Source organism: Aedes albopictus, chromosome 2, assembly GCF_035046485.1.
Source record: "Aedes albopictus strain Foshan chromosome 2, AalbF5, whole genome shotgun sequence".
Taxonomy (NCBI): domain Eukaryota; kingdom Metazoa; phylum Arthropoda; class Insecta; order Diptera; family Culicidae; genus Aedes; species Aedes albopictus.
Genome location: NC_085137.1, coordinates 480,127,206 through 480,264,537, shown reverse-complemented (window position 1 = coordinate 480,264,537; position 137,332 = coordinate 480,127,206). Strand labels below are relative to the sequence as shown.

Below are 137,332 nucleotides of genomic sequence, written 5' to 3'. Positions count from 1 at the left end.
TCCGATACTGTGCGGAAGTCCTATAGGGATTCGATCCAGGATTCTCCATAGTGTTTTCTCAGTATTCCAATCGAGATCTCTTCAAGTATTCTTCTAAGAATGACTTAAGGAATTCATCCCGGTTCCCCTAAGGGATTTTCCCCGAGATCTTTAATGGATTCCTCCAGAATTGTTTTAGGGATTCGTTTCATGACTTATTCATGGATTTCTTCAACGATTCTTCATTTCTTTATTTGGGGATTTCTACCGTGTTTGTTTATTTTTTTCATTGAAATTTCTTTAATAATTTCCGTCAAGGATTACTTCAGGGATTCTTGCAGAGATTCATCCCAAGATTTTTTCATTGATTTTTTTCAGGATTCTTCTCGAGTTTCTTTCCAGAGTTCCTCTATTGATCCTTCCCGGGTTGCCTTAAAGTATTTCTCCAAGGATTTCTTCGGGAATTCCTCGAGGACTCTGTTAAGAAGGTATCCAGAAATTTTTATTGGAATTACTTTAGGAATTCTTCCCAAGATTCTTTCACTGACTCCTCCTAGTATCCGTTTAGAGATGTCTCTGGAGTTCTTTCGAAGATGTCTTTCGGGCTTCCTTCAGAGATTCCTTTTATGATTCATTCTTTGAATTTCTTCCTTGATTTTTCCTAGGTTTGCTTTCGGGGATTCTTCCAAGATTCACTTAGGAATTCTTGCACGGCTTTCTCACGGGATGTCTTTATTGATATCTCCAGGGATTCCTTCCTACAATCCTTTATTGATTTCTCCCTAGATTCCTGAAGAGGCTACTTTTGGGACTCCTTTCTTCCGATGAATCTCTTTTATTTATTTATTTATTTATTTATTAATACTACATCTTTGACACAAATGCCACACAGACTGATTAAAAATTCTTAATCCTATTCTTAAAAACTAGTTTACTAACATTAAAATCAAAAATGTCACACACATCATTGAATAGCCTACAACAGAAATCTAATGGATTAAACAGTCTATAGTCGGTGCGGTGGCCAGGAATTCATAGCAGCTGGCGATTTCGGACTTGGCGAACAGGTGCGTGGAGTCTAATATACTCAAGAAGGCTGCTGCAGTCGATATTGCTTTGAATGATGTCAAACACGAAGAGTCTTTGCAGCATAACACGACGACTTGCTAATGGTTGAAGACTTATCAGGGCACATCGTTGCTCATATGGAGGCAGTTGAACCGGGTCGTTCCACGGAAGATTCCGAAGTGCATACCGTATGAAGCGTTTCTGTACATTCTCAATCCGGTTGACATGAACGTTATGGTGCGGTGCCCAGACTTCAATGCCATACTCAAGTACACTACGCACTAAGACACAGTACAAAGACTTTAATGCATGAACATTATCGAAGTTAGCTGTATTGCGGCGCAGGAAGCCAAGCATCGCGTAGGCCTTGGCTGTTGTCACCGCGATATGAGATTCCCCCTGGATTTGCCAGCATTTTTTTCAATGATGTCTTATGATATCCCTTTATTGATTTTTTGAAGGATTGCTTTAGGGATTTCTCCCAGTATTTCTTCAGATTTTTTTCCCTACTCCCCGAACAAGGATTCCTACGTAAAAACAATAGTTTTCATTGGCCTAGCAAGAAATATCAATAAAACATTTTTTTCTTTTTTTGTATTCCGGGATTCTTTCAGAGATTTTCTGAGTATTGTGTTGTTCTTTGCTGTGCATGCATCGCTTCTGTAAGGGGTGTGTATGGCAGCATAATCGATCGCGTTCGCTATTGTCTCGAGTGGAAATCAAAACAATAGATCCGCGGGTTTTTAGTGTTCAGTATTGTGTTGTTCTTTGCTGAGTATTGTGTTGTTCTTTGTAGAGAAGAACATTAATCAAGACAAATAGAAGATCGGCATTGAACCACAAAAACCACACAACAATTGGTGGATCTTTCCAATATAATTTATTTATTAATAATTTTACTTTAATATATATTTGCTATACAACTGTATATAAGTTGAAAATTCGCTATTTTCAACATCCTTTCATCTATTGGAAGCTGCTTTAGTTCTGGGCTCTTTCTAAGTTGATGATGGGATTTATAAATGCTTTCAAGGACTTGGCCAGGCCAGCTCCAGAGTGAATCAATGACATTGTAGATAGTAGCGACATCAGCAATGTCAATGGATATATTCAACTTTGCAACTACATCCAAGATTTGTGCAAGTATTCATGCTATGCTATGCTCATTCAGCGATTTACTCAAGATTCCTTCTGGGACTATTCCCGGCATTGCTTCATTTATCCTCCCCGCGTTTCCTTCTGGAATTTCTTCTGGGATTTATACGGTAAAGCATTCATCCATAAATCTTGCTGGATTTCTGTTGAGGAATCCTCACGGAACCTTCATTGATGCCTTCCGGGCATTCTATAGAGATTCCTCTCGAGCTTCCTTCTGAGAAATTTTCCGGCAATTCATCAGGGATTTCTCCATTGATTCGTCTGGGGGTTCGTTCCGGGATTTTATCATGGATTATTTTTGACATATGCACCTAGGTTTTCATCCTGAGTCTTATCCCGGGACTCGTTACGTATATCTCCAGAGCTTTCTTCAGTGATTATTTACTTGATTTTTCCCGTAATGTCTTCATTGATTTTTCCTAGGTTATTTCTGAAATTTTCCCCTGATATTCCTTTACGAATTACTTTGAAGGTTTCATTGATTCTTCCCGAGGCTCCTCTAGGAATTTCCTCCGCTATTCTCCCGGGACTTCTATGGGGATTTTTCTCGGGTTTCGCGCACTGATTCCTTCATTGATTTCTCCTAGAGTTCCCTTTGGTATATTCTTTCCTTCGGTATATTGCTCCGGAGATTCGTTTTAAGATACCTTTGGGGTTTTCTCTGGAATTCTTTTTAGTTATTACTCAAGAGATTTCTCCTACGAATCATTCATAGATTTTTATGGATTCTTTTATGGATTCCTTCAGTTCAGATTTTTTCGATCGACCCACCTAGCTCACTGCACACGTTTCTTGTACCGATCGAATGATTCTCGAGAACCATTTTAGTCGGGTTGATATCTGACATTCTGATGACGTGACCCACCCACCGTAGCCTCCCGATTTTCGTGGTGTGGACGATGGTTGGTTCTCTCAGTAGCTGATACAGTTCGTGGTTCATTTGCCTTCTCCAAGTCCCGTCTTCCATCAACACTGCACCGTAGATGGTACGCAACACCTTCCGATCGAAAACACCAAGGACACGTAGAGTCCATGTTTCGTGCCCATAGAGGACTTCCGGTCTAATCAGCGTTTTGTAGATAGTTAACTTCGTGTAACGGCGAACTTTGGTCGATCGTAGAGTTCTGCGGAGTCCAAAGTAAGCTCGATTTCCTGCCACAATGCGTCTTTGAATTTTTCTGCTGGAGCCCTGCCATCGTGTACTTAGTTTTCGGCACATTAATGACTAATCTGATTCGCTTGGTTTTATTCTTTAGTCGGATGTACGTCTCAAATTTCCGAGCTATAATATCAATATCATAAGCGAAACTAAGTAGCTGAACGAACTCATGAAAATCGTTCAGTTCTGTTTATCTCCGCATTCCTTATTACATCCTCTAAAGCGGTGATTTCCAAAGTGGGCGAAATCGCCCTCCATAGGGCGAAAATCAACCAGAAGAGGGCGAAAATTTGGAAAACCAAAATTGGGAGGCGAAAATACGAAAAAGGGAGGCGATTTTTTAAATGATTGAGAAATATTAAAAGTATTCAAATACAAGTCCAGGATGTCAACTGAATCATTAAAATGCTCTTGAATATGCATATTTTTGATTTCAAGGATTATTGAAAAATGTCTGTTTCGAGATTGACTGAATTTTGAAAAATGTGTTATGTTTATGTGGACTTTTTCGCAAAATTTGAAGAAAAAAAAAGGAAATAAGATTGCTACACGAATTTCCGAAAGAGTTCTTAGGGATTCTGAAGTTCTAAATAAATATATATGAAGAAACTATAATGGTAAAAATTATTAAAAGGACAGTTTTTACTTGATGAGAAAGTTTTGTTTTTAGTTTACTTTTACGTCTTTTTTTTTCATGGAAATATCATTCAAAAACAACAAGTTTAAGACGAATCTTACAACACTTTTCGGTTGAAAGTCATCACACATTGTTTGAAAATACTCCAGAGAAGCATCCTGGAGAGATTCTAAACATTGCTTAGTACTATATACTATATAGCACTTAGAGCTATTATGAAAATTTTCCACAAATTCAGTGTCGGATTCCCTTAAATCCGAATAATGAATGATGCATATCTACTTGTTTGACAATAAAAAGTACTCCAATTCATAGGAAGCATGTCAGCTATTTTTTTTTTTCTATTTTCAATTACGGAGCAAGTTGACTACATTCGTAAAAAAAACAATAGGGGGATTCACTTAACAGCGTAAACTGATTAAACTGATTAAACGTCGCGATCACCAAGGCAATCTTTGATTATTTCATTCCCAAAATCATGAAACATTTCAAATAAGCAGAAAATCATGGCTTACGCAGCAATTTAATCTGTTTAGTGAGTACCCCTAATATATTCCTGAGTTTTTGCATGAAATATATGTTTGTAATTGTTTTTCAATATCCCACCAGTCTTATTTGAGTACTTGTGACCAAACATCTTGGGTGTTAAAGAACCCCCTCTTAGAACACTGGTAAGACATCTGATTGAAGATAACGTTCTGTTTTGCTTGATTTTGTTCAAAAGCACAAACATGATTTCAAAATGTATTGTTTTTACATGTAATAATGCAGTTTTTTTTTTCAAATGCGGACAATAAGCCATTTCACGAGACGTTTCAGAACAGCTGATCGCAGCAGCGGCGTCAACTGACAGAAGTCCACGCACGTTTGTTGTGCTGGAATCTCGTTTAATTTTTGAAAAGGTACTTGTGCGACCAATCGGAGATATGAGAAATTGGATTGTTTAGTGAATAAAATATTGCTAGTTTCTATAGCCTAATCGAAAGAGCTCATTTTTCTGAGTATAACGTGATTTTATTGGATTTAAATACCTTTGTTTTGATGGTTAAATTGACAAAACAGTTTTAATTTTCGTGGATAGAATGACAGTTTAATCGATAAAATGACAGTCCGACCCGAACAAAAAATTTTCCCCATACAAACTTTAAATGCATTTTAAAAATAGTTCCCGGGCTCCTAAAATTATGAAATTTTGGATTTTGACTAATTTTTGGGTGGAGAATCTGTTTCTGAAATAATCTAGATACCCCTAAAGAACCCAATTGGTGCCAAAAAAGGCTCAGTCGCAGAAGCAATACAAATCTCATAAATTAATCAGGTATTTTTTTTCGTTGCGATTGACTCGTTAACTTGCCGAAAAGAACTTAAATAAAAATTTTTAATTATTGTTTTAGCCAGTTTCAAAAACTCCGCTTGACTTGCGCGCAGTCATTAACCATCATCAACCGGATGATGATTGAAAACGTAAACATCAGAGCGCGGTGTTCTGTCGTTTGACTAGCCTCATAAAATAGACTATCAATGCAGTTGCAAAACAACTCCATGAAAATGAGTGCTATACTAATTTAGATACATTACATACCAGTTTTGCCACAGTGGTATCAAAAAGTGGGCTTTAAAGGGCTTCCGCCAAGCAAATTTTCAGACTCAGGAAAAATTGAATCTCACTTAGGGGGCAAAAATATTTTTCTGAAGCTCTAAGAGGGCGATACCTCCTAAAAGTTTGGGAAACACTCCTCTAGAGCAATGTTAAACAGCAAGCAAGAAAGACCACCACCTTGCCTAGCCCTCTGCGAGATTCGAAGGAACTCGAGAGTGTCCCTGGTACTCGAACTATGCACATCACTTGATCTATCGTCGCCTTCACCAATCGTATCAGTTTATTCGGGAATGCGTATTCGTGCATAATCTGCCATAGCTGGTCTCGATCGATTGTATCATACACCAAATTATATTCGATGAACAAGTGATGTGTGGACACGTTGTATTCGCGTTGTAGCGCAAAAATTAGCTGTAGATGGTTGAATATGAATATGTCGAAATGACATTTTCAGCACTGGTTTTAGAGGAGTTCAAGGAGATGCCAGGGGCGCTTCAGGGGATTTCAGGGGGTTCCAGGTGGTCTCAGGGACGCTTCATGACTATCGGGAAGTCTCAGGAGCGTTTCAAGGGGCCACACACGCTATGTCCAAAGGGAAGTATTATGAAAAATGAATGTACCTGAAAATTTATTCGCTATAGCCATATTTTTGGACCTCTACATCCAGAAAATGTGTGTTTTAAAATAATCCATCTTGGGTTTTTTCCCATACATTTTTATATGGGACGTGACCTGAAAATGGCCTTTTTCGATATTTGTATGGAAAAATAGGAAAAAATCAAAAATATCAAAAAACCCAAGATGAAATATTTTAAACCGCACAGATTGTGAAACTTGAGGTCAAAAGCTACGATCCTAGGGAATAACATTTGAGGTACATTCGATTTTCAGCCCTTGTTTGAGCTCTTGTCGTATTTTAGCGACACCTAATGCGCAGTTATGTACTTACCAAATAATATTCCTATGTTGGAACAGTCGGGTCTCCTATTAGACGCTGTCACCTACTTTACGCCCACTGCAATTTCCCAGAAGTCTTGCAACCGATCAAGCTAATTATTTAACTGTGATTAGAATATACTACAAGCTTGCCACATTCCAAAAATGAACTGAATTGGTTGTAAGACAACCTGGAAATTACAGTGGGCGTAAAATGGGTGGCAGCGTCTTATAGGAAACCCAACTGTATGTCAGTAATTCTTTAGAAACATTTGTTCACATTTGAAGCCTTTAAAGAATTTCAACATACTGAAGAATTTTATGGTCCATTTTATAATCTTCCCAGAAGGAAATTCACTTGGAGCAGACCAACGGGTATAAAATCCATCATTCACTGTATGCACATTTTTTTTGCAACATCAGGAACTCTTTTTCTGGTTTTGTTTTGATTCTATCGTTCGTTATTCTCGCTAATGCTGATACCTAGGCATATGCTCCGCACTGCAACTCGTTTCAAGCTCTGCGGGGCTTAGTCACCGTTGCAGCCAGCAGCCAGTCAAGAAGGGTTCCGCTGCTCGCGGTAACTCACTCAATCCCCAGCAGGGCAGCAAGCGTAGCGTGGGTGGACTAAGAGGATGCCGACTCGATCATGTGTGCCCCCGGAGCCAGATTGATCGTCGATCAGCAAGCAGTAGCACAGCGGGAGGCTTTCGGTAGGCATGCTTGACAACTATTATGCTCTCGTTGACTTGATGGTTTCAAACGAACTCCACTCAGTGAGAGAACGAGGAACCTGGCTGCGATAAATCGAACTGTTTTATGTTTGCGTCTCTAGTGTCGGCGCTTTTCGGAATCACGGCTACTGTTGAGTGGTGAATTGATGGACCATTACTACGGGGATTCGAGAGCAGTTAAGCGGGGCTTGTCAATAAGTTTGTTTTTCTTTAGAAATTCGGTCGGTTTGCTTCGGGTCAATGTTGTTTGTCTTAGAGTCAAAGAAAGAGAACAGATGAGCAGATGATAATTCATGCTTTGATAGTTCAAGACCATCGATCAGTTGTTGCGGCGAATGGCTACAGGGCGGTGGCGTAACTCCAGATGATTTTTTGTTTCTAACCTTTGATTTGGGTTTAGGTATGCACTATTGGTAATCGAATTATATTGCCCCAATCGTATTAGTATAAGCAAATTGGGTGAGTAGCTTACCTCACACCAACCCAGCAAATGGTTTATTTTGATTCGCACACATCACCGGGGACACCAAGCGGAACAAACCCAACTTCCCAATCTGGCTCGATTGATCTAGGAATCGCATCACGTCCGGCAGTTAACAACAACCAACTGTCTGTGCCGTCTGGGATCGGCTGCCCGATTGTACAAGGGGTGCCAAACACGCACAGCGCACGATCGTTGATTCCGGCAGAGCAACAGAAACCATGACGGCGGTATCGTATGGTGGTGGCTACGCGCCAGAAATCGGCAATTTCGTGCATTTTTATTTGCATCGCTATTACGGAGAGCATGCAAGCATGCGCTAGGGACCCGCGATTTGAAGTGATTGCGAAAGTGATGATACTTCCGATGCAGTTTGATGAGCACTTTCCAATCAAAAGAAAAGAGTCGGTTCGAAAAATTTGATTGAATGACCAATGAGTGCAGTCCCGTCGTCCCGGGTTCGTCGCTTATCACGTAATGGAATCTCTTTGGAACCATTCACGTGATCCGCGAGAAAGACGGATTGGCATGGCATTTCGTGCATAACTTCTGAGTGGCCCATTTTGATAACATTAGTTGCAGATCAATTTACAGATATAATGTATACGAGCACAACTGGATCAAGCATTAGGAAAAACCTTCGGTTTACTTTTGTTAATACCCCCTCGGATGGCTTTCGGCGGTAGGAGTTACTTTTAGCCACCACAATGACATACCTATCCTACAACACGGTAGCTCATTTGAATGCTCGTGATGATGGAGAAATAATGGTGAACTTGCGGCGGCGGAATCGTTAATTACACCCGCCTGCTCATTTGTCATCCTACCAACAACAGATTGGCGAGTAAATGGTGCTTCATTTCGCGCAGCAGGTTCCCGACTTAATGGTGATGAGTTGATGTCACGCGGAATCCACACGGCGGCGGACGCGGCGGCGCACATCGCTTTGCGGATTTTCCTTACCTATCGCATTGCAATAGTAGTGTATACTAGGTAGGTACACACGCCCGCCCGTCCAGAGTGGACTGTTTTGTAATCTTGGCATGCGATGCACGTTTACGATATTAATAAAAATGGAAATCTGAATAATGGATTAGGATTGGAACTTGGAACAACGCACTGTCACTTTTGTTTGTCCCGGAGACGCCTTCCTTTATGCATTAGGTGTGGATGATGTCAGTGTTGTCGTTTTCATCTAGGGCGATGGGAATTGATAACTGGCATCGGGTGTATCTAGGTCGTATTGGTGGAGGCGCATGCGATAATAACGATATGCGTAGGCGGAAGACAGCTGATTGGATTGATGAAGGTCGAACTCGAAGTTGGTAGTAAGAATGCAACATGTTTATTATTCAATGTCAAGGGAGTGACGTAAATAAATCAATTGATGATCAAGTATTGAATTCTAATTGAAACGATAACGACATTCATTATTTCTACACTGATGCAAACTGGTGGAAGATTGAAGAGCGACGGCCGGGGCCCGTGGCGCAGTGGCTACACGTTCGCTTCATAAGCGGATGGTCATGGGTTCGATCCCAGCCCCGGCACTTCGTCAGTTGCTCTTCCGCCCGAGATCGGTTGGCACTTGACCCTCTTCTGAGCTCTCATAGCGCAAATGGCCCCGGATAATTGGATATCGGAAAACGACAACCCATAATGGACGACCCCCAATCGGACTGGAAAAGGAACAACAACCACACATCATTTCATCATAATGCTCATCATTCTACCAAAGACAGGGTAGACAAGTGAAAGCAGCACAAAGGCAAACCAGTTCGATATAATAGAATAAGAATATAATAGAATACATTTAGGCGCTGTACAAAGTGTAAGTACAGCCGCCAATTGGAATCGCTCACGTAGTGCCCTAGTGGACAAAAGAACTGTAAAATAGGGCACTTGCTGGTTTTGTTTAGTGTGCCCAACAGACCCATTTGATTTTGCTGTGAAACGTTTCGTAACGCGATTCTCATTACAAAGCGTTACCAGCAAAATCAAAGGGTCTGTTGGGCACACTAAACAAAGCCAGCAAGTGCCCTATAGGTTAAGTGGTCTCATCCATTAAGTACGTCACGCTAAAATTGAGAATTTTCAACCCCCCTCCCCCCTTCGTACGGGTTTTTCCTATACCTAATACATTGCTTGTTACACTTTCATAAACCCCCCTCCCCTCTCTAAGCGTGACGTACTTAATGGATGCCCCCTAAGAATAAAAAAAAAGAACTAGATCAACATGTTCGGCACAGGGGAGTAAGCTGGCTGTCAACTGGGAACAAATTGCGCCTATTCAATCTTAGTACCATTAGAAGGACGTAACGGCCAACCAAGAAAATATCTATTTTTGTTCGCAAAATTGATTTTAACTCCGTTTTATCATGCTAAAAGCAAGTCAGCATGTGGTTCAAGCATAATCCCACACATTTTATTTAGATTATATTGAAAAATTTTATTCCGAAAAAAATCAGTGTTTTGTTTTCGCCATTTTGAAATATTTCCCTCTACTCTCGCTTGTTTTTGTTTTCGTTTTGTTTGGAGTGCGGAAATCGGTTGAAAATTGAAAACACCCAGAGCGGTTCTGGTGCTTTAATATGAGGATAATTTAACACTACAACTCAAGAAATTTCGATAATTACCTAAAAAACTGAGCATCAGCACCGAAAGGAAGAGAAAAATGCTAATGTTTTTACTATTGTTGATGTTTATAATTAACTAAACAAAAGATGTTTACAAATTAGAACCAACAGCAGATGGCGCGCAGGTGGGCATGTAATTGAGTTGCAATTATATAAGAAGCAATAACAGGTGAAATCGTATAAAAAACCCGCGATTTAATCCGATTTCATACAACTTCAAGTTGAGATTCTTCGACAACTTTAAATGCACTTGATGCGACTCCTTTATAATCATAAATGCGAGATTACGTCATATGGAGTCACATTTGTAAAAATAAAATTGTACGGTGGAGGGATCTAGTTGGAAAGCCAATGCACAATGGGAAAAATAGGTATAAAACGCTAATAAATTCAATATCTCAGCTCGGAGTGGACGGATTCAAATAAATTCTTGACACAAACTGCAAAAATCTCTACAATTTAAGATAAGGAGGGTGTCATTCGCCGCACGATGCTGGTAATTAGTGTATCGGGCCCGTTTTACCCCACTCTCTCTCTTTTTCACCTTTTTGGAAAAATCCTGGAGGGAAAAATGAATGGTTTTTTTTATAAATCGTGTTTGTGTAAAAACTTCCGTAGTATCGAATGGAGCTGGTTTTGCTCGCCGCACCATCCGAAGTGAACCGCAATTTATAAGAGCAGGACCAACCTTATGTAAAATTACCGATACTATGAAAGTTTTTACACAAATACAAGTTAAATATGCAATTTATTTTGCAAACCAGTCGGAAATAGATGGAGATTTTCTCAGAAAGGTGTAAGAGAGAGAGAGAGCACGGGGTAAAACAAGCTCAATACACTGATTTTTAGCATCGTGCGGCAAATGACACCCTCCTCTTCTGAAACTATAGAGAATTTTGCAGTTTGTGTCAAAAATTCATTTGAATCCATCCACTCCGAACAAAGATATTGAATTTATTCGCTTTCTATACCTATTTTTTCCCATTGTGCAATGTATGATAAAAATTAAGTGTTTTTGGAAATATTTTGCTAGGCACATCGTTTATTTCAAACATGTACAGATACAGGCGAGTTTTTATACATTCATCTACCTGAATATCCTACTGGCAGCTTCAAAGACAGCTCTGTGCAAGTACCAGCCCAGCCGTCTTGTGGATCAGCAGCTGCGCTGTTCTACCTACCTAATGTTTTTTCTCGTTCCCTGGACGGTTCATGCATTCAGCTTGTGCTGCGCAGACTGATATCAGCATATTTAAAAAAAATAATCAAGAAACCACCCCAAAATCTACACAGAAAGAAATTCTGGAAACTACACTTCACGTAAATATTAGAACGCTTAAATTTCCATTTGATTTGTTTCGATTTTACATAAAAGAATCTCTTGCACGCAAAATTGTAAGCAAGCTCCACACTGCAGACAACCTGTAATTTTACTCGATGTAACAATTTTGAACTGTGTATTTTACACTTTGCTTTCGTTTTCACATTTCTTTCACACTTTCAACCAAAAGACTGACCCGACTTGTTGTTATTGTGTTGTTAGTGGGGTGTTGGTGGGCTTCGTGGCCGAGCGGTTAACGGCGTCAGTCCCCAGGTAACCAATAAGCACTTTATTCAGCATTATTTCTGCATTATATGCGCCTTTACAGCTGGTCATCTAATGCAACTCTACCGTATATGCGTCATACATGCTACTTAAATGCTGGTTTTGGCCCAATATACGGCTGCTTAAATGCTAGACCTTCAGGAACTTCACGAACTACTGTCAAAATAGTAACGCCTTCAATGTAACGCATCATACGAAACAATCCAAAATAGAAAATTCGCCTCTTTCACTTCCCTCCTCCACTCACTCTGTCATTTTACCATCTCATTATTTGCTGCACATGTTTTGGTTGGTGTGTCTAATTTGATTTTTGCTGATTTCTACTCTGACTGCGATTCGATCTCAAGACCCGCCGATTGAATATGCGTGAAGGAGTTGCTGCGCGCTACAGGATAAGCTGAAAATGGAACTGTAAAGTGCGCTGATTTTTTGTTCTATTTCAAGTTTATTTTGTTTGAGTTACAATCCCTACAAGGTTGCATTATCTTGCCTTGGGGGAGGTTGAACTAGGGAGAGGACGTGTATAGATGCAGTAAACTAATAAAATCGTATTTTTGCCGATGTCATGATTAATTGGCACGAGTATAGTATTGCTAAAGTAACTCCATCAGACATCGATTATGTTGATTACGTCTGGCAGACCGTGACGATAAGATAGAAATTGTAAATAAACGAAGTAGTTCTTCAAACTTAGCAGCAACACAATATTATTTCAGCAGTTTTGTGGCGATAAAATGGCATTCGGGATGCTTAAAAGGTGAAACAGATTCTGCATTTGAAATGCGAATTAACAGTTAATGGTGTTTGAATATAATGTTGTATGCTCCTTTAAGGCGTTTAAGCTGTCGAACTGCTATGCTAGGGCAGCAAGCACAATAAATGCAAATATAATACTGATGTACTGCTTATTTAAATGCTTATTTATTACCTTGGTCGTTTAGGTGTCTCGTAAGCCTCGGAGTGTGGGTTCGATTCCCGCTCCAGTCGGGGAAAACTTTTCGTCAAACGGAAAATTCTCCACTGGGCTACTGGGTGTTATATGTGTTGTCTGTTGTCGAATGTTTGTACTGTTCAGTCTGTAGAGGCCGCAAGGTCGAAGACGGTGTAATTGTCTTTTTAGTGAAAAAGAAATCACAAAAAGGGTCAAACTAAGTTATACATGAAATCATATAATACGCCGAATGAATTCGTCTTGAAATGTTTATATCAAAATGATACATATATACTCTTTAAACCATTAAAACTGTTTTGAGCAATCATTCTTGAACGAATTAATATCTAAATAGGACTGAGTTGTGACAGAGTAATGTCAACCAATTAGTTAGCTGGGTTTGAGTGCACACACTGCTACTTGTGGCTATTCAGACCAGTCTTCTAGTTATTTTAATTTGGTTAAATATCACGTTCTACAGCAGTCAGTGATTGACACAGTGGTAGAAAATCTAACTAATGAGCTGCAGGTCGGAACATCTAGGCTTGTAACTTTTTTTTAAATTTTTGAATTAGGTTCGACTGTAGAATGAACTTTTTTCGGGTGGCTTTTCAGTCTAGCGTAAAATCAAGACAAGTGCTACTTGTTTAATTCCGACGTTTCGGCCATTGGACTCGGCCTTCCTCAGGGGATATAAACTTGCACCGTCCCTCGTATGCTGCTAAAAGCTTTGCGCTGAATTGTCTGTTTTAATAAAGTTCTTTTCCTGGACACCTGGTTTGGTTTGGTTTCGCGGTTGCGTTGGTGGATAGTCGTACGAAACATACGAAAACTAAAAACCTGACTAGCTACTATGACACAAAAATGAACACAAAAAAGTGTCTACCGTCGTTTGTCACCTAAAACGATTAAGTTCATGGCAAGTTATCTAGTCGGATTTATCGACGGTCGGTCGACATCGGACCAGATCTCCATTGCACGGCAAATCCTCCAGAAATGCCGTGAACACCAGGTCCCAACGTATCATCTGTTCATCAACTGACTTCAAAGCGGCATACGACTGTATCGACCGCACAGAGCTATGGAAAACTATAAACGAAAAAGGCTTTCCTGAAGCTGACTAGACTGATTAAAGCAACGCACAGTGGAAAAAATCGACCGAAAAAACGGATCTTTTAACGCCGCTGGTTTCGGTACGTGAAGTTGACCATTTCTGAAGTAAAAAATTACGAGAAATCGATTGGTGATAAATTCATTCACCGCACGGCACGGGAAGTGGTCCATTTTGCCCTATTTTCCCCTTTTTTCATACAAAAAGAGAATCAAAATGTACTTTTAAACAGCTAACGCGACTGTAGATCATTGAAAATAGCTGCAGGTGTAATTAGAGGTTAATATAAATCATAAACATACATGAAAGATCCTTTTAAATGCTTATTTTGCCCCATATGCCCCAACACCTGCTGGAAATTCTGAATTTTACATGATTATGAATGGGATTTTAATGTTAATGATTTGAATTTCATTTTTGTTGCATTAACAAAAAGCGCTAGATCTGTTATCACCAGAATCATCTTCGGGAGTTGTCCAATTTGCCCCATTGTGCCCTATTATCATAGAAAAATGAGATTTAAAATGTATTTATATGAAACAGATACTGTAATGGAACGTTGAAATTAGTTTTAGTTGCAATTGGAAGCTAACAGCTATCATGCGCATAAATGAAAGATATTTTCCCTATTTTGCCTTACATGCCCCTAAAATTGCTGGATGATAACATTTTTCTATTGTTTTGTAATGTCACTTGTTGCAATACATGAAGTCCTAGATCGTTTTTTATATGTACAAATACGGTTTATCGATAAGCTTTAGAATCATCCACGGGAGGGTACAAATAGCTGTCCATTTTACCCCAATTTGCCCTGATTTGTTGTCGCCTCATGAATGAATCGATTTCCCCCATTTGCTTATGTCCGAATTGATGGACTTTTGTTACCAATCGGAATCGAAAGGACAGTTAAAACATATGACTCTGGTGGGGAATGAAGGGTGTAATAAGTATTAACCTTTATCTTAATTTGTGGCAAATATGCACGCAATTAAATAAGGCATCTTAAATATAAATAATTTGATGCTTTGAGACGCCCTATTTAGTTAGTTTAGCGCATATTTGACTTATTTTATAAAATGCTTATTATGCCCTTAATTTCCCATCAAAAGCTAAAATTCTGTAACAAATTTTGAAAACGACGTATAATCAATGCTACACCATTGATTATACGTCGTTTTCAAATTTTGTTACTGAATTATAGAAAAAGTCATATATATGTCTTTTTGATAACATTGGTTTCAGTACCAATGCTAATAAGGGAAATTTATTTATTCATTACTTGACAAAAAATCAGGGCAAATTGATTTGTTCATTACATGACAAAAATCAGGGCGAATTGGGGTGAAATGTACAGCTATTTATACCATTGCGAGAATGATTGTAGTATTAATCGATAAACCGCATTTGTATATATCAAAAATGATCCAGGGCTTCATGTTTTGCATCCAGCGACATTACAAAACCATACAAAATATGTTACTATCCAGCAGTTTTAGGGGAATGTAGGGTAAAATAGGGAAAATATATTTCTTATATGCGCATGATAACTGTTAGTTTTCAATTGCACCTAAAACTAATTTCAACGTTCCATAGCAATCAGGGGCGTACAATTTCGTTTCAATGATACACTTTCATGCAACATTTGAATGAGTCGCTTCAAGTGTTTCATACATTTTCTAATGACTCGGTCGTTAAAAAAAACTTTTCCACTCATCGTAGCACTCGGTAGTCTCCCACCCGGTCGCATTGCTTGTGCTTCACCCGTCAGAGCATTAGTGTCTCACTGGTGCGCGCTAGTCTCTCAATGGTTACGGGCGCCGGTTAATTGGATTTAAGTGGTCGAATTTGTTATCCTCTTTCATAAAACATAATTATCATTCTATTGGCGTGCACCACTATTTAAAAATGTGGCTTAAATAGTGTTTTTAGCATGTTGAAGTATTTCAATGACTCATAAATGAAACGAAAATCCAAGTGTATCATCCCATGTTTCATACACACTTGTTTCTGTAGCAGCAACGAACGAGTGTGTTGCTAGGTGAGAGATGAAGCATCACAGCAGTCCGTTCGCATGGGAAACGATTTGCTACAGTCGTCGTACGTCATGTTTTCCTTTCGAAATTGCACGACCCTGATAGCAATATATGTCTTTCATAAATACATTTTAAATCTCATTTTTCATGAAAATAGGGCAAAATGGGGCAAATTGGACAACCCCCGAAGATGATTCTGGTGATAAAAGCTCTAGCGCTTTTTGTTTATGCCAAACAAATCAACTTCAAGTCAGTAACATTAAAAATCCATTCATAATTAGGAAAATTGTGAATATCCGACAGTTGTTGGGGCATATGGGGCAAAATAAGCATTTAAAAGGATCTTTCATGAATGTTTATGATTTATATTAACCTCTCATTACACCTGCAGCTATTTTCAATGATCTACAGTCGCGTTAGCTGTTTAAAAGTACATTTTGATTCTCTTTTTGTATGAAAAAAGATAAAAAATAGGGCAAAATGGATCACTTCCCGTGCCGTGCGGTGAATGAATTTAGCACTGTAGTAAGTAAAGATTGTATATTAACAAGATGTATATTAACCAAATTTGAGACATATTTTATTTGTGTGAATACCTGGTATGATAAAAGTAATTTAAATTATTATGTGAAGAAAACAAAAAAAAAACTTTATGTTGATTTATTATGATAAGTTTGGTGCGCGATTTTGTTCCAGTGTACTACATGCGATAAAAACATCACATAGCCTGCTTGATGCTCTTGGAAAGAAGCTGGTTCGAGTCCACCGTCGGCTCGTTGATCATACGGCGAACGCGTGAATGAAATGTGTGCGAGAGTGAGATAAGGAGATGAAAGTGCGTTGGTGTGGGATTCGTCGGTCGGGACAGTGGTGGCCGAAAATGAATAGGACAGGCAGTTTGTTAACGAAGTTTGTGACAGAAGGATGTTTTTGTTATGTGATGCGAAACGATCGGGAGTTTGGTTTGATTGTTGCCGAGGATACCACATGGCGCAGCCGGTGGGTTTTACGTGTGTTTTAATAGTGTTGTAATCCTGGTTGTAATATAAATTTTAGCGAGTGATACGGAATAAAAATGTCGATAGAAGGAATCGGTATGAGTATTAGGAAGCAGGGAAAGTGGAAGTCTTGGTGAAAGTTTCACAAATTCTTGCTGTATTTGGTGTCGGTGAAAATCAGGAGACTATCTGGTGGTGAAATAATACACCCCGTACATTCATGCAGGGCTATGAGCGAAACGGTTTGTTAGACTGTTCCGAAATATGCGTACGGACACTGCAGCGGGAACAAGAATTTCTAATTAGTGTGTTTATGTACTGGAATTCAGGACTAGTGTGTATCTGATGTGGAAAGATAACAAGGCGATAAAGAGTGATAACAGAGATGCTATTTCATAATTGAATTGTGCTGTGAAGCGGTGAGTAGTGGTGTTCCATTAAGAAGTTATTCAAAGTGATATATGAGCCAAAATTGTAGATATGAATTAAGTGCTCATTGCTTGGCTCATTGTGTGAATAGAGTGAGGAATATTTTCATTTTCAGTTCGAAAGATTTTTTTTCTTTATATATAGGCCATTTTTACCGAATTTTGAAATTTGTACTACGTTTGGGCCACTTAGGTTTTTATTAAATTATGGATTGCAGTTTAATTTGTGTAACCCTCTTTGTGCATGTTTAACCCAAACCGTACACTACGTCAGCGAGCAGTTCCCAACGTGGTGCATTAGGAAAGGTAAGTGTTTGTTTGCGTCGATTGCATGGAGAGCAACGAATGATGGGGTCATGCTTGGTAGATGTGGGATACTTCTTTGATTTAGTTGATATTGTTTGATTAATTAGAATCCCTGTTGCAGAGAGGATTAAACCTGGAGCGGGAGTTTGAGAAATAGATGGTAATTATGATTCGTTAGTTGTAAAGTGGCTTACATAGCTTTACATAAGAGGTTAATGAAAATAAACAGACTTTTGATTTTACTATCATTTGCACATACAGAGGTTGGATTTTAAAGTTTCCTGCTTAGCGTGTTTGAGATTAAATTTTATTAATAGCTGGAAATGAGAAACTATGATGAGGAATGTTGAAGGAAGTGTTTGAATGTGTTCAGGTTGTGATGTTCGATTGAACCGAAAACAGCGGAGCAAGTAGGTCTCCTGCCGAAAACCAAAGTTACAGAGCGAGTAGGTCTCTAGCTTCGGAAAAAAAAACAATGAGCGCGTTTGGAGATCAGATATGAATAGTTGGAATGACGAATGGAATTAGATAAGGAATATCGAAGGAAGCATTTGACAATATTCTGGTTTTGATGCTCGATTGGACACATTGAGTCTGGAAAACTCAATCCAAGAGAGCGTGTTTGAGATTAGATTTTATGAATATCTGTAAATGAGTAACTATGATTGAGGAATGTCGAAAAATGCGTTTGAATGTGTTCTGGTTGTGATGCTCGATTGAACACATTGAGTCTAGAAAACTCAATACAAGAGAGCGTGTTTGAGGTCAAATTTTATGAATAGTTGGCAATGAGAAACTATGATTGAGGAATGTCGAAGGAAGCGTTTGAATGGTTCTAGTTGTGGTGCTCGATTGAACACATTGAGTCTGGAAAACTCAATGCAAGAGAGCATGTTTGAGATTAGATTTTATGAATAGCTGAAAATGAGCAACTATGATTGAGGAATGTCGAAGGAAGCGTTTGAATGTGTTCTGGTTGTGATGCTCGATTGAACACATTGAGTCTAGAAAACTCAATACAAGAGAGCGTGTTTGAGGTCAAATTGTATGAATAGCTGTAAATGAGAAACTATGAGGAATGTCGAAGGAAGCGTTTGAATGTGTTCTGGTTGTTATGTTCGATTGTATCGGAAACAGCAGAGCGAGTAGGTCTCTGGGATAATCCAACACAGCGGAGCGAGTAGGTCTCCTGCTGAAAACCAAAGTTGCAGAGCGAGTAGGTCTCTAGCTACGAAAAAAAAACGAACAAAGAGCACGATTGAGTACAAAGTTTATGAATAGTTGGAATGATGATTGGAATATGATAAGGAATATCGAAGGGTGCATTTGAATATATTTTGGTTGTGATACTTGAAAAAAAAAAAAAAAAGAGCGCGTTTGAGATCAGATATGAATAGTTGGAATGACGAATGGAATTAGATAAGGAATATCGAAGGAAGCATTTGACAATATTCTGGTTTTGATGCTCGATTGGACACATTGAGTCTGGAAAACTCAATCCAAGAGAGCGTGTTTGAGATTAGATTTTATGAATATCTGGAAATGAGAAACTATGATTGAGGAATGTCGAAGGAAGCGTTTGAAAATGCTATGGTTGTGATGCTCGATTGAACACATTGAGTCTAGAAAACTCAATACAAGAGAGCATGTTTGAGGTCAAATTTTATGAATAGTTGGAAATGAGAAATTATGATTGAGGAATGTCGAAGGAAGCGTTTGAATGGTTCTAGTTGTGATGCTCGATTGAACACATTGAGTCTGGAAAACTCAATCCAAGAGAGCGTGTTTGAGATTAGATTTTTATGAATAGCTGAAAATGAGCAACTATGATTGAGGAATGTCGAAGGAAGCGTTTGAATGTGTTCTGGTTGTGATGCTCGATTGAACATATTGAGTCTGGAAAACTCAATACAAGAGAGCGTGTTTGAGATCAAATTTTATGAATAGCTGGAAATGAGTAACTATGATTGAGGAATGTCGAAGGAAGCGTTTGAAAATGCTATGGTTGTGATGCTCGATTGAACACATTGAGTCTAGAAAACTCAATACAAGAGAGCGTGTTTGAGGTCAAATTGTATGAATAGCTAGAAATGAGAAACTATGAGGAATGTCGAAGGAAGCGTTTGAATGTGTTCTGGTTGTTATGTTCGATTGTATCGGAAACAGCAGAGCGAGTAGGTCTCCTGCTGGAAAAAAGTAGCAGAGCGAGTAGGTCTCTAGCTCAGTGTTGGTAAAAACTCAAATTCTCAAATCTCATGGTTGAGTTATTTCACGCGCGATTCTTGACTCGCCAAACTCACCGCCGAAAAAAATCATGCATGAGTTGACTCATGATTTCACTCATTCTTTTATTTCTTGGTGTTCTTAATGTTTACATAGAAGTTTTTAGGATTGTATGATAGAATAAAAGCAAATTTAGCGTACAACAACATTGAATGCCGTTCAAATTGATTTGGATTCGTTTTACAAGCCAACGAGATTTCGGCACTTAACTCGTGAGTGCGAGATTTTGCATGAAATTCTCGCGCGTGAGAAAACGATTCAGAATCGCGTGAGAGTTTGCTCACGCAGGAGCGGTTCATGAGTGCGCTTTGAGTGTGAGTTTACCAACACTGCTCTAGCTATAAACCAAAACAATGGAGCGAGTAGGTCTCCAGCTGAAACAAAAAAAAAAACAGCAGAGCGAGTAGGTCTCTGAGATAATCGAACACAGCGGAGCGAGTACGTCTCCTGCTGAAAACCAAAGTTGCAGAGCGAGTAGGTCTCTAGCTACGAAAAAAAACAAAGAGCACGATTGAGTACAAAGTTTATGAATAGTTGGAATGATGATTGGAATATGATAAGGAATATCGAGGGATGCATTTGAATATATTCTGGTTGTGATACTTGATTGAACACATTGAGTCTGGAAAACTTAATTCAAGAGAGCGTGTTTGAGATAAGATTTTATGAATAGCTGGAAATGAGTAACTATGATTGAGGAATGTCGAAGGAAGCATTTGAATATGCTATGGTTGTGATGCTCGATTGAACACATTGAGTCTAGAAAACTCAATACAAGAGAGCATGTTTGAGGTCAAATTTTATGAATAGTTGGAAATGAGAAACTATGATTGAGGAATGTCGAAGGAAGCGTTTGAATGGTTCTAGTTGTGATGCTCGATTGAACACATTGAGTCTGGAAAACTCAATCCAAGAGAGCGTGTTTGAGATTAGATTTTTATGAATAGCTGAAAATGAGCAACTATGATTGAGGAATGTCGAAGGAAGCGTTTGAATGTGTTCTGGTTGTGATGCTCGATTGAACACATTGAGTCTAGAAAACTCAATACAAGAGAGCGTGTTTGAGGTCAAATTGTATGAATAGCTGGAAATGAGAAACTATGAGGAATGTCGAAGGAAGCGTTTGAATGTGTTCTGGTTGTTATGTTCGATTGTATCGGAAACAGCAGAGCGAGTAGGTCTCCTGCTGGAAAAAAGTAGCAGAGCGAGTAGGTCTCTAGCTACAAACCAAAACAATGGAGCGAGTAGGTCTCCAGCTGAAACAAAAAAAAAACAGCAGAGCGAGTAGGTCTCTGAGATAATCGAACACAGCGGAGCGAGTAGGTCTCCTGCTGAAAACCAAAGTTGCAGAGCGAGTAGGTCTCTAGCTACGAAAAAAAAACAAAGAGCACGATTGAGTACAAAGTTTATGAATAGTTGGAATGATGATTGGAATATAATAAGGAATATCGAAGGATGCATTTGAATATATTCTGGTTGTGATACTTGATTGAACACATTGAGTCTGGAAAACTTAATTCAAGAGAGCGTGTTTGAGATAAGATTTTATGAATAGCTGGAAATGAGAAACTATGATTGAGGAATGTCGAAGGAAGCGTTTGAATGGTTCTAGTTGTGATGCTCGATTGAACATATTGAGTCTGGAAAACTCAATACAAGAGAGCGTGTTTGAGGTCAAATTTTATGAATAGCTGGAAAGGAGTAACTATGATTGAGGAATGTCGTAGAAAGCGTTTGAATGTGCTATGGTTGTGGTGCTCGAGTCTGGAAAACTCAATCCAAGAGAGCGTGTTTGAGATCAAATTTTATTAAGCTGGAAACGACTTAGTAAGCTTTGTCAAGATTTAACTAACTTTGAAGGAGGTTAACGACTGGGCTTTCTCAGTCTACGATTTAAATCTTGATTTAATTCAATGTTCGACTTAAGAGCCAGGTATCAAGTTCTAAAGAGCACTTTTAAGTGAGATTTTCAGCCTAATTAGAAGTAGGGTAAAGACATCAAGCATTGAAAAAGAAATTGGTACTCATTGATTGATTGATTGATTGATTGATTTAGCTTTATTGAAGTCTCAGCCCTTGGCTGGTTCGACTCTAAATTGGTATTCATATAATCTTTATATAATTTAGTGTACTCCACTCAAAGGAGTTAGATAAAATCAATAATTGTGTTCAAAGTACAAATTTCGCTGATACGTTTTGATTTATTCAAAAATGCTTGAAAGCCTTAATTGTAGATCAGATAGGAAAGCATGAGTAAAATAAACAAACTAAACTTATTGCGTTTTTTCATAATAACTGGTTAACGTAAATGTTTTAAACTGTTTGTAAAATAAAATTTTAATAAATTTCCAGGATGGAGAAGGGGGCGAATGTAGTAAGTAAAGATTGTATATTAACAAGATGTATATTAACCAAATTTGAGACATATTTTATTTGTGTGAATACCTGGTATGATAAAAGTAATTTAAATTATTATGTGAAGAAAACAAAAAAAAAACTTTATGTTGATTTACTATGATAAGTTTGGTGCGCGATTTTGTTCCAGTGTACTACATGCGATAAAAACATCGCATAGCCTGCTTGATGCTCTTGGAAAGAAGCTGGTTCGAGTCCACCGTCGGCTCGTTGATCATACGGCGAACGCGTGAATGAAATGTGTGCGAGAGTGAGATAAGGAGATGAAAGTGCGTTGGTGTGGGATTCGTCGGTCGGGACGGTGGTGGCCGAAAATGAATAGGACAGGCAGTTTGTTAACGAAGTTTGTGACAGAAGGATGATTTTGTTATGTGATGCGAAACGATCGGGAGTTTGGTTTGATTGTTGCCGAGGATACCACAAGCACCAATCGATTTCTCGTAATTTTTTACGTCAGAAATGGTCAACTTTACGTACCGAAACCAGCGGCGTTAAAAGATCCGTTTTTTGGGTCCATTTTTCCCACTGTGCAACGATGGACGGTGTGCAAAACTGCGTAAGGGTTCCGTGTGAAATAGCTACTTCATTTGAATCTCATGGGGTACTCTGCCAAGGTGAAAGACTCTCATGCCTACTCTTCAACATCGAAATGGAAGGTGTAATGGGACGAGCCGGGCTGAATAGCTGGGGTACGATTTTCACAAAGTCCAAGTCCGAGGAATTTGTGTGATTTGCGGACGATATGGGCATTTGGAACGGTGGCAGAACTCTACACCCGCCTGTAACGCGAAGCAGCAATGGTCGGACTGTTGGTGAATGCATAAAAAACAAAGTACATGCTGGCTGGTGGAACAGAACACGACCGGGTTCGTCTGGATTGTATTGTGACGATAGACGGGAATGCTTTCGAGGTGATAGAGAAATTCGTCTACCTCGGATCCTTACTGACGGCTAGAAATAATGTCAGTCTGGATATTTGAAGGCACATCGTCAGTGAAAGTCGTGCTTACTACGGGTTCCAGAAGAAGATGCGGTCAAAAAAGATTCACCCACGCACCAAGTGCAACGCTAAAAAGACCGTTGGTCCTCCATGGACACGAGACATGGACCATGCTCGAGGAGGATCTGCAAGAACTCGGAGTTTTCGAGCGATGCGTGCTAAGGACGATCTTCCGTGGTGTACAGGAGAACGGGGTGTGGCGGAGAAGGATGTTCCACGAGCTGCACTTTACTCCGAATCCAGCATCCAGAAGGTGGCCAATGCCGAAAGGATACGGTGGGCAGGGCATGTTGCAAGAACGCCGAGTAACAACCCTGCAAAGTAGATGGTCGCTATTGATCCGGTTGGAACAATAAAGCCGTGGAGCGCAGAGAGCACGACGAGCGGACCAGGTGGAGCGTGACCTGGCGAGCATTGTGCGCGACCAAGGATGGAGAGCTCCAAACCGAGTATTTTTTTGTCTGTACTAACGAGATTTTCAGCCCTAGGCTAGTTCATCTCGGGACCCACACTTTACTTCACTTCCCAAGGAAAAAGTCACATTTTGCGATTTTATTGGGAGTGGGATTCGATCCCAGGTCCTCGGCGTGACAGTCACGTGCTTTATTTATCACTCCAGGTCCGCTCCCAAACCGAGTATTGTGGCGTACTATTCTTGATTATGTCTTGTCTTAAACTTGATATAGAGCAAATAAATGTATGTATGTAACCTTCAAGAAAATAGAAGAAATGGTTTACAGAAAAAAGGAGCTTTTCTGTATATCAGCAAGAACAATATGTGGATCTAACTATCATTCTGCTCATAGTCTTCTTTTTCTTCTTCTTCTTGGCATGATATCCTCACTGGGACAAAGCCTGCAGCTTAGCTTACTGATCAATGAGCGCTTTCATGGTTATTAACAGAAGGCTTCCTCTCCCAAGTAACAATTTCATTGCTGATTAGTTTTGTTTGATTTTAATTAGGGTTTTATTACAGCAATAATTAAAACTCACAGTTTTATGACTGCTTTTATGAAAACCATTGATAAAATGTTTTATAGTATACTTGAAGATATCCATAAAGACAGATTTTAAAAGTAAACAAAACTTTTCGATTTGTAAACCTTCTGGTAATCATTATTACCACAATAAAACTGCTATAACTCTCAACAGATGGCGATCCGTTCGATTAGTAACGACATCTGTTGGTGGAAAAGCAGAACTACGACATTTCTAGGTTTATTGCGGTCATCATAAAAGTAAACTTGCTTTCGTTTTATTTTCGCTGATTATGGTTGTCGCCATATTGAAGAATTAGCAAACGTGAATGGAAAATAGTTATTTTGCTCAAATTAGCAATGAATTGATAGTTGCCACCATTTCCATTACATGCTCACATAAATAAACTCTCTCTGCTGAGTTTTCTTGTGATTCGAGATAGTTTTACTAAAACGAATTGATTTATTTCATTCCAAGATGATAATATTCACTATTTTTGAAGCGCATTAATTTTATGATTCTGCCACCCCAATATTCACGGTAAAATTGAATGCGCATAAGCCTACCAACACAATAACAACTAAAATATTACTTTTAAATGACCGCTTCTACTTACGAATGATGTATCGTCCTGAACTTTACGTGCCATCGAAGAAGCTTCTCTGCATCTTTAGCTGTCATAGTTTTTGTTGAAAAAAAAAAAACAACAACAATCGAGAATGGGAAATTTTTCTACTAGGTTTTAAAACGGTTTTATTGCTACTCTTAATGCGGTTTGCAAAACCTCTCCGAGAGTGGTCCACTTAGCCGGAAGATGCTCTTAAAGAGGTTATCAAGAGGTTTGGATGTATAAATCAGTTTTATTGCGAGTTTTATAAAATTGGTCATGAAGATCTCTTGTAGAGCCGAACAAAACTAAAAATGTTACTTGAGCTATCAATGACCATTTTGTGTGTATGTGTGTGTATATCGTATAGCAGGCACGAAGATACTCTATGCTCAAGGAAGTCAAGGAGATTTTCCTTACGAAATGTTTCTGGACCGAGTGGAAATCGAACCTTTACAGCTATGGCTATAGGAACTTCCAATTGATACTAGATGTATTCACGAGACAAATTAATAACTGTGTAAGCCAGGATTATCTGATTATTGATATGTTTCATAAAGTTGTGAAAGAAATAATCAAAAATTGTCTTGGTGATTGTGGCGTTTTAATCAGTTTAATCAGTTTACGCTGTTTAGTGAATCCCCTATCTATGGTTCATAATTCATTTCCATAAAGATTAATTTCCGATCTTTATATGCAGTTTCTGAATCACCTTCAGGTTTAATATCATTCAACTAATTAACACTGCTTATACCAACAGGGATTTTGTAACGTAAAGTACCGACAGGCAAAAAAACGTGGAACTAATTTTTTTGCACATCCATATCTCAGCAGATAGTGAACCAACTTCAATCTTTTTGCGTTAACGGAATCCTACACTATCCTAGAGAGGTGTAGTGAAAGCCGATTGGAATTTCATGCAGCTTCCGGTGAGAACCAGGCGAAAACATTAGTTCCACATTTTTAACTTCTTCCGGTTCCGTTTTGTTTCCAGATTGGCTGTGAGTACCATGTCTTTGTAGCGAGTTCTTTCGGAACCTCGACAAGATAGCAACATTCTGTCTTCGGCAAAGTTGTTCAGAACAACAACCACTTCCTGGTGATGGATTTCATAGTTCCGAATTTCACCACCACGTGGCGCTAGTGTACATTGTGACTTCCGGTACGACTTTGGTGGGATATAGCACGAGATAGAAGTCAGATAGGAAGATGCGATCTTCGGCAAAGTTGTTCAGGACTACGAGTACTTCCAGGTTATGAAGAGCATAGTTCCGAATTTCACCACCACGTGGCGCTAGTGTACATTGTGAATTCCGGTACGACTTTGGTGGGATATAGCACGAGATTAAAGCCAGATAGGAAGATGCGATCTTCGTCAAAGTTGTTCAGGACTACGAGTACATCCAGGTTATGAAGAGCATAGTTCCGAATTTCACCACCACGTGGCGCTAGTGTACATAGCTACTTCCGGTATGACTTTGGAGGGATATAGCACGAGATTGAAGCCAGATAGGAAGATGCGATCTTCGGCAAAGTTGTTCAGGACTACGAGTACTTCCAGTTCATGAAGTGCATAGTTCCGAATTTCACCACCACGTGGCGCTAGTGTACATTGTGACTTCCGGTACGACTTTGGTGGGATATAGCACGAGATAGAAGCCAGATAGGAAGATGCGATCTTCGGCAAAGTTGTTCAAGACTACGCGTACTTCAAGGTCATGAAGAGCATAGTTTAAAATTTCACCACCACGTGGCGCTAGTGTACATAGTGACTTCCGGTACGACTTTGGTGGGATATAGCACGAGATTGAAGCCAGATAGAAAGATGCGATCTTCGGCAAAGTTGTCCAGGACTACGAGTACTTCCAGTTCATGAAGTGCAAAGTTCGGAAATCCACCACCACGTGGCGCTAGTGTACATTGTGACTTCCGGTATGACTTTGGTGGGATATAGCACGAGATTAAAGCCAGATAGGAAGATGCGATCTTCGGCAAAGTTGTTCAGGACTACGAGTACTTCCAGGTTATGAAGAGCATAGTTCCGAATTTCACCACCACGTGGCGCTAGTGTACATAGCTACTTCCGGTATGACTTTGGAGGGATATAGCACGAGATTGAAGCCAGATAGGAAGATGCGATCTTCGGCAAAGTTGTTCAGTACTACGAGTACTTCCAGTTCATGAAGTGCATAGTTCCGAATTTTACCACCACGTGGCGCTAGTGTACATTGTGACTTCCGGTACGACTTTGGTGGGATATAGCACGAGATTGAAGCCAGATAGGAAGATGCGATCTTCGGCAAAGTTGTTCAAGACTACGCGTACTTCAAGGTCATGAAGAGCATAGTTCAAAATTTCACCACCACGTGGCGCTAGTGTACATAGTGACTTCCGGTACGACTTTGGTGGGATATAGCACGAGATTGAAGCCAGATAGAAAGATGCGATCTTCGGCAAAGTTGTCCAGGACTACGAGTACTTCCAGTTCATGAAGTGCAAAGTTCGGAAATCCACCACCACGTGGCGCTAGTGTACATTGTGACTTCCGGTATGACTTTGGTGGGATATAGCACGAGATTAAAGCCAGATAGGAAGATGCGATCTTCGGCAAAGTTGTTCAGGACTACGAGTACTTCTAGTTCATGAAAAACATAGTTCGGGATTTTACCACCACGTGGCGCTAGTGTACGTAGCTGTTTCCGCTATGACTTTGGAGGGATATAGCACGAGATTGAAGCCAGATAGAGAGATGCGTTCTTCGGCAAAGTTGTTCAGGACTACGACCCAAGTAACAATCAGCATGCCTTGAAGGTTTGTTCATGTTTTATCCTGGTTTTATACGAGCATGTCAAAAAGCTAGTTGTTCTAAACTAGTTTTATGTGGTAGTTATTTACTTTGAACCTTTTGCGTTTCATAAAACTATCATATAACTTCTACTAGGTTAGCCCTATTGGAGGAATCATCAGGAATACAGAGTTTTATCAGGAAAATATGTCGCCTAGCCGGGATAATTTATGTAAATACAGAAAAATGATTACTCAATTTTATGATTTCACGTACAGCTTAAGATCAAATTAAACCATACAACATGTTTTCGTCATTTTATTTTGTCAAAAAAATTACATAATGTCTTTTCACACACTCCGCTGTGTTGAAAAAAACCTTTTTTGCACCCAATTCCACCGAGTAAATTAAATGCATTTAACTTCCAAATTATGCATAGTTTGTGTGGCGCACTTAGTTTTTGTCATTATCACAGTCACATTCACCACAAATTTTCCGTGGCATGTCTCCTGACACGTATCAAATAGGAAAACAAATCTGAATTCCATATCTGCATCTTTCCAATTGATGGCTGGATAAACAACCAAGCATAATTTATTCTAATGATCGAACATTGAGAGTGAAAAATAATCAAAACAATTATTTGACAAGTCAGAAGATGGTTTTATTTAGAAGATTGATAAAACTATGATACAACCCGGAATCCTAAGCTGGTTTGCATACGAAGTCCTGTAGACCCTAATAAGACTGGGCCAACTAGCCAGAACGTGGGCTTATTAAGGCATACAAGAACTCGAGAGCATTTTCAAGTCGGCATTAATGGTTTAATGTTTAGGACTTTTGAATCGCTAAAAAACTTTGATAAAATTAAAATTGTTACTTGGGGAGTACTTCCAGGTCATGAAGTGCATAGTTCGGAATTTCACCACCACGTGGCGCTAGTGTATATAGCAACTTCCAGTATGACTTTGGAGTCATATCGCACGAGATTGAAGCCAGATAGGAAGATGCGTTCTTCGGCAAAGTTGTTCAGGACTACGAGTACTTCCAGGTCATGAAGAGCATAGTTCCGAATTTCATCACCACGTGGCGCTAGTGCACATAGTTACTTGCGGTATGACTTTGGAGGGATATAGCACGAGATTGAAGCCAGATAGGAAGATGCAATCTTTGGCAAAGTTGTTCAGGACTACGAGTACTTCTAGGTCATGAAGCGCATAGTTCAAAATTTCACCACCACGTGGCGCTAGTGACAATAGCTACTTCCGGTATGAATTTGGAGGGATATAGCACGAGATTGAAGCCAGATAGGAAGATGCGATCTTCGGCAAAGTTGTTCAGTACTAAGAGTACTTCCAGGTGATGAAGAGCATTGTTCCGAATTTCACCACCACGTGCGCTAGTGTACATAGTGACTCCCGGTACGACTTTGGTGGGATATAGCACGAGATTGAAGCCAGATAGAAAGATGCGATCTTCGGCAAAGTTGTTCAGGACTACGAGTACTTCTAGGTCATGAAGAGAATAGTTCGGAATTTCACCACTATGTGGCGCTTGTGTACATACCTACTTCCGGTATGACTTTGGAAGGATATAGCACGAGATTGAAGCCAGATAGAAAGATGCGATCTTCGACAAAGTTGTTCAGGACAACAACCACTTCCTGGTGATGGATTTCATAGTTCCGAATTTCCCAACCACGTGGCGCTAGTGTACATTGTGACTTACGGTATAACTTTGGTGGGATATAGCACGAGATTGAAGCCAGATAGGAAGATGCGATCTTCGGCAAAGTTGTTCAGAACTGTGAGTACTTCTAGGTCATGAAGAGCATAGTTCCAACTATCACCACCACGTGGTGCTATATCATTAGAATGAAGCCAGATAGGAAAGTGTGATCTACGGTAATGTTGTTCATGACTACGAGTTCTTCCAGGTCATGAAGAACATAGTTTCGAATTCCACCACCACGTGATGCTAGTGTACATAGTGACTTCCGATAGGTCCTTAGTGAGATGTATCACAAGATTGAAGCCAGATATAAAGGTACGAGTCTTGCTCCCACGTTCAAGGATCAAGGATCAAGGATCAAGGATGATTTCAGGACCACTTGGAGAGTATTCCCTTAGAATATCTACAGAAATACTTTCCGCGAATGCCCAAGGCGTTTCTCTAAGTGATTCAGTTCTAGTAGAATTAAGGTTTTAGTATGATTATTGCAAAAGCTTTGATCTCATGGCAAATTTTTGTTTTCGTGAAAAATGTAAACTTCAGAAAGATATTCGCATAATGATGATTCATACAAGTTTTAGCAAAGATATTCAAATAAATTTCTGGCTCCAACTTTATATTTATTATCCACAATAATATATCAAACCCATGACCATCCGCAAATAAAGGGGGACATGCGATCAACTGCGCCACGGACTCGGGCACCCTGCAGAGGAATTTCCGAAAAAAATAACTGCATAAATTTCTGAAGGAATCTTTCGAGGACTTCGCGAACGAACTCTAGGAAAAATTACGTGCAAACATATTCCGAAAGCATCACAAAAAAACTTTCCTAAATTCGGGAGTATCATAATGAATCTCTGAAAGAGTCACTAAAATTTATCGTAAATAAATCGCAGAAAGAAGCTCCGAAGCTCTGAAGTTTTCAAGCTCCGGAGGAATTTCTGAAGAAATCCTTGGGGAAAGAAAGCGTTAGAAGATGGGTTCATGATAGAAAATACAAACAAGCATCTAGAGGAACTCCAGAATCCCTGTTAAAAATTCCCTGTAGAAAATATAAAGGTATGCTTGGGTGAATTTTTGAAGATATCACTGGAAAATCTCCTGAATCCCTGGAAAGATTTGCAAAACAATACTCAAGGATCCCAAATGGAATCACCCAGATGATTTCCCGAAAAAAATCTTGGAAATAATCCAGGAAAGTACTGCTAAAGAAATTTCCAAAAAATCACTAGAGGAATCCCGATAGAGTCCCTGGAAGAATTTGGCAAAGAAATCGCAGGAGAATGGATATTCAAAGGAATCTTGGAGGCATTTCCGGAGCAATCTCTAAAAAATGCCAAAGAATTCTTGGTGAAATTTCGAATAATTTTTCAAATAGCTGGAAAAATGTTTTTATGAATTGTTTAACTATTTCTTGAGGAATTCCTGGAAGGATATTTTAAAAAATTCCAGAAGCAATTCCTTTACTGGAAGAAAGTCAGCTGGAATCTCTGGAGGGATGCCTGTAGGTTGTCCGTGAGGAATTTTAGTAATAAGGAGTTCATAAACCACGTAGACCAAAATTTGGCAATCTCAGACCCCCCTCCACCCTCGTAGACTTTTGTCCATACAAAAATTTGAAAATTTGTATGGAGCATAGACTTTGGCCAGAACCCCTCCCCCCCAACCCCCCAAAAAGTCTACGTGGTTTATGAACGGCACCTAATGACTGCATAAATTCCTTTGGGAATTCTACGAATGAATATTCACAAGAATCCTTGGAGTAGGAATTTCTTGAACAGTATTTTGAGGAATTCCTAGAGGAATGCTTTGAAAAATATCCGGAGGAATTCCTGGAGACATAATGAATAGGTGAGTTTAATCCAGAAGAATCACTGAAGAAATGCTTGAATAAAATTCTAAATAAATTCCAGTAGGAATAATAAAATTCTCGAACACATCATTGAAAAAAAAATCCCAGAACCAATTCTGAGGAATTTCCTTGTCAGAATTTCCTGGAGGAATTCCCATACAAATAGCTAGATAAATTGTCAGAAAAATCCTCGCGTGGGTCAGAGAAGTCCCAATCTGGACTAAATTTCTCTTGCATAGCTCTTAAAAATCTTTTTGTTTTTGTATACTATTAAAACGTGGTGGTGAAATTCCAAACCCAGTAGTGCTCGTAGTCCTGAAGAATTTTGCCTTCCTATCAGACTTGAAGATCGTGCAATACCTCATCAAATTCGTACCGGAGATTAGTATGTACACTAGCGCCACGTGCCCAAGTAACCACGGTGGTGATGCCTTATTGCATGCAGATATACGGTGTATATAGTGCAATCATTACTTTACATGCAAACTTAAGGTTAATTTAAAGTGGAAGTGGGCAATTATACAATCAAATTAAGATTATATTGCTAATTTGAAGAAAAATTTTCCACTTTACGGAAGATTGAAAAGCTACCGCAGCTGCCAGACTGATGATTTTCACCAATGCATCATCAATCAGTCCAAGGATACCTTGGATCGAGCCTTGGATACGACGCCGATGATCATTGTTTGTTGTTGCTTTTCAGAACATTTCACTATGCAAGCATGCTTTGATTTGACCAAACTTTTCAATGATACGATCATTTTCATTTCTGCGGTAGGACTTTGACAGCTGCGGTAGAACTCGGCGGCTACCACAGAGTGGAAATTTTTCTAAAAATCCGCAATACTGGTATAATCTTGAAGCAGTCGTATAATTGCCCATTTCCACTATAAATCAACTTTAAGTTTGCATGTAAAGTAATGATTGCTCTAAGTACACCGTATATCTGCATGCAATAAGGCTTCAGCATCGTGGTTACTTGGGTGGTGGTGACGTTCCGAACTGGAAGTACTTGTAGTCCAGAACAACTTTGCCGAAGATCGTACTTTCCTGTCGGGCTATATCCCACCAAAGTCTTACCGGAAGTCACTATGTACACTAGCGCCACGTGGTAGTGAAATTTTGAACTATGCTCTTCATGACCTATAAGTACTCGTAATCCTGAACAACTTTGACGAAGATTGCATCTTCCTATCTGGCTTCAATCTCGTGCTATATCCCACCAAGATCGTACCGGAAGTAGCTATGTACACTAGCGCCACGTGTTGGTGAAATTCCGAACTATGCTCTTCATAACCTGGAAGTACTCGTAGTCCTGAACAACTTTGCCGAAGATCGCATCTTCCTATCTGGCTTCAATCTCGTGCTATATCCCATCAAGATCGTACCGGAAGTAGCTATGTACACTAGTGCCACGTGGTGGTGAAATTCCGAACTATGCACTTCATGAACTGGAAGTACTCGTAGTACTGAACAACTTTGCCGAAGATCGCATCTTCCTATCTGCCTTCAATCTCGTGCTATATCCCTCCAAAGCCATACCGAAAGTAGCTATGTACACTAGCGCCACGTGGTGGGGAAATTCGGAACTATGCTCTTCATAACCTGGAAGTACACGTAGTCCTGAACAACTTTGCCGAAGATCGCATATCCCACCAAGATTGTACCGGAAGTAGCTATGTACATTAGCACCACGTGGTGGTGAAATTCGGAACTATGCTCGTCATGACCTGCAAGTACTCGTAGACCTGAACAACTTTGCCGAAGATCGCATCTCCCTATCTGGCTTCAATCTCGTGTTATATCCCACCAAAGTCGTACCGGAAGTCACTATGTACACTAGCGCCACGTGGTGGTGAAATTTTGAAGTTTGCTTATCATGACCTGAAAGTACTCGTAATCCTGAACAACTTTGCCGAAGATCGCATCTTCCTATCTGGCTTCAATCTCGTGCTTTATCCCTCCAAAGCCATACCGGAAGTAGCTATGTACACTAGCGCCACGTGGTGGTGAAATTCGGAACTATGCTCTTCATAAACTGGAAGTACTCGCAGTCCTGAACAACTTTGCCGAAGATCGCATATCCCTCCAAGATTGTATCGGAAGTAGCTATGTACATTAGCGCCACGTGGTGGTGAATTTCCGAACTATGCACTTCATGAACTGGAAGTACTCGAAGACCTGAACAACTTTGCCGAAGATCGCATCTTCCTATCTGGCTTCAATCTCGTGCTATATCCCACCAAAAACGTACCGGAAGTCACTATGTACACTAGCGCCACGTGGTGGTGAAATTTTGAACTATGCTCTTCATGACCTAGAAGTACTCGTAGTCCTGGACAACTTTGCCGAAGATCCCATCTTTCTATCTGGCTTCAATCTCGTGCTATATCCCACCAAAGTCGTACCGGAAGTCACAATGTACACTAGCGCCACGTGGTGGTGAAATTCGGAAGTATGCACTTCATGAACTGGAAGTACTCGTAGTCCTGAACAACTTTGCCGAAGATCGCATCTTCCTATCTGGCTTCAATCTCGTGCTATATCCCTCCAAAGTCATACCGGAAGTAGCTATGTACACTAGCGCCACGTGGTGGTGAAATTCGGAACTATGTACTTCATAACCAGGAAGTACTCGTAGTCCTGAACAACTTTGACGAAGATCGCATCTTCCTATCTGGCTTCAATCTCGTGCTATATCCCACCAAAGTCGTACCGGAAGTCAATATGTACACTGACGCCACGTGGTGGTGAAATTTTGAACTATGCTCATGAACTAGAAGTACGCGAAGTCTTGAACAACTTTGCCGAAGATCGCATCTCCCTATCTGGCTTCAATCTCATGCTATATCCCACCAAAGTCGTACCGGAAGTCACAATGTACACTAGCGCCACGTGGTGGTGAAATTCGGAATTATGCACTTCATGAACTGGAAGTACTCGTAGTACTGAACAACTTTGCCGAAGATCGCATCTTCCTATCTGGCTTCAATCTCGTGCTATATCCCTCCAAAGTCATACCGGAAGTAGCTATGTACACTAGCGCCACGTGGTGGTGAAATTCGGAACTATGCTCTTTATAACCTGGAAGTACTCGTAGTCCTGAACAACTTTGCCGAAGATCGCATCTTCCTATCTGGCTTCAATCTCGTGCTATATCCCTCCAAAGTCATACCGGAAGTCACAATGTACACTAGCGCCACGTGGTGGTGGATTTCCGAACTTTGCACTTCATGAACTGGAAGTACTCGTAGTCCTGGACAACTTTGCCGAAGATCGCATCTTTCTATCTGGCTTCAATCTCGTACTATATCCCACCAAAGTCGTACCGGAAGTCACTATGTACACTAGCGCCACGTGGTGGTGAAATTTGGAACTATGAAAACCATCACCAGGAAGTGGTTGTTGTTCTGAACAACTTTGCCGAAGACAGAATGTTGCTATCTTGTCGTTGTTCCGAAAGAACTCGCTACAAAGACATGGTACTCACAGCCAATCTGGAAACAAAACGGAACCGGAAGAAGTTAAAAATGTGGAACTAATGTTTTCGCCTGGTTCTCACCGGAAGCTGCATGAAATTCCAATCGGCTTTCACTACACCTCTCTAGGATAGTGTAGGATTTCGTTAACGCAAAGAGATTGAAATTTGGTTCACTAACTGCTGAGATATGGATGTGCAAAAAAACAGTTCCACGTTTTTTTGCCTGTCGGTACTTAGCGTGTTAATTGAATGGTCCCGGAAACTCAATTGAAGCAAAGCGCCACATTCAAAATTCCCACAACCAACCACAGTTCAAAGCCCTCCAAATCCCACGCACCCACACAGTGCCGACAAATTACACGGAACATTTTCTGGACCGACAATCCATTCTTTCGTGTTGCTTAACTACTGCGTTCCTTGTTTCACGCAATGCTCGCCAGATTCTGTCCGCAATCCAACCCCATCCATATAAGGGCGACCCCACCGGACGACCTGATCGGTTTTCAGGAACCACCCACACACGTTCCTCCAGCGCACTCCAGTCGACACAAACCAACCACCACAGTAGGTACAGAGTTGTAAAAATTACCGTTCTGCGTTTATTTTTTGCCATTCTTCCTAAACCAAACCACCTACTTCGGTCTCGGTGTGGCTGGATGATGCGGTTCGTTACATTGAACTTGAGCTGAGAGCTGACAGTGACTGTTTGTTTCGTGCTATTGACGTTTTATGGCACAATCCGGTAAAATAATAATTAGAACGGATTAATGGCTCCCACAGAGGACATCCCACGCCTCCCAATGCTGGATGGAACAAGACCAATCCACATTAATGGTCTGTCACTGTCAGTCTGTCTCTTTGGACGGTTGAGGAAAACCAACACTTTTTTCTTCATACCGTTTGACAATGTTGTTGTACTGCCGATGAGGTTCGATTGCGGTGGAAGGTGTGTACTGGAACGCAAATTCCGCGTGGTTTGATTCTTTGTTGGCTTTACTGAACCATGGCTCTCTATATTGAATAGGTTTGCACACGGATCGGAGGCGCTAGTTGGTTCGTTTGGCATGTCATGAAAGCAAACACTTTTGCCATCGGTGTAGGTTGTGTGCAGAATAGGATAAATTGATAGAAATGTTTCTTGTGGATGGTGCCAATAATGGCAACTCCTTATTCTAGTGCTATCTGTTGGCGTTCTAAAAAAAGAAGCTGCCTTTAGTTTATGAAAATGCGATAACTACGTAAAATGGCAATTTTTCTTTGCTTTTGTAAACGTGGTGACAAATTACCATTGGTTGTTATGTTCAACACAGGATTTCATTCCTCCTTCTTCTCTTGGCGTATCGTCCTCACTGGGACAGGGCCTGCTTTTCAGCTTAGTGTTCTATGCGCACTTTCACAGTTATTACCTGAGAGCGCCCCCTGCCAATGATCATTTCGCATGTCTGAATTGTGTGTATGGCAGGCACAAAGCCACTCGATTCATAAGGAAATCTAGAAAATTTCCTTTCGAAAAGATCCTGGACCGACTAGGAACCGAACCTGTCATCCTCAGCATGGCCATGCTGGTTACCCGCGCGTATACCGTTGCGTCTTTATGGATCTTTGGATTGAACTGTTTTTCGTAAAAACTTGTTTTTCTGGAAGGAGATTTTTCCTCCCGACGCAGGTTTCGTGCAAGTCTTTTTGCAAGGGTTTCCAACAAAGGTCATCGAATCAACAAGCGTTACTAGTGATCATTCGAATCAATATGAATGCTTACACAGCATCATGCGGTTGAGGGCCCAGATGCAAAGGGATTTAAGTGATCATTTTGTCAATTTTGAGCAGAGTATATAATTTTTTCAGATTTAAAGCTTTCAGGAACATTTTAAGGAATATTTTTTTTAATATATCAGAGAAATTTGGGTCGATTTTGAAACATCATACATTTTGAATGCGATGAAAAATTGGAGAAAATTTTTAAACCTTATATACTTGAAATGTGTTTTGTTACTTACATCCCTCTGCTTCTAACCCCCCAATTATGTTCCGTCAATGAATTCAATTTCAGGAACTTTCTTGAGTCACAGGATTACAAGGGTATCGAGTGATTATTTGAAGAATACAGAACAGAACATAGTTCATTCTCACACAGCATCATTATACTCTATTCTCTCATATTCAAAGTGTACATAGATAGCCAAAAGCCCGCTTGAAATCCCATTGAAATCTCCGTTGAAACTTTTGCAAAGCTTCCTTGGAGCTCACTGAAACTCAAGGACCAGCCTCCATCCCCCCCTTTGATTTCCCATGAAGTCCTATTGAAACAAACCTTAAATCTCTATCAACCTCACCTAATACAACATTGGAAGCCGTCCAACCACGTTTGAAATACCCCCAAGCCCCCCCAAGTCCCTGAGTCCACCTAAAAAAAAGACCATTTGGAGCCACCCTAAAGCTCCTAAGAAACCCCCTGCAATTTCAATTATTCCAACGGTCATCTCCATGAAATTTCCCTGAATCCTCATGAAACCAACTTGAAACCTGCCTAAAACCCCTCTAAAATTTTCTTTAGCGTTAAATTATCCAGCCAGTTATCAACTACACTTTTAAATTCCAAATTCTTTAGGACTAGAGGTTCCAACCCGGGATATCCCGGGACAAAAAATCCCGGGATCTTGAAAAATTCGGGATTTCCCGAATCCCGGGATAACATTTTTCACCGTCCCGAAAATCCCGGGATTCCTCCTTGCACATATTTTTCGCTTTGAATTTGAATTTGGAGAATCTCTGAAACGTATTCGAAGAGTCGTGATTTTTTTTCAAAAATCGCCTACAACAAAAAATCACGAAAATGTTACATAAACCATTTCAACTGTGTGTGGACATCAAAACTCGTTGAAACTCGACTGAGACAATGCTGGAGCACTTCATTTACGGTTTTGATAGCATCAAAGAGATTTTTTTCGAAATAGGCCTTTCTAGACTTATGTTGGACATGGACAATGATTATGAAGCTGCAAAAAAATCATCAGCAAGCTCTTCAGCCAATCAGACTCGCTTCGGAAGCATTGGGAAGACGAGATGCTATATTATTGTCTACGGAAGGCAGCTTGAATTTCTTGTATTCGAAGCTTACAAAAAGTAACTCCAATGTTGGAAACGACCTCTTCCATGCAATCATGAAAGGAATCAACAATCGGCACCAAAAGGAAATAATAACAGCGCTAAAGTTCCTTCAAGGTCTTCCGTCGTCAACGCAAGTGCCAGCAGAAAGCTCATCGAAAACGCAAATGATTAAGTTCATCAAGAAACTGGGAGTTCGATTGTTGCGAGACTGCCAAAGACAGACCGATAATGATGCTGCCGAGTTGAATGCTGGATTGTCTTGTGTGCTTAACACCATCGAGCATGCGCGAAGATCTGGAATCGGCTATAAAGTAATATGGCAACCCGTCTTAGACTGATTCGGAAATTATTGAATTTTCGAAAGTAATTGCGAAAGAGTTGTCACTTTTTGAGCTACATAGTAAGTTGACTCCGAATCTTAAAATCGAACTCCGGATATATCCGTTCTAAAAAGCGACCCTCACTGTTCGTTGAAATCATCAAAAACATTTGCTTCTTGAAGTCGTATGTACAGAGAACGAATTCAAATTTATAAGACCAGTTACTTGACGTGAACCATTTATTTATTTGATATGATGAATACATATAACATATTTCTGATCGCAAAAATGTGTTTTTAAGCAGAATGAAAAATTTCCCGGGATCCCGGGATTTCCCGGGACATGCAACAAATTTTATCCCGAATCCCGGGACAACCAAAATGGTCGGGAAATGGAACCTCTATTTAGGACTCTTGAGTGCAGGAATCCAACAGAAATTTCCCGGAAACCGCTTGGAACCGTTCCTAAACCAACCTAAAATATTCATTGAAAGTCTTCAATCACCCTGACTCACCTCGATATCTCTAAAACCAGAACACCTACAAAAATGCCGCCTTCAGAAAAGTTATTGCTAGAGAGCATCTTTGTAAGTCTTTAAGTTTTGGAGAAATCGGGATGAGTCAGTGTGATGCAATATTGTTGCAATACTTTTTGTGAGTCAATACTTATGACGGATAGTGTATGTTACATTCTGGAGTTTCCCTGAAATTCTCTGAATTCCCCAATGAAACCCCCAGAAACAACAGTGAAATCAACTGGAAGTCCCTGGAACTTCCTTGATGCCTGCCTGACAACTCCGTGATGCCTGTCCGAAGCTCTTCTGAAACCCTCTCAATCCCGTCTTGAAATCATTCTGAAATTAACCTGAAATCCTCATGAAACTCTATTCGAAACCCACCTTAAACTCTCCTGAATATAGCCTGAAACTCCCTTAAATTCTGACATTCACTTGAAACTCCACATGGAACATCCCTAAAATCTCCGTGATCCTCCTCACAGAATCCCCCCTAAACTCCAGGTGATTTCACCTTAAAACCTTACCCTCAATACTTCTACAATCCCCAGAGTCCTCATTAAAACACTCCATGAACTTTCCGGAAACTCTCACGAAACCCACTGATATCACCCCGAAATTCCCCTGAAACCCCTTCGAAACACCCTGATAACCTTTAAAGTCCCCTGAAACTCACAAGAAACCCTCTGGAGTCTCCTTGAGGTTCACATGAAGCCCCCCTGAAACACCCTGAATTCACTCAGAATTCTCTGAAACCCGCCTCAAATATCCCTGAAGCCTGTCGAATCCCTCGAAAATTCCTCTGACATCTCAATTGAAAAGCTTTTGAAACTCCCTTAAATCCATTCAGAAACCCTCTGTAACCGTTTTAAAATAACCTTTCAATATCTCTGACACTCCACTCAAAATTCCTCTGAAACTCTACATGGGACATCATCGAAACATCCGTGTACCTCCCAAGCACCGTTGGAAGCACCTTCAAACCTATTTAGGTCAGGTTGTCCCTAATATTCCCTGAATTCCTACTAAAACCCTCTTTGATCCCTTTAAAACCCCCCGGAAACTTCTGTTAGCCTCTAAGCATTCAGGAAACCCTCACAAGCCCACCTCTAGAAGCCTAACCACAAGCCCCTAAAACCCCCACCCCATCCTGAAATCATCTGAAACTTCATATTTAACATAACTGCCTGAACCCTCTTGGAAACATTCTTGAACCCCAGAAACCTCCATTGAAATGCCCCTGAAACTCCAATACAGAAACCGTATGAAACCAACTTGAAATCTCCATGAATTTGAAGCTTACCTGAAACCCCACTAAAGCTTGCTTAAAACCCCCTGGGAACCTCCTCCAAAATCATCATGAAACCTTCTGAAATCGACGTGAAACCACCTGAGGCCCTTTGGAGTCAGTCTGAAATTACCTAAAGCCTGCCTGAAATTTCCGGTAAAACTCCTCGTCAAAGTCTTCTAAATTTCCCCTGAAATTCTTCTGAATTCTGAGACTCCACGAGCTCTTTAAACCGCACCTGTAATCTCCATGAAATCCTCTAAACCCCTACTAAAATCTTTTTTGAACCCCTTCAATAGGCTAGCTCTAGTGGCACGTTCTTTGAAAACTAGTTGGAACATCCACAAAACACACAAACTATTCTGAAATTCCCATGGATTCCCCATGAAATCCCTCTGAAACCACACTGGAACTCATCTATATACCCTCTCATCACTTTGAATCATTCAGAATTATCTATGAAACACTTTGGAGTCTTCCTGAAATCGACAATAAACTACCTTGAAATCACCTGGAAACCCTTGAGCCCACCTAAATCCTCCCCGAAGCCTTGATGAAACTCCTCCGAAAGCCTCAAGGAAATTCTTCGGAATCTTCCTGAAATTACTTTGAAATCCCCGAAGCTTACCTGAAACTCCCCTGAAGCCTTGAAGTTTATCTGAAATCCCCTTGAAATTCCCCTTGAAACATCCCAAAAATCTCCGTGAAACCCCTCAGGAACCGTCGGAGCTCCATCTGCTTCTGTTCACTGACTGCTTCTTCAAATCTCGTCTGAAATAGCGCCAAAATTCCATAAATCATAGCTAAAGCCCATCATGAGCTCTAAAGTTCCCACGATACACATTGGAATCTCCCAGAAATTTCCCTGAAATCCCCCAGAAACCATTATGAAACCCTCCTCCAAACCTCCAAATCCTTCTGAAATGCACCTTAAATCCACTGAAACTCCCGAACAGTGATGCCAGACGATTTCCTGTATTGCTTGTTCAAAAATCTGTATGACATGCTAAATTTTATCGTATACAAATCGTGTGGCTTTGTAGCCGCGCGGCTAGTGTCACCAAGCAGTGTTGCAAAAAAATGGGGTAAACTGAACTTTAATTTAATTTGTAAAAATTCTGACTTCACAAGACCTGGGTTGAAACCGACCTAACATTGTTGAATTGATCATTTCCAAATTTTTGGAACAAATCGTTTTCGATCTTTGGGTAGCTAAAATTTGACACCGTCCTCATCAAACAAATGTACAGTACCTACTTGGCAAGACTTCACAAGAGCGATTAGCAGAACTAATCGATCAACGAGAAACCTAAACTCGTATCGAATGAGTTACAGTTCCAAATTGCGCAAGCACGGTCCCTCGGCATAGATATGACATATATTTTCTTTTGGTCATCCATCTACTACATGGACGTATCCAAGTTAGTCGGTAGTTAGAAACCAAAAACCGCCAATCGTGCACGGGAGCTGAATTACCTCACAGCAGCCAGCGGTGCCGCGCCGCAGAGAATCACACGGCGCAATTCGCCACACTTGGCACTGCTTTCTGTCACTACACTATTCGATCAGTCCCTGTTGAGTAAGCGCCCTCATGTGCGAGCGTGCAGGCCCCCAACTGCCCTGATTGTGTTTACAACGGGCGCGCGTTGGTTTAATGTGGTTTGGCGCATAGGTCGTCTCACTAGCCAAAATCGAATGTTAATTCTTACGGATTGCAGGTGCGGGTGATTGGAGACCTTCGCATTGCGAAAAAATAGCTCTCCATTTCGTTTGCAGAAACTTTCCTCTTCCAAAACCTGCGGAATGCGCGACTGAGGGTGGTTGTGAATTTCGGAAACTGTGCTTGTAAACAAGCCAAGTTGTCCTCGAAATATGGCTTTAGACATCATTATCTAATATTGTCTTCTTGTCTTCTTGTCTTCTTGTCTTCTTGTCTTCTTGTCTTCTTGTCTTCTTGTCTTCTTGTCTTCTTGTCTTCTTGTCTTCTTGTCTTCTTGTCTTCTTGTCTTCTTGTCTTCTTGTCTTCTTGTCTTCTTGTCTTCTTGTCTTCTTGTCTTCTTGTCTTCTTGTCTTCTTGTCTTCTTGTCTTCTTGTCTTCTTGTCTTCTTGTCTTCTTGTCTTCTTGTCTTCTTGTCTTCTTGTCTTCTTGTCTTCTTGTCTTCTTGTCTTCTTGTCTTCTTGTCTTCTTGTCTTCTTGTCTTCTTGTCTTCTTGTCTTCTTGTCTTCTTGTCTTCTTGTCTTCTTGTCTTCTTGTCTTCTTGTCTTCTTGTCTTCTTGTCTTCTTGTCTTCTTGTCTTCTTGTCTTCTTGTCTTCTTGTCTTCTTGTCTTCTTGTCTTCTTGTCTTCTTGTCTTCTTGTCTTCTTGTCTTCTTGTCTTCTTGTCTTCTTGTCTTCTTGTCTTCTTGTCTTCTTGTCTTCTTGTCTTCTTGTCTTCTTGTCTTCTTGTCTTCTTGTCTTCTTGTCTTCTTGTCTTCTTGTCTTCTTGTCTTCTTGTCTGTTTGTCTTCTTGTCTTCTTGTCTTCTTGTCTTCTTGTCTTCTTGTCTTCTTGTCTTCTTGTCTTCTTGTCTTCTTGTCTTCTTGTCTTCTTGTCTTCTTGTCTTCTTGTCTTCTTGTCTTCTTGTCTTCTTGTCTTCTTGTCTTCTTGTCTTCTTGTCTTCTTGTCTTCTTGTCTTCTTGTCTTCTTGTCTTCTTGTCTTCTTGTCTTCTTGTCTTCTTGTCTTCTTGTCTTCTTGTCTTCTTGTCTTCTTGTCTTCTTGTCTTCTTGTCTTCTTGTCTTCTTGTCTTCTTGTCTTCTTGTCTTCTTGTCTTCTTGTCTTCTTGTCTTCTTGTCTTCTTGTCTTCTTGTCTTCTTGTCTTCTTGTCTTCTTGTCTTCTTGTCTTCTTGTCTTCTTGTCTTCTTGTCTTCTTGTCTTCTTGTCTTCTTGTCTTCTTGTCTTCTTGTCTTCTTGTCTTCTTGTCTTCTTGTCTTCTTGTCTTCTTGTCTTCTTGTCTTCTTGTCTTCTTGTCTTCTTGTCTTCTTGTCTTCTTGTCTTCTTGTCTTCTTGTCTTCTTGTCTTCTTGTCTTCTTGTCTTCTTGTCTTCTTGTCTTCTTGTCTTCTTGTCTTCTTGTCTTCTTGTCTTCTTGTCTTCTTGTCTTCTTGTCTTCTTGTTTTCTTGTCTTCTTCTCTTCTTGTCTTCTTGTCTTCTTGTCTTCTTGTCTTCTTGTCTTCTTGAATGCATTTTGGAGCGTATGATTCTCAATTAAACTGTGACCCTGTTATTAAAATCGCGGTCATACCACAGTACGAAAAAAAATCCATAATGTCTCCTGTATCAACGCGCCTACGAGCATGCAGGCCTTAGATTGAAATCTCGAGCTTTTCAAGTACATACAGTCGAACCTCCATGAGTGGATGTTCCTTGACTCGATATCGACTCAAGGAGGTAAATTTTTCCATACTGAAAAATAATTTCTGGGTTACTATGATGGTCCCTCCAAAATGCCTCCAAAAGGATTTCTGTTCCACTACTCGATATTTCCATGAGTCGATGCACCCTTCAATATCGACTCATGGAGGTTTTACTGTACTTCAATGGAACGGAAGCACACCAGTTTACTTTCTTTTGTTTGCTCTTGATCTGAAGTAGGTTGTGTTCTAGTCGGCTCGTTAACTTATTTGTCTACTTAAAGATTCTAGAACTTTGATTCCAATTTGCCTTCCATACCAAGCTTCCATGTTGGTCCAGAACGGCCACCACGCAATTGTCGCAGAATTCAATTAAAATTAATGCAATCCAACTTGATCGCTCTACACGCGCGGGCGCGTGGTTCGATTCTGGGTTGGGTTGACTCTGCGTCGCCGCCGATTTAATCGGGTCAAGTTACCATTCTAGGAGAGGTGTACCATTAAAACGGGGTTGCAAACAACCGCACACACGTACCGAACGCCGAACGGGCAATTGATGTCATCCCGTAGGATAATTCCATCAGCACGAGGTGAGGCGTTCCAGTCCAGCTGGCCCGGGCACCGGGTAGTGTCAACAGCCCCTGGGACCATTATTGCGTCCGTCCAATGATATTTATTCGCGTTGTTCTTTTTGCGGACGGCCGTCGACGAAGACCAAGACATGCGGTGGCGGTCATATGCTCAATTGTCCTCTGGGTAATGGTTGATCTTGTTTGACATTCCCGGTTCGAATTCGCTCGGGTGTGGGTTGAAAGTTGGAATCCGGTTGCTTGTTGGTTCTGTTGCGTCGGATTCGGTGTGGGTATGTACTTTGGGTATAGCGGTTATTCTGAGTCATGCGCTGAAAGCTGATTGAGGTCTGGATGGTGGGATCATGACGGAATTTGTGCTAATTTCGAAAAGGTTTGATTGTTGAAGACGGCAAATGAGAAGTTTCCGGATGGATCTTGAAAATATGCGCGCAATAAGGTGTGCCTATAGTCTAATCAGCATCTATTGATAGATGAATGATAAGAATAATGACCTGAAGTATGAGCTCTACGAGTTCAAAAGGGTTTGAACACCGGGTGTCCAAAATATAGGATGTCCCAGAAAGTATGGGCACAACTTTGTACAACGAAAATGCAATCATTTTCTTAACAAACAACAATTTTTATATTTTCGTATTTTTATTCAAAGTATTTTCATTGATACATGTAAAGAGTTTATACATTAAAAGGGATTTTTGTATGCAGAATAATTGAAAGGAAAAAACAACTTTTAAAACTTCTGCACAAACTACTTTTTTACGGTTTTGCCAAAAATACAAATTCGGAGCAATTTTTTCGAATTTTTTTTGGCATGCTATATTCGAAAACATGATGCCTTAGATGGTTGATTGAAATTTTTTATAAAAATATGTTTTTCCTGTGCATACGGGTACTTCAAAATTTTGAGAAAATCGAAAAAATCGCATTTTCTATTTCTGGATGAGACATGCCTACAGACATTTGAGTTTAAAAGAATGTTTTAACGAGAATTAAAATAATTCAATCTACACTTTATAAAGCTGGAGCATTTATTTAACTTATAGTGAAATTTAATTGTAGTTTTCTTCATGCTATGATATTAATTCAGAAGCTTGTTTTCTACTAGTTGAAAATCGGGTTTTCAAAAATATCGACTTTGGTGTTTTTATTCATTTTTCAGATTCAAAAGTTTAAGTTTTCAATTCAAACTAAGGGTTGTATAATAGATACGCATGCAGAAATTCTCGGATATATTTTTTTAAATTTTTATTGAGCTTTATTTCATGAGCAGAAAACAATTTGTTAAGCGATGCCATTGAAAAATATAGCATTTTGTGCAGAAGCTTTGAAAGGTCTTTTAGGGAATGTTCTAACGCATTCAAACGAAGTGTAAAATTCAAATTCTAATGATTGGCATTTGGTGTTAATATATTAAGGCAGGATATATGTGAAAATAAAGATTGTTTATGCATCCATTCCCAAATGGCAGAGCTGCAAAGTTGTGCCCATACTTTCTGGGACACCCTATATGTGCCTATGAGGGTTCAAAATGCATTGGCGTGTCCAAAACAGCAAATACTTATGCTTTTGAAAACAGGTATTTCCATCAAACTGTCATGATCGTTATGTGTAAGGATCTCTAATTCTGTTTGATTATGACTTAAATTCAAAGTACCTACATAACATCCACACCGTGAAAAAATTCTAACGAAGAGAACCTTCAGAGTGGCTCTTGAAATGCTCTCTCCAGGCCCCAACCAGAGCAAATAGGTGTCCCCCAAGGATCGATTATAGCGGTTACATTTCGGCTGCGTTTTGATACGGTCAATAACAGCTGTAGAACTTGGTTAAACATAATCTGGACTAGTTTGAAACCACACAGGACCTATAATTAGGCAGAGTCGGCCAAGTTGTTATCGATAGTCGCCTTCTATACGGACTGGAACTTACATGCCTTGCCCTCGGTCGGTGAGTCCACAATCTAAGTCCCATTTACAACGGGCACATACGCACCACATGTCTATACTGAAGCTGGACTCAACCCTTTTAGGCATCATGTTTCCATAGCTTTCTGAACAAAAGCAGCGTCGTTCCCCGAGAAGACAGCCGATCATGATAGGATATACCTTTTCGAAGAAGCGTGTAGAGTTCTCACCCAGACAACCAGAAATCGCATAAGGAGGTACGCTGTACATCGTATAAAGTACTATTTTAACTCACTATCGCATATATATATTCGGCTGAATGACAATTTTCATCGCATATGATGTTATTTTTTGAACTTATTGCGAAGTATCAGGTAAAATCACATAAGAGTGTAAATTAACTTGAATAATGTATCATAACATCGTAGTAGACGATATTCTGATGTTTTATTGCGACGAACTTTATTTATTCGCAAAAGAGTTCGAGCGCACTGAATTCGTATAATTGCGCACTGCGATGAATAAACGACTTCGCTTGGTACTTTTCTTGTTATGTCAGTGAAACTCGCATTAGTGTGTACAAACTAAAACGCATAAAAGTAAAAATAAACTCGTTAAAATGTGCATACAAACTCGCATAAGCTAGAATCGTTAACGTTGGTATATTGCGATGTGATATGTGATAACAATGAAAGAGGTGCTGTTGGAGTGCCAAAAAGCTACAAGAAAATTAAGTTATAATTATGGTTACAAAATAAGTTATAAAGCCATCATTTTTGTTTTAATGACCTGATAATTTATAATGGGTGGTGCTAGCAAGAGAGAGGTAGGATTACTGTGCGGAAAACCACATTTCGTCATTTTGAGCTCTAGATAGCGCACGGAAACCAAGTGCATTCCAACACTGAGGTGAGTTAGAAGGTCATGACATTTAATCAGTGTGATTCATAAGTAGTGTTTGGTGTTCAGTGTGAAGTGTGGCTCAAAAATCAATACTGAGGTGACAAGAATTGTTTTTTGATTTTTGAATATTATTACGTCGCATAAGATGGTATATTACGTCGCAATAATACACACCGTGCATCGCATAAGATATCGCCTGAAGTCATATAGCGTTATTATTTTTCCATCAATGCACGTATAGCACCTCTACTTTTGTACGCATAAGGCACTTACTGCATTTTATGCGATGTAACTTTACCGCATAAAAGTACGTATAACATGAACATAAACTTCATTATACGTGTGAATTGGATGTCTGGGCAGTATAGCGGCCGGTGAGGATGTCCCCCCGGTAGCCAAGATCTATTGGCTTGGAGACAAATGCTGGCATTTGAAGAGAATTCATATCGACCGTAAAATTCAATCAAAGTTTCGAGCTGGCGATAACTCTGGCCGATTACGTTAATCTGTACTGGAGATTTTGAAGAAAATACCCTAACCACGTCCATCGATTCATAGACTGATTTCTCTCAGTTGGGGGGTTGAATTGGAGTCTCCGGAGATGTCTCATTGAACTAAAACATGCCACCCCAGTGCACTATGGGGCGGCTCCATAGAAAGTGGTGGCCAAAAATATTGTTTTGGTTTTTCCGCATTTTTTGAAAGTATTCTAGTTAGATTAGCAAAACATTAGTCAAATTTATGTATTTTCATCACATCTGGAAGGTGTAATTAGTATTTAACCCAGTTAGGAACTACTTATTCCTGATCAATAAAAATAAACGTTTGTTTTTAATTTTTGAGGCAGTTTATATGCAAATCAAAACTAGAATAAGATTGCTATGCATAAGATAAAATAGGAGAGGTGAAGGTGGAAGCACCCCCCACCACCCCTTCGAGACAAATTTGCCCCCCCCCCCCTTCCCTTTTTTCAAAGTTATATAAGAGTATTGTTTTATCAATAAGCTATTTTGGTAAAGAATTGTTTATCTAAGGTACACCGGGGCAAGTTGAAACGGGTGGGGCATGGACTGGAATTACCCATTTTTTACTAATATCAATTAACCGTGTAGTCCCAACAACAACATCATTTTAAAGTTCAGACAATAACGTTTCCAACGGTTGATTAAATACCAACTCTGATATCTGTGGCGCAATGAGTTTCCATCACAGAGGGCCAACATTTTGGGAATCTAGGTTTGAACTATCTGGCTATCAAATGGTATAATACACGTCATTCAAAGCAAGTAAATTTTTCGATTTTTGGCCACCACTTTCCCCATAGTGCAGTGTTCCGATCATCCCTGGATTCAGATAATCATCAAAAATACACACACCGAGAACAAAAAGTTTCGCAAGGATTGCCGTTCTTTGCGGAATTCCTGGAAACAACTTTCCCAAGCCGATGAGAAAACAAAAAATCTCGTTACAATGCACCTGAATAGACCTGATAGTGATAATTTTTAAAAACAGTTTGCGTATTCTTCCTTGTAAATTTTTGTCGTTTAGTTTTCTTGAGATCTTTTATGAATCTTTTGTAAACTTGTTTATGATTTCATTATTATCACCATCATTTCTTATACTAGTATATATGTATAAGTATACTGTAATATTATGAAGATTCTCGCTTTAGAAAACTTTTATGGCAATTTACGTATTATTGGTGACTTCTTTACAATTCCGGGTAAACTTCCGTTAGCCTAACGATTGAGGCTTGGAATTTCCTATCCGACGACATGTAACTAGATTCCCGATCTTACTGAATATTCAATATAATACAAGGATTTGTTCAGGAATTCGTCTAGAGATTCCACCATAGTTTCTTTTTAGATGATTATCCACGGATTCCTTCAGAAATTTTTTCATGAATTTCTTCATCAATTCCACCCTCTAGAGGATCATCCAGGAATATCACAAAAAGTTTTTCTAGGAAACCATTCATGTTAAAGAATGAATTGAATGAATTATGAATTATTTCAGAACTTTTTTCGGTGATTCTTTCAGAAAATCATCCACGGATTCCAGACATACAGTGATTTTTTTTCTAGAGATACAAATATTTCTTCTTAAAACCTTCCAAATGTTCTTACAGAAATATTTTTCAGCGTTGCCTTAAGATAATTTACCAGCGAAATGTAAAGAAATATCTTCCAATTTCCCTTATGAAATTCTTCCAGAGATTTCATTAAAAAATTCTCCATTAATTTCCTAAAAAAATTCTATTGAGAATTTTCTATGATTTTTTTTTCTAAAATTGCTAAAAATATTGATGAGCGTTAAAAAGCGTCACGAAAAATTTGTCCATTTTGAAACCCTCGTCTCCTTATGGCAAACGTTTTATATGGGGCCTCTGAAATTCTTTCAGAAATGCGTTGGCTCCTTCAAAAATTCATTCATAAGTTTTTCCAAGTATTCCTCCAGAGATTCCTTCAAGAGTTCCTACGTGTATGCCTTCATTAAATTTTCTCGGAAATTCTTTCAGGATTTGTTCCAAAGATGCCTTTGGGATTTTTTTCTGAAAATCTTCTCTTCAAACTACTACAGAAGTTCCTTTGGCAATTTGTCATGAGATTTTTCTATTATACTTTAAAGAAACTAAGTTTTTCTCTAGACATTCTTCCAGAATTTCCCCAGCGTTTCTCAGGAAACTCGTTCAAAAAATCCATGAATTTTGATGAGGGGTTCCTCCACGTTTCCTTTCTTTTGCTTCTTGAGGAATTCCTCCAGATATATTTCCAGAGACTTCTTCAGTAGCTTAAGGATTTTTTCATGAATGTCAGTACGGAATGTCATCAGAAATTTGTCCATGAGCTTTTTCAAAAGTTCTTCAGCGATTCTTCAAGAAATTTTTCCAATGCCACCTTCTGGAATTCCTTGGAAAATTTTGTCAGTGGTTTCTAGAAGGCTTTTTTGTAATGCTGCTCTTGCGGTCCTTTAGAAATATCTCCTGGGATTCCTTCTGAGATTCCTCTAGGCATTCTTTCAGATACTCCTTCATAGATTTTACAGAGTACATTCTTCATGAAATAACATTTTTTTTTTCAAGGAATCCCTGAAAGAATTTCTAAAGATATTCCTGGAGATACTTCCGGAAATTCCATGATTTTTTTTTTGAATATTTCCTGATTGAACTCATGCACAAAATTATCCGAAGCAATTTATTAAAATGGAAGAGTTTCTGCAGGAATCTCTAGCGAATACCCGGAGGAACTCCTAGAGATGGCTCTGGAGCAAGACCTGGACCTCCTTGAGGTAGCTCTGGAGGAATTCCTAGATGTTATGAAAAACTTTTGGAGGAATTTAAGTAAAAATTTCTATGAGGAGTTTCTGAAAAAAATCACTGAGGATATTTCTAAAGAACACTTTTGAGGAATTTCTGAAGTAATCCCAGAAAAAAAATCTGAAAGAATCCTTGAAATAATGTCTTTAGGAATCCGAGTAGAAACTGCAGACACAGGTATTGACGGAGTACTTAAATAAATCATAAAATACATTTCTGAAGGAATTCTTGGAAGATGTTCTGAAGCTACCGTGGGAGAACTGTTGGAGATACTTTTGGAGGAGTAATTTTTTGTAAAATGTCTGGGGGTATAAGTGAAAAAAAAACTTCTGGAAACATTTTCTGAAATCATCGCTAGAGCAATTTTCGGAGGAAACCTAGCAGAAATTTGAACCAATCTGGAAGAATTATTGAAGGAATCACTAAAACATATTACTAAAGATAATGAACTTTTCGAAGGCATCTCTTAAGAAATGTCAGGAAATCTTGGGAATGCTCTGCAGTTATCCCGCAAAGAATGTCTAAAGATATTCCTGGAGAAACGCCAAGAAATAATTCCAGAAGTGATTTCTGAAAGAATCCCCAAAATAATTTCTGTATATATTCCAGGAGGGCCCCGGAACGCATGCAACTTTGTGAACCTTGAAAATCATTATAAGTTACCTGGAGAAGGTCTGCAATGAATCTCTCAAAAATGTATAGAAGCATTATTATAGTAGTGATAGTTTTTTTTGAAACCCATTATTTTCTTACTCACAAAAAAAAACAAAATTTAACGATGTTTTAATGAACTCAACATATACATGAAAAAGTGAGTTCGAAAACGCGAAGGAAAAAAAAATACTGTAGAGCGGATTTTTTTTCGACTTTCCATACAAGGTTGATGATTTGAAATCGATTTTTGTTCTATTTTTAAGCAAAGTCGCCCACTTCATTCATCCCATTCTCCGTAGTCAACGCTCCGATTGAGCTGAATTTTTCATCGTAACTCACTCTACATATGACATATCATATGAACGTTGAGGAAGAATTTTTTAATTGTTTTTTTTTTTCTTGCTGAAAAAAAAAATATCTTCATATGTTTTTGGAAATTTTTCTAAAATTTAACCCTCGAGCGATCGCGCTGTTGTATTTTGTACAACACACGTTCAAAAAATCTCGGTTTTTTGTACTCAGCATTAGCGTGGTGCTGACGCAGGTAGTCAAACGCGCGAGTTACGGAAGGTTAAGGAGATCGTCCCTTAAACTAGCGAATATCTTGAATTTCATCAATCTGACGTAAAACCTGCATTGAGAAGATTAAAAGGTATTATATTCAGCACTTAATTTATGGAGAAAGATTAAAAATTAGTTGAAAAAAACGCAAGATGCTTGAATTTTAGTTTTTGTTGCGCAGAAGTCACTATGACATACTTCTAACAAATTAATACTTACTTGCTAGAAGTAAGTCACAGTGACTTCTGCGCAACAAAAACCTGTGCTGCCGTGACTCTTCTATGACAAGTGAGTTACTTGAGTTGTTAAACTCGATATTGAGTGAAACTCAAAAACTGTTCTACTTAAAATTTTTTGTAGCACGGTGTCGAAATCAGCACTAAATTATGCTTTAAAAACTTTGGTCGATGACAGAGACTTTCGTTTTATTTTGTAAACAAGTGTTATTAGCCGTGCTGAAAAATTCATTTCGTCATATCTAAATTCAATCACCTACAGCTCATTTAAGAAGCTGAACCTGTTAATATGGTATATGAAAAAATGAGCGGCTAGGCCACTTCTGCAGGAAAGTCACGAAAAACCGCTGAATTAGGGAAGGACAAATCTCCGGGTATTATATGAGCAAACAAAATGAAATTATTTACTTATACAGTGCATATACCTATCATTCCAAGAGATGATGATCACTAAGCACAAACAGTGAATGAATATGTCTGCAGTAAAGCTAGGAAGAACAGCTTTTGAATAAAAGAAGGCAAAATGTCTGATAGAAATATAAGCAACTAAAGAGTCAATAATTATTTCAGTAACAAAACTTAAAGGAAAAAATCCTAAACAAAAAATCTAACTAAATTGCCATCAAATACTACATCAACACAACTTGAATGAACAGCATATAAATGAAAGAAGGAAACAATTCCTATGGAAATGTTAGTGGCTGAAATGCATATGATTTCGTTAACAGCACTACTTATAATTTTCTCTCAATCACGGAAACAAATCTGATCCTATTTTTATGATTCACAAATCATAAAACATAAATATTTGTCATTTTATGAAATCATGATCAAAAATCATAGTTTCATAAACTGAGCAACTAATATCATGATTCGTTGCAACCATTTTTATGAGCACGAACTCATGAAAATTTTCAAGCGTTACGCGCACTCCGCACACCTGTCAAAACGTAGTCATTCAGTGTGGGGTATCGCTGGCGAATGGTGACAAAATGTAAAAATCCATTATTGTGGGAATATAGATTTGAATAATTATTATATTGTTACTTTTTTGGGTTCTTAGTGGTCTAGCGGGGAATCGTGAAAACATTCTCCCAAAGAAACTGTAAGTAAAAAAGTGCAGAAAATGTTATCTTACGTTTTCTTCTGCACTCATTCCTTAAGTCGATTACACGCCATCGTTCTCGTTTCAGCTCCGTCCAATTCTGTTCCGGCTTCCTTTGGTCGACTTCCTCCCCATTCCGACTACATTTTTCCGTTCTTTTCGACTGCATAAACGGCGCAGGCACCGTCCCGACAGCGTCCGGTTCAATTATTGTTCCGGCTCCGTCTAACGACACGTGAGTAAAAAAACTCTTGAAAATGACTTCTAATTGAGAGTGAAAAAATGATTTCTAAGTAACATTCGATTGCACGTCATCGTTCTCATTCTAGCTAAATCGGCTGCGGCTTTTAACCCCCGCCCGGATCCGTCCAATGCCGCAGCACCGTCCCGACCGCATCCTTCTGTTCTCGTTTAGGCAGTGTCCGATTCCTGTGCCGGCTCCGTTTAACGACACCGACTCTGATCCAACTGCATACAGCCGGGCCTCTTCATAATTCGCCCCGTATCTATTGGATCCCGTTCCAACTCGGTCAAACAACAGAATAACACCGACCCTGTTCTGACTCCAAAAATTGTTTTAAATAAATGATACATCAACAAGAAAATCTATCAGATTCATAAGCGATGCACACCCGAAACCATGATTCGAAATCTCCAAAACATGATTTACTTTCATGATCCTAGAAAATCTGTCATATTCATAAGCGATGCGCACCCGGAACCATGATTCGAAATCTCAATAACATGATTTAGATCGTAGAAAATCTGTCAGATTTATAAGCGATGCGCATCCGAAACCATGATTCAAAATCTCAAAAATATATTTAGCTTTATGATTTTAGGAAACAAGTAACGCATTGGTAGCGTTACGAGACAATGGATCATACTATCATGATCATAAATCATGGTGTATTTTTATAAAACGAAAATGTACTAGGCTCATAAAATCATGAGCCGTTTTTATGATTTTTGGGAGCAGAGTTTTACCCGTGATGAGTAACAACAAAGACTCATCAATTGTTTTATTCTTATAAGTGAGACACACCAGCTGGTAACTTAGTCTACTAAAATTTTTGTTCCTTCGACCTTTTGTCTTATTCGACCTTTTGTCCATTCGATCATTTGTACCATTCGACCTTTTGTCCCATTCGACCTTTTGTCCATTCGACCTTTTGTCCTTCGACCTTTTGTCCTTCAACCTTCTGTCCTAAAGCCCATCAGCCAATTATGGCATCGAAAGGCACGTTGTCAAAGGCTGCCAATTGGTCAGCGATATCTAAGAAAACACCCAAACAAGATTGCTTTTGAGCGAATGCTTTCTCGTTATCGTAAACAACCTTGTGTAAAAGAGTCACAGTGAACTTACCAGATTGGTAGGCATGTTGGTTCACATGAAGAGGCACGTTGGCTAGATGAACATCACGGATGTGATAATTCACAATGCGTTCTAAGCATTTCAGAAGAAAAGAGGTCAAACTGATAGGTCTGAAACTTTTTGCTTCTCCATACGACGCACGACCCACTTTCAGAATAAATTTCACAGTAATATCCCGCCAAGATTTGAGAATATACCCAGTAGCAAAACTGCAAACAAGTATTTTTTTCAAAACATGTTTGAAGTATTCAAATCCCTTCTGAAGCAAAATAGGATAAATCCCATCTCCCATCCCATCCCATCCCATGCTCCGAGCCGAAGCCAGGGAATCATAACTACAAGAAAAGACACCAGGTTCATCCGAAGATGTAATATCTACACATCCAGGGAAGTGTGTGGTGAATATGCATTCCAGAACTTCCTCATCAGAGGAAGTCAGATCGCCATTTGGCAAACGAAGTTCATTCACTCGGAAATCCTTAGATTTCGCAAGGATTTTGTTTATCCGACTGACTTCACTCAAACTGGAAACATTTGTACAAAGGTTGTTCCAATTGGATCGTTCAGCAGACCGGAGAGCTTTCCTGTAGGCCTTGCGAGCCGACCTGGAAGCCGCCGAACCACCCGAACGTCGCCTGTTCCAACTCTTTCTACATTGTTTCCTGAGTTTCACCAGTTCCACCAAGGGGTTCCTCTTGTGATCTTCACAGACCGTAGAGGGCATGCTTCTTCAAAAGCTACCATGATGAAGGTCGTTGTAGTGTCAACGGCATCATCTAAATCACTTGGAGTGTCAATGGACGGTGAGTATCCATGAAATTTGGCCACAACCAAATCAATTAAAAGATCCCAGTTTGTTGACCGGGGTTTCCTGAAACGCAATGTTTGCGAAGTAACATTTAAATGTTCAAAAAAGATGTAGCGATGGTCAGATAAAGATTCTTCATCTGACACATGCCAATTGGTCAGCTCGTGACTAATTCTACTAGAGCAAAGCGTTATGTCTAACACTTTCTCTCTAGCAGATACCATGAAGGTTGGGCGGTTGCCTATGCTAAGAAATGCAAGATCTGTACTACTTAGTTACTCCATCAAACTGGAGCCTCTCAAGTTAATGTCTGAGCTGCCCCAGATGACGTGGTGAGTATTAGCATCACTGCCAACAATTGGCGGAAGACCTTTTGAAGTACAGTATGCGATGACTTGTTTGAATGCATTCGTAGAGGATGGTTTATCATGTGGAAAATAAACCGAACAATTGACATATTTCCTGTTGAGGTTTCCAACAGATACATCAATTTTGATAGCACATACATCTCTGGCGGTTAGTTCAGATATGAGTGTAGCAACTATTGTGTTGTTGACAAGCACACAGGCTCGAGGCATGACACGTGAGTTTGCCACTTGGGCTATACCATTTTTCATAAGTCTGCAAAGATCGTTGCTGTTCTTTTATGCTGAAGATTGATCTGAGCTATCCTAACCGTAGCCACTACCCAAACTAGGTAAGAATAAACTCTTCACAATAACTGCATCAATAAACCCAGATCGGTATCGACTAGAAAACGCCAAAGGCGAGGATACGCAGAATACACTGATTAAATCGCATAATGCGAAACCATATAGGTGAAAATTTAAACTAATTAATTAACAACATCTTTATAATCACGCCTTTATTTAGCCTCAAGTGAGACTAAAGAATTACAGCTGATTGTCTCGGAGAAACACAAGGTCCATGGCACCATTGCTCCGGATAGCGCAGTAAGGGCAACATACTGTGGAGGGCGGCCTGGTACTCCACAGGCTCCGTTAGCGGTTAGATTTTTATTAGACCCCCCCTAGCCATTCATTCCTAAGCACGGTAAGCATAAAGCCGCATCACACCATGGATTAGGGGTCACCTGTTGGTGGATTCTTACCACCGGAACAGGCGGTCCGTAGTGTTATTCTTAGCCAATTGAGACAGTCGCTACCGACACAGCTATATAAGCTGATCGAGAAAAGAAGTTAATATTCATGATCAACTTCATACGAGCTCGAGCAGCCAGCTTTAGCCACAGCCTTGAACACTTTCGGAAGGGTAATGGCTGGTTAAAAGTGAATTTACGCATGTACACATTTAAAATAAAGTACCGTATTCAACTGTTCTATTTTCGATAAAAGTTCAGATTACCGAATGTTCAGCAACATATAACCGAAGTTCGTCAAAAAATTACCGAACGTTCGGTAAACTCTACTGAATCATCGGTAATGTTTACCAAACGTTCGGAAAAAAATAGCCGAACTTCGGTAAAACTGTGCTGAACTTCGGTAATCCGTACTTTTACCGAAAATAGAACAGCCGAACAAGTGATTCTGAAATAAGTATGATAATTATTATTATTATTAATTTTATTTGTGAGATTATAAGCCCGTGGTTGGTTCATCTCAGGTGATTGGTAAGAACCAGATGGGCACCTCGAAATTGTCAGAGTTATGATTACAGAGTTTAGTGTATAGTGGATAATTTTGGATTAAGGAAAAGAAGTGGGTGCACAGTGGGGTTACAATAATGAACAATTGACTACTGGAACGTTGGTAGTATCTATCAATTCAATCAGGCTGTTCTCAAAATAATTTTTTAACACTATCATTCACAATGTATGTTTTATTCCACAAAATTTAGACTATAATATCGAACATGCGGCGCTATAAATATGGTTATGTACAAGTCGAAACGGGACTCTGAGTATTATTCTTCTGAAGTGAATCTTACGCCCTAGCACTTACAAATATATCACCTAATTTCGCGATCTCGACCTCAAACCCATCCCGATCACGACTCGCCGCCCCAGAACCACTTGAAATCGAACCCTTTCAGGCCGGCTTGTTTTTCCGTTTCCTCCCGTGGCGTTTCCTCCGGGCTGACCTTTTCGAACTTGATGTGCGGCTGGAAGCCAAATTCGTTCGCCTTGTAGGTGACACCCCGCCGGATGCCATCCCGTCCAACGGCAAAGTATCCACCTTCTTTGTTACCCTGGCGGTCTCCCTGCTCGTGGTGGCCGTGGTAACCGACGGTGTAGTTGAACCGGTACAGCAGCCCGTTCAGAATGTGCTGGATCATCATGTTGGCAGTGTTGATGTGATCGAGTTTGTCTTTGGGGGCGGTGGGTGATCCACCACTTGCGGAATGTGGTGATGGCTTGGAGGAGGGTTGTTTCGAGTTGGAAGCTTCGTTGGGGTTTACACCGGCGCTGTTGGAGGATGGTGGCTCTAGTGGCTGAGATGACGGTATTCTGCTGGGCGGTTGCATACTTTCGGGTGATTGAGGTTTTGTCGACTCTTTCGAACTGGGTGCTTTCGATGAAGGTTGCTGCTTATCGACGAGCTTTTGCGGTGTTTCCTCTGGGGAGGATTTGGGGTAGTCGCTGGGGGTGGTTGTGATCGGTTTGCCGGTCGTTGTTACACTTTCGATTTCGTTTTTGTTGACTATTTTGAACGGAGGTACATACAGGGTGCTGGTTTCTGGCAGTGTTGGTTCCGTTGAGGGTTTCATAGTAGTCGTTTCCGGAATTTTGCATCCTGAGCAGGCGGCATATCCGGCTGGTTTTGGGGCTGGTTCCGTTTTGGCAGTGGTGATTATTCGGAATGGTTGCGGGGTTGTCGATGTGGTCGTTGTTGTAATGGGGGTTGTTGTAGGAGCACTAGTTGTTGTAGGGGGAGCTGTCGGTCCCAGCTTGTAGTTTTTCATGCTAACAATTTTGAAGTTGCCGTTCTCGTCGGTGGCGTAAACTGTTACATGATAAACGTTGTCCGCTGTGATGAAACCGAATTCTCCCATGATGATACCGTTTATGTCTAAAAGAAAAAATAGAGGAAAAATTATAAAAAAATCTTCATATTCAAAACATTTTTTTGTGGATCAAAGCCAAAAACTAATCGAAACTCGGTGTTTCATACAATATTTTGAACACAAAGAGGACAACATTATGAAGTAATTTTGGTCTCTGACTGTACGATCAAAAAAGCACTTTAATTAAAGTTCATCATTGTAGTGAAGACGAGGCAAATAGTAAATGAGTAAAATCGAATCACCTTTACGTAGCTTACGTTGAGTGTGTATTGATGACAGATACTGCAATGAACTCAAGGGAAGAAAAAGAAGCGAACGGATCGAGATAAATTTCCCTTCAGTTATATGACGAGTGTTACGAAGAACGATCGACGTAGAATTGGAATTTTGTTTTTGTTTATAATAATAGTAGATTTTGAATACGACAATCATGACTCTATATTATAGGTCTCTGGTTGAATGATTGTTGGCCGAGGCGGAAAACCCACGATTGTGTGACGTTTGTCTATAAAACCATTCCCCGGTAATCCTTTTGCCGCCAGTATTGCATTTGCCAGAAAACAGGTAAACAGAATCCCCATAAAACTATAAGTCAGAGAATGTATAGTTAAGCAGAAAGTGCCATTCCACAAAATGTAGTCACTTGTGTGCAATTTTAATGGAGTAATGTGTTAATTATAGTTGTATATTTGTGCATACAAACTCGCCTGTCAAAAAGAATCACTACCAAAAACATGTTTCAATCGAATTTATATAACAATAAATAATAGTTGTCTAAAAAAAGGCATTAGAGGGTTAACCCTCGAGCAGTCGCGTTTTTGACCAGACCACTCTCAGTGACACCACACTCACGCTGTGCACTACAAGTGGGCTAATATTGTAAACAACATGTGACCAAGGATGCTTGATGTTAAGCTAGATTGACCGCTCGCAGTTGCTACTACACGGAAAAACGAAAGTACCCAAAAGTGAGTTCATTCCACCCAACTTCGAGGTTGCGTGCGGGAAGCCAATTTTGAGTTGCTGGAGTCGATGTTGAGGTAGGTAGTTTGCATTTAGGCGTATACGGCCAAAGTACCTTAAGCCAAGGTTCTTTTTACTCAACCGTCAGTTAAAATTACTCAACTTTCGGTACTGTGCCACTTTCTCAATTTTGGCTTCCCTCATCGAACTCTCAGAGTTGGGTTGTTTTGCTTTTCACTTTCTGACAACAATAAAGAGAGCGAATGAAACAGGATGCAAAAAAGAACTCAAAAGTGAGTTTAAAAATACTCAAATTTGGGGTATCTTGTTTTTCAGTGTACAGTATCATCAGAACAGCTACACTCTCACAAGAAATCAATGAGATAGCTGTTTTGGACTAACAGTCATCTTCAGTGTGTGGTGGTCTTGTATTTTTAGGCAACAATAATGACGCCTGCTGCGTCAGGTTACAGGGTCAATTTAGGGAAGGGGAGGATAGTGATGATTGCAATCGCTTGTTGCCAATAGGCCGTTGAGTCCTCTGTCCTTGGGTTTGTTCAAATATTACGTAACACCATAGGGGGAGGGACGGGGTCTAGCACTGTGTTATGCTTCATAGAAAATTAAAAAAAAAATCATACAAAAAAAGAGAGGGAAACGGTCTATTTTTTCAATCCGTTCTTGGTTCTAGCAATCGCTACGAGCATACGAATATACGTGAAATGTAGAAGAGTAGTAGATAGAAAGATACAATCATATCGTATAAGGTGCTACGGTCGAGGAAAACCTAAACAGATAAGAATCAGTTTAAATTACAATTTTAAATGCGTTTTGATACAATCAAATATTTTATTTTCATTTGTTGCTTTTTCACTAAACGAAGTCGATGCGATGTTCTTTGAATATTCAAGTTATCAAGTCAAAATTCAAACGTCTAATCGAAATTGTTTTTTTTTTCAAATATCAATAACTTGTTTGATTTTCATGTCTATGATCTTCTTTTGTATCCCATAGACTAAAAAGAAAATGTACCACATATTCCAGAACCACTTGTAATAGTCCGCCCCAGAAACCACGCTTGTTTCGTCCAATTTCCAAGCTGGTAATGTACTTCCTTACACGTTCCACCAATTCGCAGTCCTCCGATATTTGTCCAGTTGTACGGTACGTCTCCAAAACAGCGATGATATCCTGCTGTAAATCAACCGGAATGTACTGCAGCGACCACTCGAGAATGTGATAATGTATGTGTTCTTTCAAAGCATCCGACAAGGTTCCATCTCCTTCGGTTTCAAGTTCATAGGCCACCTGCTGACGTATCGTTTCCGGTACAGATGCTGCAATCAGCTCTACGATTACCTCCAGAGATGCTTCCGGTTGCGGTTGATCCGTTGCGGCGTAGATGTTTTTCAAAAACTGGGCACTCTGTTGGTGTATGGCTATGTCCACATCGCTGACGTTGTTGTCTGTGGAGATACCAGCAGCTACGGCAACGATCGAAGCCAGAGTGGTCACAACTATTTCGTAGAGTTTCATTCTGCTTAGCGTTAGTTTTTGGTCTTTATTAAAGAGGTTCTCAGCCGGACGCTGGTTCACCTCTCCCTTTGCGTTATTGTTCTAAACCAGTATAAAGTAGTTTAGAATGTCCACGTGATTATAAATTTGGCTGTTTGAAAATGTTCAATAAGTGGTGAACCGTAGTATTTTTCAATAACTCATCATAATTATAGACTAGATTGTACCTGAATATTTGAAGGAATATTTGAGGGCAGCTTATATAGGCTCTGTGAAAAGTGACTACACTGCTGCTCTGTATACTGTGGAATAAACCCTGTTCAGTACGCTGCATATTTATGAATGAGAACTTTAACGACACTTATGACTATTTAACGAGCATGCTCTTAGTTATAAAAGAGTAAGTAATCTTTGAAGAAGTCCACAATAAATCATCTTCTAAGAATAATCATTATTTAAAACTGACATGTATTCGCATATTGCTTTTCGATTTCACGTTTTTTTTTATTTAAGTTTAGTGCGGCTAGACGAGTTCTACATGAAAGTAAATGCATTGAAGGGTGTGTCAAGTTCATGTAGAGTAATGCGGGGCAAAAGTTCGCACCTAACAATCATTATCAAACAACCATTAAACAAAAAGAAAATAATATCGTTTTTCCTCGTTAAAGGAGTCCCTATCATGTCACCTTCAAAACGTACTACTAGATTTTTTCACGTTACTTTTGTAGTTCTAGTAATAAAAAAATTAATACAAGTACTCAAATGCGAACTTTTGCCCCATACTGGGGGCAAAAGTTCGCATTGTGCGGGGCAAAAGTTCGCACATTGTGAAGGATAATTAATTGGTGAGTAGTTCATTTATTTCATGAAGTTGTAGATTAATTATATTTGTACGTGTTTGTTACACAAAATACTATTGAACGGGACCGTAATTTTAATCTAACCTTCGTCAGTATGGTGATGTATTATAAGTATGAATTTACAGACTAAGCTATGAAAGAACCCAAAAAAAAGTAGAATAACACCATACTCCAAAAAACTTTCAAAGGATGACACTAGTATGGTGAAAAAATGTTCCAAAATGTTTTTTCTGCCATATTTCATTTTTTTTTTGTTTTTAATAGGCGAATACACTGATTGCCTTATAATCGATCTTCTTCCAAAAATAAGTTCAAACCCTCAGTCAGAACGATTTGAGGATGCTGCATACTACACATATTATCATTATAGAGTAGTTTCTATACGAAATCGTCTTTGTTTCAAATATTTTGTAACTATAATGATGCTCTAGATTCAGAAATATAGTGCGAACTTTTGCCCCACAGCTACTGCGAACTTTTGCCCCACTGTCGAGGCTTTAACAATGTTCTTTCCTACAAGAAGCACTGGAAGATTTTTGTTTATTCGAGTGCACCTCTCGAATTACTATGCAATGACGATTCTTCGACAAAAAGAGGTTATGTAGTTCTTCTACTTTCACTCATTACAAATTCTTATTCCAAAAGGTCCAAAAATTACATCAAAACAGCTAAAAACACACTTTTTTGCATAAATCTGCTACTGCATAATGAAATCGTTCCAATTTTTATTGACGAGCATCTGGCCAGATAATGAGTCGAACCCATACAAGTTTGCGCAGAGAAAGACCCACTGCGAACTTTTGCCCCGCATTACTCGACGAGGCGCCTCTCAGCCTTTTCTCGAAAATGCACAAAACCCCTCCCTTGCCGTCTTTTCTGTGCACGTGCTCACATGGATTTTTTTAGAAACTACTCCACGATTTCGATCTTAAAATCCTTATAGAAACTCTTATTCCTATTTCTTTTTTTCAGATATTGTTCCAGTGATTCCTTAAGAAATTTGTCTAGGGATTCTTTCACAGATGTTCCTTCTTAAAAATCTTTTAGATAGATTTCAAACCTTCATTGGTAAAATTTTGAGCGAGATCGAATAAATTTTCTGAAAGTTATAGAACTTTTAGTAAAATTTATAAAATTTTTGAATACATTTTAAAAACATTATATCACAACTTTTTCAACATTTTTCGTGTTACAGCTTACACCTAAGGCTTTCATACGCAGCTTCGTTTAAGGTTTTATATTCGCTACAAAGAATATGAAAAATCTGTATATGTTCAGAGTGTCATTTGGAAATTTATCATATTTTGATCAATAAAAGTGCCAAGTGTTTTCAACTTTTTTAAACTCTCTTAATGATATGTTTTTATACAGGACCTACTAAACTACATATGATGAGTAGGTCCTACAGATTTTTCGTTCAGTCAATGCACTTTTATTGGTGGAAAACGTTTGGCAGATTATATGTGCAAAATATGGTAAATTTTAAAACATCGTCAACTACATACGCACATTTTTTATATTTTTTCTAGTGAATATAAAACCCCAAACATGGCTGCATATGAAAGCCTTAGGTCTAAGATGTAACACAAAAAAAAAGGAAAAAAATTCATTGAGTACATATTGCGATATAATGTTTTAAAAATGTGTTCAAAAGTCTTATAAGTTTTGTAAGTCTTATAAGTTCTATAACTTTCAGAAAACTTATTCGATCTCGCTCAAAATTTTACTAATGGAGCTTTAATATATGATTCATGATTGGTCAAAATTTCAGCGTTTTTGATTGACGCATAAAAAGTTATTAATGAAAAACTATTTTGACAAACACTTTGCTGTACGGACAATTGTTTGATACACTGTATATAGAATGAGAGGTTCAAGCTGACACTTCAGGGGAGTCTGCCTTCCTGGTCACGGAGCTCCTCAGTGTTTCTTTCAGAAATTTCTGCTGGGTTTCCTTCTGAGATTCCTTTGAAGTGTTTTTATTTTCTCCAGAGACATCTTCAGAAATTTCACCAAGGGATTTTTTAAAGTTCTTCCAAGGAGTTGTTTAGAAGTTCTTATAAAAATTTCTACAGGGATAACTTCGGAAACTCTTTGGGGGTGGAAGCTCAGGTAAAATATTATCTCCTGGGCGCCCATTAAAAACACCACCCCCGGCGAAGACTGGCACTTGAGCCTAGCTATTTAGCACTGTAGTTGGAGGAAATGCCAATGCAGAACCCGTAGCTTCTGGGAAGGTAAGCCAAGCTTCCTGGGTTAGTGGGTTGGTGTCAGGCCCTGCGAGCCAGCCGTAAAAAAGACTTGCACCGTAAAATCAACAAGAGAAGAATGCGAACCGATACCAATGCGACGACCACAGCGACGAAAAGGGACTTGCGATTGGAAGCTCGGTACGTGGAACGGCAGATCTCTCAACTTCATCGGGAGCACCCACATACTCGCCGATATACTGAAGGACCGCTGGTTCGGAATCGTAGCGCTGCAGCAGGTGTGATGAACAGGATCTATGGTGCCGACGTTTAGAGGTAATCATACCATCTACCAGAGTTGCGGCAACACAAGTGAGCTGGGAACAGCTTTTATAGTGATGGGCGACATGCAGAGGCGCGTGATCGGTTGGTGGCCGATCGACGAAAGAATGTGCAGGTTGAGGATCAAGGGCCGATTCTTCAACATCAGCATAATAAACGTGCACAGCCCTCACTCCGGAAGTACTGATGATGACAAAGACGCATTTTACGCGCAGCTCGAACGCGAGTACGACCGCTGCGCAAACCACGACGTCAAAATCATCATAGGGGATCTAAACGCTCAGGTAGGCCAGGAGGAGGAATTCAGACCGACAATTGGAAAGTTCAGCGCCCACAAGCTGACGAGAGAAAATGGCCTACGCCTCATCGATTTCGCCGCCTCCAAGAACACGGCCATTCGTAGCACCTTCTTCCAGCACAGCCTCCCGTATCGTTACACCTGGAGATCACCACAACATACGAAATTGCAAATCGACCACGTTCTGATTGATGGACGGCACTTCTCCGACATTATCGACGTCAGGACCTATCGTGGCGCTAATATCGACTCTGATCACTACCTGGTGATGGTTAAACTGCGCCCAAAACTCTCCGTTATTAACAATGTACAGTACCGGCGGCCGCCCCGGTACGATCTAGAGCGTCTGAAGCAACCGGATGTCGCCACCGCATACGCGCAGAACCTCGAGGCAGCGTTGCCGGACAAGGGTGTGCTCGATGTGGCCCCGCTAGAGGACTGCTGGAGTACAGTCAAAGCAGCCATCAACAACGCAGCCGAGAGCACTATCGGGTACGTAGAACGGAGTCGACGAAACGATTGGTTCGACGAGGAGTGCAGAGCGTGTCTGGGGGAGAAGGACGCAGCGCGGGCGGTAAAGCTGCAGCATGGAACCCGACAGAATGTGGAGCGATACAGACAGAAGTGGAAGCAGCAGACCGTCTCTTCCGGGAGAAAAAGCGCCGCCTGGAAGAAGTAGAGTGCGAGGAAATGGAACTGCTGTGCCGTTCACAAGAAACACGTAAGTTCTACCAGAAGTTCAACGCATCCCGCAAAGGCTACGTGCCGCAAGCCGAAATCTGCAGGGATAAGGACGGGTGCCTCCTGACGGACAAACGTGAGGTGATCGAAAGGTGGAAGCAGCACTTCGACGAGCACCTGAATGGCGAAGAGAATGTAGGCACGGAGGACCAAGGCAGCGGAGGAAATGACTATGTTGGCGCAGCAGAGGACGGAAACGAACCAACTCCTACGCTGAGGGAAGTTAAGGATGCCATCCACCAGGCCCGTGCACAGAAGTGGCACCAAGGGAGGGGTTTTTCCCAATTTCGGCAAAAGGCGGAGGGGCGCCTAGTGTATGGAGCGTTGGTAATGGGAGGGGTTTAATACCCAACCCCCCCCTCTTAAGCACGGGCTTGCCATCCACCAGCTCAAAAACAACAAAGCGGCTGGTAAGGACGGTATCGCAGCAGAACTCATCAAGATGGGCCCGGAAAAGTTGGCCACCTGTCTGCACTAGTTAGTAGTCAAGATCTGGGAAACCGAACAGCTACCGGAGGAGTGGAAGGAAGGGATAATCTGTCCCATCCACAAGAAAGGCGACAAGCTGTGTGAGAACTTTCGAGCGATCACCATTTTGAATGCCGCCTACATAGTGCTATCCCAGATCATCTTCCGTCGTCTTTCACCTAAAGTAAATGAGTTCGTGGGAAGTGACCAAGCCGGTTTCATCGACGGCCGGTCGACAACGGACCAGATCTTCACCGTACGGCAAATCCTCCTGAAATACCCAACGCACCACCTGTTCATCGACTTCAAAGCGGCATACGATAGTATCGACCGCACAGAGCTATGGAAAATCATGGACGAGAACAGCTTTCCCGGGAAGCTTACCAGACTGATAAGAGCAACGATGGACGGTGTGCAGAACAGCGTAAGGATTTCGGGTTAACTATCCAGTTCATTCGAATCTCGACGGGGACTACGACAAGGTGATGGATTTTCCTGCTTACTATTCAACATCGCCCTAGAAGGTGTAACGCGACGAGCCGGGCTCAACAGCCGGGGTACGATCTTCACGAAATCCGGCCAATTTGTGTGTTTTGCGGATGACATGGATATTATTGCTACATTTGGAACGGTGGCAGAACTGTACACCCGCCTGAAATGCGAAGCAGCAAAGTTCGGACTGGTGGTGAATGCGGCTAAGACAAAGTACATGCTGGTAGGTGGGACTGAGCGAGACAGGACAAGCCTTGGCAGCAATGTTTCGATAGACGGGGATACTTTCGAGGTGGTAGAAGAATTCGTCTACCTTGGTTCCTTACTAACGGCTGACAATTGTGCTCATTCTGCGAATGGAGTGACGTGAGAAAAGTCGGAGTCGCATATCGAGGTGAGAAATCTCGACTCGAATGAGGTGACTCTCCATTTGATTTACACGGCGAGTCACTTCATTCGAGACGGTATTCCTCATCTCGATATACGACTCCGACTTTTCTCACGTCACTCCATTCGCAGAATGAGCACAAATAACGTGAGCCGTGAAATACGAAGGCGCATCATCAGTGGAAGTCGTGCCTACTATGGACTCGAGAAGAAACTGCGGTCAAAAAAGATTCACCTCCGCACCAAATGTACCATGTACAAGGCGTTAATAAGACCGGTGATTCTCTGTGGACACGAGACATGGACGATGCTCGAAGAGGACCTGCAAGCACTCGGAGTTTTCGAGCGACTAGTGCTAAGGACGATCTTCGGCGGCGTGCAGGAGAACGGTGTGTGGCGGCGAAGGATGAACCACGAGCTCGCTGCACTTTACGGCGAACCCAGCATCCAGAAAGTGGAAAATGTCGGAAGGATACGATGGGCAGGGCATGTTGCAAGAATGCCGGACAACAACCCTGCAAAGTTGGTGTTTGCTAACCATCCGGTTGGTACAAGAAGGCGTGGAGCGCAGAGAGCACGATAGGCGGACCAGGTGGAGCGTGATCTGGCGAGTGTTGGGCGAGACCGACGTTGGAGAGCTGCAGCTACAAATCGAGTATTATGGCGGCAAATTGTTGATTCAGTATTATCATGAATTAGATGTTAACTAAATAAATGAAAAATGAGGGTTAAGCGAAATCTGACGACCATCTTATAACTTTTGTCACAAGAGTCGGATCGCTTTGTAGTTTTCGACAAACTTTTTCAGCACATGCAATGCTATATATTACCATCATCGGTTGCGCTGCTGGTCACTTTTCTACCCTGTCCATGGGTAGAATGATGAGCACGAGGTTTTTGATGTGTGGCTCTTGTTCCTTCTCCAGTTTGATTGGGGATCCATTATGAGTTGCCGTTAGCCGATATCAAAGTTTTCGGGTCCATAAGAGCAAATGTTCAGAATAAAGTCTGTTGTCAGCTGCCCTCGGGGGGACGAGCAACTGAGGAAAAATTGCAAGTGTCGGGGCTGGGATCGAACCCATGACCATCCACTTAGGAAGTGGCCACACGACTACGCGGCGGGCCCCGGTAGTCCGTGACATTTACCTTAGATATTCGAAAACGAGCTGTACAGCAATTATTCTTTGGATTCCATTGAAAATTAAAATACTTTTTGGAAATCCTCCTAGAATTTTAATAATGACTAGCAGTCCGGCAAACGTCGTTCTGCCTGCCCACTCTGTTTTTTTGACATCCGGTTGCATGAAGAAATGCAGTTGAAACTGTTTCAATAGCATCTTTATTGTGCACGCTCGCGTCAGAATACCCATTTTTCATTGCTATCTCTGTTGCTCTTCAATAGGCTCCATTTAAAAATACCCATTTATGAGTTGGGCCGCCCAACTCATGCGAGCGTGTGTAGTGTGTACCTTGCCAAATAATTTGTAAAAATCTAGTTAAAATTTTAATTTATTTAGCGATTTCAATTATTAGAATAACAAATTTACACTTACAATTTTTCAGTTTTCTACTTTCTTCTCCTTTAGGTTTGTGCATTCTCATATACAATTAGCCCTGTAGAACTAAGTATATTTAACTAATTAGGAAAAAAATATTCAATTTTAAATGCTATCTATTACTCACTCTAGCTTTAAAGAAATTCAATTTTAACTAGATTTTTACAAATTATTTTGAAAGGTACACAATAAAGATGCTATTGAAACAGCGTAAATTTTCTTTCTTCGTTCAAGCTCCTATCACTCTGCTTCGTCATCAGTATTTGACACTCAACGCAGTGACATTCGACTCGTGTGGCAATTGACACTACCGCATACCCTATTGTATTTCCTGCTGGTAGCTCACCGAGGGGTACTCGTCGTCACAAATGCCCTTCAAAATGGAATTTCAGATTTTCCCGTTTTTCTTGCCTTCCCGGCCACTTTTTAAAAAAGACACGGACAACGTCTTCAGCTTTCGGCTGTACAGACTGTTTTGAACTTGAAATTAGACAACGGACAACGGAGCATGCACCAGTGGAAACGGGGAAGAAACTATTATCACGAAAAGTTTCAACGCCCGAAGCGGGAATCGAACCCTCACCCCATAGCATGGTGCGATTATAAGCTTGGTGACCCTAACCGCACGGCTACGAGGCTCCACAAATTTTCTAATTATTTTTTTGTACACACTTAATTTAGAATGCCAAATCTCGTCTTACGAATACCGAGTTTTGCACAGTCGAGAAGTCAGCTGAATGTTTTCATGAGATCTCAGCTTACAAATGCCGAGTATCAGTATGACACGCCTTGTTGCCAAGCAACCAACCATCTTGTTAGCTGAGTCTCGGTTAGAATCCATAAACCGAGTTTTGCACAGCCGAGCTCGTGAAATAAAACTGAGTGTGTACGAACACGTCAGAGCCCTGGCGGAATGCAACAGTGAAAGAATCATGTCGATCTGTTGACCCGTTCCCGAACCTATTCGTGACATACAAACTCCATTCCATTTTTATTTATATAGATTTCTGCAGGAATTGTTTGCTCAATATTTTTCTAGGAACTCCACCAAGAATTTACCGAGAAGTTTCTCCAGGAAGTTCGTAAAAATTTCCCTAATTTTTTTCGGATATTCCTCCATTCAAAGTACTTTCCAAGATTTCTACAGGGACTCTACTGAAGATTTCTTCACTATCAATGACCTTACATTCGAATGTATAGGTTCATGTACGTTCATAAAATAAGAGGTTCAAGCTGACACTTCCTGATAACTGAACTCCTCAGTGTTTCTTTCAGAAATTTCTGCTGGAATTCCTTCTGAAATTTCTTTGAAGAGTTATTTCATCTCTGGATACTTCTTCAGAAATGCAGGAATTTCTTCAGAAATTTTACCAAGAGATTTTTTAAAGTTCAGAGTTGTTCAGAAATTCTTATGAAAAACTCTACAGGGATTGCTTCGGAAATTCTTCCCGAGGGTTTGTCACGAATTCTGCAGACATTTGTACAAAATTTATTTTAGAAATTAATCTTGGAGGCCAAATATAAATAACGTTAAGTTTTTAGGGGTGAGGGGGGGGAGGGGGTTTCAGAACGTGACAACCCATACAAACAATAATGAGGGGGATGGGAATGGGAAAAAATAGGTACAAAACGCGAATAAACTCAATATCTCTGCTCGGAGTGGATGGATTCTAATGAATTTTTGACACAAACTGCAAAAATATCTACAGTTTCAAATAAGGAAGGTGTCATTCACCGCACGCTGCTGGGAATCATTGTATCGGGCCCGTTTTACCCCACTCTCTTTCCTTTTCACCTTTTTGGAAAAATCCTGGAGTGCAAAATAAATGATTTATTTGATTCGTGTTTGTGTAAAAACTTCCGTAATATCGAATGGAGCTGGTTTGGCTCACCGCACGGCCATAAAAATGGAATATCTTTAAATAACCCCGACATCCCCTATTTCTTTAAATTTTCACATGCTTCTTCTCTCGAAGTAGAATGTAATCCATAAGAGCTGGACCTACCCTATGTCAAATTTCCGATACTATGGAAGTTTTTACACAAATACGAGTTGAATAAGGCATTCATTTTGCACGCCAGGCGAAAATAGATGAGGACTTTCCTAAAAAGGTGTGAGAAAGAGAAAGCGGGGTAAAACGAGCTCAACACACTGACTTCCAGCATCGTGCGGCGAATGACACCCTCCTTATTTGAAACTATATAGACTTTTACAGTTTGTGTCAAAAAATCATTCGAATCCATCCACTCCGAGCAGAGATATTGAATTTATTCGCGTTTTATACTTATTTTTTCCCACTGTGCAACGTTGGCCTATTGCTTTACATGCACTAGAACCACTAGTTATCTATTTTTTTTTCTATATTTCTGCTGAAGTATTATCGCTATTTGTTCACCAATCTTACTTTTAAATTACATTTTCGGAGCCAAATTATCAAAAAACTATAAATAAATCACTTTAACCCTCTAATACCCAATCCCGCCTTTAGACGGGGTATAGTTTGAGCATTTTTGTAAATTTTGTTTCGTGGAAAATCAATTTATTTATATTTTTGGCCGATATTTAGGACTGTTCTGTATATCTTAAAATTGTTTTTGGTGTATTTTAAAGCGTATTTACATTTTTTTAAAATCATTGAAAAATTGATGTTTTAGTCATCTTTTAGAAGTCATTGTTTATTTTGTATTGAATCGCTACAATTAACATATTTAAAATTTTTCCCAAATCATTCTATCCTTGTTTAATAGTTTAAGAAAATCGAATACACTCTAAAATTATTTTCCTTAAAATCACACAGAAAATAAAATTTTCTGTGAAAAAAATTTAAAATAATAATATTTCAACAACAATCATAAAATCTAAAAATGTTTTCATCCCAAAAAATCCGTTCCCCAAATTGGCTTCCAGGAAAAATATAAAAGTGTGGGGATGTTCAAAAATAAAAATTAGAAAAATCAAAAACTGAAATTCACGAAATCGAGAATTAAAAAGAATCATCTTCCAAAACATGTTTAAATCGATTTTAGATGACGAAAAATGATGTTTGGATCAAAATCAAAAACTTGGGTATTAGAGGGTTAACTCAAGTTCTTTCTTAATTTAGTAACGAAAGTAACGCAACCCAATTATTGTGTTATTTGTTTAAAGTCACCGCACACAAAATCTTCTTCCTGATCGTTCTTCCTGGTTCTTACGGAAGAAATGTTGTTGACGTCTTTTTATTGGTGTTTTTGATGGCACTTTACTGATGGGCCAAGATTTGGGTACATATTGAAAAAAAATGTCCTCAATATTCGGCCCACATTCAATTTGTAAAATAGTTATTATTCGTTGAAAACAAATACACATGTTCAAAATAGCGTCTTTGACCGTCGCATCAAATGTTCAGTTATTGAAAAGTCTGTTCGAAATGTACCAGAATCATGCCATTTATGATCATGTGTATAGACTACCCACTAAACCGAAGAATCATGGCGTCTACAAAAGCTAAACAAAGTGACGAAATGTTACAGTTGTTTGGCGCATAGCTTTTCCGATATCCAGTAATGCGTGTTTGTTTGAGTTTTTGGTTTACGTTGAGATAGGCCGAACGAGGGGATGACTATGCCAACGAAGCATCCCGATACCCTACTCTTCGATATTACGTACAAAAAACTTTTCTCTTTGTACGTTATATCGAAGTGTACGTTATATGGAAGCAGACATTTTTTTATATTTTTTTATGCTAGTATTGATGTATTTGGCGTGAAATTAACCCTAAATAATGATTTCGGTGAAATTAACAAAAACAATAATGAAAAACATGGGTTTCACGAAAAACTCATTTCGTTTTTTGTGCTTCGATATAACGTGCAAAAATTTTTTCCCCAAATTGGGATAATTTTGGGTAACAAGGCTAATGCTGCAACACAGCATTGATTTGAGTGATTTCGTAGATTATCTGGTGGTTATTACTGGAAAAAAAATGAAGTTTTTCAATGGTGTACGTTATATCGAAGCAAAATGTACGTTATATCGAATTCGCTATATCGAGGGTACGCTACATCGAGGGTACGTTATATCGAAGAATACCTGTATCGCAGAAATCCCAAAGAAAAACTTCTGGAATAGTTTGAGTTCAAGAAACGCTGGACTGGAGTGATGTGGATGTTTTATTTGGAAGATATGCTAAAGATAGGAAAACACATTGATAACTGAGGGGCTGTTCATAAATCACGTAGATCAAATTTTGTCATCTTAGAACCAAAACCTCGTAGACTTTTGTCCATACATTTTTTTTTTAATTTTTATGGAGCGTAGATTTTGGCCAAACCCCACACCCCCTAAGAAGTCTACGTGGTTTAAGAACGGCCTCTGATGCTCAATTTCTTAAGGAAGATCTAATCTACATTTCAAAGTTATTTGGATGAGTGCTTCAAAATCAATAGAGGATTTTTAATTACAAAAACGTATCATCTTAATACACAACGTATCTATGACATTCTTTAGATAAATGAATACAGCAATGATCAATTGGTAAAGAACAGTCTCGAACAGCATGTAGAAAGCAACGAATCAGAGCGTTCATGATTAACAAAAAAAATTATCATGATTAATCATTGATGATTGAAATTCCAATTTTGGTGATTATTGATTATGATTAATGATTAATTTGATTTCTAGGATGATTAAAGATTATGATTAATGATTAAAATTGGTTTGATCTGTGATTATTGATTATGATTAATGATTAAAAATGACTCATTGATTAAAAATCATGATTAATCATGATTAATCAATCACAAAAAACTGGAAATGATTAAAATGTATTTATTGTTTAACATGTTTTTGAAGTTTCAAAAGTAAAAAATAACTCTGTCCGGGAGATTTTTGAAAAAAGAATCATAAATTATATTATCTAGAACAGCATTTGAACCAACTTAATTTGGATCATATATTTTATATGATGAATCATTTTTGGTGATGAATGATTAATGATTGATTAATATTTTTTCTTATGATTATGATTACTGATTAATGATTTGATTGCAAAAACAGTGTGATTAAGATTAATGATTAATGATTAAATGAGATTTTTTTGTGATTATGATTAATGATTTTGATTAATCTTAATCATTAATCATTAATCATGATTAAATTTATGATTAATCATTAACGCTCTGAACGAAATATTTGGATGTGGGAAGGGACGCACTGTTTTGATTGAAAGGTAAAAGCAATACTACGATGAGCATATGAGAAGAAGATAGTGGCAATCAACAATAGCTGGCAAAACTTTGGTAAAATGTGAATGAAATGGAAACTGGATATCAACAAATACAGATATGCACCACAGAGGTTAACCGATTTAGGCATTTACATTTTGACGTCCGGAATCTAATGTCACAACCATAATCATTAACCTCATGCCCCTGAGTGAATATAGCTTTCCAAAGCACACATGAAACATGATAAGAAGCCTGTCCAAATTTAGCGACCTGCGCACATCGATGACGACGACGCCGACGTCCATGACATCAGCCGTTCGAGGCTATTCTAATCGACTCCTCGCATGGGATGGGCCATGGCCCCTAGTCAGCCCGGCTCGGCGCGGCTTGGCGGCTGGTTTACCTACCTTTCGATTCTTTCCGATGTTGATGACCTTCGATGTTGAAACCGAATTCGTACGGCCGGATGGGACCATCGTAATATTTGGACGCCGCCCGGACCAGTGACACCAGCAGAACGATGTGAATCTGCAGAGAGAAAATGATAATAATAATAAAGTTTAGATTTGCGCAGTCGGGCAGTCTGAGGGGAACGTGTTTGATTCTTTGGGGTTGACGAGTCATCCCGACACCACACCGGGAGACGGGACATGGTCATAAAAGCGTCGGCGGGAGATGTGACAAATGGTGATGGACCGGGTGAGAGTGACAGTTTTATGGAATAAAATGTGCATAATATGGTCTTTTAATAATGGGGAAGGTGTGGATAATGGTTTGTTGTGGTTTGGGTTCAAATTTTTGAAAGCGATAAAAATGTCATGTTAATAAATTTCAGGAATATGCATCTAATCTGCAACTGCATTACGATGCAAATTTTGTAGAAACTAAGGAATGCAACAATGAAATGTTAAATTTCAGGTTTTCGCTTATACGAGAATGTGCAGAATTCCTGAGATTCGATTTCTCATATTTTGAAACTTGCAAAAATGCATCACACACAAAAAAGCATATAAATGCTAAAACACTCAACGGAGTCTTCCATTCTTTGTTCTGTGATTCAAACGGTCTGTTGGTACATACATAAATGTCACTTTTTTGTTGTTGATATTTATGTTCAAAGAGACGATGTAATTTATGCTTGTGAAAACAATTATCACTTTTGCGTGGCAAAAACTTGGCTAGTACAAATCTGCTAACTACATGCATGCTTGAACCCGCGCCTTATCACGAAACAAGCGATGAAGTAGCTGTTCGGCTGGATCTTAGTCCATGTGCAGCGCGGTGCTACCTTAGCCGGAGCATATCTTGATTGAACAATCACGTATTTTGTGTGCAATGCAGTTGCAAATCTTACATGGTTCGATTCAATCGGTTGGCTAGCTTTTGCTCGATGTTTTCCGGGAGCCTCGTTAGCAAATGACATTTTTGGACGTGATTTCATCATTATCGATTATAAGTAAATGGCAAAACGGAGCGAATTCGAATATTCTCAAGGAAATCGAAGGCTGGAAGTGTCTGGTTCAGGTACTTGTAGCTGATTATGCTTGCTACATAAATGTTAACTTATTAATACCCTACGGATAAAATCAATGTCACTGCTTCAAAAAAATCTCAATAACCCATGACCGCAGGTAATCAATCAACCTGGCGCCACATTAGCATCTTCCTTCTCTGCCCTTTCATTGATCGCAGGTACGTAGCTAGTTTATCAAAACAGATAGACATACACAATACAATGTAAACACTCTGTCCCTCTCGCACAAGCGACTCTTCTTATTCCATGTTTGTTCAATAAAAGTCGTTAATCGTTTCTTTATTTGCCTTTCATGCGATTGAGCCTTACCGACGGATTCCTGTGACAGTTCAATTGATGTACCTCTTGAACCTTATGTACACTCCATTAATATTGATCGTTGGTGGTGCACAACGACAATGAGCTGCGAGCGCCGGTTCTAGCTAGTTGAGCAATGAATTTCTTTCCAGTTCCCAGCGACACTCGATGACACTCACCATTGAAAGCTGAATGACACCTTTATCACTTCATTTATATCCGCTTGATGTAGTGAATCTGACTGTACCTCAGGCACCTGTGCCGGCACTTTACACGAGATTCTAGAAATCGCAACGTTACTGTTTCTTTTATGAACGATCTTCCGCCTACAATGATGCATTTCCAACGACGACACGGCTATCGTTCAAATCTGGGAGCACCGTTTCCGACCATAAATTAGAACACTCAATAAATTGATCACTTTGTGTGTCAAACAACCCGATACGCATGTTCGGTCAATAACTCAGTTAGAACTGAAATGACATAATATTTGCAAATGAGCAAATGCCTGTGGCCATTGAATACGAATGTGGACCAGATGAATAGAAAAGCAGATCAAGCACCTGCGAAACGATTGCTAAGCGAGAAGGCGGTTTCAACGGCTTCGGGAGCTAAAATTAGCATACGGAATAAGATTCTCTCGTGTTTTAGAATCTTGTGTAAATTCAGTGGCACGCTTAGCAAACCATAAAATTTTAAAGCCCGAACGTTCCAAGAATGAGCATCGATAGTTGGAAGAGCGGAAAATTAGCCCCTTGATCAATATGCAGACAGCATTATTTCGGTCGACCTTGACCATTAACATATTTTGTTTTACAACGTTTACCTAATTGCCAACGGTTCTAAATTACTGTTAGCGATGGAGTGAGAAATTTCTCACTCCAACTGTCTGAATGTCTGAATTTTAACTGGGAGGGGGGTCGGACGTGTCTTTTAAGTCTGTCTCATTCGTCTTTGAAGAACTTTTCTTATGAAAAGCAGTGCTCCGAATTTAACAGAAATTATTTTGCTCGTTTTATCTCAAATTTTAACATTGCATAATATGTTGTAATCCGGAAATCTCTTGGAAACTCGGAAGCCACTCATTGACATTATTTGAATAATGTAGAACACCCAAACTAACTTTGAGCTTAGAACTTCAGATCTATACTTGTAAAAGTAGTCATACTTGCCATACAGAGTAGCGTTGCATAATCAAATATGATTACAGAAACTGCTTGAAGGTTGTGCGATGTTATCGAATACGAAATAAACAATAAATTTAAATTGTATCATCACTATTATAATAGTGATATGGATAGGCCAATTATTGTTATATATTTTGTTATTTTAACACAAATCGGACCTGGTGTGGTAGTTAGAGCACAAGCCTATCACGCCGAGGATCTGGGATCGCATCCCACTCCCGACATACTCACAAAATGTGGGTTCGGAAGGTTCGGAAGGGAGTAAAGCGTGGGTCCCGAGATGAACTAGCCTAGGAATAAAAATCCCGTTAATACAGACAAAAATAAAATCAGCTAATTCTGTTATGAAATTATCTTTGAAATAATATTTCCACCAGTTATAATTTTGTTATGTCTTTCTGATCGGGAAGCAACACCTGTAAAGGCGTAGGTATCAAGCATGACCATGCCGGGGGTGACAGGTTCGATTCCCTGTCGATCCAGGAACTTAGCATAGAGTATCTTTGCGTCACATGCTATACAGTATCGGACAATAAAATAATGCATCAAAGCCGTTTTCCCATACAAACTAATTCACTTTGGTTTCCATATCTGAGTTATTTCTCAACCAATTGTTTCCATTTTTCTGTGACGAACTACAAAGCATTTCAGAAACTATTGAAAAAAATTCGGTGATAAATATTAATACAAAACTTACAGAAAGGTTGAATTTTGACATTAAATATATATATATATATATATATATATATATATATATATATATATATATATATATATATATATATATATATATATATATATATATATATATATATATATATATATATATATATATATATATATATATATATATATATATATATATATATATAGCTTAAAATGCAGAAGTCAAATCATGTTAGTCGCTTCAGCAAATTAATTCTTCATGACACGAAAAACATTTTCGCAGAAGACACCAACGTGACCATTTTTTATTATGGGGGCATCCATTACGTCACGCTCAAAATGGGTATTCTAGTCCCCCCTCCTCCCACTTCGTACGTGTTTTTCCTATACTTAATACATTGCTTGTCACACTTATCAGAACCCCCCCTCTCCCCTCTAAGCGTGACATACTTTATGGATGCCCCCTATAGGTTTTATTTGGACTGGTGCATTTGTATTCAAGCAATTCATTTCATTTATTTAGTATTAACAGAGTGTAAAAAATTCGAAGATTCAAAATGAAAATTGACATTCTCATTTTTTCATTCGTGTTTCGTCACATTCATTGTCAGCTGAATGCCTCTCTTTTTCATTCAATTCCCTGTCATGAGTATTTTCTTGCACATCGTAAAATAATCAATTTCTATCAACAAACGCGAAATTCGACTTAATGAACAAATGGAAAAGATAATAAGTATTCCAATCAATTACTATACCCATGTTTTGCGGTGACTGTAAGTTAAATCGGGAGTAATGGTCTAGTTTTATTTCTCAAATCATTCACCAAAATGAATTTTATTTTGATCCCTCAGTTGAGCATTTTTAAAACTCACGTTGATTCCGCTCATTGAAAATGAAAATTTCAAACTCTGAGTAGGGTCTTGTACCATTTGGGCAGGTGTACCTATTTTGGGCATTCGCCGCTATAACTAAGTCAATTTCAAACCAATTGGTTTGAATTTTTGTACAGAGTTGGGCACGTACAGTATCTAACTCCATACAAAAATTTAAATCAATCGGTTTGAAATTGACTTAGTTATAGCGGCAAGTGCCCAAAATAGGTACACCTGCCCAAATGGTACAAGACCCTATTACATCAAATTTAAGATAAAACTGAATTAACAAAAGTTCGCCACAATACTCGATTTGTGGCTGCCACTCTCCATCCTCGCACTAAGGGAATATTACGAAAAATAATGAAGCACTACAAATGCATATTAAAATATACCATATTGTAGTGGAACCTTACAAATGCGTTATGAACTATGACAACACATTTGGACATGCACAACACAGAACATATATTTTGCCCTGTTACCCAATTGGATTCCCCATGACAGGAAGACGAGGTTTCATAAATGTTGTTGGGCGCCATTTATTACGAAAAATAATGAAGCACTACAAACAAACGCATATTAAAATATAACATATTGTGGTGGAACACTACAAATGCGTAATAAATTAGGACATCACACTTGGACAAACACAACACAAAACATATATTTAGCCCTGTTACCCTATTGGATAACGATTTCCGATGACAGGATGACGAGGTTTCATTAATGTTATTGGCCCATCAGTCAATCCTATAATTGTATTTTCTCTGGCAGGTTGCCTTTCGTTCGCAGCATTAGTTGCTTTCATAGCTTGAGTTTTGGTCAAGGAATTTCTAATCCTAGGGGGACATCCCTATTCGGGTTTCATCACTAGAGTTCTATAACTTGAAGTCTGTGCCAGGGAAAGGTTTACATCTCTAGTGCTTAATCACGGCCCGAAATGGCCTGAATGTTGGCAATCGAAATAGGATTGCGGGCCTCTATTCTGTCAGAGCCCTATGAATGTGCATTAATACTAGGGGAATATTTACAAGTTGAAATAGCACATTTAACACAAAAATGAAACTTGTAATAGGAATTCAGGAGGCCAAAAATTAAAAATTGACTTTATGCAATTCAGTATCATAATTTACATTTTATATAACTCATTTTGGTATCATAATGGCCATTTTTTTCCGAACTGGTTCATTATGCAACTGAAATGAGTTGCATAATGAAAAATAGTTGTATAATGTTCATAATGCAACTCATTTGAGTTGCATTATGAACGTTATGCAACTCAAATGGGTTGCATTATGAAAAAGTCATTGCATAAAAGCCTCGTTGGATAAATGTACGACTCGTGCTGAAAAAATCAACTTTTTGCAACTCGTTACATAAATAACTATTATTTAACTTGGAATTTAGGTACGGTAGTTAAAAGTAGACCACTTGGACCAGTAAACCCTAGAATATTATTTTGCTTGTCCGTATGCTTATCGAGATATTTGCAGCAGAATGAGACTATTGTATTTTTTTTTTTTGGAAAAAAATGAATTGTTCATCTTCGCTTATCTTCGGCTTTAATATAGATTCTACTATAGCGAACTGTTTGCATTTGTGCCGCTTGCAGTTTTCTACTTTATCCATGGTATTTAGAGTGATGCGCACTGGAAAAATAACGCGTGATTGGGGCAGTTGCGAAGGGGATCTCGATCGGGTTGCTTTGTTCGGCGGAAAAAAAAAACGAAAAGTGACGTGTGTTTGTGGCGGTTGCGATGAAAATCTCGGTCGGGTTGCATTGTTCGAAGGAAAAAGTGAGGGGTGGCACGTGTTTGGGGCAGGTGCAGATTGTCCTTCCTCGTGAAGTGATAAAGGTAGATGCACACTTGGTAGTGGGCAGTATTGCAGAAGATTGTTGAAGTCGAAGAATGGTTGCGGTCATCCAACGACATGGAATTGGGTGAGATCATTCTGATTTTTTTCTTTACATACTATAGGAAGTTGGGGTAATTTCGCCAATGCGTTTTCATGGGGACTCCTGGAGTCTGTAGTATCAGGAAAGGATTTGCAGTTCACAACAATCATTATGCAAATTTGGAATAATTGGCTTAAGGCGAAACTGGATCCATTTCCTCACTTTTTGGATATTGATTTTTTATAAAATAACGAAGCAATATTTTCAAAATCGGTTTTCGTTCACATGTAGAGTATGGATCAAGGTATCTCCTGATTTTTTTTTCGTGGTGGAAAATGTTTTTCGTTTTTGCAAAAACGATTTTTGAATAAAATTTCACAAAAAAATGGTTTCTGCAAAAATGGAAAACTTGGATCCATGGATCCTTGATCCATGCTCTACATGTGCAGAGAAACCGATATTAAAAATATTGCTTCGTTTTTTTTTAATGAAAAATCAAAAACCAAAAAATGAGAAAATGCTTCCAGTTTCGCCTTAATAGCCTCAACGGCTGTCGATCACAGGTTACACATGGGACTGCTCATAGTGGGATGCATAATTCGAAAATAGCTGTCTGGGCTTGAATGTTTATTCTCCGTATACTCTAAGTTCAATACTATGGGAAACGCGTGACTATTTTCGGTCGGTTTTCTCTGTAAGATGGGGACGCGAGTATTGAATGCGATAACTTCGTTCATGAGAGGGTCGGTTTTCACGGTCGTGTAAGCGATTAATACGCTGACGCGTTTGATATGGAACGATCGTTGACGTGTGTGCGTTACCCTTGTTGTCGCGACCAGGTAAGTCATGATCGGGACGAGGACCGTGTAGTGTATTTCATAAAGCTAGTAAATCATATCACCTGCCAAGGGTGGCTCCAGGATCCACACCTTACCCTACCCTACTAACAAGTACTCCTTCCCGAGACAACTGTGGGGATGCTGTGGATTCCACGGTTTATAGTAACAACGGTTATCGAACTAACATTCCTTCTCCCTTCTCGATGACCGTAAGGACGTGGCCGGCGCCGTTATTGAATTTTAAATTTTGAACTCTCGAATTGTGTACATTGAGAGTGTGTAGCTAGTCCCAAGCACCATTCATTGGCTCTGTGCAACTTTGATTGTTCTGGTCAATAACGGAGTAGCAACTACGATGTGTACGGTTATCTTTGCTTTGCTTATCTTCGGCTTTAATATAAAATGTTGAACTTTTGGAGTAGGGTAGGTAATCAAAATTTGAACCAAATTGCGGCTTTCTGAAGCAGTGCAAATTTTAAGTGATTTTTTTCTCCCACATGGAAATAATTTACTATGGCAAAATCGTATGCACATGAAAGTCACGGGTATAAGCTTTCTGTTAAATGGTAAAAAGTTTGTATTTGCACCGAATTTCATTGAAATATTCGATTCTTCATCAACAATGATTTTAATCTTAATTTGAACCATCGTAATCATAATTTGAACCAATTTTAATCTTAATTTGAACTACTGGCGGCAGCAGCTCGAGCAACTCACAAAACAGCCAATTCCATGCTAAACAATTAAAAATCACATGAATCTGCTAATTATCATACCTATTTTTCATTAGGCAGTGGAATCTCAACTCAGAATGTTCGAAATTCTTTAGGAATTTGAAAACTAAATTTGGAATTTTTCATACCCCAAGAGTAAATAAAGCAACCACTAGCGCAATCTACAGGCCAACACTAGAAGCTCACCCCCGTTTACTAGTTCAAATTTAGATTACAAATGGTTCAACTTAAGATAACATTCTCCAAGTAAGAATCACTTAAATTTGATAATTTTATGACAAATAATGCGGAATATTATTCGGTTGGTCGATTCTACGATAAATAAGCTTTCATTTGACGTATTCACTTATTACTTGTGATGCAATGCATGAGCTGTATGGGTGCACCGAAAATGGGCTTTCTCTGGGGGGAAATAGGTGAAATCACAGTGATTTTTCAATTGCTTGTTTGCGATGGCGAAAACGCTTTTTCCAATGCTTTTAAAGCTTATGTTGCCAGATTATATTACGGAAAACTGTTATACATCTTTTTCGGGACAATATTTGCCCAAAATGTACGTCATTTCAATGAATTTCAAAATAGTTCAAATTAAGATTACATTTTGAGTAGTTCAAATTTTGATTTCTTACCCTAGTTTCTAAACGTTTACTCATAAAACTTTCGAATGACATATCAGACGAAGTAAAGTTGATTGTAAATTGCTTTTAAGGGAACGACTGTTACTTTAACTGGAAACTTTTAGTGGCTACGCAGTTTTTATTCTTAAAACGGGTATATTGTTTACTCAATGTTTCGGCACTTAGGGATGGTGCCTTCATCAGGGGGAAAATATTGTTCTCGTTTTGTCTCTAGTGTTTCGGCTAACTTTAGCTAACCTGATTTTAGTTTTTTGGTACATGACTGAGTAACACTTGGTGAAACTACGTGGAATTTTTACTAAAATCAGGACAGTTGAAGTTAGCCGAAACACTAGAGACAAAACGAGAACATTATTTTCCCCCTGATTAAGGCACCATCCCTAAGTGCCGAAACGTTGGGTAAACAATAAAGCCGTTTTAAGAATAAAGACTGCGTAGCCACTAAAAGTCTCCAGTTGATTGTAAAACTATTAAATGATGCCACTTTAAAAGTTTCGCTTCGGGACTGCGTCTATGTCTTTCTTAAGAATCCCTGGGTCTCCCAGTTAGCCTAGTGGTTAAGGAAGGCTATGGATCACCGGAGTCGGCGGGTTCGATTTCCGTTCCGGTCGGGAAAATTTTCTCGACTCCCTGGGCATAGTGTATCGATTGAGTTATTACAATATAAATTCACTCTATTGTCCATAAAATACCTCTGAGGAAACATTTGACCGTCATGGCCGCTTTTCTCGGTAGATTAATCATAGTAGAATCTAAATCGGGTCTAGAATCTCTTAGCAAAGCCTTTTTTACGAATTGGGATCTACTGTTGGATCATTTAATTTTTTATGCCCCTCGATTAATGAGATCAGTTTTTTGACAGCTCGAAATGACATTTATGATATTTCAACATTCTTGTATCAGTTTAAATGTAAACATTGCAAATTAATTACGATTTGTGATTTTGATGGTGTAAACCCAAAGAACAAAATTTTCATGCTCTTAGTAACTCTCTTTAGAGATAAAAAGGCTTGTATTCCATCTTGCAAGATCAATACGATACTGCAATTACTTGTTAGAAGGGTCATTGGTCTGTGGCGTTTAGAGTAATCACTCGTAGAGCATTAGTTTCGCTTGTAGATTCTGTACCTACATTTCATGAAGTTTTCGGACAACCTAGAATTTGATACGGATACTCAAAATAGTTAAACTGATTTCCACAACACTCTTCAAAACATATGCCTTAACTAAAAATAACATCAATAGATCACAATTTCTGTACGTGTATATCGATACATACAACTTACATAGATCTAATAGGACTGAATTCCAAGGAGTTTGGACACCTTAGATGTATTCATGACGTGTTTTTCATATATTTAAGGCATAAACCCTACGCATTATAACATTGACGCAAACCTGGAAATGCTCGCCAGGTCACGCTCCACCTGGTCCGCCTATCGTGGTCTCTGCGCTCCACGCCTTCTTATACCAACCGGATCAGTAGCAAACACCAACTTTGCAGGGTTGTTATCCAGAATTCTTGCAACATGCGTTGCCCACCGTATCTTTGCACCTTAAGGGTGCTAAGTTCGCCGTTAAGTGCAGCGAGCTCATGGTTCATTCTTCTATGTACTCCAGAATCCACTCCCATGCACACCGCCGAAGATCGTCCTTAGCACGCGTCGCTCGAAAACTCCGAGTGTTTGCAGGTCTCCCTCGAGCATGATCCATGTCTCGTGTCCGTAGAGGACCATCGGTCTTATTAGCGTTTTGTACATGATCCATTTGGTCCGTGGGTGAATATTCTTAGGCCGCAGATTCTTCTGGACCCCGTGGTACGCCCGACATCCGCCTTCGAGTTTCACGACTCACATTGTTGTCAGCCGTCAGTAAGGATCCAAGGTAGACGAATTCCTCCATCATCTCGAAGGTATCCTCGTTTATCGTTACATTACTACGTTTTGTACATGATCCATTTGGTCCGTGGGTGAATATTCTTAGGCCGCAGATTCTTCTGGACCCCGTGGTACGCCCGACATCCGCCTTCGAGTTTCACGACTCACATTGTTGTCAGCCGTCAGTAAGGATCCAAGGTAGACGAATTCCTCCATCATCTCGAAGGTATCCTCGTTTATCGTTACATTACTACGTTTTGTACATGATCCATTTGGTCCGTGGGTGAATATTCTTAGGCCGCAGATTCTTCTGGACCCCGTGGTACGCCCGACATCCGCCTTCGAGTTTCACGACTCACATTGTTGTCAGCCGTCAGTAAGGATCCGAGGTAGACGAATCCCTCCACCATCTCGAAGGTATCCTCGTTTATCGTTACATTACTGACCAGACGGATCCGGTCGTGCTCGGTTCCACCTACCAGCATGTACTTTGTTTTGGACCACCAGTATGGCCTTTGCTGCTTCGCGTTTCAGGCGGGTGTACAGTTCTGTCACCGTTCCAAATGTTCTGGCGAAAATGTCCATGTCGTCCGCAAAGCACACAAATTGACCGGATTTTGTGAAAATCGTTCCCCGGCTGTTGAGCTCGGCATGCCGCATCACACCTTCCAGAGCGATGTTGGAGGTGTAGGAAGTAGTGGTGCGATCAACCCCTTCGGAAGGAGCGGGTTGATGGGGTCTCCGACAAGGAGAAGTGAGGAGTCAGGCGTGGGTAGCTGCGTACGCAGCACAAGCGTGGGAGCTCCAGTCCACTCCTCGGCAAGCCAGCCGGCGGAGATAATGGACGGAGCGCGGCTGCTGAGGGCTGTCTGCCAATAGAACAAAGGACGGCCCGCAATAGAGGTGGTTTAGCGGAAGCTTGGCAAAATCATCGACTGAGCGTCCACTAAGTCGAATATAAGCATTGACCTGAAAACGGCCTTGTATCGACTTAGCGGCGGAACCGGTGAAAGAGAACCCAAGCAACACACATGTTATAATAGAGTTACGACAGCGCAAGTTTTGGTTGTATATAAGTTTATTTGACGTAATTTAAACATTGTGTTTAAATAACGTTAAATAAACTTCTATACAACCAAAACTTGCGCTGCCGTAACTTTTATATAACATGTGTGTTGCTTGGGAAAGTGCCAAAGTTTACCCAAACGGCGGCCTTCTGCTTCCCAGGTAGTCCGATTAACGTGGCTGATGCGAATGCTCGTGACAAGTGTGTCAAGCACTCGCAGAAGCGGGCGAGGCAGCAGTCGGTGAGGAGCTGTCCGGCGGCGCTCGCAAAGCCAGGCGTATTATTACCCCGAAGGTCGGCAACAATGCCGGAAAGTCGGACCCCAGCCAGGGTTCCCGGAAAGCTGGGAAGAGTGGACCTGAAAAGGCTGCCCCATCCCGGAACGATGGGTACAAGGGGTTCCGACTGTTGGTGGGCCCTCAGCATCCGCAGAGTAGGGCGAACCAAGGGGAGGACCATCATTGAACTAAGGTTGAGCGGAAGAAGAGGAACACGAATCCGCCGCTAGAAGTGCAGGACGCCACACCAAGGCGCAGGAAGGTACGTACCAAGCGCGAGAAAGGCGACGTCATCAAGACGGAACAGTCCAAGTACTCGGACGTCTTGAAGGCGATGTGAAGCGACGCCAAGCTTGAGGGTCTGGGAGCCGACGTACGCAGTATTAGACGTACTCGTACGGGCAAAATGATCCTGGAGCTGAAGCACGAGAAGGATCACAAGGGCGCCGCCTACAAGAGGCTGGCAGAAGAGGTCCTTGGTGAGGGAGTAGAGGTAAGGGCTCCCACATATGAGGCGACTCTGAACTGCCGTAATTCTGCAAAGTGACGTAAGCGACATTGATAGTTTTGGCGCATTTTTTGGTTATTATGCATAAAACTCTTGCTCATCCTCTAAGTTTCTTTCCATAGATGATAGATTGCGACTAGATCTTGCATTCTAATACAGCAGGCATAACACAGTGTTATTTTTACACCAGATATTAAATATTATGTACCAAAAAATTTCGACATTTAGAATGGCACTTACGTCACTTTGCAGAATTACGGCAGCTGAAGGTCAAAGACAGACGAGATCACCGAAGTGGAAGAGCTCGTCACAGCACTGCGGCAACAGTGCGATGTGCAAGTGGCCGCCGCAGCCGTTAGGCTACGGAAGGGGCCAGCAGGGACACAGATAGCTTTGGTTCAGCTATCTGTGGCGGACGTTAAAAAGTGCGTTGAAGTAGGGAGAATAAAGGTGGGCTGGTGCGAATGCCACCTGACATTCCACGAGCCACCAGAGGTTTGCTTTAGGTCAGCGTTTCTCAAACTATGGGTCGCGACCCACTGGTGGGTCGCGGACTGATTTTTGGTGGGTCGCGAAGGCTTGGGCAATATTGTTATAAATGTCTTAAAAAAAACTTATGTCAAATGATATTGCTAGCCATTTTCTAATTTACAAATTCTCCCTTGGAGAATTGGCAGAGTTTTTATCTAGAAATACGGTTTCTAATTAAATCTATTCAAATTTTTGTATTAAAAGTGTTACTCTGGAGTATATTGAATATTGAAGCGATTGTCTGCGTTCCAAAATCAATTATGAATCTATGAATTTTCAATCAGAAAGTTTAAGATTAGGGTAATATTTTATTTTCTTGTGTTCTGGACCAACGAATGATCGTTGCTTGCGCATTTTCAGTAAGATTGAAGTGCAGCAGCATATTTAAAAAAAATAGAAGCACCAACAACAGTTAAAAATTGCCAAACTTCGACTAGAAACCTTACCTTGACCGAACCTCAGTAAAGCTTAACTTCGGAGAAATTCTACTGAATGGCGATAATCTGAAGTTTTACGAAAGTCAGACCAACTGTAAAGTTATTTCAATGAAAATGTAAATAAAAAACTATGTATGAAGGATATGACAAAAAATTTCAAGAGGATTTAAAATTGCCACTGTATCTTCAAAAACTTCGCCCAAATTGTATGTTTTTTGTTTATTTCTTGAATGTGTAAAAGAATACCTAAAACCTGTTGCATGGACTCAAACTGGTTGAACATTATTATAAGAAACTTGGAAACTTCTCTCAACATTCTTTAAACTAAGAGTTTATTAAAGATGAATATTTGGGCATCTTAATCTTACTTAGACTTTTTCAAACTTCAAAGGGAGCAGTATAAGTTAAAAAACAATATTTTGTCTTAAGATTGAGTGCTACGTAACGTAAGTTTGTCAAAACCTATGAAAGTGATAAAATGTTTCCAAATTTTAGTATTTTATGAAAATACGTGCTGGTGGGTCGCCAAACTCTATAAAAATCCAAAGTGGGTCGCAATCTGAAAAAGTTTGAGAACCCCTGATGTAGATGAAAACTTGGCATATCTAAATGTAATGTTGAAATCAGATAGCGTTCTTATTATTATTATTCCCAAGCAACACACATGTTATATAAAACTTTTATATAACATGTGTGTTGCTTGGGAATAATAATAATAAGAACGCTATCTGATTTCAACATTACATTTAGATATGCCAAGTTTTCATCTACATCAGGGGTTCTCAAACTTTTTCAGATTGCGACCCACTTTGGATTTTTATAGAGTTTGGCGACCCACCAGCACGTATTTTCATAAAATACTAAAATTTGGAAACATTTTATCACTTTCATAGGTTTTGACAAACTTACGTTACGTAGCACTCAATCTTGAGACAAAATATTGTTTTTTAACTTATACTGCTCCCTTTGAAGTTTGAAAAAGTCTAAGTAAGATTAAGATGCCCAAATATTCATCTTTAATAAACTCTTAGTTTAAAGAATGTTGAGAGAAGTTTCCAAGTTTCTTATAATAATGTTCAACCAGTTTGAGTCCATGCAAAAGGTTTTAGGTATTCTTTTACACATTCAAGAAATAAACAAAAAACATACAATTTGGGCGAAGTTTTTGAAGATACAGTGGCAATTTTAAATCCTCTTGAAATTTTTTGTCATATCCTTCATACATAGTTTTTTATTTACATTTTCATTGAAATAACTTTACAGTTGGTCTGACTTTCGTAAAACTTCAGATTATCGCCATTCAGTAGAATTTCTCCGAAGTTAAGCTTTACTGAGGTTCGGTCAAGGTAAGGTTTCTAGTCGAAGTTTGGCAATTTTTAACTGTTGTTGGTGCTTCTATTTTTTTTAAATATGCTGCTGCACTTCAATCTTACTGAAAATGCGCAAGCAACGATCATTCGTTGGTCCAGAACACAAGAAAATAAAATATTACCCTAATCTTAAACTTTCTGATTGAAAATTCATAGATTCATAATTGATTTTGGAACGCAGACAATCGCTTCAATATTCAATATACTCCAGAGTAACACTTTTAATACAAAAATTTGAATAGATTTAATTAGAAACCGTATTTCTAGATAAAAACTCTGCCAATTCTCCAAGGGAGAATTTGTAAATTAGAAAATGGCTAGCAATATCATTTGACATAAGTTTTTTTAAGACATTTATAACAATATTGCCCAAGCCTTCGCGACCCACCAAAAATCAGTCCGCGACCCACCAGTGGGTCGCGACCCATAGTTTGAGAAACGCTGATCTACATTACATTTACATTTATTTGTTCAACATCATTAAGACAAGACATAATCAACAATAGTACGCCACAATGCTCGGTTTGTGGCTGCCGCTCTCCATCCTCGGTCGTCCAATGCTCGCCAAGTCACGCTCCACCTGGTCCGCCAATCGTGCTCTCTGCGCTCCACGCCTTCTTGTGCCAACCGGATCCGTTGCAAACACCAGCTTTACAGGGTTGTTGTCCGGCATTCTTGCAACATGCCCTGCCCAACGTATCCTTCCGGCTTTGGCCACCTTCTGGATGCTGGGTTCGCCGTAAAGTGCAGCGAGCTCGTGGTTCATCCTTCTCCGCCACACACCGTTCTCCTGCACACCGCCGAAGATCGTTCTTAGCACGCGTCGCTCGAAAACTCCGAGTGCTTGTAGGTCCTCCTCGAGCATGGTCCATATCTCGTGCCCGTAGAGGATCACCGGTCTTATTAGCGTTTTGTACATGGTGCATTTGGTGCGTGATTGAATCTTTTTCGACCGCAGTTTCTTCTGGAGCCCGTAGTAGGCCCGACTTCCGCAGATGATGCGCCTCCGAATTTCTCGGCTCACGTTGTTGCCAGCCGTCAGTAAGGATCCGAGGTAGACGAATTCCTCCACCACCTCGAAAGTATCCCCGTCTATCGTAACATTACTACCCAGACGGATCCGGTCGTTTTCGGTTCCGCCTACCAGCATGTACTTTGTTTTTGAGGCATTCACCACCAGTCCGACCTTTGCTGCTTCGCGTTTCAGGCGGGTGTACAGTTCTGCCACCGTTTCAAATGTTCTAGCGATAATGTCCATGTCGTCCGCAAAGCACACAAATTGACCGGATTTTGTGAAAATCGTTCCCCGGCTGTTGAGCCCGGCTCGTCGCATCACACCTTCCAGCGCGATGTTGAAGAGTAGACATGAGAGTCCGTCACCTTGTCGCAGTCCCCGGCGAGATACGAATGAACTGGATAGTTCACCCGAAACCCTTACGCAGTTTTGCACACCGTCCATCGTTCCATAGTTTTCATCTATTACATATGTTTTCGTTTTTTTTCGACGATATTTAAATTTTCAAAACTTGGCTGATGATGTCCAAAATTTTTGCATACTTGTTTATTTCGATTATCACGTACTTGCTACCGTTGCTAAATTCATCCAAACAGAATAAACGATTTCTCATTTCAGCGTTGAGAGGTGTCAAATTCACACCTCGTCTCTGCATAAATGCACACAAGATTAACCCCGGTACACTTGACAGAACAAATTATTAATAGACGCAACTATCGTTCTATGGATTCTCACCGTTGTCCGCGTACCCTCTCGAAACTGCACGACATCCGGGATGACATTACAGATAACCGGCGAACGTGCCGCCGCTGAAGCTAAGAAGTACATGCTGTCTATCCAAATGAGGTCCTCCTCACAGTAGCACAGTTTGCTCTTTGCTGGCATCACTTTATTTACATTGCAAACCGGCACAACGGCTGCGGCATGGTGCGCGGCGGTCCGATGAAGATCAGCTCCGCCGAGGCGGAGGATATTAATGATGGTGCTGAAAGAACCTTATCTCATCTACGACAATGTTCTAGCTGTAGATCAGTGGTGTTCAAACTTGACAATAACTGAACATACTGAGAAGAACATAAGACCACATAACATAAGTGGAACTCTGGCTCAAAAAGTTGATGCCTTTCCGAGTTCGTACGCTGGGCATCGAAATGTCAAATGCATTATAACATTATTGCATAGACCACCTCACGGCGAAATTCTATCTCTTTCTCTCTTTCAGAGAGTTTGAAAACAACAGGACCAGTACCTGTCAAATTTGACAGGTGTTGGTCCTGTTGTTTTCTAATTCTCAGTAGGAGAGAAGGAGAGCGATTTCTTGATGACGTCACCGTGCAATGGAGTATACTATTTTTCAGTACACGGAGAAACAAAAGTACCCAAAAGTGAGTTCATTCCACCCAACTTCGAGGTTGCGTGTGGGAAGCCAATTTTGAGTTGGTGGAGTCGATGTTAAGATAGGTAGTTTGCATTTAGGCGTATACGGCCAAAGTACCTAGATTCGAAGTTCTTTTTACTCAACCGTCAGTTTAAATTACTCAACTTTCGGTACTATGACACTTACTCAATTTTGGCTTCCCGCATCGAACTCTCAAAGTTGGGTTGTTTTGCTATTTACTCTCTGACAACAAAAGGGAGCGAATGAAAGGGGATGAAAAAAAGAACTCAAAAGTAAGTTTAAAAATACTCAATTTTGGGTTCTCTTGTTTTTCAGTGTATGTATACCATTTTTCATTGCTGTGAAGTAAAACAAAGACCTCATAGATCTAGACTGGCAGCACGAGGAGACCTAAAATAGGACATAAATTGTTATAAAACTTTGTAAACTCAAGTCAAAAATACGTTTTATGGCTTTACATATAAAGGGAGATCGATATGTGAACCGTGGATGTGTTATTTCAAAGATTTCAATGAATTTATGACAAAATAAATAAGTGAATTTCCAGCAGCTAGTTTTGCGCATATCTCAGATGTCAATCTTCGTTCCTGAATTCTTTGCCAAAACTGGAATACTGGTTGGATCAGATGTTTTTGTTTACCAAAATAAATGGCAGTTCGATGCCTTTTATGAACGATAAAACAGTTTCGCGTGCTGGAAAAGGATACAACTTTTTCCTTCGCTCTGATCATGGAGTTCCACTTATGTTATGTGATAAGACTGTATTTTTCAGAATTTTACCGAAGAGATTCTAAGAGATGCTCTAGAAGTTCATTGATATTTTATTGAAAGAAACACTATTTTGCTAACATAAATTCTAAAACTTTTAGGATCATCATCAGAAATGATCTCATTCCTGCAGATACTTCTTGTTAATTCTATGAGAGGCGTCTCGATTGGAAACCACTGAGTTGGACAAACTACCCGATTTGGGTAAACATTGCGAATCACTAAATTAGCATTGACAAACAGTGAAGTAGGAGAAGAAGATTCACCACAGACTCCCCGCTGGTATGTGCTAATAATTTGATAAGGCAATTTCCACTCGACACCGCACCTGGCTAAGAACGAAGTTTAGTTAGTAAGAACGTAAGTATCACCACCCGAGACGATCACGTCACGATTCTGGAGGAGGACGACATGGTCGGTGACATTTGATTTATGGTCATACCTAATTGAAATATGCTGGCAAACATGTTCGCTGCTGTTTCAACCATCGATGCCATTTGTTTTAATAATTGATAAAATACACGCAAACCAACGTCACTTTCACTTTTAATTACGGGGTAAATCATTTTTGAGGAATAATGATCAATTAAGAATACATAACTCGGGATAAATAGGCAGAATAATGAAGATATTGAATTTATCTACAAATCCCGTAGCTCAGCTGAAGTAATCCGCATGCCGTGGGGCTTAACTAGGGGATAAACGGATAGGCGATTGCTAGGATTTATGATCAACACGATTGGCCGTTTAGCATACAACACCTCGTTGTATGGTTCGGATACGACCGTTGTGGTACTCGTAGCTTAGAATGTGATCTATGGTGAGCTTAGTGCATGCTCTGTTGTTCGAGGTGTGATCTGAGGCGTGAGGAAAGCATCGTCGTTCGTCTGAATGAATACGCGAGAAGAATCGAGCAATAATTAATGTTTATCGTTATTGCTTCATCTCTCTCCATCGGATATCTGTGTGGTGTTGTTGATCAAGCTCGATTGTGAGTTTACTTTTGTTGGATTTTGTTCTTAGTAGTAATAACTAATGTGAACGCTGATTACTTCGATACAGTGAAATTAATATTTGTATTTTTTTTAATTTTGCCCGCTAATGCTTATCCTTTGGACAAACGGTCGATGCTCAAAAGGTCGAATTTCAGAAGGTCGAATAACGAAAAGAAAATATACTGAACGATCAATAGGTCGAATTTTAAAATAAGCCAGGACAAAAGGTCGAGAAGACAAGCTCGAAAGATTGAAAAGTCGAAAGGACAAAAGACTATATATTCTGCATATATTTTATAGAAAATGTGTTTACACTCAAACCTCCATTGAGATCGAATTCATTTTGGTAAAACATATTCAGGCCCCTCCAGTTACGTTACCTAAATGGAATCTGATTGTGTTTAGAGCAGTTGGAGTGTTCTAGATTAGGGATAAGATTGGTTGAAGGTAATTAAATTGCAAGTGGAGTTAAGGGGAGTTCAGGGCGTCCTGGGGGGGACAATGAGGGAGGGGGGTTGGTTTGCGACTGTTTAAATTTGTTTAAGAACTTTATTGAGCATAAGCCATCGAATCTAGGGGAAAGAGGGGCATAACGCCCCGGCTAAGCATATGTGGTCATAAACCTCAAGTGATGCTTATTTTAAGGTCGTATTCTGCCTTGGAGAGCAGTTTATTCCTTTACCTAAGAGACTTCAACTTTTGGCCCGCGTGTCCACAAAATTTCCCATTCAAATAAACAATTCAAAAAAAAAATTACTTTTTAGGTGCCGGAAAACTGCAGGAGGCAAAACGCCTTTTTGGGTGAGGCAAAATGCCCGCTGGCATTTCCCGCTTTGACTTGTTGTGAAATACCAAGGGGCTCCATCGAACTCTTCCCAGCAGCAAATGAAGAAGTAGGAGGCGCGTGGTAGTTTCATGTGTTGGTTCCATATAATCAGCGCGCAATATCTTAATTTCTGTGTGAGTGTAGAATTAGCATCTAAGTTAAAATACACAAAAATAAAAACTAAAAAAAAAAAATAATTTCTGTGCGCTGCAAATTAGGGAATCTTTCCAAATGTGGAAAATCGTCGTTTTTCACGCTTTTCTTTCGACAATAGCAGCCGTTCTTGGGCTTAACCTGCTCAGTATGAGTTCTAGTTTGCTTGCATCTAACGGAAACCTCCACAATATGATGAAATCGCGTGAAGGTGTTTTGCCCCTGGGGGGCGTTATGCCCGCAGTTCCCCTACATGCATAACTTGTGTGCATGATTGAATAAAAGTCATGCTTACACAGCCTCATGCCTCACATAACACCGAAAACGCATTTGTTACGCCTGAGTTAAACCTCTAAAACTCGCCAAAAATCCTCTACAGCTGTCTGAAACGCCTTTGAAATCCCTCTAAAACCCCCTCGGACCTCATGTAACGCACCTCAGACCCTCAGAAACTCTCGAAAACGCCTTCGTAACGCCTGAGTAACACATCTGAAACTCGTCGAAAATCCTCTGAAGCTTTCTAAAATGCCCTCGAAATCCCCTTAAAACCCCATCGGATCCCTCTGAACCTACTTTTCCAGTACAGGTGTGAGAAGTATGAGGTATGAAAGCTACAAAATATTCAAAAAACTACGTATAATACTGAAAGTTAGTTTTTTTTCGCTCGCATCTGCTGTTCGTAGTCCGCGAGAGTGCGGGAAATTCACATCTCCTCGCTTCGAAACCAGTTTGACTTTCTATTCCGCTGAATTGTTATTTGTTAGGTGGCTTAGTTGGTTAAAGTACCAGACTAGCGATACGGAGTCGTAAGTTCGAATCCTACCAAAACAAGTGTTTTTTTTTTACAAATTAATTTCTCCATATGTCAATTAAACGCACTTTGCCTTCAAATGCTTGAAAAGGGCAATGAATTCATTAGCATTGTGAATTTCTTTAGAAATTCCTTTGGGAGTTTCTTCGGTATTTACTTCAGCGGTATAATTGAAAATGTTATCGAAAAAATATTTGGGAGATGATTCTGTTGTTCCTGTAAATATTCCGTGATAATTACATTCTAAATTTCTTAAGTAATGCTTTCGATAATTGTTCGTCAAGTTCTTTTGGATTGTTTGTTGAATTTATGTTTAGGAATATTTTCGGAAATTGTTTCGTCATTTTCTTTAAGAATTTCTGTGGAAATTCTTTTTGATATTGGTTTGGAAAATATTCTTTGATGATTCCTTCAGCATTAATTGATAGTTTTAATCATCGTTGACTGATATTTATCATTTTTTAGGATGTTTTTCGGTGAGCCAAAAAAACAAGCCTTTTATTTGTGTTATGTTTCGGCCTACTCTTTACTTTCAGCCATCCTCAGACAATTCAGATCACTGCCGCAACTTTCACCTTTGGCTCACCGAAAAACATCAATAAAAATATTCCTTTAGTATTTTTTTTTACCGTTTTCTGCAGTAGTTCCATTGGTATTTGATCTGCAATTTCTTTGAAAATTTGTTCTGGAATTTTTATTTCCAACGTTTTCCTCTGAAATTCCTTCAGCCATTCCTTCTTTTGTAATTTTTATGATTTGTTTATACACGTCCCAAGTAACATTTTAAGTTTTGTTCGGCTCAACAAGAGATCTTCATGACCAATTTTATAAAACTTGCAATAAAACTGAATCATACATCAAAACCTCTTGATAACCTCTATCAGAGCATCTTCCGGCTAAGTGGACCACTCTCGGAGAGGTTTTGCAAATCGCATTAAGAGTAGCAATAAACCCGTTTTAAAACCTAGTTAAAAAATTGTCCATTCTCGATTGTTGTTTTTTTTTTTCAACAAAAACTATGACAGCAAAAGATGCAGAGAAGCTTCTTCGATGGCATGCAAAGTTCAGGGGGATACGTTATTCGTAAGAAGAAAGCGAATATTTCAAAGTAATATTTTAGTAGTTATTGTGCTGGAAGACTTATGCGCATTCGAATTTACCGTGAATATTGGGGTTGCAGAATCATAAAATTAATGCGCTTCGAAAATAGTGGATATTATCATCTTGAAATGAAATAAATCAATTTGAGAATTTAGTAAAACTATCCCGAATCACACAAAAATTCTGCAGAGAGAGAGTTTATTTATGTGAGCATGTTATGAAAATGGTTGCAAACTATCAATTCATTGCTTATTTAAGCAAAATTAACTATTTTCCATTCACGAAAGCTAATTCTTCAATATGGCGACGACCATACCGTGATAAAAAATATCATAAAAATACGATAAATTTTATTGTTACAACACCATTTTTTCGAAAAATATTCACCATTAAACATATTGTAATTTACACGGCACACTCACCATCACCCCTATTGTTCTATACCATTCGGCGAATGGTAAATTGCACTTTTACAATAAAAAATGGTGGTCGTTATGTATCTTAACCATAAAATTTTGAGAAAATTTTCATACTCTTTTTCGCGAAAAACAATAGAATGGATTGTGTTTTTATGAGATATTTTTAGGGCAATTTTCAAAAGATAACAATATATCTTAATGTTTTTTCATTGTTCTTACAATACAAATACAATTAATTGAATGGCGTCAAATGAATCGTTGTTACAATAAAAATACAATAATATTTGTTGTTATTTGTAAGCAGCTTTCGCTTTTGAAAATCCATAGAATTTATATTCCCCGCTAACATTTATATCCAGCATTTACGAGCACTAACGTCCGCCAGAATGATATGCTCATTTTATGATAAGAATCAAACACTCTGATGTCTGTCTGGTATGTATTGCTTGGCAGCTGTTGATAAGATCTATCTTCAATCTTTTCAAATAACCGCCAAATATCACAAGTCAGACCTCAGGTCGTATGATCCATACCATAAATCGTTCACAATTCATGAGGCCATTAGTATCTGTAAATGCTGGAGAAAAATGTTACCGAGAAATATGAATTCTTTGTTTTTTCAAAGGCGAAATCTGTTTACATAACAACAAATATTATTGCATGTTTATTTTAACATGGGTTCAATTGACCCCAATAAACTAATTGTATTTGTATTGTTATCAATGGTAGTTTACTATTTACTAGATTCCTTTAATTTATTGGAAAACATTAGAAAAATCATTGTTCATCTTTTTCTTGTCGTAACATCCTCACTTGGCTAAACCTGCTTTTCAGCTAGTTTTCTATAAGTACTTCCTCAGTTATTCATTGAAAGCTTCCTCTGCCACACGGCTTGACGTCTGTCAGTCGTTGAAGTTTTAGCGAACAACTTTCGATAACCGAAACATCTACCGTACTCAAATTTAAAACGAAAACTATAAAAAAATATGTCAAGTGATTTTGTATTTGATTATACAAATATGATTGAAACAACAATAATATTTATTGTAATTTATTTGTTACGAATTGTTTTTAAGTGTAATTGAGAAATAAACTCTTTTTTAATAAAAAGTCCATGAGAACTGTTCGGTCCGAGATTGTGAACCACTGGTTCTGGTCTCTTTAGATCGCTTTCATCTAACTCATGAGAAGAGTAATACTTCTCGCTTCTCGAGAGCAACCCCGAAGTCAGGCAAGATCACTTTGTACGAAGTTAAAATAAATGAGTATGCACCCATTCGTCAAACGTATAACACGCGTTGTGTATTCGGTTCGATCCGGTCCGGCAATAAAGTCTAGTGCCCACAACGCGAGTGTTTTTATTTCCACCGTTGAAGAAAGGTCGATGAACGAAGGCAGAGGTCAAGGACCTCTGAAGTGACCCGCGTTTGGACGGACTAGTTTTTACAGTCCACTTTATAAGGTCCGTGCCAAAAGAAGAACTTTGCAGGCACTTTTGCAACTATTGAAAAACAACTTAAATTAAATTTTACTGATAGTAACTTTAAATTATTTTAGAACTATTGAAAAACAATCGAATCAATTAGCCACTAATAAAGCTAATGTTCACTTATTGTACGAACTATATTGGCTTGATTCCTATTGTAAAAAGTAACAATATATCTACTATGTGTTTTATTGTGAACAATAAAACCAGTCATTTGTTAATAATATTTACTATGTAATGAATGGTAATTTTTTATCCGGGTAATCAGCGAAAATAAAACGAAAGCAAGTTTACTTTTATGATGACCGCAATAAACCTAGCAGTGTCGAATTTTCTGCTTTTCCATCAACAGATGTCGTTACTAATCGAACGGATCGCCATCTGTTGAGAGTTTCAACAGTTTTATTGTGGTAATAATGTTTGCCAGAAGGTTTACACATCGGAAAGTTTTGTTTATTCTTGAAATTTGTCTCTATGGATATCTTCAAGTATACTATAAAACATTTTATCAATGGTTTTCAGAAAAGCAGTAACAAAACTGTGAGTTTTAATTATTGCTGTAATAAAACCTTAATAAAAATCAAACAAATCCAATCAGCAATGGAATAGTTACTTGGGATATTTATTGCTTTCGGAAATTTCTTTGCAATTTGTTTATAAATTTTGTCGGCATTTTTTTTTTTAATTCGTTTGGAAATTTCTTTGGGAATTCCTTTGGCTGTTCCATTGATAATTACTTCAGCAATCTCTTTACTTTGGAGTTTAGCACTTTCTTTGGAAATTTCTTTGGCAATTTGTTAGGAACATCCATAAATAATTGCTTTCAAATCTTCTTCGAATATTTCATACCAAATTTGTACAAATTCCTCTAGAAATTCTTAAGGCCAATGATTTGGGAATTTACAGTCAATTGTTTTAGTTTTTTTTACAATTCCATCGCTATATTTTTTGGGAATTTTTCGGCAATTTCTTTGGCTATTCCTTTGGAAATTCAGAAATTTTCAATTGCGCTTGCTCAAAGAATTTACTAGGGAATTGAGATTTTCAAAAGAATAGCCAAGTAAACATAGAATTGCCGAATCAATCTGCAAAACAGTTCTTGAAAAGTTGCTTAAAGAAAACCAGAACAAATTCCCGAAAATTTCCTGAGAAAGTCCCAACGCATTTGCCACATAAATTTCCAAGTTTCCAAAAGAGTTGCTAAAAGAATTACTATAAGAATAAGAATTGCCAAAGGAATTCCTGAAGAAATTATGGAAGCTTATCAAAGAAATTGGCTTAGTCCTATCCCAAAATTAATTGGCAAAATTTGTTCCAATAGATTTGCCGAAAAAATTTCCACAAAAAAATCCGCAAGTACTCGCTTAGAAATTTTCGACGGAATATGCCGAAAAACTTTCGGATGGATTTTTTAAAATAATTGCTTGATGAGTTTCCTAAGATATTAACAAATTATTTTCCAAAAACCATTCCAGTGAAATTCTTATAGGAATTGTTGGGGAAATCGTCAAAATATTTTCTGAAAGAAGTTTTCTGAAGTTCCCGAAGCAATAATTGAAGAGGTTTCCGAAAGATTTACCTTAAAGGTTTTCAATGAAATTGCTGAGCAAATTCCAAAAGAAATTTTCAAGGCAAGTTAAATCAGGATTGCCAAAAAGTATTCCAAAAGAAACTACAGCAGGAGTTCCTTTTATTATTACTAAAGAAATCTCAAAGAAGTTGTCTTAAGAAATCTCACAGAAATTATAGAAAGGAAATTCATAAAATAATTTCTGAAGAAGTTTTCAAACACCTGAGAGGATTTTCGGCGTGGCAGTCGCAATTGCAATCAAACGATCAGATATTCTCTTTCATCCGACGTTTCGATGTGTATTACATCTTCTTCAGAGAATTCTATGTTTGAGACAAGATAATTATACTACACGCAAATAAAACCGTTCCGGATATTGTCAACAATCCGTCACGAATTTCGGAACAGGCACGAATTCGCTTTACGAATATACACCATGAATTAATATCACGGAATCGGGAACTATGTTCCCCAAAATATTCGTAACGCCTGCTGGACTGAGCATTGGTGCCAGGAGACGGAAATTGTGTTCACAGATATGAGAACATTGTTCATTCTAGGTTCTCGTGAACGTGATCAAAATCATGGAAACGGGATCCACAGTTCATGGTCCGCTCTCAGTAAATTTGTTTGACAGTCATTTTTTTGAACTTATTTTACTGATCATTCACTTATTACACAATTAGCAGAGCATTGACACGAACAAATGATACTGGATATACGGTAAAATGCATCCATTCCACTAGCGTAGTACTTTTTGAGAATTAATTACCGTGACCATAAAATCTCCGAAGTTTGGGGTGAAAACCAACAGCACAATGTTCCGCTTTGTTACATGTTTTGCGACGGTGGCTTACCTGCAGCAGCTGCTGATGTTTTAGGAACAAGAACTAAATTAATACAAAGCTAGGAAAATAAATAAAGGCACTTCTAAAATAAATGAATAAATAATTCACTGCATTTGCCTCACTTTGATTGCAACTTTGTGACTTCCGTACCAACTGCCGTGGGTTTGTTTTTACTCAAGCGCTTGCAAGAATGACAGCGCGCATGAACGGAGATCTCATTATCTGGAACAAAATCACAAAAATGGTAACACCCGTTCTCGATACCGTGATTTCTGTTATTATTTTTGGAGGCGTTACTAAACGACGATGCGGTTTGGCAGGCGTGAACTATGTTCTTATATTTGAGTGCATATTCATAAAAGCTAGATGCTTGCGTTCACGATTACTAGAATTAAATCACGCATTTAGTAAAGGTAGGCGTTCTCCTTTTCATGATATTTTGTTCACGATATTGAGAACGGATTTTTATGCGTGTAACATTGAACAACGAACACAGCAACAACAATAACAGAAATACCCAATAGCTACCAAAACGAATCCAACCATGTTGTCCCCACTTAGGTTCCACACATGTTCACCACTTAGCTTAAACAAATTGGCCGTTAGTAGTGTTGTTAGAAGTGCGAACCGAATTTGGCAAAAATATAACTAGTGTTCAAGAGTACTTAATTAATTCAAAAATATGCTGAAGAATGTTACTGATTCTATGTCTATTTCAGAGTCGATACCAACGTTTTTTTAAAATAGTTTTTCGGGCGGATTATGCTTCCACAAAGCCTTTCAAAACGAAAGCGATTAACACTTCTGTAAGCTCTTTTTCCATTGTTTAATGTAAAGTATATATAGTATAATTAACTTGTCTCAAACATAGAATTCCCTGAAGAAGATGTAATACACATCGAAACGTCGGATGAAGAAGAATATCTGATCGTTTGATTGCAATTGCGACTGCCATGCCGAAAATCCTCCCAGGTGTCCAGATACCTCAGTCGAAAGCTGTCTCCGAAGTTCTCAAAGGAACTGCCGGAAAAAATCCTAATATTTGATTTTCAAAAAAAATTCCAAACACATTACCGAAGAAATTACCGAAGGATATCCAAAGAAATTTCCAATTCCGAAGGAATTACTGCGGGATTTTCAAAAGGGATCAAAATAAACAAACAAATCGCAGAAAAATCTATATATATAAAAATGAGTTTGAAGTTCCTTTGAGGCAACAAAACTCAAGAACGGATGAACTGATCAGCATGATTCTTGCACGGTTCGGTTCGTATTCATGGCGGCTGTGTTTATATGTACAAAAACTCACGAAAATCAGCTAGAAAAGTAACAAAATTGCAAAAGTACTAATTTTTCATGAGCTGGGAAGGAAATCAACAAGACTAAAATGAAATCAATCTAGAGTGCGGTGCTATTTTGAGCTCAACAGTTGTCAAACCACCACAAGATGGCAAGGCAAAGTTTGCCGGGACAGCTAGTTTCTTAATAAATTGCCATAAACATTCCCTGAGAATTTGCAGAAAACTGTTCAGCTTTCAATTTTCTTGTATTCTATGCACGTACATTCCGGCCCTGATTGTTCGGAGTCGAGTTTCGAGACTTCCCAAAACATACATCTTGCAAACGAAATGCTGTACGAAGTTTTGACTAAATAATAATCAAAGTTTTTTTTTTGTGAAACGCAACTCAGGATGATCGAGTTCAATCTGTGCTATGTGAAAATGTTGTAGTTTTTAAGAACCACGCCCGCAATTCCAGTGTAAAAGTATGTAGGCCATTGTATTTTTAAATATGAAGATATCAATGAATCAATATAGTTATTTTAGGGGGTTTGAAGCAAAAGGGTGTAAATGACATATCCCCTTTCCGAGTAAATTGGGTTTAAAGTTTTTCACCAATGAATGGAATTTCAAAATCGACTCAAATTTCCCCCAATTATTGTACTTTTTCTAGGGAAAATATTCTTTTGCATATTTAAAGCCATGAATGATCCCTGAAAAGTTGCCAAATGATCCATTGATAATTTTTCAATATTAGGCATATCAGAACACCATAAAGCAGTCGTTTGGATCCATGAAACATTTTCGAATGCTCCATTTTTTTTCGTAAAATTAGCATTAACAAAAACAGAATTTCATGAACTGCGCCATGAAATGACTGAAACGATCCATTGAATGATCCTTACAAAAAATAGGAAACGATCCCTAAAATAATCGAAAATGATCCATAGAAAATTGGAAAACGATCCATAAAATATACACAGAAAAAATATTTATGTAAAATTCAGCGAAAAATCATGCACATAAAGGGAATGCTAGAGTTAGTGCAAATTTACATGAGATATTATGTAAAATTACGTTACGTTCGTGTAAATTTCCGCTAATAGTCGCGTAACCGGTTGGTGTCCATGATGGTTTACGCGATAGTTGGCGGAAATTTACACGATAGTAATGTAATTTTACATTTTATCTCATGTAAAGTGCACTAACTCTAGCATTCCCTTTATGTGCATGATTTCTCGCTGAATATTAATCACATATTTTTTTTTTCTGTGTAATAAAGATCAATTTCGGGAACGACACATTTTTTTTTGTAAAATTTACACTGTTGGTTTATGGATCATTTCCTAAATTTTATGGATCATTTACTATATTTTATGGATCGTTTCCAAAATGTCAAGGATCCTTTTTTTTATATTTTAAAATAAAGTCATCATTTTTGTTTTGTTGACCTTATAATTAACAATGGGTGGTGCTAGCAAGAGAGAAGAACTGGTAACTGTGCGGGAAATCATGCTACATCATTTTGATTTCCAAAGAGCCTGCCGAACACGTACAACGCACGGAAACCAAGTGCATTCCAACAAGCACTGAGGTGAGTTAGAGTGTCATGACATTTAATCAGTGTGTTTCATAAGTAGTGTTTGGTGCTAAGTGTGAAATGCGGCTTGATAATCCAAAGGTTATTAGTTCGGTACTTAGGTGACAAGATTTTTTTGTTTCGAATATTTTAAGTCGCATAAGGTGTTATATTACGTCGCAATAGTGCATACCGTACATCGCATAAGATATCGCTTCAAGTCATGAAGCGTCATTATTTTCCCGTCAATGCACGTATAGAACCTCCACTTTTGTACGCATAAGGCATTTTTACTGCATCTTATGCGATGTAACTTTACCGCATAAAAGTACGTATAACATGAACATAAACTTCTTTATACGTGCAAATTGGTTGTCTGGGTCTTATGCACATGATCATTGGCCTCTATATTGCTGAAACAAATCACTCCATCTCAAGATAGAGGGTCGTTCAAATATTATGCTAAGTCTATTTTGTGAGCTTACGATATTGCAGTACATACACTAAAGATTAGCTGATGATTAGAGGAGCTGTCCAAACGCATGGGTGTATTGTTAAAAATGATTTTAGGCACTAAATGTATTAATATACTCGTTTGACACTTCTCGAAATATTTTTGAAAGAAAGCGTGCTTTTATGAAGATACGGTGAACATGGCACCACTCTAACATCAAATGGGGACTGGATAACAAGTTGAGTTTTTAGTTAAGGTTATGTGCACTCGATAACTTGCTTGGCCCAATCTCACCCTCATTCTTAATATTTAGACATAGGGTCGAAAATATTGAGTTTTTAAATAAAAAGAGCAATGACAGCCCGCTTTTTTCATTACATCAACCAGGTAATACCTACAGCTATCCACTTATAAGAAAATTTATGGTTAGGTACTTGTGTTAAACATAACAAAGGAGAAATTTTTTCAGAGTGATTTACTAGTAGTTTCGTCATATAAGTTTAGCCACAAATTTTACAAAAAACGATTATTGCAAAACATCTTATTCTGCATCATGACGTGTAAAAACATCTTCTCTTTGAAATAATATAAAGTTTTAAATATAAATTAACGAGAGTTGATGAGCTATTTCCAATTTTTTGTTTCTCTGTTTTGACCCAATCTCACCCCCCAGACCCATTGTCACCCCCATCGACGGTACTTTGTTTTTTTTTTTTTTTTCAAAATCTACCACGACTAACGTTTGAAAAGGACTAAAGTTTTTAGAACGGTATCTTTAAAATCATGGTATCCAACTCAAAAATGGCACGACCTACAAGTGTATGGGTGACTTTTAAGAAAATTTGAATTTAGGCAACTTTCATGTAAAAAATTGAAAAACTGATTTCTACACGCTTAAAAAAGGAAATAAAAGTCTATTTACAAAAATGCCCATTTTTTAATATTACGATTTTTTTCAAAGAAAAACCAAATAGAGCATTTTCAGCTCAACGCACGAATCGCGTAAACGTGACTTTTATAAATTCATACAAAATTTTGCTAATGTGGGGTGAGATGTTATTTTTCAAACTTTCACAATTTTCGATGATAAATAGTTTTATTTGTTAAGCATTCAAAGTGGTAACAGCAACTGAACAATATTTATTTGATACTTCAGCAGAAATACTCACAAAACCAATGCATTTTTATAAATTTCTAGCATTTTTTTTTTTCGTAAAACGGAAAAAGGCCATCTGCCAAGGAGTACAATACCACTTTATGAAAACATTAAAACATTACGTCCATCAATTTTCGGGCCCCCTCTCCACCTAAACGATGGTCATCATATTTGAATGACCCCAAGCATCAACATGCGCCTCCATGTGTTGCTCAATCTCCTTGGAAACGCATGTCGTGTAATAAAATCACCATAAAACCTTAATTGCAAGCAACAATAACAAGAATTTGCCAATTTTCATAGAGAAATCAGAAGATTTTTCGTGGGTTTTCCTGCCTGACTTCTAAAAGGATGTTTTATGCTAACATATCTTGACACCATTCACTTATAGTAATAATCAAATCACATTAAGAACTAATAGGCAACGGCGACTTTGGTTCGCGATTCGGCCGCTAGGCGGTGCCAGTGTAAGAAATGTTCAAACCGTCATATTTCAGATAAGATAGGATGATGCTGTCTTCGGCAAAGTTCTTTAGCAAGCTCAGAACTATCATATAGTAATCTAATAGTTGGTTTGGGATTTATCCGCTAGCTGGCGTCTTGTGCCTGGAAAATTCAAACACGTATGAAGGTTGATGAAAATATTTAACTCGTTTTATTACATCTCCCTCCAAAAACCTCAAAATATTGAAGAGGTGAAAAAACAAATAGGCTCACCTGACTCACTTTTCAATAGCAAAATTGCTATCAAATCGCATTTTTCAATAGTCAAAGAATTGTTGGTTCAATAGTGAATATAAATTAGATATGCTTTTTTTCCTTTGTTATTTTTACTGTCCTTCCTCGTACCCCGAGAACGTTAACAAACATTCAAACACAATATTTGGTAAATTATATGAAATGAATGAGCATAGTTGAAACATTTGCAATTTAATGTTTCAATAGTGAAACATTCTCGAGGTTTTTATAACTAGTGTTTTTTAAACAAAAAAAAAATAGAGGTAATTTTACCCAAATGTTACTTACGAGAATGTTGGACTTCATATTTATCGATGAATCATCAAGAATTTCTATATACTCGTCAAGTAAATTCTCTTGTACTGCTCTCGTTCAATGCTGCTTATGATAATCATTTATCTGCAGATATGCTTCTTGTAAAAAACCTCTAATGATAGATCTGTAGCTTTGCATAACAGAATGTTAACAATATTCCAGACCATATGAACACCTGTTTGACCCTTTCACACACTGATATTCACAGTCCTTCGAAACCAATCCCGTAAACTCTCACGAAGCATATCACTCGTAACCGGCCCGGTCCATCACCAACGGCTAAGAATCTTCGATTGATTACAACACACCTCTCCGCGCACAAAACTCGGAACGAGCGATTATTTTTCTTCTTTTCCACTCGACGGCCCGCGCAAGAATATTAGCCGATCGTCGTCGTCGCAATGAAAGGCGGTGGCGGCGGTGCCCACAGCGTGCGCAAGGGAAAAACGATGCTCATCTTCTCCACCGCGCGTTGGCTGCTGCTGCCGCGAGATTTGCAATGAATGATTCTTGCCCCTGCTGATAGTGGACAGGCCGGAGCTCCCGGTAGATGGAGGTGATTCTCGAATTTTGACACTGTGGGAAATGGTGAGGAATTTGTTGCAGTCTAATGCACTTGGGTGATTTTCTCCGTGTAGGCGGTGGAGCTTCATTCAACAGAGCGATGATCACATGAACCTGTGACACGGGTTGATCAGCGATGTTTTGGCGTCATTTGATTTGAGATTCGCTTTTGTGGTTTGTTTGATGTTTGGACTTATGCAGATATAAGTGTAGAATCATCATATAAAAAGCTCCCTATATAATCAATATATTTGATATCCTAGGCCATGTCTGTCCCGACCTCCAGAAAATCATGTAGTGATCACTTGACATTCTATATTATGTACTCACATGTACTCCCTGCCGTCGGACGCATAAATGTCACATGTTACATTTCGACATTTTTGAGATATTTATGTCAAACGTCATATTTTGATACATATTTTTGAAATATTTTGTCAACATATGAATTTTTATATATTTTAATAGTTGAATTGCGTTGAAGTCAAACAAATGCGACAATAACCAAAGTTTATTTTGCCACTTCAAATGCGTTTGTCTCGTATTTTTATATTGTAACATGTGACATTTATGCGTCCGAGGGCAGCCTAGTACAGAACAGCATTCGATGGATGTACTAGGTCTCTAAAAATCTCTCTTTCTAATTCACAATAAATTTTTGTAGCAAATTTCAAAGAAAATTTCGTAGACATTCTTGGAAAACCCAAATTAATCCACCTAGTGGTGATGGCACCTTTCTTGTACCATCGAAACCCCATTTTTGACAAAACTCAAGAGACATGTTGATGACATAAAAACTTGATGTATTTTTAGGCAAAGTACGTTTAATTGACAAATTGAGAGATAAATTTGTGAAAAAATACCAAATACCAAATGTTTTGGTGGGATTCAAACCCACAACTCTGTATCGATAGTCCGGCGCTTTAACCAACTTGGCCACAGAACAAGTTACGAATCTGCGGAATTGAAAGTCAAACTGGATTTGAAGCACCACCCTAACCGGGTCCGTTTTTCACAACTTTATCTCTCATCTTACATGCCAATCTCCCGTGTTGATATTGAAGCTCGACTGACACATAGGGTATGTGTACCATTCATTGGCCTAATAGGCCAGCAGCCTTGACAATTTTGGCCATAACTCGTGAATTAATAGCACTAGAAATTATGTGTTGACTAAAGTGGGTCAACGTTGTATGGAGAAACTTTAAATTTGATCGTATCAACCCGAAACAAATATTTTTCAATCTATATTAGCGTCCAAAACAACTGTGCAAAATTTGGGAGCAATTGGTTGCGTTCCCGTATTCCGCATTGCTATTGAAATTTATATGGAAGCTAGTATGGGAAAATTAACTTTTTTGCATTTTGCTCATAAGTTGAATTCTTTTGTCTAATACTGTGTAACTAATGACGTTAAAGTTTAGCCTAGGACACAAAAAGGAATCGAAAAAACTTTGTTCCGAAAAATCGACTTTGTTGACCCAGTCTAGTGTTGACCCTATCACGCACTCTAGGCAGTGCATGTTTCTCCAATTGGAAGTACTCTAGCGTAAATATTAAGGAACTTACTTAATTACGTTGAAAAGATTCGATGCGATGGTATGCAATGTTCGTCTACGGTACAAAAATTGGCCTATTAATGGATACAACGTTGGCCTATTGCTTTCCAATCGCTAGAATCACTTATTCTCTATTTTTTAATATTTTTGCTGAAGTATTATCACTGTTTGTTCACCAATCTTACTTTCAAATTACCTTTTCGGAGCCAAATATTAACATAACTATAAATAAATCACTTGAACTAACGTTTTTTCTTAATTTAGTAACGAAAACAACGCAACCCTATTAATGTGTTATATTTTTACAGTCACCGCACACAAAATCTTTCTTCCCGTTCGTTCTTTCTGGTTCATTCGCAAGCAATGTTATTAACGCCACTTTGTCGGTGTTGTTGACATCAGTTTACTGATGGGCCAAGATTTGAGTACATAGTAAAAAAAAGTCCCCAATATTCGGCCCACATTTAATTTGTAAAATAGTTATTTTTTGTTGAAAACAAATATACATGTTGAAAATAGCGTCTTTGACCGTCGCATAAAATGTTCAGTTATCGAAAAGTTAATTTGAAATGTTCCAGAATCCGGCCATTCATGGTCATGTGTATAGACTACCCACTAAGCCGAAGAATCATGACGTCTATAAAAGTTAACCAAAGTGACGTTTTCATTCAATGTTAATGCTCTAAAGTGCTAAAACTGAAACGAAATGTTACAGTTGTTTGGTGCATAGCTTTTCCGATCTCCAGTTATGCGTGTTTGTTTGAATTTTTGGTTAACGTAAAGATAGGCCGAACGAGGGGACTATGCCAACGAAGCATCCCGATACCCTACTTCGTCACCAACCGACATCTCTGGACATCTTCCCCATATCAAATATACCCATATTGTATGATTTTAGAACCTGAAACACCATTAAACAAATGCCATCTTGAACTCTGGGCCGCCATCTTGGATTGTAGACCGCCATCTTGGATATTCTGGTTGCCATTTTAGGACTCTTGACATCTTCCTCTTACCAAATATACCCATATTGAATGGTTGTAGAGCTTAAAACTCCATTAACCTTTCGTAATTCGCGCGGTTGCCCACCCGTCAGCACCACGCTAATGCTGAACACGAAAAGCATGATTATTTCAACGTGTTGTACAAAATACAACAGCGCGATCGCTCGAGCGGCCATCTTGAATTTTGGGCCGCCATCTTGGATTTTATACCGCCATCTTGGACTGTAGATATTTTCCCCATTCCAAATATACCCATTAGAGTGGGTCAACGTTGTATGGAGAAACTTTAAATTTGACCGCATCAACCCGGAACAAAGCTTTTTTGACTCTTTTTTGCGTCCAAAACAACTGTGCAAAATTTGGGAGCGATTGGTTGCGTCCCCGTATTCCGCATTGTGATTGAAATTTGTATGGAAGTTAGTATGGGAAAACGTACTTTTTTGCATTTTACTCATAAGTTGAATTCTTTTGTCTAATACCGTTTATCTAATGACGTTAAAGTATAGCCTAGGATATACCGAAAAACTTTGCCGAAGACCGCAAAGTGATCCGATGCTTGTGAAAAAAGTTATTCGCTTGGTAACTTAGGCCAAAAACTGAGATTTTATTATTGATGTTATTCCTTTACATGTTAAATGATAAGCACCATCAGGCAATCTGTACGTTATAACTTTTTTCACAAGTGTCGGATCACTTTGCGGTCTTCGGCAAAGTTTTTCGGCATATCCTAGGCTATGCTTCAACGTCATTAGTTAGATAGTTTTAGACGAAAAAATTCAATTTATGAGAAAAATGCAAAAAAGCACGTTTTCCCATTCTAAATTCCATACAAACTTCAATCACAAAGCGGAATACGGGGACGCAACCAATCGCTCCCAAATTCTACACAGTTGTTTTGGACGCTAAAAGGAATCGAAAAAGCATTGTTCCAAAAAATCGACTTTGTTGACCCAGTCTAATACCCATATCCACCATCTTGAATATGGAACCGCCATCTTGGAATTTTGACCGCCAAAAACACACACAAAACACATACAAACATCATCTCAATTCGTCGCACTGAGTTGGTTGGTATATATAACTTGACCCTTCGAGCTTTCTATCGAAAATGCGTTTTTTGAGTGAACATATAGTCTTTCAGTACACTTTGGTGTACGCGAAGGGCAGCTTCCTACAGCAGCTTTCTAAACTAAAAACAAAGTAATACTTTTTGCGGTTTGGCACTACGCAGCAAAAAAAAATCTTGTAATATCACATCATATTCGCTGCACATCAGTCACGTCGTAAAACTGATGTACAAGTTACATCCTTCCAACGCATTCAATTAGCCGCCGCAGCTTGAAAGTGGGTCTAGCAATCGCTAGAACCGGATCGATAGATGAATCGTATATAAGTAAAATATTGGCATGGATTCGTACACTGATCCGTTGATTGTAAAGCATATCTCTTACCTCTCGGCTATTCCACCGAGTTAGCAGGTAGATGATAAATATGATACTGCTTCTAGGTATCTGCTGGAATGGGTTTGTTGATACTTTCCGGTGCCAATCAGGGTGTACATGGTGAATGTGATAAATGTTGGAAAACGATGTAACCGAATGAAATTACGTTCGAAAATGGATACATCGCCAGAAATTAAGCGTCTGGATATTACAAAATTATTTGCTGTGTATAAATTCTTTTTTATACTTTTATATTCTTTTTTATACGTTTTGGTACCGAAACGGCTTACTTTTCTGCACTATACCAAATAATTGTATTATGGTGCATAATGCAACTCATTTCGGTTGCATTAAATATGAATCATAATGCGATTGTTTATTCAACAATCTAAGTTTATCACTTCACAGAAGATAATGGAATTCTAAAGGACATACAAAAACTGATACTATTGTTTTAGCGTCAAAAATCGGCTCTAGTAAGATTAAGAACCCCAGCCAAGGATACTCGAGGATACAGCCGAAAACATCAGGATATTCAACTTATCACGCAGAAATAGTAAAATCAAAAATATTTCAGGTAAACTCAAATAAATTGTCAATTTGTTCTGGCACAAAAATAAAACTGTTTGGAGTAAATCGAACGTCACATTTGAAGCAAATTCAATCCATTTTTGAAACAAACATGCATTTTCTGACAGGTTGTGTTAGAAACAAATGTAAAAATTTTTGTTTTTTGTGGCAGGTCGGCCCTACGGAAATATTTGTTTTCCAATTAAACTTTCCTTCTCTAGGAAAACCCACCACCCGCGTGGCACTTTCAATGCCAACATCATTTGGATAACATACGCACCCGAAATCAATGGGGTTTCGTGGAAACTTTTGGTGAAACTTGACTTTTTTTTTGCAAGAGCAAATCTTGTTTAGTGCTGCAGCTGGAACTTGAGAGTTTTGTTTATGTTTTCGTCGGCGGAGCGGGGGGTTCTTCAATGGGTATTGTAGAAATCAATATGTATTTGAGTTAGTTTAAAAAAATAATATTTTAGTTTTAAATATTTTATCAGTTTACCGAATAAACATGACAATTTTTGTTTCAAACGAACGAAATTTGTCTCCGTGATAGTAATACATATTGAACCTAGTGGGGTTTCAATTCATTCAATCAACCATTTGCATCCAAGATAGTTATTGAGCGTTGAAAAAACGGCTATTTTTCACTCAAAAATAGCCATAACTAACCCTATTGACATTTAAGAACCCTATTCACTTCTACAAAGTTGTTTATTTTGACATTTTGAATAACTTTGTAGAACATTGCAACTTTCTGAAACTGTGCGTTTTCGAAATATATGAATAAAACGATTTTTGGGGGGGTCATTCATAAAATACGTCTGTATCGTAAAACAATGAAGATTGGGTTGGTGTCTTCGGCAAAGATATTTATATTGAGCATATCTACAACTTTGCCGAAGACACAATATTGAAAAAACGTCAAACAAAAAAGTTGGATTTTACAGTGCCGCCTGTGGCAAATTTGCGAACTAAAGCTAAACACCATTGGACGCGCTCTATTTTTTTTAAATTTTCATCCGAAGACACCATGCCGATAAAATCACGTTTAAAGACGCTGCTGAAAAAGTTCACGTTTTTGGCCATTCGTCCCACCGTGCGATGTCCTGGATGGCCAAACCAACCTCTTGTTGGATGCTGCAACCGGAGAAATTAGGAACTGCATTGCATCAAGGTTGGTTTTCTGGATAAGTGATCAAGATTGGCAGTGAAAATGGAACGATGAGCATCAAAATCGAATATTTGAGTTTTTTTTATTATTCATGTAATAAACTGTTCTCACGCGAGATCAGTTGCTTTTGCTCAAGAATGGTTATTTGAAGATAACTACAAGAGCCTTTTAAAACTGACAATAAATACAACAGTACTTGTTGTGTTTATGGCTTTATTGACAGAATCCCAAGTATTCTTGGAGGTGTTGAGCTCAACTAAAACTCCGATAAGATCAACTAGAATATGTAATGCTTTGATAAAGCTATCATAAAAACTTATAAATCCAAATAGAATCAAGATTGTTACTTGGGTGGAATCAGGCCGGTGCACAAAAGTGGCGCCAAGGTAGGGGTTTTTTTCCCATTTCGGCAACGGCGGAGGGGTGCCTAGTGTATGGAGCATTGGAAATGTGGGTAATTATCTGTTTTCCACCTGATATGACGGAAATTAACACATATGACGAAGTAGATTTCTGCTATACACTCCTTCTTCAACCAGCTCGTTTCAACAATTCCGTCCTAGGTACGTGCCGTTGTCTAAACTGCAGCAATCTTTATGTGAAGGCAACCTCGGGGTTCTGCATGTTCGCAATGGTGACATACACAATTTTCGGATGCTCTCAAGGTCGTATGGGAACAACCATTGAGAACGTCACGCTAAAGTTGGCTTCGTGGCCGTGCGCTGGAGGCGTCAGTCATCTCGCCGTTTCGTAAGCCTCGGAGTGTGAGTTCGATTCCCGCTCTTGTAGGGGAAACCTTTTCGTAAAACGGAAAATTTTCCACTGGGCCACTGGGTGTTATATGTGTTGTCCGTTGTCTAATGTTAGTGCTTGTTAAGTCTGTACAACCTCTTGTTGAAGACGGTGTAGGGTCTATAAAAAAATGATAATCTTCGTTGGGATTTTTTCTCATACTAAATACATTGTTTGTCACACTTTTACAAACTCCTCAAAGTCTGCTCTAAACGTGACGTATTTTATGGTTGGCCTCTATTGAGGCGTACATTATTGTTGATAGCGGAGAGTTTTGTGGTGAAACTCGAAATTAACGTTATGATGTCGTTGATAATGTTGGTAAAGTGTCATTGATCAATCAGAAAGTAGTCAAAGAGTGTACGGAATCAAATTGCGTCACGGGAAATAGTGTATAACTTTTGATTCCATGCATCAAAATGGCTGATTTTTTAACCACTAACAGTATATTGTGTGCAGATGATTTCAGAGGAATTGGAGCAGTATTGGCGGAAATATTGACGCGGGAAAATTAGATTATGGGAGTCTTGTGCAAACAGTGAATTAAATAAAAAAATATTTTTCGAGATCTATTTCTGATAAAAATACTGAATCGATTGCATTGATTTTTTTTTCTGTAAGTGGAATATGTATGTAGGAACATTGTTTGAAAGTTTCATTTGATTTGGTTAAACCATTAAAAAGGTGTGGCCGTATATGTATCCATAAATCGCAATACGCAAACCGATTTAACTGTATTGAGACATCCAAAGTTTTCTAACTTCTAAAGTTTTCAACCAAAATGGCTCAAAATTTGACTGTTAACATTTTGTTATTATAGTTTGGGACTGTCAATTTTTATTAAGAATCGGAGCAGTATTGACTGTTCTACAGTTAAAATAGTGCACACGGATCTTAAAATTATTAAAAAAGGCCCAAAAATTCACTCTGAAGCAGTTTGTGTTTTAAATTCCAGAAAATTTCGTACTAAACCGATTTTGATTAAATTTTTACCATTTTATTTTTATTATGATGTTAACTTATAGTCAAATTTTCAGGTGTTTTGAAGAACTATTAGTAAAGTTATAGCCTAAACCATTTTCACAATGAGTGCACATAAATTCCGAAACCTCATTCTCTCGCGTCGGAGAGAACTCCGCCAATACTTACCGATTCGAATGTAAATTTTACAGTATAATCTGCTCACTAGCGTGGCTCAAAATATCACATGTCAAAAAGTTCGATGGGCCCCCTTCTCATTTCATTCTATATAACGCCACGATGCTCTGGCCAAATTACACAGCGCAACATTTTTTTATCTCAAGAGCAAACTTATGTGTCTCTGACAGATTTTGGGCCGCTGAATCTGAATCCAGGCTCAGATTTGCTCCAGTGTGTCACAATTTTGAGCCATACCTCAATTTATCGGGCAAAATATGCGATTTTGGACTATTTCGACCGCAGGTCATTAAGCATGGGAATATATTTTTTAAGCAATCAAAGGATAAATTGGTCAATTAACATCTACATTAATGTTCCATGCAAAATATTTCGTTTTACCAAATCAATTTTGATAGATTTAAGCATTTTATGTCAGTATGTAAACTTGCAGGCAACTTTTGGAGGGTGGCTTGTATGGGAAATATCGTACCTAACATAAATCGCTCAAAACTATCAAATTCGACTTGGTAAAACGAAAGATTTTGCATGAGCCGTTAATTTAGATGTTAATTGACCAATTTATCCTTTGATTGGCTAGAAAAAATGTTTCCATGCTTAATGGTTTGCAGTCAGAAAAAGACAAAATCGCATATTTTGCCCTATAAATTGAGGTATAGTTCAAAATTGTGACGTTCTGGAGCAAATCTGAGGCCGGATTCGGATTCAGCGGCCCAAAATTTGTCAGAGACACATAAGTTTGCTCTTGAGACAGACCAAAAGTTGGTTTTTGTACGCTGTGTTTTCAACTAAATCCGTTAACATTTGGGCGGTGCTAAACTCGTTTGAAGTTTGAATGGGAGTTTATATAGGAAAAAATCGATTTTAGAATTTTACACACGAGGGGCACTATTTTTACGTAAAACACATTACCAAGTATATAGAACTGTAGTCTTATGGTCCACTTCTCGAATTTATGCTGGCCTGCTTAGTGCTTACTCTCACACAAAATTTGACGTTTGAGCGGTGCTGACACCTCAAACGTCAAATTTCGTGTGAGAAAAAGCAGGCCAGCATAAATTCGTGCAGTGATCCATATGTGCCGAAGAACTTTTTCGAAGACCGCAAAGTCATCTGAAGCTTGTAAGAAACGATATTACATACAGACCATCTGGTGGTGCTTAACATTTAACATGTAAAAGAATAACAATAGCAATAAATCTCATTGAATGGGCTCATACTGTCAAGGCTATACCTTTTTTCGCAAGTGTCTGATTACGTTGCGGTCTTGGACAAAGTTTTTTGGCATATCCCAGGCTATATTTCTATAGGACCTATTACGTGTTTTAAGGATAATTAGAACCCCTCAGCAGCAAAATGCAAAAAAACGATGTTTTCCATATAAACTTCAAACAAGTTTAGCACCGCCCAAATGTTAACGGATTTAGCTGAAAATTTGACCAGAACATCGTAACGAGATATAGAACGAAATGAGAAGGGGGCCTACCAAACTTGTTGACATGTTGCTTTTTCATACAAGCTTGAGCCACCCTACTGCACACAATATACTATTATTGGCTAAAAAATCAATTTTGTTGCATGCATTCAAAGTACAGGGGATGGCCAAAATGTTGGGGATAGGCAAATTTTTTTTCTCCCCCAAAAAAAATCAACATGCTGTAACTTTTCATAGAGTGCATCAAAAAATCTCAAATTTTGACTGTTTGTCAACCTATTACATGTGCATTATTGGTCCAAATTTGGGCTCGATTGATTAATTTTTTGCGAAGTTAGAACCGTTGGGATAAAACACTATTATTTAGACAACTAATTTTTGAACTGTCATATCTCGGAAACCAGTGAACCGAATTGAATGCATTTTTTAACGATTATCAACAATATATTGATACCTAATACGACGTTATAAAATGTAATATTTTTTCATATGACGAAGCCACAACTCGGATTTTCAAGAGCACAAATCTGAAAAACCAAATGTCGGTTTGCGCTGAAAAGTTGATCGATTGGTCACCACCAGGGGGTAACCAATCGATCAACTTTTCAGTTTAAACCGACATTTGGTTCTTCAGATTTGTGCTTTCGAAAATTCGAGGTGTGGCTTCGTTATATATTCACCTTAAGTTATACCGGATTGAAATTTTTACCCATATAGAGGAAAATAAGTCAAATTTACGATACCACACAAAAATCACTAAATGTGTTATTCCTTCAATCTAAATAGGCTCTAATATATCTGATTAGAGATAACTTGAGAACAGAAGTGGAAAATCTTTGGATATCAACACTAAAATTTATTGACATTGATGTAAAAAAACCCTAATTAATCCACCTAGCGGTGATGGCGCCTTTCTCGTGCCTTCGAAACCCCATTTAAATAAAACTCAAGCGAAATGTTGATGTAATCACACTTTCATACAATTAACAGAAATCCATTTCATGATACTAGAAATCATATCGTTTATCTGGCTTTTAATGTTTAAGCATCAAACTCTTAAGAAAAAGACGCTATCTTGAATTTGAAGCTGCCATTTAGGATTTAAGATGCCTGGACCCCAAAAATGGCGACCAGAACATCCAAGATGATAAATCTTGGATGTTCTGGTCACCATTTTTGGCGTCCAGGCATCTTCCCTACGAAAAATATACTTCATTAAACAGCCGCCATCTTGATTTTGGACCAACATCTTGGATATTCAAGTCGTCATTTTTGGAATCCAGACATCATCCCCATACCAAATACACCAAAATGCATTGTTTCAGGCCCTAAAACTCCATTAAAGAGCCGCGATTTTGAATTCGGAGCCGCCATCTTAAATTTTAGATCGCCATCTTGGATATCCTGATCGCCATTTTGGACTCTGGAAGTCTTCCCCATACCAAATATACCAATATTGCATGGTTTTAGAGCCTTAAACTTCTTTAAATAGACGCCATCTTGAATTTGTAGCCATTATCTTGGATTTCAGACCGCCATCTTGGATATTCTAGTCGCCATTTCAGGATTTCTTCCACATATCAAATATTTCCATATAGCATGCTTTAACCTTTTGGAGCCGATTTTTTTCGCCGCTGTCGACGCAACCTCGCTGGTGTCGAACACGTTTGTTATGCTCGGTTTCATCGTCGGGGTCATATATGACCCCTTCGGCTTCAAAGGGTTAAGAGCCTAAATCTATTAAACAGCCACCATATTAAATTTTGAGCAGCCACCTTGAACATTTGGCTGCCATCTTGAATTTTGGAACGACATCGTGGAGCTTCTGGTCTCCAGTGTTGATTTCCGCACAAAACTCGCCAACCATGCTAAAGGTTACAAAAATCGCCGCAGTTTGATGTATCGCATGATGGGGCAAGTTCAGTTTTATATACGGCCAGTTCTACCGGTGCGGGTCCGGATCACTGAAATAGCCATAACTCCGGAACGCCTTGGCCGATCTGGACCATTTTTGATAGCAAACAATTCCGGTTAGATTCAAGCTATAATACGAAAAATCGGCCAATGGGAAGTGAATTAAAAGTGAGTGAACTTATTTTGCGCACATACATACACACATACATACACACATACATACACATATATAGACATAATCTTAATTCGTTGAACTGAGTTGATTGGTATATGCGACTTGATCCTCCGAGCCTTTTTTCGAAAAATCGTTTTTTGAGTGAACATATAGTTTTTTAGTACACTAAGTGTACGAGAAAGTCAAAACACTACTTTCGAGCTTTTTAGCTTTAGTTATCTAACTAATCCAATAGATTCCAAGATCTTTTTTGGTAGCAAATTTAATAATCTTTCAAATGCGATAAGTTTGACCATTTTCAAGTTATTGCCAGTTTGAGACAAGCAAAGTCAAAAATATGTAAAGTTCAATTACTACGTAACGGTTGAGATTTGACCATATGCGTAAAACATTTTTTCACCGGTCTGAACATGTTTGCTTGTTAACGTTCATGAGGTTATCAAAAAATCTTAGCTTTGCTGTGTCGCATACATAGGTTCAGTTCAATTTTATATGTAGCCGCTTTCGGAGGGACACCCGTAACTGGTTACGGCACTACTGGCTGTCCCTAATGTGGTCCTAACCAATTTCTTTGATATCCAGTCATCAGGTTATCAGAAAAGCCGTTATTTGTTGTATCGCATGCATGGGTTTGGTACTCTTTTATATTTGGCCACATCCGTCGGGACCCCCGAAACCGGTTCAGACATGGTCTGATACTGTTTTCCTGCTAACCGTTCATCAGGTTATCAAAAATGCCGCTGTTTGATGTGTCGCATGCATGGGTTTGGTACTCTTTTAAATTTGGCCACTTCCAGTGGGACATCCGGAACCGGTTCCGGAACACTACCGGTTCAGATATGGTCTGATAATGTTTTCCTGCTTACCGTTTCTCAGGTTATCGAAAATGCCGCTGTTTGATGTGTCGCATGCATGGGTTTGGTTCACTTTTATATTAGGCCATTTCCGGCGCGACACCCGGAACTGGTTCCGGAATACAACGGCTGTCTCTAATGTGGTCCTAACCTATTTCTTTGATAATCAGTCATCAGGTTATCAGAAAGCCGTTATTTGTTGTATCGCATGCATGGGTTAGGTACTCTTTTTTATTTGGCCACATCCGTCGGGACCCCCGGAACCGGTGCCGGAACACTACTGGTTCAGATATGGTCCAATATTGTTTTCCTGCTAACCGTTCATCAGGTTATCGAAAATGCCGCTGTTTGATGTGTCGCATGCATGGGTTTGGTACTCTTTTATATTTGGCCACTTCCGGTGGGACATCCGGAAGCGGTTCCGGAACACTACCGGTTCAGATGTGGTCTGATACTGTTTTCCTGCTAACCGTTCATCAGATTATCGAAAAAGCCGCTGTTTGATGTGTCGCATGTATGAGTTATGTTCAATTTGATATTTGGCCACTTCCGGCGGGACACCCAGAACCGGTTCCGGAACACTACCGGTTCAGATATGGTCTGAGACAATTTTCCTGCTCACCGTCCATCAGATAATCGTAAATGGCGTGGTTTGATGGGTCGCATGCATGGGTTTGGTGCATGTTCATGTCTGACCCCTTCCAGGGGTACCGATCCGGAACACTTAAATGGCCATAACTCCGGAACGGCTGGACCGATCCGAACCATTTTCAATAGGAAACAATGGGACCAAATTCTGCGTCGAATGAGCCGTTGATCGTTAAAATCGGTTGATATTTACTATCTAAAAGTGAGGTGACCTTTTTTTGTACACATACACACACACATACATACACACACACACACATACACACACACAGACATCATCTCAACTCGTCGAGCTGAGTCGATTGGTATATGAAACTTGCCCCTCCGGGGGCTCTATCAAAGTTTCATTTTTGGAGTGAACATATAGCCTTTCGGTACACCTTGGTGTACGAGAAAGGCAAAAATACATTTTTTCGAGAAAAATCCAAAAAGTGTCAATCCATGATAACTTTTTTCAACGTTTAAAAAGTACTATGTTTTAATAGTTTGTGAAGCATTTACATATTGTTAGTGTACGATCAAAATTTGATTCAATTTGGTTCACTGGTTTCCGAGTTATGACACCTCAAAAATGAGTTGTCTAAAAAATAGTGTTTTACCCGAACGGTTCTAACTTTGCGAAATATTAATCAATCAAGCCCAAATATGTATCAATGATGCACACATAATAGGTTGACAAACAGTCAAAATTTGAGATTTTTTGATGCGCTCTATGAAAAGTTATGGCTTGTTGAACTTTTTTGTGAGAGAAAAAAAGTTGCCTATCCCAAACATTTTGGCCATCCCCTGTCACGGTGTTTATATAGAGCAACATTAAAACAAAAAAATATGTAAGTCTGGAATTTTGCCCAATGACACTTTGGGCCATTCCCTTCAATTTGCTGGGTCGGTGGAAATCATCCATCGGGGGTTCTAGAACAAAAATTTTGTTTGAAGGTTTTTCATGCAAAAACTGTTAAAAGCTCATATTGTAAATTATTGCATCTCCTACAAATAGTCACAACTTTTTTGTCTTTGAAGATAGAACCATAAAATTTTCAGGCGTTTCGAAATAGTATGCGTAGATGACTGTGTGAAAATTTCATTGAAATATGTTGAATGGTTTTCAAATAATAGCAAAACTATCAAACGCATTCTAAAATACTAAGCTTAGTACCAAAGGCCAACAAAATATCTGTATATTTTTTATATTATAATACATGAAAAATATTTAATTCCAAGCACCTTGAGTCATTATGATGGCGGTACGGTGAAAACTTGCTTTCCAAATGATGAACAGATACATAAGGTACACCGGGGCAAGTTGAAACGGGTGGGGCAAGATGAAACGCGAAGTTTTGAAATAGTTTTCAATACATTTTAGGACTTTATAATTCGTTGAAAGGTTGTTTGAATCAAAAACTATGTGTTATGGCATTCAAGCTGTTCACCATCATTGGATAACATCATGTTCAACCCGCTGTTTCATCTTGCCCCACCCGTTTCAACTTGCCCCGGTGTACCTTAGTCAAATACTTGAAAGGAAAACACACACACTGCCATTATGTAGCTTTTCACTAAAATATCAATTATTTATTTCAAGAACGTTCAAAATGTTACACTCAAACCTCCATTTAGGTAGGATCCATTTAGGTAAAATCTATTTAGGTCCCTCCATTTAGGTAACGTTACCTAAATGGAATTTGATTGTGTTCAGATCAGTTGGAGTACTTAAGATTAGGTATAAGATTGGTTTATGGGAAACAAGTAGTGATTGGTGTTAGGGGGTGGGTATGCAATGTTGCCCCTTAAACACCCCCCTCCTTCCATGCATGGTTGAAAAGTGTCAGTATCCAGCGTCATATCCAGCTGAAATTGAGATAAACAACCATCCTTCCATCATTCAATTGATATCAGCTCCAGCATTGATGACGTCAAACCCGACATCAACCTATCATTCACCTGTTTTTATTTTGGCCACCAAGCCCAACACAGACCCAACAGTTGTTCGATGTTGGTCCAACAATGACCCAACATACGATAAAAATTGACCCGACTTTGACCCGACATTCAATAATTTTTCAGTCTGGCGGAATTTTGCAGGGTTTTCGCAAGGTTTTTCGTGTTTCGTGCCCAGCTAGTCATTTGAATGACAATTCTGATCTAAGATCCTCCAAAACCCCCGAAAACGCCCCTGAAGCCCCTCCCCTCCTAAAAACCACCCCCTCCTGAAACTCCTTGAAAGCCATCTGAAACTCCGCATGATCTCCTTTAAATCTCCTAGTAACTCTCCCTTGTTGAACTTCTTTGCAACCTTGTAATCCATTTAGGTAATCAACTGAATCCATTTAGGTAATGAATCCATTTAGGTAAAAATTCTATTTAGGCAGTCCCGACTCATTACCTAAATGGAGGTTTTGGTGTAATTATGCCATGCTTGGAGGTTTTAAATTACACAGATTTTTTTTTAACTTCATATACAAATCGATAAGACTATTTCATTGTTATCAAATTGTTTTTGCTATGCTTTATGCTGAACAGCCTGTTTTCATGCTTAATGTAGAAACATTTTCAATAAGTACTCCGTTCGTTCAACTATTCTTTCAGTACTTATTATCAGTTATTTGTTAATAAATGGTGGCATAAGCAATATACAACATATTGCTATTAAATTCAAAGACAAACTTAAGTTCAGGTCCAACAGCTATGTCAAATATCGTGGAATAATCCGGAAACTATGTTTAGTACCGTAAAGTTGCCCTTGATCGAATATTGCCCAACTGAATTCTGTTTTGAATTCAGTTCTCGTTATTGTGTTTTCATCAAGGGTTTTAATGTAGACTCATACCCACAACTTCAATATTATTATGAGGTCTTTAACAGAGTTAACTTGTTTTTATTCTTTGACTAAGGTGAAATACTATTTAATTTTGAGCTTGTAAACATTAGTTCCAAAATAATTTAGTTTCTGTACTTTTTCCTCAAAACTGAGATGTTTTCCAATCCTCGAGTGCTTTCCTTGGCTTACCAATTAACATTCAACTATTTTTTTGGGGAAGGCCGGCATGCTCAGCAATCATGATAATTGTGTTTATTATAGGATTCGTAATAGAGGCATACTTGTACTTGTGAACATGTATACGCAAAACCACGTTATTGGAATAAATAATTGCTACTTAGTGAAAAGCTACATAAAGCCAGTGTGTGTGTTTTCCTTTCATGTATTTGACTATGTATCTGTTCATCATTTGAAAAACAAGTTTTCACAGTACCGCCATCATAATGACTCAAGGTGCTTAGAATTAAATATTTTTCATGTATTATTATATAAAAAATATAAAGATATTTTGTTGGCCTTTGGTACTAAGCTTAGTATTTTAGAATGCGTTTGATAGTTTTGCTATTATTTGGAAACCATTCAACATATTTCAATGAAATTTTCACACAGTCATCTACGCATACTACTTCGAAACGCCTGAAAATTGTATGGTTCTATCTTCAAAGACAAAAAAATTGTGACTATTTGTAGGAGATGCAATAATTTACAATATGAGCTTTTAACAGTTTTTGCATGAAAAACCTTCAAAAAAATTTTTGTTCTAGACCCCCCCGATGGATGATTTCCACCGACCCAGCAAATTGAAGGGAATGGCCCAAAGTATCATTGGGCAAAATTTCAGACTTACTTATTTTTTTATTATAAAGTTGTTCTACACAACACACCGTGCTGTATCTATTTGGCGGTTCGGTCTGCTGTGTTGATCTCCAGCTGTGACGATAATGTTGGTGGTACTTGAAGAAGGTACTACCAATAGTAATTCTACGATACTGTCGATACTATGAAGCCAATGAGTTGTAGGTCGTTCTCATTCTTCGGCTTTTTAAATGTAGAATCAGCATTTAAATTAAAATACACGGAAATTCAAACAAAAAAAATCTTCAGCTCGTAAGCACTGAACTTCCCAAACGTCAGCCTGAATTCCTCCTCTTGACCTACGTAAACGTAAAAGTCTCCTATATACAATTATCTAGACGTCGTGACTGGTGCAGATGTCGTACTTATGTTCAAGCTCAACGTTTTTTTTTTTTCTCGGATATGGAGGTTTTTTACTGGTCACATAACCATAATCAGGTTCTTAATTCCCCAGGCCTTTATTTCATGGAGTTCTAGGGAGATCCTAAAGACTTGTAAAGCTCAGTCAGTATTAAATAAGTTTTAGTTCTATAAAACTGGAAATTTAAATAAGATGTCCAAGAAAAAAATTAATGTTATTGATTCAACCTGAACCAAAATAATATCATCATCTCCAATGAAATGTTGCAAATCGCTAACTTGACGTCGGTTGATTGTGAATCATCAGCCACACGTAGTCATGGCATCATCAATCTGTGAGGCTGATACAGTCGTTTGATTTTGCTAATCCCAAGCGAATCAGTCTGCATGGCTAGCAAGGAAAGTGTTTTGAAATTTGAAGCATCCTCGAGAGGATTACATTACCTCGATGGTCGGGCATATGCCGAGGGGGCGGTCCAGAATGTCGAATTGTTTAAAAATCCATATTCACTAAAACTGATGTGGCCAGGGCGTTAACAGTGTGCACCCAAAATAACCAAAATTGGCATTTTATAATATTTCGCTTCCTGAGCGGGCGGTCCAGAATGTCGAATTGTTTAAAAATCCATATTGACTAAAACTGATGTGGTCAGGGCGTTAACAGTGTGCACCCAAAATAACCAAAATTGGCATTTTATAATATTTCGCTTCCTGAGCGGGCGGTCCAGAATGTCGAATTGTTTAAAAATCCATATTCACTAAAACTGATGTGGCCAGGGCGTTAACAGTGTGCACCCAAAATAACCAAAATTGGCATTTTATAATATTTCGCTTCCTGAGCGGGCGGTCCAGAATGTCGAATTGTTTAAAAATCCATATTGACTAAAACTGATGTGGTCAGGGCGTTAACAGTGTGCACCCAAAATAACCAAAATTGGCATTTTATAATATTTCGCTTCCTGAGCGGGCGGTCCAGAATGTCGAATTGTTTAAAAATCCATATTCACTAAAACTGATGTGGTCAGGGCGTTAACAGTGTGCACCCAAAATAACCAAAATTGGTATTTTATTATATTTTGCATCCTGAAAAAAAATTTTTTTTTTTTGGACTGAAGAGCTGGTTACTCAGTGAGTAACTTGGAGTAACCACGATGACACCACTGCCCGAGGGGGCGGTCCAGAATGTCGAATTGTTTAAAAATCCATATTCACTAAAACTGATGTGGCCAGGGCGTTAACAGTGTGCACCCAAAATAACCAAAATTGGCATTTTATAATATTTCGCTTCCTGAGGGGGCGGTCCAGAATGTCGAATTGTTTAAAAATCCATATTCACTAAAACTGATGTGGCCAGGGCGTTAACAGTGTGCACCCAAAATAACCAAAATTGGCATTTTATAATATTTCGCTTCCTGAGGGGGCGGTCCAGAATGTCGAATTGTTTAAAAATCCATATTCACTAAAACTGATGTGGTCAGGGCGTTAACAGTGTGCACCCAAAATAACCAAAATTGGTATTTTATTATATTTTGCATCCTGAAAAAAAAATTTTTTTTTTTTGGACTGAAGAGCTGGTTACTCAGTGAATAACTTGGAGTAACCACGATGACACCACTGCATATATTACCTTCGAAGCACTATAGACTGCATTTTTGGAGGAGACTTTACGACGACATAAAATACACGCGAGACAGCCGTCCTGATCGGTTGGCCATTGTGCAGCATTTGCAGCCAAATTTTGACGTGCGAAACTTTAAAAATATACCGCCTCACCACGGCTTTCGACCTTACATCCGGTGTTGGATTGCAGCTAAGCTCTCCTACGTTAGATCTTTGACAAATTGAGACACGTTTCTGACTTATGACCAAATTGTTCGATGAACTCTGCGAAGAAAAGAAAAATACATTTTTCGATTTGAGTATGATTGATCACAAACGCAATCAATAGTTGTTGGTTCAAGAACAACCTACGGTCAAAAAAGAACAAAAAATGTCAAAAGTGCCATCACAGCTGAACGCCTCAACGCCTTGCCGCATGCTCCCCAAACATTCTTGACAGCCGAAGGTCGAATACTACCTCCCAGGAATGACCATCAAATAGCGGGGGTCAAGCATCATTAAGAACCTCTACCTACCACCGCAAAGCCAAACAGGTAACAGGTGTAAGGCACTATGTAGAATCCGCGTGGCGTGCGTTCCTTTGAGTTTGAGTGCTTTATTACCAACAAGGAACCATCCCTCATGTTTGCACCTCGCTTTCAGCGCGTCATGAGTGAGCGCGATCGGGTAGACGCCCACTTACCGCACTTGAAGACGAAGCCGCGCAGGCCTAACGGTTGATGTAGTAATCTTTCTTGTCGGGTAATTAATGTAGAAGAGGTGATGCTGGAGAATACGAGTGACAACAAGTACTATTATCAGAGATTATTAGCTTTTAAATGTTCATTAGCATTGGCATAATCTAATTGAATACACTGGTTTTGTTATTGCACTTCTTAAATAACTTCTGAACAATGAGCAATAAAATGTTCTACAACGTAAAAAAAGTAATTCGTTCTAAACAAATTTGCCGAAGAAACCATATTGCTATCTTTTCTGGTTTCAGAGATATTATTTTTTAAAGAAAAAAAAAAATAGGGTGACACCTAAATATCTCAGAATGGCGCAAACCGTTTTCAAATCATTAAGTCTTGTTCAAATGATCTTATTCTCACCTTTCAATAGTGAAAAAGTGTTTTTCGTTGAATTGAACGCTGAATTGAAATGAGAAAATATAGAATTTTTCAAAGAAAGACGGCCGTAAGTACGAATATATGCAGCAGCAGCAGAAGTGACCAGTTTCGTTTGATTCGCAACTGAAATTTTCATTAAAATTCTGTTTATACCGGATTCCATTCCTCTGCAATCATGTTGGAAATTACGTGTAACGACCGGTTTGGCAAGAAGGTCCGAGTGAAATGCAATCCGGACGACACCATCGGAGATCTGAAGAAGCTCATTGCCGCACAAACGGGAACCCGGTACGATAAGATTGTGCTGAAAAAGTGGTACACCATCTTCAAGGATAATATCAAGCTGTCGGATTACGAGATCCACGATGGAATGAACTTGGAGCTGTACTATCAATGATGGGATGGAACAAAATGGAAATTTTCTTTACATTTTAAGTTAATCATTAATTTTAGGGTTAACTTTTGTCGGCTTAATTGACATTTGTGTTCTGATAAAGAATGTAAATAAATAAATCATGAAAAGGATGGAAAACTAAAAAAAATATATACAAGAGATGCGAGTTTGTTGTCTTCGATAATAATAATGTGATATTACTTGTTAGTGTTAGTGTTGTTGTTATGTGTTAGTATAAAAAGTGTTCAAAACATTGGTAAACCGAAAAAATCAGACAATGAGAACATATTGAAAAAAAAACCCGTTTCTTCATATGGATTTTAGTTCCTGGTCGCATTTTCTTTAGAAGAAACTCTTGCGGCTTAGATGTCAATCTCTCACACTCCGTCAGAAAGACGGACCCGGTTAGAGTAGTGCTTCGAATCCAGTATGACTTTCTATTTCTCAGAATTGTAACTTGTTATGTGGCTTAGTTGGTCAAAGCGCCAGACTAGCAATACGGAGTCGGGGGTTCGAATCCCTAATCACCCCTGGAACTTTTCTGAAGGTGCTTGATGCCCTTAGGAACATCTTTGACTAGAGGTGGGCAAAACGGCTCACTTCAGTGATCGGATCCGAGGCGGATCCATCGCTCTAGTGAACCGGATCTTTAGAACGGATCTGCGGCTCAGTTATGAATGTGAATGACTGATCCGCACCGAGCGAATAGAATTGCTTGCAGCTCATTCTCTCAAGCACAGCATACGACACTCATTCTCTTGGTGTGTTTTGATATACCCGCCCGCATCTGCACCAAACAACGCAAAGCTGATGAACCGAAAGAAAAAAGTAAAATGTGTGAGTAGTAGCTGCATGTTTGGATCGTTCGAGCCAGGAGATCGGCCAGGACAGTCGGGTCTGCGCTCTCCCGATTGAGCATCGTGTGCGTTGTTTGCGGACCGCATGCCTGGAATCTTCGCCAGGGGACAGAACGCAGTTGGTAAGCGTGTGATTTGCTTGGCGTGAGGAAAAAGCACGTGTCGTAAAGTTCTGAATATAGACTAGAGTGACTATATTTGTACACATGACGTCACTCCCATAAGAACGCTTCGGGAAAAAGAGCCACGGTTCACTCGCTCACTGTACAGATCCGGATCTTTTCAACGGTTCCGGATCTGATTGCCCATCTCTAATGTACACACAAAAAAATTTCGATAGAAGGCTCGGAGAGTCGAGTCACATATACCAATCAATTCAGTTCAATGAAATGAGATGATGTATGTATGTGCGTATGTATGTTTATGTACAAAAAATTTCACTCACTTTTAAGCCACATCCCATTGACCGATTTCACGGTTTTTAAATCGAATCGAACCGAAATTTTACCGCATTGTTTGCTATTGAAAATGTGCCGGATCGGTCAAGGCCTTCCGGAGTTACGGCCATTTGAGTGATCCGGACCAGCACGGGTAGAATTAGCCGTATGAAAAACTGAACCAAGTCCCATCAAATTGCGCCGAATTTTGTAAACTTTAGCATGGATGCCGAATTTTATGCGGAAATCATCAATGGAAATTATATAAATTTGGTATGGGGGAGATGCCCGGAGTCCAAAAATTAAAACCAGAGTATTCAAGATGGCGGCTCAAAATCCAAGATGGAAGGAAATTTAGGCTCTTAAGTCATGCAATATGAATATATTTGGTATTAAGATGCATGCCCAAGAAACATAACAAGCTGAATAACAGTTTCTTAAGCTGAAGTTTGCTAAAGAGTGATTTGTTCCACTCTTATACAGCAAAAATGTTTGTTTGGTGGAATCCAAAAATGGTGACCACAACATACAAGATGGCGATCTAAAATCCTAGATGGCAGCTTATATTGAAGATGATGGTTGTTTTAAGGAGTTTTAGGCTCTTAAGCCATGCAATATGGATTTATTTGATATGGAGATGTCCGCAGTCAAAAAAGCGATGATGGCAAAAAAATCCAAGATGGAGACTTAAAGATCAACATGGCGGTTGTTTTGAGGAGTTTTAGGTTCTCAAGCCATGCAATATGGGGGTATTTGATATAGAGAAGATATTCGGAGTCCAAAAAATGACGACCAGAATATGCAAGATCGTGGCCCAAAATTGAACATGGAGTTTTAGGTTCTAAATTAAGATATTAGGTCAAAATTCAAGAAAGCGGTGCAAAATTTAGTTTTATGAATAAAATCTTCCTATATTGCGTGGATATGAAAAACTGCTGCCTTTTTGTATTTTTGTTGAAGTTTTGTGGACAAAGATGGACTGTATAAAATACCTAAACGGCTGCAGGTCGAATAAACAGAAAAACACATTAATTAACTGACCACAGCCACCATGAGGGTGATCTTAACTAGCAATGTCCAATGCTTCGTACAGCTGGTAAGACGTAACGCACTCTGTTTAGCTCACTGAGAAAGTAATTGAATTGGATCTTGAAAATGTACAGAAGCTGCCTTAGACTAATATTTTACTGTACCAGACGATGATATCGAAGAAAATTTAATCATTCCAGACAAATTTCAGAAACAGAAGCCAGTTAACCGACATTATTGCTTGTATCATGAACAGGATCGTTGTCAAATGGATAAAAGTGCAATTCATTACCATGTCACTTGAGTTTAGTAAATATGGTTGAAGGTACGAGGAAGGCACCATCACCATGAATTAATTAGGGTTAGCATAGTATAGCATAGCACGAATACTTGAACAATTCGTTCGTGGGTGGAGTTGCAAAGATGATCATATCTGTTGCTATTGTAGATTTCGCATCTATGTACAATAACATGGACCCTCTCATCTCCGCCCACCTGGCCAAGTCCTTGCAAGCATTTAATTATTCTTATCATCAACTCAGAAAGCATCCAGAACTGAAACAGCTTCCAATAGATGATAGGAAGGTAAAATAGCGAATAAAGAAATATGGCATTACAACAATAAGTGTACAAAAATCAATCGGAAAGATCTTATCAAGTTTCATATTGTCAGACGATCGCGCTCAACGGTGATTATGCTGCGATACTCACCCCATACAGGAGCGATGCATGCACAGCAAGTAACAACACAATACTCTTCAGGCACGTCCTCAGGCCTAGGACTCGGCATGAAGTGGATTTCCTGACCACGCTGGTATCGAATTTGAACACTCTGCCATTGACGAAGACCGCGCCGATTTGGAGGGATTACTAAACCGGACATAGCACGCTGGCTCGGATGCAGACTGATTACTTTCTTTGGCTCTTACGTCTTCTGGTGTCCATTCGTGGTTCCGAATCGCTTGCCTGGAGATCGATCCTAGGGTTTCCGTTTCGATGGGATAATTCGGTTCGTGACTGCTGGGTGAATAAATTAGGGTTTTGCATAAAATAGGGTTCATGAAATTCCATCCCCTTTTATATTTACGAGGACGTCGGTGAGTAGCTGACATCTCGATAAATATATATGTATATCATCCCATCCTTACATCTCTTCCCATCCACATAAAGTGTTTCTTATCGTTTCAGTGAACGTTAGCCAGGACACAGTGTAAATGACTGTGTCTCATCTCCCCATGGAGTGACAAAATATTTTAGCTACGTCACTCCCAACGTTGGGTGTTTAAATTTCCTAAAACACTTACCTCCACATATATACACTGTGGTGCATAATTGATCGGACAAACGCCGATTTTCATACAAAATGACCAAGTTTAAGATGCTGTAACTATGGTTTGCTTTATTGGATTGAGCTCAATTTTTGACACGGAACTACAAATATGCTGAATTTTGTGTATACAAAGTATAAAATGTTTTATTCAAGGCGTTTTTTTTGGCAAGGCGTTGAAAATATTGCAAAAGTGATCGGACAGCGGTACCCCTTTGATTTACACGCGTGCCGCTGTCCGATCACTTTTGCATTTTTTTCAACGCCTTGCCACGCCCAGACCTGTGAACGAAAACATTTTATACTTTGTATACACAAAATTCAGCATATTTGTAGTTCCGTGTCAAAAATTGAGCTCAATCCCTCAAAGCAAACCATAGTTACAGCATCTCAAACTTGGCCATTTTGTATGAAAATCCGCGTTTGTCCGATCAATTTACGCACCACAGTGTACATGATCTATTTAACCCTTCAGCGCGCGCGCTGTTGTAAAAAGTACAACACTACCAAAAAACCTCGCTTTTCGTATACAGCGCGAGCGCGGTGCAGTTTCGGTTGTTTGATGGCGCGCGTTCTGGAAGGTTAAATACACTTATACAATCTGAATTTTGCACCCCATTCGCTTATAGTGAATCCCAAATCAACCCATTCCATATATCCAACTCCTTGGCACTTATGGGGACGTCGGTGAGTCGCTGGCCTCTCATAAAGCAGGTGCCATACTTGGTGCCATATCATCACATCCATTCTCGTAACAGAGGCGGCTGGCAATGGGAGTTTTCCTTTCTTTTTTACTTTAACCTCTGATTGAATAGCTGTGTTTTCCCAAATAGCATTGCATAAGCAATTAGAAAAGAGATATTATTTTGTAATAATTGAAAAAATTGAATATGTTTTACCATCGTTTTTGTTTCAGTGTATAAGACGAATTTCGCGCCAACCCTTCTATGGGGCTGGCAGCACCCTCTCAGAATCGAACGAAACTTTGTGGGCATAAACAATAGGTCTTTCTTAGCAACTTTGCATATTTTGTTTTTCGAAATTTTTCAAGAGTAACATTTGAAGAGGGTCCAATTTTTTTTCATAGATTTTTTTCAAATCGATGTACAGTAAAACCTCCATGAGTCGATATTGAAGGGACCATTGACTCAAGGAAATATCGAGAAGTGGAACAAAAATTCTTTGGGGAGCTTTTTGAAGGGACCATCATAGTAACCCAGAAATTATTTTTCAGTATGGAAAAATTTACCTCCATGAGTCGATATCGAGTCAAGGAACATCGACTCATGGAGGTTCGACTGTAACTCAAAAATGACAAGACCTACAAAAAAGTGTTGTATGACGGACTATCGTGAAATTCCATGAAGTTTTTTAGAAAAATATCTAAAAAATACAAAATTAATTCCTACACTGAAAAATAAAGGTTTTAAAAATTTAAATCGATATTACAAAAAACCCTATGTTTTTAAATCGATGATATTTTTTCTGGAGAAAGGTATTTCAATTACCTACATTTTCTCCAAACAATGTTGCTGTGACATATTTAAGGGCAAAAAGTTTTTCTAACAAAAACTTTTTTCATGTCCATATTGAGTGAATATTTTTCATCGTGTTTCGTACCAACATGGCCATATATAGGTTCAGTAGCCTCTCATCAACCAATGAAACTTTATGGATGTTTAAAAAATTGTTGAAGAAGCAATTTTGCATAATCTAACATTTATCTAGACTACCATTTGAAAAGGGCGTATTAGGGTGGCCCACACTTATATGAAAAACATAAAATTCGAAAAATGACAAGTCTTACCTCCTGTATCGATTGTTTTGGACTCCCAGGAGCTACGTTCAGAATTTGAGCGAAAACGAGCTAGTCTAAGGGGTGATACACAAATTATGTCACGCAAAATACGTCCTTTTTCAACCCTCCTCTCCTCTATGTCACGCTTTGTGTATGGGACCTCACGATTGTTTGTATGGATCGTCACGTTCTGCAAAACCCCCCTGTCCTCCTAAAGCGTGACGTAATTTGTGCATGGCCCCTAATGGGGCGCTCAACGCTCATACTATTACATACTATTTTGACCATTCAAAATAAACTTTCGCAAACAATCTTTTATCACATACATGCAAACATTTTTCATGTTTTATGGCGACCGTAACAGGACGGGATGTTTAGTCACCTGTTCACTTGATCCAGAGGGTTTAATAATCAGTCATTCCGTGAATATCTTCATTATATGTTGTTATAAGATGCTAATTATTGAGCGTTATACAAGCAAGCATTGGAGAAAATGAGAATTGCTAATAGTTTTTCACTTATATGAAGCTGAATTAAGTTGCAAACCTCCACCGTTATGAACGTCTATGGACTGATTGGATATGTAGATCTACTAGTATTACCTGTATTACCCGATAATCAATCACATGCGAGCTGAAAAATTAAATTTGAAATGCAATTCTGAATATCTCTAATGAAGAAGTTGACCTTTTCAATGCTGAAATTGAGTACCATAAATTGCTATTCTCACTTTCCGAAACTGACCAAAGAACGGATTCATGAATCAACAATTTCCAATAAACACCCAACAAAACTACGCAAAACGCTTTGTTGCCTCGCACGATCAAGACTCAAGTTACGTTATTTATGAACCTGTTTTCAAAATACCATCAGCACACACCTCCGATTCAGAGAGACAACCCAGCAGAACATGCCAATATCGTAAACGTCGTCGCGTCGTTTGCGTCGTGATGGTTACCACCATCGGACGCACGCGGCCCGCTAATGAATAGCCAATAGAATTAATCAGTCTTCCCAATGAATCATAATCTTCTTCTGGTCTGTTCAACTAAGGACTGTATCGGAAATTAACTATAAACGTTCACAATTGCCTAAAAAATAATGTGTTCGAAATAAACATAACTTTATTTTTGGAGATACTATATAAATCTCTTAAATAAAGAATGGCAGTTCTGATTTTCAAAAAATAATCATTTAATTTGGACTTTTATCTCAAAGATTGCACACATGTTTTTAAAATTTTGGACACCTCCTAAAAATTTAAAATTGCGAAAACTGTGGGAAAATATTTAATTTTTTCACTTATTTTTGCGCAAATATATTCTTTTCCAGAATGCTCATGATATAGGAAAATTATTTTTATCAAGAAAAATTTCCTCCGCAGTTTAGGGCAATTCTTAAAAATGAAAAAAGGCCATTTTTCGAGGAACTCTTTTTTTATGCGTCTTCAAAGAACGATTACGCAAATAAAAAATACATAAAGTTGAAAAATTTGCATATTTTTCGATTGGGTATGTATTTAAATCTATTGAAGAGGTAGTTTTGCCAGAGAACGGAATTTTATAACCTCTAAAGATATTTAAAACAGAGCGTCAAAGTTCGACCAAAAAGTAGGTATTTATTTGGGATAGACCATTCTCAATGTTGAAGGTTTTTCTATCCAAGATAAAAATTTTAAAAGTCGGTTTTGAGTGATATGTTATGTGTACATAACTGCTAGTAATAATCATTATTTTCCAGATTTTTTTCCGTACAAATTTTTTTCGCTAGAGATGTTTGAAACGTTAAAAAATTAAAATTAAAATGCTGTGTGTACAGATTGTTATTTTGTGTGGTATACTCATAGAGCCATATTTTCAATAATACTAAACATTTCCCAAATTTCTTCAAGCTGTTCTAAACTTAACTATATTGTGAAGATTTCATAGAAGAACCGGAATGAAAAGATCAACCGTGCGTCGAGATAGAGCATTTTGAATGTTTATAGTTAATTTCCGATACAGTCCTTATATATCGGAAGACTAGACAAGTTGGTTCCTCCCAACCCAACTGGAGAAGCGCATAAATAACCACTCAATTTTTCAAGCACACCCTTAGGCTTATCGGTAGGCCCGCTGGCTGTGATCGGTTCCGATCAGCTTCGATTTCGCAACGTACCGCTGCGGTGTCTGTGTTCGCTTAGGCGCGTATTAGCTCTATCGACGGAACCCTAAGATGACCTCAGCGCCTCGCGCTGCTGGTGAATTTATGCCCGTACGATTATGGCAAGTTCAAAACGATTCTAAAGTCATGTATCTTCATCGAACTGTCGTCGTAGATACTAACGACCCGAGCGCTCCGGCTCAGTCTGACTTTGGAGCGTTTTCTATACACGGAAAAATATTGTATCAATGCGGTTTCTGTGAACCATCAGCCGGTTGGGGTGGCGACGTGTGAGACGTATCGTTAGATACTGGCCATGTCTCAACATAGCACTTGCGAGAGTGACATGGGCATAACCTCCGGTTGATCGCTCTCATGGATCTTCCCGATTGGAGCTTGTCTATGTAACTACATTGTTAGATAGCGGAGTCTCTGAGTGTTGGAGCCGTTACATCTGCTGTTGGATGGTGGAAATTTATGGATCTGTTAATTATAAAACGATAATCGTAAATTTTCACGTGGCAACAGGTAAAGGGCTTCAGTACGTGCCAGAAACCGATGATTAAGACACATATTTTCAGAATTAACGTAGGTTGGCGTCAATGCATTATTTTATGATAATTTCAAGAGCATTTGTATTGGGATATGGAAGATCTGCAATCGATCAAAAGGAAGAAGACACAAACCGTCATCATTTTTTAAAACTCTCAAACGCTTGAGGATTTTAGAGTGAAAATACTGCTTAAAACAATCGATGATTGTTATACGATGGTTTCTTTAACCTAAAATAACCCACACTTGGTGCTAGCAAGAAGCATACGATAAAAACCGATAAGTCCAATTTGAAAACTCCCTTTTAAGTAAAGTACTTCAAAACAATATTTAATTCTAAAGACAAGTTTATAAGAAAGTATCGTGTAGCAATTTATATCTCGAAATGGTTCAAAGGTCAAATTTATAAATGTTCATCTCGTCTCTATGATGACATCCTTACTATGATACCGTAGTGCACGATCAGCGTGCCTGTCTGTGTCATATTGACCCCAACATCCTACTAGGGTTAATGCAAATCCTTAATTTCCAGTGGTCTAAAGTATCGCCTGGATCTACAAACGCTTAAAACAAGTTTGCTGAATACATACCCTTCTCCGCAAGCTTGTGTTCGCACAGTGAACTTTCCGTCGATCGTTTGGTTGTTGGTCATCTCGAGATGCATCGATGATGGTGAGCTTTATCATCGAATACTGAGAATCGCTGAGTAAGCTTTGTGATTGGCCCAAGCGGGCAGAAACCGGTTACCAACTGTGCCGGTTGGTTCAACTGCATTGATTGCTAAATATTTTAGCTTCGGTGCATAGGTTGAGGATGAGAAAGCTTATCTGTTTTTGCTATTTAGTTTTATAACCGTCTAATGTAGCTCAATATCCTGACTATTTGAGAAAGAAAAAGTCATGTCAAACTGGTAACATTTTTTTATCTGTATTAACGAGATTTTTAGCCCTAGGCTAGTTCATCTCGGGACCCACGTTTTACTTCCCTTCCGAAGGAAGAACCCACATTTTGTGAGTATGTCGGGAGCAGGGATGCCAGATGATTTTTTTTGAAAAATCTGTATCGCTTTTTTTCAAAAATCTGTATCCCATACAAAATTTGGATGAAAAATCTGTATCCCATCTATATAAATAAAAATGGAATGGTGTTTGTATGTCACGAATAGACTCGGGAACGGGTCAACAGATCGACTTGATTCTTTCATTCCGCCAGGCCTCCGACGTGTTCGGAAAAAGTGACCGGGAGGGCAAGAAAAACGGGAAAATCTGAAATTCCATTTTGAGGGGCATTTCTTCATGGAACCGGATGTCAAAAAACAGAGTGAGGCAGGCAGGACGACGTTTGCCGGGACTGCTAGTACAAACATAAAATAGCTTCTCTAGCTCAAAAATCTGTATTTCATATAAATCGAAATCTGTATGGATGGTCAAAAATCTGTATAATACAGATAAATCTGTATCCCTGCTCGGGATCCCTGGGATCGAATCTCAGGTCTTCGGCGTGATAGTCACATGCTTTAACCATCACACTAGGTCCGCTCCACAAACTGGTATCATCTTCGTTCCATTGAAAAAGCTTAGACTGACTGCACATATCTATGCATGGTGGTTACTCTGTGATTGACCCGAACCAATTGCACAAGTTCGGGTTATTGCACAATAAATCAACTGAATAGTTGATTGGGAGTGGTCAGTATTCTAACTGACTGGCTACGTCATTGCAGTCAGATTGGAAGAGGGAAGGGATGTTAGTACATAACAACCTTTGTTGCGAAGGACCGGGTTAATCGCTGCACCAAAGGCTGTAGGAAGAAATGCTTGTTAGTCTGGAAGGTATCGTTGGGTCTTGATTAACTTTGATAAGTAATGCGGCCTTTTGAAGTTGAATCATGGCATGCAAAAAAACGATGTTTTCCCATATAAACTCCAATACAAACTTCAAACGAGTTTAGCACCGCCCAAATGTTGACGGATTGAGCTGAAAATTTGACAGCATCGAGGTGTCATATAGAACAAAATGAGAAGGGGGCCTATCAACCTTTTTGACATGTGGGTTTGCAAGTTTGAGCCACCCTAATGAACATAAATATTTAAAAAGTTTCATTTATTGTGGTCGAACTAGTTTATGTCGAAGGGATATACCTACCTTCTGGCGTTTAACCCTTCAGCGCGCGCGGTGTTGCAAAAACAACAACATTACCAAAAAACCTCGCTCATTGTATACAGCGCGAGCGCGGTGCAGTTTCGGATGAGTTAAGTTAAGGGGCAATTTCAAAATTAACCTTCGCTTTTTACCTGTCGAATTCACTTGTTGAGAGAGTTATTCGGACTTAGAAGCACAAAGTTAAGCAGAGAAAGGCTCCCAAGCAACACACATGTTATAATAGAGTTACGACAGCGCAAGTTTTGGTTGTATAGAAGTTTATTTTACTTAATTCTAACATTGTGTTGAAATAACGTAAAATAAACTTCTATACATCCAAAACCTGCGCTGTCGTAACTTTCATATAACATGTGTGTTACTTGGGCCTTGAAAAAGATCAATTTTTGCGTGACATAATTTGTGTATCACCTCTTGACCGATGGTTCGGGTTTTAGTACGAATCGAACCGGAACTTTGCCCCATTGTTTGCTATTGAAAATGGTTCGGATCGGTCCAGGCGTTACGGAATTATGATCATTTCAGTGATCCGGATCAGCTCCGACGGAAGTGGCCAAAAGTGAAACTGCACAAAACCCTATCATATGACATATGTATCAAATCTTGGCTTATTGAGTGATCTTCCTGATAAAAAAAAATCAATAACATCACTATAAACTATTACCTAAGGATGATACTTTTTATTGTTAAACAATGAACTATATTGTGCACGAATTACCCTGTTAAAAATGCTATATTGGAACTACAATACGTGAACTATAAAGTTAATGACACTAGAGATTTTAATAATTAAAACATCATAAAATGAATAGTAGTTGACTCGAATTTGCTATAGAAAATATGGATTTTTTTTATTGTTAAGATACAGGGGATACTCAAAATAACTGGGACAGGTAAAAATTTCACTTTTCAAAAAATGTTCAACTCGCTGTAACTTTTCGAAAAGGGCATCAAATATTCTCAAATTTTTACTGTGAGTTCATCAACTAGTTGTGTATCAATGGTCAAAATTTGGAAAAGATCGGGTCATTTTACACAAAGTTATAAAGGTTCTAGAAAAAGGTACAATTATCCGATAGCCAACTTTGAACTGTTATATCTCCGGATTCAATGATCCGAATGCAATGAAATTTTGATCATTTATGACTTATATAATGAGCTATTAAAAATATTTGACTAAACTTAAAATTCTTCACACGAAAAAAAGTTATTTCGATTAGTTTGTTTTGCTAATATAACACCAATTTATCCAAAACTTCATCATCGTTTCAAAATTCGAGATATTAATTATAGTTCATTTAAATTCCCTCTAATTGAATTGAATATATTTATGTTTCAAAGGAAAGCAACCAAAGTGCCGGCATTAAATTTAATAATTATTAATAATTATTAATAATTTCAAATTATGTCAACTGTTTTTTAAAGTTCATTATATAAGTCATAAATGATCAAAATTCAATTGCATTCGGTTCGTTGAATCCGGAGATATAAAAGCTCAAAGTTGGCTATCGAATAATTATATCTTTTTCTAGAATCTTTATAACTTCGTGCAGAATGGACCGATCTTTTCCAAATTTGAACCACTGATACACAACTAGTTGATGAACTTACAGTAAAAATTTGAGAATATTTGATGCCCTTTTCAAAAAGTTACACCGAGTTGAACATTTTTTGAAAAGTGAAAATTTTACCTGTCCCAGTTATTTTGAGTATCCCCTGTACATAACAACTCCCATTTTATATTGTTAAAGTGGCAATCCTGTGGTGGAAAACCATAGGCTCTGTGGTTACTCTATCGCTTTGAACAGTTTAATTAATGGTAACCACCATATATTTCAGCTTATTATAAAAATACACTCTGATGTACTTCTAGGATCTTTTTTCATCAGT

The 137,332-nt window shown here is 38.9% G+C and overlaps 3 protein-coding genes across 3 annotated transcripts; 1 reads left to right on the top strand and 2 right to left on the bottom strand.

Annotated features, from left to right (window-relative positions):
- Positions 1-56,832: 56,832 nt before the first annotated feature.
- Positions 56,833-105,239, bottom strand: LOC109413972 (protein lethal(3)malignant blood neoplasm 1). Its single transcript, XM_019687705.3, has 3 exons — positions 104,672-105,239; positions 73,459-73,579; positions 56,833-58,037 (listed from the first exon to the last, which is right to left on the bottom strand). The coding sequence occupies exons 1-3, from the start codon at positions 104,687-104,689 to the stop codon at positions 57,016-57,018; spliced, it is 1,161 nt and encodes a 386-aa protein (XP_019543250.3). The 5' UTR covers positions 104,690-105,239; the 3' UTR covers positions 56,833-57,015.
- Positions 59,571-60,834, bottom strand: LOC115265475 (uncharacterized). The gene is made up of 2 exons (XM_062854107.1): positions 60,738-60,834; positions 59,571-60,661 (listed from the first exon to the last, which is right to left on the bottom strand). The coding sequence occupies exon 2, from the start codon at positions 60,529-60,531 to the stop codon at positions 59,959-59,961; it is 573 nt and encodes a 190-aa protein (XP_062710091.1). The 5' UTR covers positions 60,532-60,661; positions 60,738-60,834; the 3' UTR covers positions 59,571-59,958.
- Positions 105,240-124,889: 19,650 nt separating the features above from the next.
- LOC134283999 (ubiquitin-like protein 5) lies at positions 124,890-125,271 on the top strand. Its single transcript, XM_062849287.1, has one exon. The coding sequence runs from the start codon at positions 124,922-124,924 to the stop codon at positions 125,141-125,143; it is 222 nt and encodes a 73-aa protein (XP_062705271.1). The 5' UTR covers positions 124,890-124,921; the 3' UTR covers positions 125,144-125,271.
- The last annotated feature ends 12,061 nt before the right edge of the window (positions 125,272-137,332 follow it).

Coding starts and splice junctions, on each gene's coding strand:
- LOC115265475 (XM_062854107.1), bottom strand. CDS start 60,531: ATGAAACTCTACGAAATAGTTGTGACCACTCTGGCTTCGATCGTTGCC.
- LOC134283999 (XM_062849287.1), top strand. CDS start 124,922: ATGTTGGAAATTACGTGTAACGACCGGTTTGGCAAGAAGGTCCGAGTG.
- LOC109413972 (XM_019687705.3), bottom strand. Junction 58,038..73,458: donor ACATCGGAAAGAATCGAAAG/GTAGGTAAACCA, acceptor TTTTTCTTTTAG/ACATAAACGGTATCATCATG.